At 47.0% G+C, this 144,179-nt stretch overlaps 1 long non-coding RNA gene across 1 annotated transcript; it reads right to left on the reverse strand.

Annotated features, from left to right (window-relative positions):
* Positions 1-81,531: 81,531 nt before the first annotated feature.
* LOC119970277 lies at positions 81,532-117,925 on the reverse strand. The gene is made up of 2 exons (XR_005461577.1): positions 117,676-117,925; positions 81,532-83,171 (listed from the first exon to the last, which is right to left on the reverse strand). It is a non-coding gene; the product is annotated as an uncharacterized LOC119970277 (long non-coding RNA).
* Between the last annotated feature and the right edge of the window lie 26,254 nt (positions 117,926-144,179).

A 144,179-nucleotide genomic window follows, 5' to 3' on the forward strand; every position in this document is an offset into this window, starting at 1 on the left:
AGTCTGAGACTTTGTTTGTGCCCCAAGACCATTTCATATTATTTCTCTGGTTTTGTCTACATTAACCTTTTTGTCCTTGCTAAGTATTATTATCAAAAGAAAAACATTGGTCACCGGGTCTACAAAATATATGATGAATCTAAATAACTATATCTTGTCCCATATCTTTAGATCCATGGCAACCAGCTTGTTACAGTAATGTGCCAATGGAAGGCTGTCAAAGGGCATGATGGTGTCCAACAACACTTTTGACAGATTTCACACTTATCACTAATATCTTCTATTAGCCTCATTTCCTGTACAGCAATCATTTGCATTTTTTAGCAGTATTTTTAACATTTGACAAGTAGTTTGAGCAAATTGTGTTTGTAACTTTAAGACAGTATTATGCTGTTTTTCGCTCTGATTCTTTTCTCCGAACGTGATTAAAACTTGTCCAGCAAACTGACAAACATCAGGGGTGAGATCTTCCGGCTGTTCACACCGGCAAAATCTTTCAGTCCCGCCGATGGCACATCAGAAGATCCCACCACCTGCCGAAAGTGGACCAGCTGAGAAACATTTTGCAAGGAGGCCAGATAATCTCATTGCAGGTTTTGTTAAAGGGATACAATAATGTCTTGACTGGGTAAATTACTGATCCACTGATTTTCCAAAATAATTGCCTTATCGTGTTCTATGTCAAGTTTCATTTGTGCCTTTTTGCTGATGCAGCTGCACAGGTACCTCACTGCTGGTTACATTGGTACTTGCACAACTCCACAGAACTGGTTTATTCCAGCATGAGTGATCTTATTGGGCGGAATCTTGAGGCCACCCTCGATGTCCACGGTTGATGTGTTAGGCAGGTTGGTTCGATGCGGACTGCACTCGATGCAGGGAAGTTAGAAACAGACGTCTAACACTGGAGAAGATCCAACACTGTTTTATTCAACTATAGAATTGCTATACATATTCAGCTGTGGGTCGACACTATACTGATCTGACTGGTGACCTTGTAGTAGCCTGACCAGACTTACTAGCTACCGCATGGTGTTTGCACTTGCTAGCTCGTGGACACTGACTGTCTCAATAGCTGGGTCCCAAGAGAACGGGAAACCTAGTGCCCTCTAGCTTTATAGTGGTAGTGTCCTGTCTGGTGATTGGTTGTTCTGTGTTGTGTGTTCATTGGTCATCCTATGTGTCAATCACTGCCTGTCTGCATCTCATTATGTACATGAGTGGATATTATGACAGCGGGATTGGAAGCGGGGGTGGAAAATCTCCTGAAAATCCGGAAACCCATTTCCCACGCCACTCGCCAGTGACATCCCGGCCAGGGCATGAACCTTATTTTAAGAAATTTAAGTTCATTTCAATATACTTGGCGCCCCCATCCTCTGCCAAATTATCCCTCCTCATGGAAAATTTTGTCGGCAAGGTTTAAAACAGGCAATTGAAACAATCCCGCTGGGGGCACAGGCTAAGTACAGCCCCAGGGAGGAGGGGGTGGGGGAGGGATGCCATCCTGGCAGCACCAACCTGTGCCACTGGCAGTGCTGGAGTGGCCCCTAGTGAGAAACTCATGGTAGGGGGTGCATTGATGTGTGGTTGGCGAGGGGGGAATGTGGAGATTGAGGGGGAATTTGGTGATGTATGTTGGGGGGGGCTGGTGCCAGTGGAGGGGACAGCCCCCAGAAACCTTCATGATGTGCATTGCAGCGCTGGTCAGGGCATCCTTCAAAGATGGCACCTTGAACAGTGTGCAGCTGGTTCCACCTCTAAGAGACCCCACCCTGCCAGAATGATGGCATAAACCACACGCACTCACTTTATTTTGACTAAAAGGCGCAAGGTTCAGTGAAAAAAGCAGAGAGAGATTCTCCGTTCCAGGATGCCCACATCATGTTCCCTGATGGGACAGAGAATCAGGCATCAGGGTAAAATCAGGAACAATGCCAGGCTGACCCGAACACGATGCATCGACCCTCAGAATCATATGCCAACAGGAGCATATAAGTGAATGCAAATGTGTTTTATTGACCCACTTGCATCCATTTTGCGCGTCTGACACCGTTTGCGCCAGCTCTCCATGATTCCCCGGTCCCCATGGCCGGGAAACATGTGGGTGAGGATCACTTGTGGTCTCAACCCTGTGGCCCTGTTGTGGTGGATCTCGTGATGAGACAACAGGGTAACCCCTCCAAAGAGTTATTCCTTGGCGCAACGCAAGGTCCACCATGCTAGTGCTATGCTGGTGGAGACCATCCAAGCTCAACCGAGGGTCACCATCCCTCACAATTCACTGCCTGCCCTCCCTCCCCACCAATGTCCTCCCCTCAATGACCCCTGCTATAATGGGCACCTTGCAATATAGGGACCCTCCACAAGGACCCCTGTATTGGGGCACTCTGCACAGGGACCCCTGAAATAGGGGACCCCCCACAGTGACTCCTGAAATAGGTGGACCCCCTCGGCGACCCCTGTAATAAGAGGACCTCCCACCAGGGACCCCTTGCCTAAAGGGCCCCCCCCACAGACCACCCTCCCATGCAGACACTTCCCCCTCTCCCAGAAAAGAGACTCCTGACTGGATGCTTGAGAGCAGTGAGAATAATTATAGCTGTAACACTTACCTTGAAGCTCCACATGTCTATTCCTCGAAGAACAGCTGTGACCGGCATTTGGTTCCCACAGATCCATTAGCTGCAAGTCATTCAAAGTTTTCTAGTAGTGGTCTGTGATTGACAGCTTCTACAAACCATCAGCAGCTTTGATTCATTCATCTCCCTTTACAGTTCAGTAGCTTCAGTGATGAAACCCCAATGTTTATAAACATTTACCACACCAAAGAGAGGTAAGTGCAGTGCAATCACACGCTTGAGTGATTGGAATGCACTGAATGCTTGGAATGCAATGGTCAATATCTCTTGGTGTCAGACTTTGTTTTATAATACTCCTGTGAAGTGCCTTGGGATGTTTCATTCCATTGAAAGTGAATGTCGCCATAGACCCAGAGGACTATGGCTGCTTTCCCTTTGAGAGCTGATTGTTTGTGCTTTAACATGAGGATTACCACACCTCAGATGAGGGAAAGGTTGAGAAGATGGGGCTTTCATGACTAACCTCCGCCGGTACGGGAAATTAATCCACGCTGGTGATGGAATTCCGCATCATGAATCAGCTGTCCAGCCAACTGAGCTAACTGAATCCCAAAGATGCAATATAAATACAAATTGTTTTTGTTGTTATTGTATTCACATCTGATGCAGCTGTTAACTTTTCCTGAGTCATTCTTGGGATTCATTTGCCTGTTATTGCTCTTATGATTCTGCCTTCTGATGTAACAGTCTTATCTGCTCAAGATCCTTTCACTCTCCCCATTCTGCCTGTTTTTAACCCTTTGAATGCATTGACATCCAGACTAAGACTGGACTGTTTTGAAATTTGACAATATCTTCACTGCAGAATGTTCCATTTGTCCGACAATGTTTTAAGGAAATAATTACTTTCCCAGGATTTAAAAAAAAACTGCAGACAACTGATCCAACAGGGTCTCTCTCTCAGTGTAAACCAGGAGCCTGCCCATATGAGACATCATAGCACAATCCAGCAATTTAAGCCCCAGCACTTTGCAATATTTCATAGTAATCTTTTAGAACCTGTTTAAGTCTATGATATATTTCTCCAGGAAATGACTATCTACGTTCTGAAATCAATCAAAGACTGACTGTGCCCTCATAAACATTTAACAGATTAGCTTTATCATAAATTTCATCCAATAAACCTAATAGAAGGTCCAAACCTTCATTGCTAAACAATTGACATGCACCCAGGTCAAAAAATACTTTACTTCTAATTTTTCCAGTGGACACATGGACCCCTAACCTCCGGGTTACCAAGTGTCACAATTAGGGGTTATTCCAATGATGTGTTGGGAAACCCTCTTGGAAGCTTCCATGTGAAGGTTTACCTGGCAATTGCCCAGAACTGCGAACTTCCTCAGGACAATTGTGTGAGCTGGGAACCATCCGACAGGAGCGGATTAAATTTTTTAATTCAGATGGTTATGCCAGTTTTACCCTAATGGTTACTCTGAAAGAGTTAGATGGGGAAAAAAAGTCTATCTCCAGAGTTACTATTTAAAAACCCAGACCCAGCCTCGTCCAGAACACCCCGCACAAACACAGTCCCCCAGGGGAACCACTACACTATCCCCGCAACACAATCCCCCCCCCCCCCCCCTCCCCCCACGCCTGAACTAACCCACCCTACCTAACCCAACCAGACTGGACCCCCCACCGGCCCAATCTGACAACCCTTCCCGGTGCGACCCTGCCCAACCCCACCACTCCGGACTGAGCCCTATCCTGGACTGACCCCACGCCCGGACTAACCCTCCTCTTGGACGGACCACCCTCCCTCCCATCTGAAACCACGCCCCAATCACTGGGTCTGATTCCCCCCAACTACCAAACCCAATGCCGCCCCCCCCTCTCCCCCCCCCCCCCCCCCCCTCACCACCACCAACCACCAGCTCCATCGTCCACAATCACCACAAGGTCCAACCGTCAACCCCTGTTCACTCAACTTGAAAACCTGCCAGCTCCCTGTATATTGACCATTTAAACCTCCCCAACATCCTTGTAGCTGATATTAATGTCTGATGCACTATCAATTGACCACAGAAGCGAGGTTGTAGTCCAAACTGAAGGCTTTAATAGACAAGATGTTTCCCCAGCAGCACAGGTACAGAAAAGAAGCTGTGGAGAATACACGGGCTCTTATACCCCGCCTTACTGGGCGGAGCTACCTTACAACTCTAACCAATGGGGCAGCATGGTAGCATGGTGGTTAGCATCAATGCTTCACAGCTCCAGGGTCCCAGGATCGATTCCGGCTTGGGTCACTGTCTGTGCGGAGTCTGCACGTCCTCCCCGTGTGTGCGTGGGTTTTCTCCGGGTGCTCCGGTTTCCTCCCACAGTCCAAAGATGTGCGGGTTAGGTGGATTAGCCATGCTAAATTGCCCGTAGTGTCCTAAAAAGTAAGGTTAAGGGGGGGTTGTTGGGTTACGGGTATAGGGTCGATATGTGGGTTTGAGCAGGGTGATCATTGCTCTGCACAACATCGAGGGCCGAAGGGCCTGTTCTGTGCTGTACTGTTCTATGTTCTAACTGCCGTAAAAGGGGGAGTGACTTACATCTCTGCACTCCAGTTACTCCACGACAATGCTGCCGGGGTGCGCTTCACTGTTCCTGTCTCACCCAGTCTGAGTGAGGAAGGTTGGGCGAGATGGGGGCTTAGGAATCGCAGAATATGCAAGCCTGGTGAGTATTGCCACTCTACGGAAGCTATGGGCCCATATGCCTCAGACTCAGAGTACATCGGAAGGTAAACGTACTTGAACAACTTACATTGCCTCAGCCATTTTTCATGAACTGTACAAGACTTGTAGATTTCTGTCTGATATTTTTTCTTAGTTTCTAAGCTTCATCTTTAGGTAACCATTCTTTGCTATCATATTTACTCTAGAAAGCCAATTGGTGAAGAAGCTGCAACCAATCTTTATACAGTTCTATATTTATTGACAGAGTTAGACATTACAAGCATACGCCTCCTAACCCTATAACCACCATTTTTGTCTGAGTTGATTTATAAGGAATTCAAGTGAGTGCATACAATTAAACACAATTAATATACAATTGGCAATCAGATCTCAGGGTAATTTACATAATAGATTATGTCATAGGTGGATGCACTCCTGTCCTTGCATGTTTTGGAAAGCATTTGCATGTTCCACCCAGTTTTGCTCATCTTCCTGTGCTGGAGATATTGAATTTAAATGTCAGTGAAATTATATTTCAAAATCCCCAATTATCATTTCAAATTGCTATGATAATTGGTTTCCCGTCTGCATTATTAAGCTCCTAACTGTGGTGAGTGCATTACTCACACGAAGATAAATACCTTGGTGGTGGGTTTTGCTGTTATCCAAAAAAGAATTATTCCTACCACCTTCCCACCCCATCCCACTGGTTCTTGGGATTACAATACACAACCACATGTCTTAATTTTTTTCTTTAGCTTCAAAGTTGAATGTTTGGACCTTGACAGAGAGATAAACCATTCATCTTGCCTTCCCTCATCCATCTACAACAAATAATAACATTCCTTTTTTACCTCATCTCATTATCCCTTAAAGAGGTGTACATTTTTTTACTTCTACAGCCTAATCCAGAACACCATTCATAGGGTTACTCACTATTTGTTTAACAATGCTCTTCCTGATCTGCCATCAACCATGAACTTTTATTTCATTGGCTGTAAACTATGTCGCCTCGTTCTGGTATCCTGGCATACATTGAAGTAGTGCTGTGAATGAAACTTTTCAATGTCACTTAAATCTTATAACTCTATAGTCGATAGGAACCATGCTCAGTCACTGCCTTTCAATTTTAAAGAACACAGGCAGGGATTCTCCGTCAGCCAACAGCGGAATCGGGAAAGACAATTGGGCAGAGAATCAGTTTTGAATCCAAAATTGTGGTGGCCGCCAGGTTCACGGCAAACACAATTCTCCGGTGCATTGACAGCGGCGTCAATGCACTCCACTCCGCACGTACAGTAAAAGCCGTTTGCAAATCATTAGTGGGACTGACCTGGTATTCTCCGGGGCCTCCGTAGTTCTCCACCTTCACCGGGGCGAATTCCGGCGGCGAGGTTCACTTGTGCTTTCAAAAATTATGAAACATGTGAGGGGGAGAGAGGGGGTACATAAAGTGCCCAACATCACCATAGTGTGCTGATAGTTGTGCTCTGGCCAGGGAGTTTCTGCCAGTGGTGGGGGCTGTGGGGTCGGTGTGGGCGGGCATGGAACACCATTGCCACAGCCTGCAAGGCAGCCATGCAGCTGTGCATGCTGCTGACTGCCCACTGTGAACACTGTGCCTCTGGCCACCACCCCCCTAGGTGCCCTCTGGCTCCAGCTGACACACAACCAATGCCATCTTGTTGGCTGGGATGAGTGTGTTGTTTGGGGATTGTAATGTGTATATGCGGCTCCAGTTTGTCAGCCTCCCGAGTGTCATAATATACACACAAGTATATGATGATGCAGAGACAGACATTGGTTGACACACAGGATGACCAATAAACACACAGAACACAGCAGCCAATCACCAGACAGGACACGGCCACTATAAAGCCAGAGGGCACCAGTTTTCCTGCTCTCTTGGGATGCAGCCTCTGAGACAGTCAGAGCCTGTGAGACACAACTAGAATATCCACCATGTGGTAGTCAGATAGTCTGGTCAGGTTAGCCTCAGGTCTCCAGTCAAGTCAGCATAGTGTCAACCCACAGTTAAAGTATGTTTAATAGTTAAGAGTTCAATAAAATAGAGTTACATTTCTCCAAGTGTTAGAAGCCTGTCTCTCTCACTGCTATAGAAAACGCAATCCTCACAGACCCAGCATACCCAACACATCACCGAGTGGTAATGACGGACCCGACGAATCAGACACCATTTTTCATTGGAACTGGTCATGTTCCATGTGATGCCAGTGCTGGCCCCTGAATGGTTGCTGAATCTGTCCAGGTATGGCACCATATTTGCTGTCGTAAACGTCCACTATTCCTGCCCCGACGTCAACACTTGAATGGAGAATCCGGCCCACAATTTTTACCACTGTCTCCTTGCAGCTTAATCCCCTAATGCTGGGAACCAGTTCTGTGGTGCATCTCTATATGGCTTAAAGTGTTTTCTTTACACATTGGTGGACAAAACTAAATAAAGTACTCAAGGGTGGTCTTATTAAGGTACTATACAGTTTAAGACATGTATTCTAGTTCTATATCTTCAAAAGCTGCCTTTTTAGCTGAATTCATAAAATCTCATGCCATTTTTTCAAGAGTTGTCCATGTGTCTCTCACCAGAAATGGATGAGCCAGTCCTTCCTCTCACTGCTATTTTATGAAATTGCTACAAGCAATTCGAAGGTTGCACATGTCTACAGAAAAACAAGGGATTGAAATAATTAATTCGTTGTAAATATTTTTTGTGTGTGGGGGCTGGTGGTTGGAGGGGGGTGGTGGTGATATCCTAAGGATGTCAACAGTGCTGTAAAAATTATTTTTCCGCCTCCTGTTTTTGCTCCTTCCTTCTCTAAAGTGGAGAAGGGGGAGAGACAGATCCACCCCATTTAAATAACTGCGACCACACAAGTAATTGACCTAATCCTTAACTACATTGTTTTTCTGGAAGAGACAATACTATGTGACCAATTCAGGAAAACTAAGGAAAATATCTTTCAGACTCCCTCAGACAAACATTGAAGTCTGGAGGAGGCCATCTTAATCACAGTTAACTTGCAACTTATCCTCCACAACTGGAAGAGTTCCCTTTTCTCAGGCCAAATTTCCAATGAAAGGACTAAAGTAAATCCCTACCATGGGATTGGTTTGGGCAACAATGATTCTGAAGGAATTGCTTCCTTCCTAACAGTATTTAGATGTGCACTTGCTCTGCCAAGCATACAGGATTGGATTGGATTGGATTTGTTTATTGTCACGTGTACCGAGGTACAGTGAAAAGTATTTTTCTGCAAGCAGCTCAACAGATCATTCAGTACATGGGAAGAAAAGGGAATTGAACAGAATTCAAGAAAATACATGAGAATACATAATAGGGCAACACAAGATATACAATGTAACTACATAAGCATTGGCATCGGATGAAGCAGACAGGGTGTAGTGTTAATGAGGACAGTCCATAAAAGGGTCATTTAGGAGTCTGGTGACAGTGGGGAAGAAGCTGTTTTTGAGTCTGTTCGTCCGTGTTCTCAGACTTCTGAATCTCCTGCCCGATGGAAGAAGTTGGAAAAGTGAGTAAGCCGGGTGGGAGGGATCCTTGATTATGCTGCCTGCTTTCCCCCGGCAGCGGGAGGTGTAGATGGAATCAATGGATGGGAGGCAGGTTCGTGTGATGGACTGGGCGGTATTCACGACTCTCGTCATGATTATGGGTCAAGTGCTGTAAAATGGGATTAGATTAGGTAGTTGGTAGTTTTTGACCAGCGCAAATGCTGTAGGCCGAAGGGCCTTTTCTGCGCTGTAGACCTCTATGACTCTATAACTCTTATTACACATTTTTATATGTATAACCTTTTGGACCTACTATTGCACATATTCAACTGAACTTAGTCCAGTTCCATTCAAAAAAATCACAACCATATACCCTCTAAATTTGCCAAAGTAACCCTTGTAGCCACCTGGGGTGGCCACTGCCCAACACAAAATGGAAGATTGCAAGGAATGCAGGGAAAATGGACATGTTGTAAAGCAAGCAGCTTGCAAAGCGCTTGTATATTGGGACGGCTGCAGAAACCAGTTTTGACTGCTGCAGAAACCAGACAGCACTGTGAAAAGAATTTAGAATTTAGAACAGTACAGCACAGAACAGGCCCTTCGGCCCTCGATGTTGTGCCAAGCAATGATCACCCTACTCAAGCCCACGTATCCACCCTATACCAGTAACCCAACAACCCCCATTAACCTTATTTTTTAGGACACTAAGGGCAATTTAGCCTGGCCAATCCACCTAACCCGCACATCTTTGGACTGTGGGAGGAAACCGGAGCACCAGGAGGAAACCCACACACACACGGGGAGGACGTGCAGACTCCTCACAGACAGTGACCCAGCCGGGAATCGAACCTGGGACACTGGAGCTGTGAAGCATTGATGCTAACCACCATGCTACCGTGCTTCCCAAACAAGTTAGCATACTAATGAGGCGATACCGGGCGATCCCCAGATACAATGGAAACAAGTTAAACACAGATCGATACATTGAATGGAAGGCCAGACCTTTCGGCGCCAAAGAAGCCCAAAACAATAAGTCCCAAGAACCGCCCCAGTGACCAAGGAACTGCCCCATGATTGGGGGGTTCAAACATATCGATTGGGAAGAGACCCAATCGATTCCAAGCAGGTAAGGGAGTCTGCCCAAAGGGGCGCGGATCCCCTGGGACCTATAAAAGACAGGTCCCACACATGGTTCAGTCTTCTGATCCAGCCTTCGGACAGCAGCCGCCAACAGGTAAATGCCTCACAACGATCGCTACCAGAGATAGGCACTCCTGACCCCTTTTTACTCATACCAACCTGAAGTCTGCAGACCAGAGCAGAGCAAGAGGCCTTATTCCCTGACCCAGCAGTTCCTTCGAGATAAGTATTAGTTTATTTAGCGGTAGGAGTAAGTTTAATCCTTTTAGCGTGTGCATGGGTAGTTATTATAATTGTATTATAATAAACTCAGTTGTTTGGACTTACTAATTGGTGTATGGTTTTATTGCTTTGAACTTCACCTTTAAGCTTGTGGCGGTGTCTTAACAACACCTGGCGACTCCAGAGCTTAGAAAAGAAACAGAGCCAAATTGAGTGTTAAGCACTCTCACCCAGAACAACCAACATTTAGTGGCAGACTCTGCCGGGACTCGATTAGAAGTGGCCCCCCCACTCCGAGAGAACCCAGAAATTTGAATTGGAAATCCAATTGGAAAAAGGAAAAACCACAAGTGTTCAAGGAGTTCAAACCAATAGTCATAATTCGGAAATGTGTTTTTGCATGCGTAACTAACAGGGTTGTAAGGTTAAACCGAGAGATTTTTGTTGCATCAAACTGTCGGGAGTTTTATAATTGGAACATAGCGAAAGCCGTACCCGTATTTTAAAAGCATTACCTTATCATCCCTTGTTCCAAATTAAAGAGAGAAAGAGGAAATGGCCATGCAGGCAATGGAATGCCTCATGAACCCAGAGCAGTTTGTGGTCGCAGCGACCAACAGTAGCAGAGTAGGCCAGTGTCCCGTATGGGAGCTGGAACTCAGGAAATATCTCAAAGGGAAAGGATGGCCCCTTTGGAGTGAGTTTTGTGTGAATGGGAAGACAGGTCCCGGGAATATAGGACATACTTGGTGGGAGAACCTTTCTCAAATTCACAAAAAGAATTTAAGTAAAGCACGCAAGCCGATGGCAATTGTGTCCTGCTTGGCACAATTGCGAGGCACAGAGGAGGTCGTTCTGACGCTCCGAGCAGAATTAGAGGAAAGGAATAGGATGAGCAAAGTGGATGTCAGGGACATCGAAAAGGAAAACCTAGAGTTAAGAAGGAAGCTGGCAGAGAAGGATAGAGAGGTGGATGATGCCAAGAGGGCACATCAGTCTTGCCTAGCCCATCTGAGCAGTTCCCAAGTTCAATATGAAAAAGCCTATCAAGATGTGCAGCATGCAGTCCTGATAAGAGAAGAGTCAGAAAAGCAGGTAGAGACACTGGAAAAGCAGTGTAGCGACCTAAAAGAAGCTTTAAGGGCACTCCATGCTGCCACCACTGAGCAAAGACAAAGCACCGTAGACCACGCTAAATGTAGGAAGCAGATTGCGCAGCTGCAATCTCTGCTTTCCGTACAGAATGGGTTCCAAAGCACCTTTGGAACACGGTTAGATGAGGAAAATGCCCCAGATTGGCAAGAATTGAACGAGACAGCGCAGCGCTATGTTCAGGGAACATGTGCGCCAGCAGCGCAACAGAAAAGGAAAGCGCCCCAACCCCCCACAGATCAGATAGCACCCGCACCTATGAACCCAGTCACCACCCAAAGAAAGGCAACCACAGAAGGCGCACCCAACATCACCTACACCACCCCCTTAACTATAACACAACTCAGGGACGCATGTGAGAAAATCACCCCGTTTCTCCCCACTGCAGACCCCCACCAATTTTTCGCAAAAGTGAAACAGCAGGCTACCATGTACGGCCTGGATGAGCGAGAGCAAGTAAAGCTCACAGTGTTGAGTTTAGACTCATCGGTTGTAGCAGCCCTCCCCGACCCACAGAACGTTGGAGGAGGCACACGAGAGGAGATGCATACATCTATTTTAGACGCGATAGGGTACAATAGAGGAGACCCAGTCGAAGGCCTAAATAAGTGTAGGAAGAAGAGGACAGAGCATCCCACAGCATTCGCAGGAAGGCTGTGGATTCATTTCACTGCTGTTTTTGGCGATTTAGACCGAGCTCATTTAACCCGCGATAATATGGTTAAATGGACCCGCAGCATAATCTCCCATGCCACAGATGCAGGACAGAATGTCTGCAGTAGCTATGACCCCCTCAGAAGAGGCCCATAATGAAAAATGGGTTTTGAAAAGATTGTCCCGCGCTTGGGAACAATCTGTCCAAGGCAAGGTTAAAGTGAAGACCCCAGAGGAAGCTCAGGCTGCAGCAGATATACGGGCACCAAAACCCCGCATGGGTAAACGAAGGAAAGAACAGCCCCCCACAGAAGTCGCAGGAATGCTACAACTGCGGACAGTGAGGACATTTTGCAAGGGAATGCAACGGCCCACAGAGATCTCAGAGAGGCCAGCAGACAGGCACTCTGAACAGGAACAAAGCTAAGCCAATCCACAGTATAGAGACGCAGTCAGGACAGACCAATGTGGATGGAACGGACTGACGGTGTTCGGGCTCCCCCACTTGGGTCTGTGACACCCTCTGGGACCGATCCGGAAGGCCGGTGGTCAGATCAAAGATTAGAGGGAAGCCCATAGAATTACTTTGGGACACAGGAGGGTCCCGCACAACAATTAATTCCACCATTACAGCACAGGCAGACACGTAGCCGACCACATCCACAATTACACTCAGCGGATTTACAGGTCACTCGCAACAGGGACACATTACAGCCCCTGTATCAATTCAGCTAGGGAACATCTCCACCAGACACCCCATTGTTTTAGTTAATCTGCCCCGCACAGCAGAACACATACTGGGTATTGATTTTATGAATGCCCACAGCCTGTTGTTCGACCCAGTCAATCAGTGTGTCTGGAGAATGGCAAAATCGGACAGAGCACCCGCAACTCTCACAGTAGGAGAGTATGCAAATCGGATTAGTGCAGTAGGTGACTATTGTTTCGACCCGACCACGCTTAGCACGGACAAACAGGTTAGGGCAGTTTTGAACCGACACAGGACAGCATTTGCCAGTCACCGGCACGACTGCGGCAGAATGACTGGACAAGTTCAAGTTACTGGACCTGACCCGAGACCACAGCGACAGTACCGATTTCCCCTAGAAGCAGAGGGAGAAATTGGAAAGGTTATAGAGAGCTTATTAGAGCAGGGTGTACTTAGGACAGTAGCCTCAACTAATAATGCACCTATTTGGCCAGTGAGGAAGCCCGACGGTGTGTCTGGCGTCTGACCATTGATTATTGGGAACTCAACAAAGTAACCCCAGCAGTAGCCCCCACGGTAGCGACAAGTCCCGAGACCATGCTCAAGCAGGGACTCCACTCCAAATATTTCACGGTATTGGACATTAGCAATGGCTTCTGGTCAATTCCATTGGTCAAGGCATGCCAGTACAAATTTGCCTTCACATTTAAAGGACAGCAGTATACGTGGACATGCCTCCCACAAGGATTCCACAATTCACCCTCCATTTTCCACCGACAGCTGGCAAATGGATTAGCCAAATTTTCCCGACCCGAATGTCTGGTACAGTATGTGGATGACCTATTACTGCAGACAGACACCAAGGCAGAGCACATCACGCTTCTGGCCGAGCTCCTGGAAATTTTACAAGAGATTGTATGTAAAGTTAACCCCAGAAAGGCCCAAATATTAGAGAATCAAGTGATGTATTTGGGTACAGTCATCACGCACGGCAAACGCGAGATTGAGTTCAAAAGAATTGAATCGATTGTCAAATTGCCCCTTCCTCAGAATGTTTCAGCCCTCCGGTCGTTTTTAGGACTGGTTGGGTACTGTCGGAACCATATCGATGGTTTTGCAACAAAGGCAGCCCCACTTTGAGACCTCCTTAAGAAAGGAGCCCCTTGGGAATGGCTTCCGCAGCATAAGAGGCTGTGGAAGAATTAAAGAAGGCCCTTAGCGCAGCACCCGCGCTACAAGTTCCAGACCGACTCTCCCCCTATGCTATAGAGGTAGCTAGCACCGATCTGACCCTCTCGGCCGTGCTCCTTCAGGAACGGCATGAGCAGCTACGATCAGTGGCTCATGCCTCACGACTTTTAGACCCCGTAGAACAAGGATTTTCAGCCTGCGAGAGGCACCGACTAGCAGTATTTTGGGCAGTTCAGTACTTCCCGTACATTACCGGACTTAATCCCATCACCATTTTGACCGAGCACACCCCACACAGTTACTTTTAGACGGTCGACTGAAGGACGGTTCAGTGAGCCAGATAAGAGCAGCTAGGTGGACACTACTGTTAGAAGGACGGGACATAACAGTTAAACGAACCAAAACACACACATTTTTAGCGGACAACCTCCAATATCCAGGACAACCCCATGAATGCGAGATTGTAGCACCCCTACACAACACAGGACCCCTCATTGCAAAGACGCCCCCCAGGAAGATAGGGAATTCAAGCCAGAGCCCCCAGCACACCGACACGTGTGCCCCATTGAAAATATATGTGGACGGTTCATCCACAGTTTTAGATGGAGAACGCATCACTGGATGCGGGATCTATGTTGAGGATGCACAGGGTCGCGCACTAGAAGAGATTGCATTAAAATTACCAGGTCACTTAGGCGCGCAGGCAGCAGAGCTCGCGGCCATAGCGTATATAGTGGACCACCCAGGTTCGTTTCCCAGCCCAGCAAACATATATTCGGACAGCTTGTATGTATGTAACAGCCTGACCGATTTTCTACCCCTGTGGAGGACAAGAGGTTTTGTCTCCGCAGACGGGAAGCCCCTTCCATCAGCCCCATTACTACGCCATATCCTAGAGAAGGCAAAGGATAGGACGTATGCCATTATTAAAGTTAGAAGTCACCATAGGTCATTCCCCCCTGGAAATGTAAAAGCCGACGCACTGGCAAAAGCAGGTTCCAGGCGAGGTCACCTTTGGACACCCCCAGCTAGCGCACCAGCTAGCGCCCCTGTGAGTGCAGTTCAGGTCTCACAGACAGAAAGATTTAATACAGGCACAGAAGCAGGACGAAAATCTCCGGGAGATTTTTAAAGGAAACTTTGTGGCCCAGTACGATAGATTCAAACACGCTTTGACCACACATGAGGGTGTGACCATTAAAGAAAAATTGTATGTGGTTCCTGAACAGGACAGTAATCAAATGATTGCCTTATTCCATGACAGTCATGAACACCAAGGGATCGACCCTACCACAAGACACCTTAGACAACTCTGTTGGTGGCCCAACTTACGACAAGATGTAACCCACTATATTGAGAATTGTTTAATTTGTGCGCAGAATAACCCGGAGAGGTATTCAAAGAAGGCACAACTCAGCCACACTCGCCCCGTTAATGGCCCCTGGACAAACCTCCAGATCGATTTTATAGGACCATTGCCCCCTTGCAGGAATGGCTATAAATATGTTCTGGTGGTCATAGATACCTTTACCAAATGGGTAGAGGCCTTCCCTCCACGCACCAACACAGCAAAGACAGCTGCAAAGATCCTGACCCACCACATCTTTACGAGATGGAGTCTCCCCAGAAGTATAGAGTCAGATCAGGGATCTCACTTTACAGGACGGGTCATGAAGAACGTCCTGACCATATTCGGAATAAAACAGAATTTCCACATTGCGTATCACCCCCAGTCAAGCGGGATAGTAGAACGCATGAATCGGACCCTAAAATCGACCCTTAGGAAGATGGTACAGGAGAACAATTCGACTTGGGAATCAGTGCTCCCATTTGCACTAATGTTCATCCGAAATACAGTTTCATCATCTACAGGTTTCACCCCACACACACTCATGACCGGATGCCCTATGAAAGGATCAGAATTCCTTTTAGGACTGGACATGACCAGCCCAGAAGTGACGGCCCTCACACACGAGAAAGCAGTCCAAGAATTAGTTGAAACTGTGAGGTCTGCACAGTTAGCAGCCGCAGTAACATTGGGAAAACGACAAAAACAGAGCACGGCCTGTTTTAACAAGAATGTACACCCCACAGAATTTCAGGTTGGGGAACAGGTTATGCTATCTGTTTATAACCCCAGCACGTTTTTGGCTCCTAAATTTTCCGGCCCGTACTCAATTTCAGACAAAATCAGCCCCTCAGTATATAGGATAAAGTACCCCAATGGTAAGACTGCGTGGTTTCATATTAACCAACTGAAGGCTTATGGAACACAGTCAAACCACTCGCACCATGTCCTGCTCGATGCAGCAGAATACCTCGCACCGCCCACAAGAGACACATTTCCACCCTCCCCCTCACAGACCAGTTCCTCATCGGACTCGACCTCAACTCCGCCCACTGACTTCAGACCACGCCCCGGAATGCCCACAAGCTGCCACAGCAGAGACAGTGACAGTGACTGTGAAACTGAGGACAGCCACAGCACTCCACCCTACAGCCCCCACTTCAGCGACTACGACACCGACTCCAGTGACCCCATGGAGATCACCTACATTAAAAATCCGGACCCACACCTACACCCACCACCCAACACTGACGACCCCGACAACGCTCCTTCAATTTTAGACCCCACGATTTGGCACAGGGACAATTCTTGGCGACTTGTCTGCAATGACGAGAGTGACCCCCGGTCACACAATGCAAAGATTGCATGCCTGATCCATACAAGGGTATGGAATCCGGGAGAAGAGGATGACTTGATGTCTGACTCCCTACACGGCAACCCCTTTGCGACCCTGTTCGCAGAACGTGAGGAGAAGTGAGGTGTCCAGATGATGTAAAAAGAGGAACCGCTTGAGAGAAGCACTGTCCTTTCTGATGGAACCTCCACAGATGTTTGTTTGTTTGTATGTTAAATGTTTGATTTGGAGAGTGGCCACTTACTTTCAGCTGAAAAGCTTGTGACCACCTCACATGCACGTTAGTTTGTCCGCAAATATTTCTGAGAACTTGACACATCTGAAATGTCTGGAGCCCAGCTCAACTTTTTCACAAGAAGCATCTTGGCTCCTCCCTTTTTTTTTAGGTGCCCCTCTATTCTGGGAATAGAGGCTGCAATTCCACTACGACTACATTCCTGCCCGTTCATTTCAGGTTGCTCAGGCAGTGGAGAAACGGCATTGAGAACCCGCCCTGTGTGAGGACCCCCCCTTTGGTCAGCTAAGCTCGGGTACAGCACAGCACGCCCTACCCGGGGATCCCATACAACTCTTTCCCGTCGCAGCCCATGCGCAACTCATTCGACCTTTTCGTTTCTAAACTTTAGTTTCATTTTTGTTTAAGGTAGCCCTTCGGCCGCCATCCCATATGCTATTTACATCCAGGAACATTCAGATGGTAAATCGCAAAACCTGCGAGACGACTCGCAGTGGCACAGTTGTTAGGTGTATGTCTGGTCCTAAATTCGCTTTTGAAAAGAAAAAAATGAGGGGAGTCACAGGGTGTGACTTGGCCATTCATTTAAGGGACAATTGGAATGAGAGGACAGATGCACTAACATTACAGGTATTAAACAAATTATTTCCCACACACCGACTTCTCAAAGCCTAGTAATGAACAACGAGGACCAGACCTGGTGCACAAAATTCATGAACGGGTACTCACTTTTGTACATCATTGAATCACTTTTGGTGATTGCAGTTCTCTGCATCATAGTGCAGACCCTCCGGTTAAGAAAATGGAGAAGGAGAGCCTCCCGCTCTTGCGCCTCAACCATTTACAGAGTACAATCCCTTATTTTCGGATTCCACCAATCCCCCCAACCCCTTGATGTGTAATAAAGGATTTAATTAGATTTGATACGATCTGTAAATAAAGATTATTGCGGATGTATTATAATGTTCTGCGCTCAACTGCCGAGTCAGAAAACGAAATGTAAAGATGTTGTTGTATGAATGAGTAAGGGTTTAGAATGTTACAGGATGTTTTAAATGTGAGATGAGAATAGTTTATTGAGATAGTTAGAGATTCCCGATTCGAATTGGTAATGCATGTCCCCTTTGACATAGCGCCAATCAGAAACTGTTAGTTACAAATTTTGCCATAGTTGAGGAAAGAATAGAGGCCATGGAACTCGCTGAGGTCAGGGAACACAAAGACACCGTACTTAGGTGATCCTTCATGATTTCTCATGAGGATCACAAGGAGGGAGTGTAGCCACCTGGGGTGGCCACTGCCCAACACAAAATGGAAGATTGCAAGGAATGCAGGGAAAATGGACATGTTGGAAAGCAAGCAGCTTGCAAAGTGCTTGTATATTGGGACGGCTGCAGAAACCAGTTTTGACTGCTGCAGAAACCAGACAGCACTGTGAGAAGAAACCAGTTAACATACTAATGAGGCGATACCGGGAGATCCCCAGATACAATGGAAACAAGTTAAACACAGATCGATACATTGAATGGAAGGCCAGACCTTTCGGCGCCAGAGAAGCCCAAAACAATAAGTCCCAAGAACCGCCCCAGTGACCGAGGAACTGCCCCATTAATGGGGGGTTCAAACATATCGATTGGGAAGAGACCCAATCGATTCCAAGCAGGTAAGAGAGTCTGCCCAAAGGGGCGCAGATCCCCTGGGACCTATAAAAGAAAGGTCCCACACATGGTTCAGTCTTCTGATCCAGCCTTCGGACAGCAGCCGCCAACAAGTAAGTGCCTCACAACGCTCGCTACCAGAGATAGGCACTCCTGACCCTTTTTACTCATACCAACCTGAAGTCTGCAGACCAGAGAAGAGCAAGAGGCCTTGTTCCCTGACCCAGCAGTTCCTTCGAGATAAGTATTAGTTTATTTAGCGGTAGGAGTAAGTTTAATCCTTTTAGCGTGTGCATGGGTAGTTATTATAATTGTATTATAATAAACTCAGTTGTTTGGACTTCCTAATTGGTGTATGGTTTTATTGCTTTGAACTTCACCTTGAAGCTTGTGGCGGTGTCCTAACGACACCTGGCGACTCCAGAGCTTAGAAAAGAAACAGAGCCAAATTGAGTGTTAAGCACACTCACCCAGAACGACTAACACCCTTCCACATGAAGTCTATCCTCATAACACAGAACACTCAAACTAGATCCATCCCTGCACCTACATTATACATAGCACATGTATGACGTTCACTTTTCTGCTAAAATGGGATCACTTACACTTCTGTCCAAACTCAGATGGTATCACCCTCTTTTTTTTCAGTTCCCTGGTTACTTTGGCCTTTCTCCATTCCCTCTTCCTCAATCCTAATTTAGTATTGTTTGTGAATCAGTTGGCATTGTGTTTTGTTCATTTGGATCAGCAATATAGATTAGCAACTGCAGGGTCCTAATATTGAGCCTTGTGATACTTTACCGGACATTTCCTCCTTTCTCTGACTGGCATTACTTTCCCAACCAAATACCAGGTTTTATCCTTCAAACTATATTTTACTCTAGATTACGGACTAGATTCTGTATTTTTGAGGCTATGTCCGGAGGAAATGTCTGGTTTTACGACAAAAACATCGGCGAGGCCCCAGCACCGATGCTCCGACTGGTGAGCGGCTAGCAGCTGCGTCACGTAAAACGCATGGCCTTACCGATATAAACGCCTGGAGAATTGCCGAGTCCGTGGCCGTGCATGTGCACGACAGCAACCTGCAGCGGTTGCGCCGTACAACGTGGCACCGGCTGAGCACGGACCCGACGTGCCAAATTCTGCTCCACTGGACACCCACTCGCCATCCCCAGGCCACCCCCTGCCAGTCCCCTCAGCCCTCGCCGAAGCCCCCCTGGCCAGTTGCATGGCTCCCGCCGACTATGGTGGCACTGGACACAGTCCGCAGCCACCACGCCGGGTTCATGAAACGTGAGAGCACACATGTCCTGTGCCGTCGGGAACCCGGCCCATCAGGGGCGGAGCATCGGGGGAGAGCCTTCAGGTAACATCCTGAGGCTGTCCCAATGGCGTGCGGCGTACTCCTCGATGATGCCGTTTTGGAGGGGGCGGAGCATCCAAAAGCAGGCGCCGCCCAGATTCGGTCGTAAACAGGGATTCTCCGCCCAATCGCCGAATACGGTATCAGCGTCAGGCAACAGAGAATCCCGCCTTGAATGTCTACTGTCTCCATGAAGACTTTTATCAAAGGCTTTTTGGAAATCTAAGTACACCTGTTTATTTTGGAGGTAGCTTACATTGCACAACAATTACCTTCTGAATATTTCCCAGAATTTTAAAACCTTGTTTAAAGCTTTCAAATGTCAACTCTGTGTCACAGCGTGAGGTATTATCACAGCAGTCATTTCTGAAGCTGTCAAAATGCACTGAATTTTGCTTTCATGATGTGAACTGTTGTTCAATATTGCCATTCAATGATTATACTCTGAAAAGGCTCACTAATAATTCAGGTCTGGATCTGTCACAAAAAATATTCCCAGCCCATTATTTGATTAGAGCCTTCATTTCACTTTTGTCAAAATTCTTCTTTCTTTAGTGACAAAAACCTCTTATTTTAAGTAATCAAGGACATATAAATTGTAATCATTTTCTTTTTAATGAAGGTTTCACTTTTTCAGGAAGCCTTATGATTCAAACTACATGTTGCTATAGTAATGCAACTGTTTAGAATTAGAATTAGAATTAAAATTAGAACAGTACAGCACAGAACAGGCCCTTCGGCCCTCGATGTTGTGCCGAGCAATGATCACCCTACTCAAGCCCACGTATCCACCCTATACCAGTAACCCAACAACCCCCATTAACCTTATTTTCTAGGACACTAAGGGCAATTTAGCCTGGCCAATCCACCTAACCCGCACATCTTTGGACTGTGGGAGGAAACCGGAGCACCCGGAGGAAACCCATGCACACACGGGGAGGACGTGCAGACTCCGCACAGACAGTGACCCAGCCGGGAATCGAACCTGGGACCCTGGAGCTGTGAAGCATTGATGCTAACCACCATGCTACTGTGCTGCCCTCTTGTTTAAAGTTTAAAGAAGCATGTCTCTGTTTCTCGCTTTGATTAAAGGTCTTGCATGTTGAAAGTTGCCGTTTGAACACATTGGAACAAAAGGAGGTCATTTACACTCAAATAGACCCCGGAGCCTGTTCCATGATTCAATGAGGTCATGCCTGAATGATGACCTAACTGTGTATACCCATCTTTGCCCTATATCCCTTAATAACTTTGGTTAACTAAAAACTATCAATCTCAGTTTTAAAATTAACAATTGATCTGATGTCTCAACACAAGCTACTAATCCTACAAGCCGCACATGCAACAAAGAAAAGATTGTTGGATGAGATTAAAACACATAACTGATTTATTTTGAAACAGAAATACAATTAGTTCTAATGGATAATCTGTTCTAGCTGCCGAGAATGATCTTAAATTAATAGTTAGCATTAGAACACAATTTTATTCGGCACCATAGACATCAGCTTGTGCTGATAAATGGCAAATAACATTGTGCCAGGCAATGTAAATCTCCAACAAGGGAGAATCCAACCTCCTTCCCCTAACATGCAGAGGCATGACTATTGCTGAATCCCTGCCATCAATATCTTGGGAGTTACCACTGACCAGGAAGTTAATGGACCAGCTAAACACAGTGGCTACAAAAGTATGTCATAGGCTAGGAATTCTGTGGTGAGTAACCCACCTCTGGACTCCCCAAAGTCTGTCCAAAAGACACAAGTCACTAGCCTGGATGAGTGCAGCTCCAACAGCATTCAAGAAGCACAACACTATCCAAGACCAAATTGCCTACGTGATTGGCACCTCATATCATCTCCAAAACTCACTCCCACCACCACTGGTACACAACGACAGCAGTTGCATTGCAGCAACTTGTTGTTTCCTTCAATATAATATGATTGCATTTTATATTCAGTTTGAGGGGGAGAAGAGTGGGTCCAAGACTAATATTTTCAACTTAAATAACGGCAATGATAAGAGCATGAATGCAAAGCTAGCCAAACTAAACTGGTCAATTAGGTTAAGGGATAGGTCATTAGACATGCATTGATAGACATTTAAGGGGATATTTCAGAACACACAGATTAGGTACATTGTGATGAGAAAGAAAAATTCCAAGGGGAGGACACACCTTCCATGGTTAACCAAAAACATTAAAGTTAGTATCAAACTTAAAGAAAAAGCATATAATTGTGCAAAGGTGGGTGGACAGGTCAGATGATTGGACAGAATAGAAAACATCAAAGAATGGCTAAAAGATTAATAAGGAGGGAAAAATCAGAATATGAGAGAAATCTAGCAAGAAAGAAAGACCGATTGTAAGAATCTCTCTAGCTATCTAAAAAGAAAAGAGTTAAAAAATGAATGTGGTGCTATAGAAAGTGAGTCTGGGGAATTAGTAATGGCACCTAAGGAGATGGTAGGAGAATTGGAATTTTCCATCAGTTTTTACAAAAGAGGATAGTAATATCCCAGTAATAACTGTAAATCAGGAAATGCAAGGGAGGGGGGTTCTCGGGAAAATTCAATCGCCAGGGAAGTGGTATTGAGCAAATTGTTGGAGCTGCAAGCTGACAAATCTCTTTGTTCTGATGGAATTCTTCCCAGGATCTTAAAAGAACTGTGGTGAGATAGTTTTAATTTTCTAACATTACCCAGATTTGAGGATGGTTCCACTAGATTGGAATATAGCAAATCTTACTCCTTCATTCAATATGGGAAGGAGACAGAAAGTAGGAAACCTTTTTGTGTTGTTCCTTGTGTCTTAATAAAGCTCGTAGTCTCAAAGGTGGAGAAGATGCTTTATTGTGAATTTGTTCTGTCTTCAGAGCTTAACTTACGGCTACCTTAAATGCTGTCTGCCTGTGTGTCTGTCTTGCTACCAGTTCTCCCTTCCGTGAAGTGTGTCCTCACTTCCTGTCCCTGTGTATTTATAGCTCTCCCGTGCTCCCTCTAGTGCTTGCTCAGTTGTATTGCATCTACTCAGATCTACAATCACCACACTTTTTTTTAACTCATTCATGAGCATTGTTGGCATGGCTAGCATTACTTGCCCATCCTTATTTACCTTTGCTGTATGTCTGGAGTCACATGCAGGCCAGGTCCGATAAGGATGGCAGATATAGTTCTCAAGAGGGTCTCAGTGAATGAGAAGGAATTTGGAATTTTATGACAATCAGTGATAATTTCACGCTTAATATTCTGAGTTAAGATTTCAATTCCTGATTTTATTAATTGAATATAAAATCCGTCAGCTGCTGTGGTGGGATTTGAACCCACATTTCCAGGCCTCCGGAAAGCTAGTCTAGTGACATTATCACTACGCGACCATCACCCAGGATACTGCTGGGGCCACCTGTTCTAAAACTCACCCACATGGGTGGAACATGCAGATACAGCCTGGGATGTTTAATTGGGTCCTCAGTTGCAGTTGGGTACGTACAGAAGCTGTTTAATCATTTAGGTCTGCATTAACTGAGGTTAAGTGCGAATTTAGCTGACTGCCTATGAGGGCTGCAAACATGAATGTTGGGAGCCAGCGATGAGAGATGCCACAATGTTTTTCCTAACACTGCCTTCAAATTATCAGAGAAATATGGGGCTGGATTCTCCCCTACCCGGCGTGACGTAGGGTGCCGGCGTAGGGGAGTGGCGCCAACCACTCAGGGGTCGCGCCTCCCCAAAGGTGGGGAATTCTCCCCACCTTTGGGGGCCAGCCCCGCGCTGGAGCAGTTTGCACCAGAAGACTGGCGCAAACACGCGGCGCAGTCGGAAGTGGGGCTGGCCGAAAGGCTTTCGGCGGTCGGCGCATGCCTGAGGCCCTGCCCCCGATGCTCCGCCCCTGACCGGCCGAGTTCCCGACGGCGTGAGTCTCTCCCATTATTTTTTGTCGGTAACTCGGCGTGGCGACCGCAGACACAGTCCAGCACCGCCATAGTCGGGGGCGAGCCAATCCGCAAGTAGGGGGGACTTTGGCAGGGACTGGGGACACTGTTGAGGGGTGGCCCGGTGGTCGCAAGCCTGGCCAAAAGGGGGGGCCACTATTTGGCAGGCCGGGTCCGCATGCAGCTGGCGCCATGTCGCACGGCGCGGTCGCTGCAGGCCGCCGCTGTGCTCATACGCGGCCACGGGCCTGGCAATTCTCCGGCCATATTGGCAGCTAGATTTGGGGGCTCTACACTGCCTGCCTGCGAGCCCCCCACCAAACAGAGGATCGGTGGCAGTTTTGCGCCGATCGTAATACGCTAACGTTCCCACGTCGGCGTCAGGACACAGCCTGAAAATCAGAGAATCCAGCCCTTGCACAAAGCAGCAGGAAATGCAGTGAATCATGGGCAGAATTCTCCCATCCCACCCTTGGAGCTTTTGGCAGTGGGCAAGAGTGGAGAATCTAGCACGGGCCAAAAAGTTGAAAAGTCAGAAGCCCGTCAGCATTAAAACAGTTTGAAATTCTCACAATGGTAGGATAATGGTGGGTCAGTTCTCTCACTGCCTGGTGGTGTAAATGTCATTTGCATCTCATGAATGCTGATTAAAGAAGCAGCTTGCTAAAATCCGTCAGGCCTTCCAATCGTGTGTCACATCAGCAGGAAATCACATCCGTGACACATGGCAAGGTGGACCTCAGTTTGCTCGAGACTTCGAGGTGAGCACAACATACACAGCTTACCTGCCAAAGCGCTGCGCCACTACAGATGAGCTGAAGGCCTCTCCGCTGGGGCAGATTGTTACGTGCCCTCCAGCTCCAATTCAAGCTGGTCTTTATGGGCAGCTTTGCACTTTGGGACTCATGGACTTTTTACTCCACGAGACCCAAGTTTGAATGGGTTGGGTGTGAGGTGAGTGGGATCACTGACAAAGCCAAGAGGGGCAATGTGGAAGGAGGGCTGTGCAAGGGAGGGGGAGGAAGGGTAAGAGTGCACAATCACAGGCAGGGGTGAAAGGAGGTGGATGATAATGATGAGCAATGAAAGGTAGAGAGAACGCTGAGGTGAATTCCAACAAAGCTGCATGAAACAAACAAGTGGGCCAAAGGGATACCACATCATTTACTGGAAGGAGATGTACAAAGACTCCAGAAAGGGATGGGTAGAGGTTTACCTGGGACTTGGGCACCTCACAGCTGATGGACTCAGAGGATTCAGAAGGTCTGTCATTTGGATGCTAGGGGATAATGGCTACCTACTTAACCTTACCTACCGTCGTCATGGGTCCAGTGCGTCACGACACCCTCAGACTCCAGCCGAGGAAATGTACAACTTTGTTGATAATCTCCAAACATTCCCCCATAGAGCAGACCATTGGACTGCTGAAGATATGATTCAGATGCTTAGGTTGCTCAGATGGCTCTCTACAATATGCGCCAGAGAGGGTTTGCTGTACGTTTCACAATCTGGCGATGCAAAGAGATGAGCCCCCTCCAGAAGGACCAGAGGATGGAATGTGAGCAACATAACAGATGGGATGGCGGAGATGTGAAAGTGTCTGTGACAGCACATATTTGTTATGAGCCAAGGTTTAGAGGACCCCAAAGTGGTATCATGGAATTCACCTGACCCACAACTTTTAATAGATTGTGGTATGGGGAGTACACGGCCCACTCTACAGGTGTGGTACAGCAGAAATGGAAAAGTATTTTTTAAAACAAAACAATGTTTATTCTATGAATTCAAATTAACCTTTTTAAAACATCCAGTGAACATCTTAGCAACCATTAATTCAAATACAACCCCCAAAGACTACAACACTAAGTAAACCTTTAAGCTTTCCTTCTTCACATCCATACGGCTTAAAAACAAAATCTTTATCAGAAGCTCATCAGGTTAAAGTCACCACTGAAAACATTTATAATTCTGAATTCACCAAATGATTAAGAGATAGTCTTTTGATGGCAAAGAGAACAGCAGTACATCTGCTTGGTCTGGCTTCAGCTCCAACACTCAAAACAAAACTAAAACACACCCTGCAGCCTGCTTAAAAACAAAAGTAAGAAGCTGACAGACAGCCCAGCTCCACCCACACTCTGACATCACTGTGGTAGTAAACACCCATTTCTTAAAGGTGCTCTCACATGACAATATGTCCCCTACTAATGGACACCTTGGGCGGGATTCTCCCATACCCGGTGAGGCGGGGGGTCCCGGCGGGATGGAGTGTCGTGAACCACTCCGGCATCGGGCCGCCCCAAAGGTAAGGAATCCTCCGCACCTTCAGGGGCTAGGCCGGCGCCGGAGTGGTTTGCGCCCCGCCGGCCGGTGTGGAAGGCCTTTGACGGCGCGCCAGCCGGGACCGAAGGAATTCCACTGGCCAACACGGGTCCGCGCATGCGCGGGAGCATTAGCAGCTGCCGACGTCGTCCCCGTGCATGCGCGGAGGGATTCACCTTCACGCCGGCCATCGCGGAGGACCACATGGCCGTCACGTAGGAAAAGAGTGCCCCCACGGCACAAGCCCACCTGTGGATCGGTGGGCCTCGATCGCGGGCCAGGCCATCGTGCATTGTGGGGCACCCCTCCCCCCCCAGGACCCCGGAGCCTGCCCCGCTGCCAGGTCACGGCGGTAAGGGACCTAGTCCAATTTACATCAGCGGGACCTTCATGGAATGAGCGGGACTTCAGCCCATCGCGGGGCGGAGAATCACCGGGAGGGGGCGCTGTGAGCGGCCACCGATCGGCACGGCACGATTCCCGCCTCCGCCGAATCCCCGGCGCCAGAGAATTCGCCGGCTGGCGGGGGCGGGATTCACGCCGCCCCCCAGCGATTCTCCTTCCCGGCGGGGTTCGAAGATTCCTGCCCATGAGATCTATGAAGCTATTTGAGTGCATGATGCCATGATGAGAGTTTGATGAGAGAGGATATGCCCTGGCAGCACAGATGATATCATTAATCTGCTTCCAGCACTGCATGATGTTTCTGGCATGGTTCCAGTCACGCTGGTCATCTGGGCAACAACCTTCCAGGACAGAGAGATGACGTTGGTGTGTTTTCTGGAGCCTTCTCTGCACCCAGACGTCTGGAATCAAGGCCACGAGGGCATCGCTGTTGAATTGGGGTGCAGACACCATCTTGAGGCTGCCAGCCGTTTGCCTCTCAGTTACGAATATCCTACATGGTCTCGTGAAGGCTGGTGAGCTGGAGAAAGTGATACGGGTGTGTTGGATTGGCATTTACATATGGTTGCTGGACCTTCAAACCCATTAGCTGACAGCGGCCGGGTGATTCAGCTATTGACCCACCAGATGATTCAAAGAGATGCTCACTCATGCATAATCAATGAGGTTGCAGACATGGGATCAGACGGGGGTTCCTGTCAATCCGGGCAGTGGGAAAAGTGCTGTCATAGCCGCCCACCACTGCACGTGGTATCATAAATGGAGAATTCTGCCCAGCTTTGATGGGACTGGAGAGGAGTGTTGAGATGTGGGGGAGGGTAGGATTGTGACTGCTGGGGATACAGGTGTTACAGAGCTGAACAGACAACAAGAGAAGTGTGAACAGGATCTTGCTCTCACATTGACCAAATTGTTGGGGGTGACATTTTACATAACCTTCAGTGCTAATGCTGTAGTTATGATATTATAGTACTGTTATATTACTTTGTGCAATATATGTTTTTTTTTAAATTTAGAGTACCCAATTATTTACTTTCCAATTAAGGGTCAATTTAGCGTGGCCAATCCACCTAACCTGCACATCTTGGGTTGTGGGGGGGGGGGGGGGGGGTGAAACCCATGCAAACATGGGGAGAATGTGCAAACTCCACATGGACAGTGATCCAGGGCCACGATTCGATCCCGGGCCCTCAGCGCTGCAATCCCAGTGCTAACCACTGAGCCACATGCTGACCTTTGTGCAATATATGTTATTCATTTGCTTCTTGTCAGGATGATCTTCAACTCGAGGTTGATTAACACTCGTAGCCTTTCAATTAGAGCAAATGCTTTATTGAGTAACGTTAACAAATAAATGGTGAGTTTGTTCCCTCTCCAACAATTATACTAGATATTAAATGAACAAGATTGAATAAGAATTAACTATGATTGATGATTGACTACACCTTCACTCTGAGCTATCTTTCTCTACCTCTGGTCACTAGTCACTATCCACATGAAGAGGCAGACCTTGTCTTGAGTCTGTATTTTTATACCCATCTCTAGTACTGCCATCTAGTGATCACTTAGCTGTTAGCTGTTATGTCTATACATTAAACCCTTGTGTAGATATAGATATGCAGATTACTACAAGTACCAAGAAAATTGAGGAGATTAGCACATCAACTCATTACTCCGCTCGTGATATGAGTGCATTAAATGCAAATGTAGTAAATTACTTCAGTTGAGAATCAGTCCACTGTAGCTCAGTGAGACTCCCCTGGTCATCTGCTGACACCATGCATGAGAACGTTTCTTTAATTTGACTCATGTGTGAAGCTGCTCTCTAAGTGACCTGACACAAGTGATAGTGAGGAAATTGAGAACTGTGAGGCGTCCACAAACTTCCTTTGATTTCTTGGACCACACATGTTGCTTTTAAGTCTCTTTATTTATTAGTAATTGTTCTACTTGTAGGTTACGGGTGGCACGGTAGCACAGTGGTTATCACTGTTGCTTCACAGCGCCAGGGTCCCAGGTTCGATTCCTGGCTTGGGTCACTAAATGTGCGGAGTCTGCACATTCTCCCCATGTCTACGTGGGCTTCCTCTGGGTGCTCCGGTTTCCTCCCAGAAGTCCCGAAAGACGTGCTGTTTGGTGAATTGGACATTCTGAATTCTCCCTCAGTGTACCCGAACAGGCGCCGGAGTGTGGCGACGAGGGGATTTTCACAGTAACTTCATTGCGATGTTAATGTAAGCCTACTTATGACAATAATAAAGATTATTATTATTATAACTCTTGTTTCACCCGGCTTCTCGCAGGCAGAGTAAGTTAAAATTTGTCCTGTACTAACTTCTCATCCATCGGCCTCGAATCTTCAGCTTCAAGGAAGCTAATGGCAACAGAACAATATTTAAATAAAGAATAAGCTTTGAAGTATGTGCTAACACTGGTTAATCTTAAAGTGTTCCATGAGTAACTCATGTCCCTCCAGAAAAGAATATTCATAGCTAATGTTAAGACATAAAGGTACACTGATTAGCAATTCAGAATCAGAAATATTAGGACTACGTTAAGAATTTATGTTTAAAGCAATAATGAGTATTTGAGCAAGTTATGCTGAAAAACAATCATGCCAATTATATTTGGTAAGGTCCTCGTGAAGATTCAAGGCTTAGTTAACTATGGGCAAATTAAATTCCACCTTTGCTCAAACACATCCATCACAAAATGGAATAGTTAGCTTGTTAAACTGGGCAGTCTGTTTTTTCTTTCCCTAGCTTGTGATTCTGATGCCTTTTAAAAATAATGTGCAGAAGGCATTAGAAAGTTAAATTCAGCCCATCATCCACCACACAGGAAGTAAAATTTACCCACAGTTTGTTTATGGTTAGAAAAGAATGCTGGGTTTTCATGCTACTTTTGTTGAATTGAAAAACAAATAGGTTTGTATCTTCAATATGCTGCAATACCTGATTCAGATAAAACTCTTCCATCTGATGACCTCGACATATAACCTCTCTGCGTTGTCCTGGCCTGTTCTCCACTATGCCAGACATTAGTGGGCAACACGGTGGCACAGTGGTTAGCACTGCTGCCTCACAGCATCAGGAACCCAGGCTCAATTCTGGCCTCGAGTGACTGTGTGGAGTTTGCACATTCTCCCCGTGTCTGTGTGGGTTTCCTCCAGGTGCTCCAGTTTCCTCCCTAATTCCAAAAATGTGCAGGTTAGGTGGATTGACCAGGCTAAAATTTCCCCTCAGTCCCCAAGATATGGGCAGCACAGTAGCTCAGTGGTTAGCATAGTTGATTCACAGCTCCAGGGTCCCAGGTTCGATTCCTGGCTTGGGTCACTGTCTGTGCGGAGTCTGCGCGTTCTCTCCGTGTTTGTGTGTGGTTTCCTCCGGGTGCTCCGGTTTCCTCCCACAGTCCAAAGATGTGCAGATTAGGTGGATTGGCCATGATAAATTGCCCTTAGTGTCCCAAAAAGGTTAGATGGGGTTACTGGGTTACGGGGATAGGGTGGAGGCATGGGGTTAAGTGGGGTGCTCTTTCCAATGGCTAGTGCAAACCCGACGGGCTGAATGGCCTCATTCTGCACTATAAATTCTATGATCTGTCTATGTGAAGACAAGGTGGGGTTACGGGGATAGGACCGAGATAGGGTGTTCTTTCAGAGGATCAGGCAGATTCAATGGCCAAATGGCCTCCTTCTGCACTGTGGGTATTCTGTGGATTCCTAAAGAGGAAACCATGCCTTCCTCGAAAAACAAATGGAATTTGAATCAATATCGAAATATTACAATGTTCCTAACTATTGGTTAGACTGAAGTCTGGATGGGTGACTCAGACAGAAGGTTAATGACTTGATGCATGAATTGTTACTTGGATAGGACCACAAAGCCCATTTAACGCTCTGCAGAACATTTTTTATTCTTGAGAAGAAACGGCTGGACAACTAGTGGAGGCTCTAAAGCTAAGGTCAAACGTTTGAGAGTGCTTTGGCAAGATGCCACAACCTCATCCCAATTCCTCTGGAAACCAAAGCCTCACGGTAGCATGGTGGTTAGCATCAATGCTTCACAGCTCCAGGGTCCCAGGTTCGATTCCCGGCTGGGTCACTGTCTGTGTGGAGTCTGTACGTCCTCCCCGTGTGTGCGTGGGTTTCCTCCGGGTGCTCCGGTTTCCTCCCACAGTCCAAAGATGTGCGGGTTAGGTGGATTGGCCATGCTAAATTGCCCGTAGTGTAAGGTTAATGGCGGGATTGTTGGGTTACGGGTATGTGGGTTTAAGTAGGGTGATCATTGCTCGGAACAACATCGAGGGCCGAAGGGCCTGTTCTGTGCTGTACTGTTCTATGTTCTAAGTGACTTGATGGCTCTATTTAAATTAGGTTCAACTGTTAATATGACCAAGCATCCTACTGGGCCTATCAGTTGTTCTATTATTGTATTCCATTGGCTGTTTCCCTGTGAATAAAAAAAACCTCCTGTGATACCATGGCCCCTTTAAGGGGAAATTCTTCACGGGTCACGGGATCTGACCAGAACCTATGGGGATGGAAGACATGAGCCTGGGCTTTACAGATACCAGAGTAATAGTGGGAGTCATCAGAGCAAGCCCGGAAGCCGAGGGAATTAGTCCTGTGCTGATCCTTAAATATAAAGTTCTTCCTTTGATAATTAATCATTGTGATTTAACTCTGCCTCATTGTATCACCAGTGTTTCATCATTGGTGATGAAAATAAATCAGACCAGTCGATAGGAAAAGTTGTCAACCTTTGGAAGGGGAGAAGAGTGTCCTCTTGGTGTCCTGCAGAAAGGTAAAGAATAAGCCAGTTGACTAGCTATGCCACTATTCGGCAAAATCGATCCATTCAATTCAGAGGTTGATAGTGTGGTGATATGCATCACTATAAATACACAAGGGGTTAATGCAAATACACTAAGACTAAATAAACACTAGAGGGAGCACCAGAGACATCATGACACACAAACATTCAACCAATAGGTCAGTAATATAGGACATGACCAATGAGCAGTCAAGACACACCCAGAGGTGACACTACCACAAGGGGGCTACCCATATAAAAGGACAGGGCACACATGCTCTTTCTCTTTCCACAGGCGACACTCAGATAGACAGGGGCAGATCAGGAAGCATCACACCCACCGCATGGATTAGAACAGACTGGTTAGTTAGATTGAGTTACTGTAGCAAGATCAGCAGGAGAGTCAAACTCAAGTAGGAGAATTGTTAACTGTTCAATAAATGTGTTGAACCTACCTCCAAGTCTGAACCTTCCTTTGTCAGAGTATACATCAAGGAAGCAGCTTGTGCTACATGAAGAAGCAGAACACAACAGATATGTGGAAATGCTTAATTAATTTTTCGCTGCCAATAAAATCACAGCAGCAGGCAAGCAAAAAGTTATGTTACTCAGACTTTGTTCCCCACAAATATATAACCTTGTGAGACGCCTAACATCTCCAGAGGCTCCGAACACTAAATCCTTTGATCAACTAGTGCAACTAGTGAGAGACCAGTATAATCCCTGACCCTCCATTATAATGCAGCGCTATAAATTCCATTCAGCCATTAGGGGTCCTGGAGAAACAGTTTCCGCTTTTGTAGCCAGTCTTCAACAGATAGTTGTACTTTGTGAATTTGGTCCGACTTTCTGTGATATGTTGCATGACCGTTTAGTCTGCGGTATTAATAACTCGAATATTCACAAGAAGTTGCTGGCAAAACCAGAATATCCTGAGACAAAGTGGTTGAGTTGGCCTTAAGTGATTGAAAGCGCTGAACTAAGTGCTTTTGAACTGCAAGGCATGCAAAGCGAGGTAAGTCAGTCATGGTGAAAATAGCTGCTGCCCAAAGCATCCACAGTAAGGGTGCAGCAGAGCTTGACAAAAGGAAGGGTGACCATCAGCCACAGGACCTAGAGGCTTGTTATCACTGTGGGGGAGACCATCCCCAAGATAGATGCAAATGTGAAGAATTCATTTACTTCAGATGCAATAGAAAAGGCCATATGCAAGCCAGATGCAGAGTCAGACAAACTGCACCTAGTTCCCAAAATAACACATCAGCACCTCCAGTGGCTGCTGCCATGGTGGCAGGAGAGCAGACATATACGTTCTACAGGAAGGGCTGCAACCCTTGCACCTCAGCAGTACATCAGCCACTTTAGCCACTCATACTGGGGAGGCCCTGAAGATAATGAGCACAACTGCAATATCAGTATCTTAGCAACAACAGTCCACCCAGTGCCCTTAATTGTAGTAAAATAATGTGGACTAAGCCTCATGGGTGAGAGTGGCTGAAGAAAATCTGACTAAATTGGCCAAAGATACTCAGCAACATGGATGGCACTTGAGGAATTGCATCTCGTTGTGTAGTTTCCTTGATCTGAGAAAGACGCTTGTATGTCAGATTCACTGTCTTGGCTGGATTGATGACTTCCAGAGCATGTTGTGCTGTCTTGTTGGTTCTGGGAAATTTCACACTCTGTAAGGGGATCAACTTCCTTGAAAGGGTGTTCAGTTCTTGACAGCCTGTTGATGCTTCCCTTCTTGTACTTTACCACCAAGTTATATCTCTGGAAGCGAAGTAACATCATTTGTGAATGCTTTGGAGCTGATAGAATGGGTTCGGAAAGATGCTTTGAAGTACTCTGGTCAGACTCTACCATCACTTCATCTCTCTCAAACAGATAATGGTTGAAATGCTCACAAGCAAAGACAATAAGCAGGCAGCATCCAGGCACTCTCTCAATCTGTCTAGTGTTGTGGGATCACTTTAAGAGAGTATAAATGGAGTGTCACTCAAGAAGTGATGTCACATCTTGTACGACCTGAGAGTTCTGCGTGTAGACTGACAGAGTAAGACATATTTAGAATGTGTTCCTGTACTTGTGGTGTGTATATATATTTCAGTTTAAGTTACAATTAATAACCTATGTATTTCTGCAAACATCATTATTTCTGTCACTCCTACATCAGTTATACATGAAGGGAGTGGCATAATATATACACAAGTATATGATGGTGCATAGACAGACACTGACTGACACACTGAATGACCAATCAACACACAGAACACAGCAGCCAATCACCAGACAGGACACGGCCACTATAAAGCCAGAGGGCACTAGTTTTCCCGCTCTCTTGGGATGCAGCCTCTGAGACAGCCAGAGCCCGTGATCAGCAACACGAACATCTACCATGTGCTAGCAGTATAGTCTGGTCAGGTTAGCCTCAGGTCTCCAGTCAATTTAACATAGTGTCACCCACAGTGCAAGTATGTTTAACAGCTCATAGTTAAATAAAATAGAGTTGTACTTCTACAAGTGTTGGTAGCCTGTCTCTCTCACTGCTATGGTTTACTTTAATGCTCTGAATTCAAGTGCACCCAGTTGTCCTGGCTGCATAATGGTTGCCACAAGTCCTGTTTCACTGACATCAAACTTTAGGGTGAATTTGTCATTGACATCATGGTACCTCAGCACAGGAGTTGTTGTTTGATGTGAGTGCAATCTGCTTCTTGTTCTGTGTCCCAGTACCACTGAACATCGTTTACAGTGAGCTTGCAGAGATTCACAATCTGATAGCACACTGGGAAAGAATTTGGCTAGTTCAATAATTCAACAAATCATTGAACTACCTTCACATCTGTTGGTGGGTGCATCTCTACTGCAACTTGCATCTTATTAGGATCAAGGCCAAGTTCCTTAGCTGTCAGTTACATGACGCATGTATCCAACTTCAGTCATCCTCAGTTGCAGTTTTTTCTTGTTCATCTTCCGGTTCATCTGGCAGGTTCTCCCCAGCAGTCTCACGAGATTCTGATCATGACCACCAATGGTTTCTTCCATTGTGCCTCCACATCCATAGACTAGCTGATCTTCCATGGTTGCTTCCACTCCTGACATAGTGGTTAACATTGCTACCTCACAGCACCAGGGACTCGGGTTTGATTCCAGGCTTAGGTGACCATCTATGTGCGGTTTGCATGTTCTCCCTGTGTCTGTGTGGGTTTCCTCCGGGTGCTGCGGTTTCCTCCCAGAGTCCAAAGATGTGCAGGTTAGGTGGATTGGACATGCTGAATTGCCCCTAAGTGTCCATGGATGTGGGGGGTTAAGTGGGATTATGGGGTTGAAGGGCGGTGTAGATACAATGGGCCGAATGGCCTCCTTCTGGACTGTCAGGATTCTATTCTATGATTCTATGATAAATCATTGTTTTATCTGTGTTGATGCTCTTCCAGAGAAGTAGAAATGGCCAGATGGTTTGTGCAACCACCTGTACGTTTTTTTAAATTTGTCCATGGGATGTAGGCATCGTTAGCTGGGCCCATCCCTGAGGGCACTTAAGAGTCAACCACATTGCTGTGGATCTGGAGTCACATCTCGGCCAGACAAGGTAAGGATAACAGATTTCTTCCCTAAGGGACATGTGTGAACCAGATGGGTTTTTACGACAATTGCAATGGTTTCATGGTCACCTTTTAGACTTTTAGTTCCAGATTTTTATTGAATTCAAATTTCACCATCTGCCATGGAGGGATTCAAACACAGGTCCTCAGAACATGATTCGGGGTCTCTGGATTACAAGTCCATCGATAATACCACTACACCACTGCATCCCCCTTCCAAATGGCATCCAGAACAAAGTCAGAAAACTGTTGCTTTTATCTAACTTCACTTGCTAATATCCACCCTTCGAATCTATGGTAGGAAAGACCTTTGCCTTGACCGGTCGTGGGAGAATTTCTTTGCACAGGGCAGTGAGATCTCTTCAAAATTTTATTGAGATCCTTTGGATCGATACACACTCTCAGCTTTCCAGATTTTGTCACTGCTGCCATATTGCTAAGCCAGTCTATGGGGGTTGTCACTTTTGTTGATCACACCCATTTTTTCAAGCTCTTCAATCTTGGTATTTCAAGCAGTATATGAGGGTTGCTGCAACAATCCTTGGAGGATGCTGAGCTGGACTGACACTCTCATTGACCACGCTGATATTCACCAGGAAGACTTCCATGGTCTGCAAAAACGTTCTTGAAATCTACCAGGAATTCTTCATTAGTCAATGGCTTGGTGTCATGTGAGAGACTGTAAATCTCTTCTGATACATGATAGGTTACCAGTCCAAGCTTTCAACTTTTTAAGCTGCGGTGAGGAAATTTTGCTCAGTGTGAACTATTTGGAACTGCAGATCTTCTTTCTTCTTATTGTGTTGGGCTCTCAGCTTATTTGTCCGCTAGGGGGTCAGTCTCCAGCCATTATAGAGTCTCAGCTTTACCTTCAATGGCTTTGTTTTCAAGTTACCATGTTCAGAAACTTCACATAAGTCTGTGAGGTGCATGATGTTGCACATAGCATCAGTGTGTGACACCATTCCCTTGATCCTCTCCTTCTGCAGTAATCATTCCAATGGTCACAAAACAGCTTTTACGTTGAGACCTATTGGCAGCAGCCCATGGGAAAGTGATGTGTCAGAACCATCATCCCGACATCTATCCAGTAACCATCTTTATAGACAGGAGGCACGATGGTGCAGTAGTTAGCACTGCTGCTGTCATGGCACCGAGGACCCGGGTTTGATCCCGGCTCTGGGTCACAGTCTATGTGGAGTCTGCACATTCACCCCTTGTCTGCATGGTCTCACCCCCACAACCCAAAGATGGTTAGCACTGTTAGCACTGCTGCTTCACAGCTCCAGGTACCCTGGTTCAATTCCTTGGGTTTGGGTCACTGTCTGTGCGGAGTCTGCACATTCCCCCCTGTCTGTGTGGGTTTCCTCCGGGTGCTCCAGTTTCCTCCCTCAGTCCGAAGATGTACAGGTTAGGTGGATTGCTAAATTGGCCCTTAGTGTCCAAATGTTAGGTGGGGTTGCTAGATTACAGGGATAGGGTGGAGGTGTGGGCTTAGGTAGGGTGCTCTTTCAAGGGCTGGTGTGGACCCGATTGGCTGAATGGCCTCCTTCTGCACTGTAAATTCTATGATTTTTATGATTCTATGTGCAAGATAGGTGGATTGGCCACACAAAATTGCCCCTTAATTGGAAAAAAATTTTTTAAATTAAAAAACCATCTTTATAGGCTTACTTTTCTTCTTTTGAATAAAATACTTGAATCTAAATGGTTTCGCTCTATGTACTGCTTTACTTATGCTGAACATACTTCTTTTTCCTTCTTGTGATGCCCTTGCGGTTGATATATCTGGCACTCTGGCCTTGATCTTTCTGCTCGCTCTTCTGTAAGTTGTCTTTCCTCTTAGCATATAGCCTCATCTGTTCTCCCATCAATACTCTCCATAGCATAAAGGGTTACCATCAGGGGCACATTATACTGATGTAACTGTGTGGTAATGCCACTTGACTAAGAGACTGACATCTTGTAGGAAGCAGAAATACAGTACAGAGATATATATACAGATCTGTAAATAAACAAGAATGGTTTTTACAAATAATGGTCTACGGTAGCATTCTTAGGGTGACAGGAAATCACTAAAGATACCCTGAACTTAAGATGAAACATGATGGCAGCAGTGGTGACAACTGCTGGTTTCTGTCAACCATTCATATGCGCGGACTTCCGATGACGGCCATGAACTGATCGGTCGCACACAAGGAGGCTCCTGCTTGGAGGCTTTTGTTTGGGCCTTTTCTGCCCGGTGAATGGGTGTCTTATCTGGAAAAAGTGCAAATTAATTGAAGGGAGTTGGTTTCTCCTCCAAAGTCGGTGGGTTACAACACAAAGTAGAAGTCAAGGGGGAATCACGATTTTGTTTTGTAAAAGGGTGGCATATCTGGTGGCCAATTAGGTGTGGGACCTGGGAGGGTGGTACGTTATGGTGAGCGGAGTCTTAACGAGGGTGTCGGTTGTTTAGTGAACGTCTGTACACCCAACTGGAACAACATGGAATTCATTAATAAGAAGTTGCCGTTCATCACGGACCTGGATTTGCATCAGTTGATAATGGGGGGGGGCAACTTCAGAAACCCCCTCTCCCCTTAACACAGCCCCACCAGCCATCCCCCCTTCTACCAACCCATGTTAGATCCCAGGATGGATAGTTCGAGCCCCAAATCGTTGGCCAAGTTGGAAAGGGCAAAGGAGCTGGGGTATTCATGGATCAGATTGGGTGGGAGCGGTGGTGGTGGTGGTGGGGGGGGGGGGGGGGGGGGGGTGGCGGCGTGCATGGAGGTTTAGGCATCCAGGAGAGAGGGAGTTTTCCTTCTTCTTCCACGTGCAACGGGTTTACTCTCAAATAGATTATTTTTGTGGTGTTGGAATCATTACTCCCGGAGATTGTGGGGGAGGAATATGTAGCAATTGTGATTTCCGGCCACGTGCCACATTATGTGGATTTGATATTTGACACGGATCAAGCCCAGAGACCTTGATGGAGGTTCAATTCGATGGTCCTGGCAGACAAGAGGTTCTGCAAGAAGGTGGCCTTTGTGATAGAGGACTACGTAGTGTTCAACCTCCACATTTTGGTAGGCATTGATGATAGTGGTCTGGTAGGGGGCGTAATATCCTAGAAGGCCTATAGGGCCAAGAATGAGAGGGCGGAGAGACAGAGGTTGGTGAATGCCATTGTGGAAGTGGACCGCTGTATTCAATGGCCCCGACTAGAGAGTTGTTAGCAGGGAGGAAGAAGCTACAAGGGGAGTTTGATTTAATGAGGACAGAGAAGGCAGTTGTACAGCTCAACTCAAGGGGAGTATTTTATGAGTATGGGAAGAAGGCCAGCCGCCTACTAACCCTTCAGTTGAGGCAACAGACGGCCTTATGGGAGATAGCCTTTTACCGGGGCTGTATAGGTCCGAGCCCTGAGGAGATGGGACATTTTTTAGATGGGCTGGTATTCCCGGAGGTGGAGAGGGGGATGGGACATCAATTGGAGACACCACTGGGACTGCAGAAGATAATGGATCCCATTGGTTTGATGCCGTCGGGACGGCATCAGGGTCAGATGCTTTCCGGTCGAATTATATAAATTCCGGCTTGGGTCACTGCCTGTACGGAGTCTGCACATCCTCCCCGTGTGTGCGTGGGTTTCCTCCAGGTGCTCCGGTTTCCTCCCACAGTCCAAAGATGTGCAGGTGAGGTGGATTGGCCATGATAAATTGCCCTTAGTGTCCAAAATTGCCCTTAGTGTTGGGTGGGGTTACAGGGTTATGGGGATAAGGTGGAGTTGTTGACCTTGGGTAGGGTGCTCTTTCAAAGAGCCGGTGCAGACTCGATGGGCTGAATGGCCTCCTTCAGTACTGTAAATTCTATGATAAACAGTTTTCAGCAAGGTTGGTGTTCTATCCCCTGGGGATGTTTAATGATTCATTGGCACAGGGAGAACTGCCTGGCATGCTGGCTCAGGCATCAATCTCATTGATGGGATGTCTGACCCCTATAAGGGATTATCAGCCAATAGCAAAATATGACCTGGAAAAAACAATTAGGGTGGGGGTTCAGACTGGTAAGCGTGGGATTTTGCCACAGATCGATTCCGGACTCTGACTGGCAGCCATGAAGCTGCAAATCCCTGAAGGGTATCTTGGAAATAAATGTTAGTTGTTTCATACATAGGTGGTGAGCTGAAGTTATTACATTTAGGATAAAGCAGAGCATGTGTGTTCCCAAGGCTGTGAGTACAGAACCTGTTTAGGTCGAAATCAGGTTACAAATCAGAAATGTGCTGCAGGAAAAAATGCCTCTATTTGGTTGTTTAGATCCCTTTGATGTCTCCATTGAGGATTGGATACAGTATATAGAATGCCTACATTATTATTTTATGGCCAATGGAATAGAGGAGGAAGGGAAGGAGAAAGCAATTGTTTTAAATGTGTGTGGGACCCAGGCCTACAGTCTAATCCGCAGCCTTACATCCCCGAACATGCCAGATTCTAGTTCATTCATGGAGATTGTGTAATCGAATGCCCTCAGTCATTCTGCAGAGTTTTAATGTTAATTTCACAGGGAGGCCTCCAGCAGAGACCATTGCAAACTACGTTACAGTGACTTTGGGGTCACCCTCAATGATATGCTGAGAGATTGCTTAATTTGTGGAGTCAATAATGAGGCCATCTCCAGAAAGCTGTTAGTGGAGACAGATATCAATTTTAAAAAGGTGCTTGAGGTAGCGGGGGTTGATGTGTTGGGTGCTCTGGATCCGTGGAACACATACAGGCCACCAACACTTAAAATAGTACAACGCTATTTTATTAAACTATAAACTGTTGAACATACTCTTACTGTGGGTTAACACAATGTTAGATTAACTAAAGGCCTGTGCCTATCCTAACCAGTCTAATCACTCAGCACATGTTGAGGATCTGTGCTGTAAGTTGTAAGTTCTTGTACTTCTGAAAGGCTGCATCCTGAAAGAGCAGGAAAACTGATGCCCTCTGTCTTTATAGTAAGTGTGCTCTAACCGGTGATTGGCTGCGGTGTTATGCTTGTTGATTAGTCCTATTGTATGTCCATCAGTGTGTGTGTCTGCACCATGATATACTGGTGTATATTATGACAGGGGTGATGGAGAATGCTGAGAAAGGTTCACAGGAGCTTCAGAGCATGCAAAATATATTCATCAGTTAGGGGGGGAGCTGCAGTCAGCAATGGCACCAACGGGAATGAGATGTAGCAGCAACAAAGTCAGAAGATATAGATGAATGAATGCATCACCAGGGATCGAAGGAGAGTGATACCGGTATGGGAGTAATCACTGCCACGAAGCCCGTGGATTTAAGGAAGCAGAATGATATTCATGCCACAGGAAGGGGCACTTAAAGCACCGGTGTAAGAACAAGCCATCCTTGCTGAGTGCTAAAGGCAGTAGCACATCTCGAGGACACAGTGTAGATAATTTTCCGACAAATGATTTGAGTGTTCATTCATTGAACCATGTAAAAGCGGGCAGTGGTGCTTTTGCTTAATGCTAAATCCATAGAGATGGAAGTAGACTCAGGAGTGTCCTCTACCGTAATAGGGGAACGCATGTACATTTAATTGTGAGAAGGGATTCAACCTTTGGGTTTGAGGATTAAATCAATAAATTTAGCGGCCTATACAGGAGAGACCATCAAGATCATGGTACTACCACTCTCCTGGTGGTGATGCCCATCTCCCACTAATAGTTGCTTCAGGCCGAGTACCAAGACTTCTGGGCAGTGACTGGCTCAAAGAAATTAGATTGGACAGAAATGTTTCAAATAAAAGAAAGTGGCCTGTTAAAAGTACAAAGATGTATTTTATGATGAGCTAGGGAAAATTAAGGGTGAAGATTCATGTAGACCCAGAGGCATCCCTTTGGTTTTTCAGGGTCATGCCATTCTAAATGTCATTTTAGAAAAGGTGGAAACAGAATCTAAAGGTTAGAATAACTGGGAATCATATGGCTTGTCCAATTTGCAGAATGGGCAGCCCCTGTAGTCCCTGTGATAAAACCAGACAAGACCATCCGTATCTGTGAGGACTACAAATTGACAATGAATCCAGCTGCCAAGCTAGACAAGTACCCAATTCCAAAGATAGAAGATTTGTACGCAAAGCTGGCTGGTGGCGAATTTTATATGACGTTAAACACGAACCATGATCCTCAGCATCTTGAGTTGGACGATACTTTCCAAAGTTACGCACAGAGTTCCTTTCAATATATGCGCTTGCCTTTCGACGTGTCGGCAGTTTGTGCCATATTCCAGAGAATTATGGAAAGTTTGTTACAAGGATTGCCACATGTAAGCGTATACCTGGACGATGTATTGATAACTGGAACAACAGAAGCTGAGCACCTAGCTAACTGCAAAGAGTGGTAAGAAGATTTCATGAGGCTGGCGTTCACCTCAAGAAGGAGAAATGCACTTTTCAGACCATTCAGATCAATGAAGTGGCTTACCTGGGATAGCAGGGAGATGCACATGGGTTTAACCTCATGGAAGACAAGGGGCTGGACTTTCCGCCACGCCGAGCCACATTTATGCCCCGACCCACTGGTGGGATTCTCTGTTACACCGGCCGGTCAATGGAGTTTCCCATTGTGGGACAGCCTCACGCCGTTGGGAAACCCCCAGGCACCGGCAAAACGGAGAATCCTGCCCAAGGTTAGAGCAATAAAGGAGGCATCAGCACTCAGAAAGACAACTGAGCTTAAGTCCTTCTTTGGAATCGTAAATTATTATGGCTGCGTTCTACCGAATTTGTCAACATTGTTGGCCCTAATGCATGTATAACTAAATGGAGCACTAGCGTTAGTTTGGGAGGATTCCTCACACGAAGCTTTTCACAAGATAAAGCAGTTATTGCAAAACCTGATGTGTCAGAGCGTCCGAAGCTCAAACACCAGCTCATCAACTCTGAGCCAAAGTTCCTCAAGCAACCAACACTTCCTACAAATGCGTTCACGAGAAACCACAATAGGGTCCACCAGCTCCACATCATTCAGGTACAACTCATCACCTGACCCTCCATCGCTAGGATATTTACTAAGTTTTTATTTTATTTTTTTTATACATATCCAGCTGATTATTAGTCTTTCTAATCTGTAAAATATTTTCTCTTTTTACCTTTAATCTGAAAGCAATTTAGAATTGTTAATGCAAATTATCAGTTGCTTATCAGCCAATGAATTTACAATTTTCCTATGAGATCACTCTGGATTGTTTTTCAAACTCAACCTGCTGCTCAGACATGCCCCTCTCAGCTCCCGCTCTTTTAAAATCTCCATTCTGACTCTCAGCTCCCGCTCTTTTTAAATCTGCTTTGACTCTCGGCTCTCGCTCTTTTTAAATCTCCATTCTGACTCTCAGCTCCCGCTCTTTTTAAATCTGCTTTGACTCTCGGCTCTCGCTCTTTTTAAATCTCCGCTCTGCCTCTCAGCTCCCGCTCTTTTTAAATCTCCGCTCTGACTCTCAGCTCCCGCTCTTTTTAAATCTCCGCTCTGACTCTCAGCTCCCGCTCTTTTTAAATCTCCGCTCTGCCTCTCAGCTCCCGCTCTTTTTAAATCGCCGCTCTGACTCTCAGCTCCCCCTCTTTTTAAATCTCCATTCTGACTCTCAGCTCCCGCTCTTTTTAAATCTCCGCTCTGACTCTCAGCTCCCGCTCTTTTTAAATCTCCGCTCTGCCTCTCAGCTCCCACTCTTTTTAATTATCTGCTCTGACTCTCAGCTCCCGCTCTTTTTAAATCTCCGCTCTGACTCTCAGCTCCCGCTCTTTTTAAATCTCCGCTCTGCCTCTCAGCTCCCGCTCTTTTTAAATCGCCGCTCTGACTCTCAGCTCCCCCTCTTTTTAAATCTCCATTCTGACTCTCAGCTCCCGCTCTTTTTAATTCTCTGCTCTGACTCTCAGCTCCCGCTCTTTTTAAATCTCCGCTCTGACTCTCAGCTCCTGCTCTTTTTAATTCTCTGCTCTGACTCTCAGCTCCCGCTCTTTTTAAATCTCCGCTCTGACTCTCAGCTCTCACTCTTTTAAAACTCCATTCTGACTCTCAGCTCCCGCTCTTTTCAAATGTCTGCTCCCCCACTTCCCTAAACTCCCACTGTTACCTGAACTCTCAGCACTCAGAACAAAATGGCACTCAAAGTAAGAAGGTTTCATCATTCCCTTTATGGACGTCATTTTACTCTCTTAACAGGTCACCGACCCTTGATGACAATCTTTGGGCTGCATAAAGGTATTCCTTCGTTGGTAGCCAGTAAGTTGATATTACCAGCACACTCCTATGATATTAAACTTCTTAAATCGGAAGAACATGTGAATGCTGATGTTTTGACAAGTTGGTGCTACAAATCAAGCAAGGACCTGAAGACAATTTTGTCAACATCCTCTATTTCTCACACATGGATAATGTGCCTGTGACTTCATCTCAAGTTGAGAGATACACAAGAACCGATTCAGTGATGGGGACAGTGATGGAAATGGTCCTAATGATGTCAGATGTACATCATAAAAATCCAGACCTCAAGCCCCACATCATAAGATAATTTGAGTTGACAATTCAGAGTGAAGTTTTATTATGGGGTATCCAATTGATTATTTGTCTGTGTTTGCATAAAAACATACTTGACCAACTACATGTGGGACATCCTGGTGTGGGAAGCATTGTGGATAGCACAATGGCTTCACAGCTCCAGGGTCCCAGGTTCGATTCCGGCTTGGGTCACTGCCTGTGCGGAGTCTGCACATCCTCCCCGTGTGTGCGTGGGTTTCCTCCGGGTGCTCCGGTTTCCTCCCACAGTCACAAAGATGTGCAGGTTAGGTGGATTGGCCTTGATAAATTGCCCTTAGTGTCCAAAATTGCCCTTAGTGTTGGATGGGGTTACTGGGTTATGGGGATAGGGTGGAGGTGTTAACCTTGGGTAGGGTGCTCTTTGCAAGAGCCGGTGCAGACTCGATGGGCCGAATGGCCTCCTTCTGCACTGTAAATTCTATGATAATCTATGAAAGAACTGGCAGGTAGCAATTTTTAGTGGCTAGGATTAGATACTCAAATTGAAGAGAAAGTAGGGCAATGTCAGTCCTGTGCAAAACTAAGAAGCACTCCACCACTGCATCCCTTGCATCTGTGGGAATCACCAAAACAGCCATGGCAGAGAATACACATGGACTACACTTGTCCAATTAAAGGATACATGTTTCTAGTGATTGTGAATGCATATTCTAAATGGCTGGAAGCAGCAATTACGAAATCCACGATGACAGTACAAACCATTGAGAAGTTGGATGAAATATTTCCGAGATTTGGTAGACCGGACGGAGGTGGTCGAAAGTGACAATAGTACTCAGTTCACTTCCAAGGAGTTTGAATACTATTTAAAAGGAAATGGTATGCAGCACATCATCCAGCAGCAAATAGGTTTGGCGTGTGATGCAGAGTCACTTAAACACTCAATCAAAGCATCAAAGAACCAAGGTACCAAAAAGAAATGCTGGAAAATCTCAGCAGGTCCGGTAGCCTCTGTCGGGAGAGAAAGGAACTAACGCTTCGAGTCCAGATGACCCTTTGTCAAAGCTTTTCAGATTCCAGAATCCGCAGTAATTTGCTTTTAAAGAACCAAGGTACATTGTCAAGGCGAGTAAATAACTTCATGATATAATCCCGAAACACCGCATACACAGCAACAGAGTTTTTACCAGCAATGCTGCCTTTCAAAAGAAAACTAAGAAGAAAGTTTGATCTATTGATACCACCGGATACTTCGGTGATTGTCAAATGACAACAAGAAGCACAGATTGCTCGGAGGGAACAAAACTCTAAAAAGTGAGTATTCACCCGGGGAGAACGAGAGCTAGCAAGAAGCTACACTGCAAATGAGAAATGGGTACCTGTTGTTATCTTAGAAAAAACAGCTCCAATATCATACATAGCACAGACAAATGATGAACGAGCTTGGTGATATCATGCTGACCAAGTACTAGCTTCACAAAGTCAATTCGCTGAAACTTGCCAGGAAGTATTTCCATCGGGAAATCTGAACAGTGATACTTCAGAACAGAGACCAAACACAGAAACAAATTCAGATTGAGTGCTCTTCAACACCAATGGATATGGACATTGAAGTAACTTCACAGCCAGTATTACCAACAGAAGATGAACAAGACACTTCAAAGGTCTCAAGTAGCCAGTTCCCAAAATATTGAGTACAACCCAAAAGGAATTGGCGTCCACCTGAGCGACTGTCTTATTAAATTGTATATATGTAAATAGGATTGGTGCAAAGTAATGTATCTAATGTTTAATTAGGTCTGTTGTTTGAACGTTAAAAAAAGTTGTTGTTAGGACTAATGAAGTAAAAGGAGAGGGGTGTTATATATTTAAGCAGTACATCCCTGCTAGTGGAACGTCACATGATGGGTAGTGACGTAAGAAAAGTGTTTGCGCCGGTTTTAGTTCTCTTGCAGTTGTATGAGCAATATCTCTTGCATTATGTTTTGTAGAAACCCAAGTGTGTGGCACCTCTATAATTTTCTTTTTGTGGCAATTTAAGAATATAACGCGATATGTCACCTGAACTGTCTCAGAGCTGAGAAAGGCTATTCTCAGATTGAAAAAGAAGGGCTGGCTGTCATGTATGGAGTGAAGAAGTTGCACTAGTATGTATATAGGAGGCAGTTTACCATTGTCACGGACCACAAACCCTGCTTTGAACCTAACCACCATGTTTATAAACATCTAGGAGATAAGTGCTTTCACTTCCTCACTTTTCCATTGGAAAGCAGTTAACGCCTTTTGATTTGGCCAGGCGCTGAAAGTCATAGCTAGGATTCGCATTGTGGGGGGAAAGGGGGTTCCCTCCGATGAACTTTGGGGGTACCTACGTTGCATGCTTATGCCCTTGACCCGCCACGATGTCCACCGTGTCAGGGCCAGGCTTGAAACTACTTATGGCAATCCACGCCCGAGGGAGCATCACCGGGGTGTGGAAGATCGGGCTTCCAGCCCACTAATTGGCTGCAAATGGGTTCAAATGACCCATTTGCATCCCCCCACTGGCGCAGGGTGTGTAGCTCACTGCTGCCGCCGCGGGGGACCGAGTATTGGAATGTGATCGGCGGTGAGCATTGATCCCATTTTTAGTCCAACACTCGATTCCCCATTACATCGGGAGCCCCACTACTGGCGGTTGTCAGCAGAGAATCCACCCCAGCATGTTGTAAATAAATGTTAGCTGTTTCATACCTAGCTGGTGAGCCAAAGTTATTACATCGGTTGTAGCCTCATTATACCCATCCCTGTCCACCGTTAATTTATGGTTTAAAGATTATTTTTCAGGGAATAAAACCATAACATAAGCCAGTAATATAAAACATCTGCTTCAAGCAAAACTTTATAATGTATTTTAGCCTTTGAGTGATTCATTGTCCTTTCTCACTCCTCAAAGTCTGTTGTAAATGATAAGCTTGTGTTTAAACTGCACCGTGGATAACTAACTATCCATTAGAAAAATAACAGATGTCCTGGCATTTATTTATGACATAAATAGAAATAATTAACCTCCTAAACTCAGCACCAGCCAGTGGTGCATTTTTATCCAGAGCTTAAAGCAATAATCTTCATTTTCATGAAGCATCTGTATCTATTATGTTCTGTTTTTTTACATAATGCATAGCTGTCAAATCTACAGCTGGATGCTTGCTGGTATGTTTGGACCTATAACAGCCTTAACGGGCTATGGCTATTCACAGCCGCCATTTGAACTATGACTGAGGGTAACAGGGAAAGGTGTTGAGAGTCATACAACAACAGTTGGTGTTCATAATGGTGTGAAGGTGAAATGGTCTATTCTACCTTCCGTAGAATGGTCTAAGTGGATCAGTTCTCACAATTACCATGGGATTGTAATTATGCACATATAATATGAAGGTTCTTTATCAATGCAAGAAAATCCTTCATGCCAGTCAGAATAACCAGGGCTATCGTTTTCAGCACCAAAAGATACTGTACATTGTGTGTGTGAGCAAAACCCAAGAGGATCAGTGGCTTGTCGGAGAAGAATTAACATAAACATAAAAGATGCAAATGGCTTGAATCATATTCTGAATGACGATTTCCTCTGAGAATTCATTAGAGAATACATTAGTTACAAGACCTTGCCAAACATACTTATGCCAAGTATAATCAGCGACTTCACTATAAATGACATGGAAGTCATAGGCAGACTGAATGAACACAAAACAAATAAATCCCCAGGGATACATTTGACGGAATTTAATGTATTGACGTCAGTGCAGCCCATCAGTTGGAGGACCGACTGAATTAAGTGCTAGTCAGGTACTCAAGTGGCCAGCACGGCCTTCCCCAAGATTCAGAACCCCAGGGACCTAAGCCCTGTTCAATGGGAGCTGCTGACTAATCAGAATCCAGCATCTTTCTTTTGCAGGCTACCAGTAATTGACCCAGGGAAAAGCATAAGATCTCCCAGGGACCCAGATCACAGGTTAGTGAGGCCAGGATGGGGATTGTGAGAAGATAGGTCATGGGAGAGTGCAGGCAAGGGCAGGAGGGTGGTTTTCAGCAGCCACCTCCCTGCCTATTGCCGGGTCCCCTCAATTGGGCACTAAGTGCCTTTGAAAGAGGACCTTCTGCCCCTCCCAGCCGTTGGCAGGTAAATCCAACTTGTTCCAGGGTGTTGTGAAAGTTATTTTCAACTGCTGATGTAAGTTCAGGCATTGTTCTGTCTTTTGAGACAAGAAAATTGGGTTTTGAAGCTTTAAATTTATTTTTCTTCATTTCCGTGCATTTCCCTTTTAAGTGGGCATGATCCTGGACCTCTGACGTCATGACGCTCGTAACATCATGCATAGGACTCAATTGCCCATGCGCACTCTAAGTTGACTCAATAACTGGCCCAATTGATGGCCTACTGGGACACTGACCTGCAGCCTTTCCCATGCTTAAGTGAGCTCGGTTACCGTGATTCCCACCTTGAAAGGATGCATTAAATCCAGCACGTTTCCAGAGAAATTAGGGAGGACATTTGTCAGAAAGTGGCCATCATTCTGAGGGAGTCACTGGATGTAGGCGAGGTAGCAATAGTTTGGAAATGAGCTACTAAAGGTGCCCGTATTAAAAAGAGTTGCAAAAACTGTCACAAGTTATTCCAGATTAATTATATTCTCTGTAAAATAATTTAATTGATTTCTCAGGAGTAACTTGAGCATCTTCTAGTTAACAGCGGTTCAGTCTGAAATCAAGGGAAAATTCTACTTGATCATCCTCCTTGACTTCTTCAAGGAAGTGACATAATTAAAATGGACTATGGTGTGGCACGGTTCAGCTTTCAAAGGAAATGTTGTTAATTAAATTCAGACTGTGAAGATTCAGGATAGCCCTGCAAAACTGTCTCAGGAGTAGGAAATAACAGTTACTTGTTCAAAGAAGTAGCGTGGGCGGGAACGAATTAGCGTGGGTGGGACAGTACTGAGTGGAGAACCTCATTATTCAGTGCTGGGATCATTGTTGTTCATTATATATATCAATTCGCTGGATTCAGAAACTCAATGCTGAACAGTCAAATTTGAAGTTTAAAGCAAAATAGAGGTTGTGTATTGGGAGGGTTAACTCAGAAATTGCAGAATGGGTTTCATAAAACTATTAAGTGGACGAAAGCAAATAATCCCTTGACTTTGGAAACTGATAGGAAACTGGTCGGAAGTGAGTATGTCTGGAATCATATCATGGGTCCAGAAGGAAGGGGAAGAGGTGAAGGAAGAAGTGCAGGAATAAGACGAATGCAGGTAAGGGCCCCATCAAGTATGATTGAGAGGAACCCTAAGTTAAGGAAAAAGACTTAAAGCGAGAACTGGTTTGAAGGTTCTATCATCTGAACAAATGAGACGGGGAAACTGAGAGAGTGAATTGGAACTTTTACAGGAAACAAGGTGGGGTGAAGTCTAAACGATTTAGCTGTGGGAATCAGTGGGCAGATAGTCGACACTGGTTGACGGCCTATTCTTCGAAATGAAATTGGAGAAGTTGAGAAAGGGAAGAGTTGGAAATTAAACGTACAAAGGCAAGGGAAGGGTAAAAATAGAAAGCAAAGATAACAACATTCTTGCAGTTCTGGGCAAGAGCAGGAAACTGCACCAATACAGTCATGTAAAGAGTTGAGGCATGGAACCTATTCGAACCAAATCACAGAATGTCCCATGTATCCCCCAAAGAGGTAGAACTGCGACATATGCAGGTTCACTGAGTGTCAACTCCTATTTGAACGCTAAACATGCCCAATCGATGGAGAATAACAATTCATAAAAAACATAAGCCAAACAAGTAGAATATAAGTCACAAGATATAATGACCAATCAACACAGTACTCTGACCAGACCATACTATGTCCAATTCTGGTAACCAGGACTCAGCAATGCGGAGTCAATCTATGAGGTTGAATGCTATTGCCAAAGATCTGAATAGAGTATGAACTCTTGGGCTGTAAAGTAAGTGTATGATTGTGTTTTTTAAAGGGAAATCTTGGCTTCAGTGCCTGGTTGTGTTCTGTAACTTCACTGTTTATACAGTTTGTTTAACATGTACAGCTGATGTTGCTTTGTTTCTGTTGAGTGACCAAATCTCACAATGCCGTTATTAAAACAATCAACATCTACAGGGAAATCTAAGATTTGGCATTAATAATCAATGGAAGTGTAATAGATTGCCTCCGGACTAGTGGTTAGCAGCTCGGTGTAGCTGAGAGCATAAAATGCAGTTCCTAATCCTGCTTCTACAAACCACTTTTATTTGCACTTTGTGCATCGCAATCATTAAAAAACAAAAGTAATAATTTTTATTTCCAGTAGGTGCAACTAAACGTTTTGACAGTTTCAGAAGAGCAGCATAGCCTGGAAATGACTGTTGGTGATAATGGCAGATGGCCATTTAACATGTCTGCTTGACATTCCTCTATCCATTATTTTAATGGGAGGGTGTTAACCCATTTATTTATAAGAAAATGTCAAAATGCAGCAAATGAATAAAAGCTTTACCCCTGGTGACGATCTCCCTCTGCTGGATAGATATTCATTTGCACAGCATTCTTAGAATATAGAATATACAGCTTGTGCCAATATTGAGAATGCACCCATGAAAATCAAGATACTCTGCATATCAAATTATTCTTGTTGGGCACTAAACCCCTTTCGTGGATCTTGATTTAGACTAGGCTCTCTGGGAATACTGGAAACATTGACCTCCCCTCTTTGGACACCAGGCCAGTAAAGTAGAACGTACTCTCATCCCTCTGGAAGTACACCAATCCCCAATGTATTTCACTGGGTCGGGGTTTATCCTATATGATTTTGGGATTCGAACGGGTCTTTCATTGTCAAGAGGGAACTCATCAATGTGAGGACAGAAATCTGTTTGAAGAAAATCATTTTTGGCCGACTTGATTGAGCTCTCAGATGAAGTAATGGAAGAGGGTGGATGTAATACAGTGAATATTGTGTATCTGGCTTTTGATAAAGTACTACATAATAGTCCTGTTAGCAAATAGTAAGTAACCACAGTTTAGAAAGGTGCCAGCTGTGGGTCAGTCAGTTGCCCTCTGAGTCAGGAATAGTGCGCGGAATTCTCTGACCTCCCCGCAGGGTCGGAGAATCGCCTGGGGCCGGAGTAAATCCCACCCCGCTGTGGCGGAATTCTCCGCCACCTGGGAATCGGCGGGGCCGGGAATCGCACCGCGCTGGTCGGCGGGCCCTCCGCGCCGGTCGGCGGGCCTCCCACGGCGATTCTCTGGCCCGCGATGGGCCAAAGTCCCGCCGCTGTTAGGCCTCTCCCGCCGACGTGGTTTAAACCAGCTCTGGTGCCGGCGGGAGCAGGCGGCACGAGCGGACCCCGGGGTCCTGGGGGGCCGCGGGGCAGTTTGACCCCGGGGGTGCCCCCACGGTGGCCTGGCCCGTGAACGGGACCCACCGATCGGCGGGCGGGCCTGTGCCGTGGGGGCACTCTTTTTCTTCCGCTGCCGCCACGGCCTCTACCATGGCGGAGGCAGAAGAGACCCCCTCCACCGCGCATGCGCCGGGGTGACGTCAGCGGCCGCTGACACTCCAGCGCATGCGCGGACTCACGCCGACCGGCGAAGACCTCTCGGCCAGCCGTGGCGCCGGTCGGCGGGGCACCAAAGGCCGTTCGCGTCGATCGCCGGGGCGCCAACCACTCCAACGCGGGCCTAGCCCTTAAAGGTGCGGAGACCCCCAGCCCCGCCAGGTAGGGGAGAATCCCGGCCATTGTAAGTTCTAGACCCACTCTCCGCCTTGTGCACAAAAAACAGGCTGAATTGCCAATGCAGTACTGAGGGAATGCTGCACTTGTCAGAGGGACTGTCCTTCAGATGAGATGTCAAACCAAGACCCTCTCTGTCCTTTCAGGTGCAATTAAAGATTCCAATTCTGAAAAAGAGCAGGAGAGTTATCTCCAGTATCCTGACCAATATTTATCCCACCAGCAGCCTCACAGAAACAGGTTGTTATTATTAGATTGCTGCTGATAGGAACTTGCTGTGTGCAAATTGACGATTGCACTTCCTATATTACACATGTGACTATACTTCAGAAGCAGTAAACTGGCTGTAAAGTGCTTTCAGGCATCTAGCAAATGTGAATGATTATTTAAATAGAATTCTTCCTATCATCAAAGGATGTCAAAGATTGGAAAGGATGCAGAAGAATTGTACTGGAATTATATTATAGATGGAGGACATCAGTTACATGGAGATACTGGAGGAGCTGGGGCCATACAATCATAGAGTCTTAAAGCACAGAAAGAGACCTTTCAGCCCATTGTGTCTGAGTTGGCCATCATGCACCTATCTATTCGAATCCCATGTTCCAGCACTTGGCCTTGTATGCTGTGGCATTTCAAGTGCTCATCTAAATGCTTCTTAAATTTTGTGAGATTTACTGCCTCTTCCACCCTTTCAGGCAGTGAGTTCCAGATTCCCACCTCCTGCTGGATTAAAGCGTTTTTCTTAAATCCTCTGAAGCTCCTGCCCTTTACTTCAAATCTATGCCCATGATTATTGACCCCTCTACTAAGGGGAAAGGTTTCTTCCTATCTATGTCCTTCATAACTTTGTATACTTCAACCAGGTTCAATTTCTAGACTCCATGTGCACCAAATATGAGAGGATGAAAAACAGATACAAAGGGCGAAATTCTCCCAACGGGAGACAAAGTGCCGACACCAGAGTGAAAACCGGAGTGTTTCACTCTGGCGTCGGAGGCCGCTCCTCGCCCCCTATTCTCCCACCCCCAGGGGGCTAGGAGCGGCGCCGCGTCAATTTCGTGCGCTGGGCCTTGGCGGCGCGTCAAAGCGGCTCCACGTAAATGACGTTGCCGTCCGCCCCGCAAGACATGGAGGATTGATCTTGCGGGGCGGCGGAGGAAAAAGAGTGCGTCCTTTAGAGACGCCGGCCCGCCGATCGGTGGGCACCGATCGCGGGCCAGACCCCTACTGAGCAACCCCCGGTACTCGATCTTCCCTTCCCCCCCCACAGGCCCCACACACAGCGTTCGCACGCTGTTCACGCCGGCAGCGACCAGGTGTGGTTGGCGCCGGCGTGAACCCGTCGGCTTGGGCAAGCCGCACAGCCCATCCGGGCCGGAGAATCGCCGCTCGCCTGTTAGAAATGGCGAGCTGTGATTCTCCGAACGGCCTGTCGTGAAATGCGGCACGCCGTTTTGGGGGGGGGGGGGGGGGGTGAGAATCGTGTGCGCGTGCCAGGGCGGCGAGGTGGGAATCACCCGGCACTCCCGCGATTCTCCAACCCGGCGGGGGGTCGGAGAATCACGCCCAAAATATCCTTCACATTCTTTGGCTCATTGTGTGCTGATGTTTCATCCTGAGCCATTTTTGTCATTAATGGTTCGCTATTGTCTTCCACAGTCAAGGACAGGATGAGAAGGCAGGTCTCTAGTCTACCTCAGCTAGAATGGGAATTGAACCTGTGCTATTCTGAACCACAGACTAGGCATCTAACCGAACCAAACCCCAATACTCTCCTTCGAGTGTAGAAAAGGTTGAGGTAAGAATTTAAGAGACGTTCAAAACCATGCAAAGTTTTGATACAGTAAATAAGAATAAACAGTTTCCAGTAGCAGGAGTGTCAGTAACTAGATAATGTGGATTTAAGGTAATTGGCAAAAGAGTCGGAGGCTTAGTGGAGGAGGAATTTTTGACATAGCGTGCTGTGATCTGGCGTGCTTTGCCTGAAAGGATGAAGCAGATTCAATAATACCTTTTCAAAAGGAGTTTAGATAAACATTTGAAGGGTAAAAATTTGCAGGACAATAAGACAACGACATTGAAATTCAACTAAATGAATACTCTTTTGAAGAGGCAACACAGGTTTGGTAGGCTGAATGGATTCCCTCTGTGATATTTTGTTCTGTAATTCTATTGTATCTGGAAGGGCATTGTTACTCCCAGCAATCCTCTGTTTTATACAAAAAGGTTCTCGTCTCTCTCTTATTCTTTTAGTCATGATCTTTAAATGAAAGCCCTCCAGTTATTGCCCTCTGAATATCAATGTTGATTGTACTGTTGCAAGACACGTGGGGAGAGACAGGGTGGGGAGTGTGCAGGGGAATATTGCATTTGTTGCATGACATTTTCCTTTCTTTGATTGTCATCGGAAGTAACAAAGCTTACAAAAAAGGTAGGTTCCAATAAATATGTTATGGGCAGACAAGCTACAAAAAGCAGTGAACAGGTTTTCTAAAGTTGTAAAGTTTTTATGTATTTACAGAGTAGCATGCTGACATTTGAATTTTAGCTGCCTTTGAAAATCAACATGCAGGCTTTTGACGCCTTGAGAGCTTTTGCCATTTGTTCTGATTGGGTCTGTCTGAAGCAGATAAGTCTCGCAGGTAATTGTGCCCAGAAACAACACGAAAAAATCCATTCCATTTTTTTTCTCTTTAAGTTATCTACATTGCAACCTCAATTAGATGACATAATGGATGGGACCTGCTGAATCATGGAAATTGCTGTATACCCAAGATTCAGATCAGAATGGAGAGGGGGTGCATGACTGTTTGTGCATGCGGGTGCGCGTGCATGTGTGTGTGTGTGTGTGTGTGGTGCCCTTCCCAGTTATTGGAAATTGTTATAAAGAGGAACAGGCTTACAGAAGAGAATCAAAACGCAACTATATGCAGGCAAATTGTAGAAATTGCAGCACATGAGGGGGCTGTTTTGCCCACTGGTCTTATTATGCAGTAAGCTCTGAGCTGGAACATTTTACTCTAACTTCATTATTTCTATGTGCAGTATGTTCCAAATATGATATTAAAGCCCAGGAAACAGTACAGAATTGTACAGAGCTGTAAGAACAAGACGGCAATAAGCGTAGGTGAACAACTATCTCAACATCAACTGGGATACAAACAATATAGACCTGAGAGAGAAAAATTCATGCAGTGGGTCTTTGAAATTTTTTTCAACCAATTAGTGACAAATCCAACAAGGGGAGCTGCAATTCTCGACCTAGTCTTGGGGGATGAAGAAGGGCAAGAGGGTGAAGTGGCAGTTGGCAGCCATATCAGGGATAGTGATCACAATTCAGTTAGATTCATATTACCACGAAAAGGACAGAGGTAAAGCAGGAGTTAATGTTTTAAACTGGGGGACGCCATATTTTGCAGGAATGAGAAGGGGCTTGGCTGAGGTGGACTGGCCAGCATTGCTAGAGGATAAATCTGTGGAGAATTAGTGGTAAGCACGAAAGAGTGATATCCTAAATGTAAAAAGTAGACATGTCCCCTGCAAAAATAAGAGTGGATAGTTTAGTGGATAGCAAAATTCTCCAAAATGATATAAATGGATTGGTGGAATGGGTGATAAAGTGGCAGATGGATTTTAACACAGACAAGTGTGACGTCATGCATTTTGGGAGATCAAATAGTTATAGAGAGTGCACAATAAATATGAATATACTAAGAGGGGTGAATGAAGTGAGAAATCTTGGCGTACAAGTATACAGGTTCCTACAGGAAGCAGTTCAAGTAGACAAGGTTGTAAAGAAAGCAAATGGAATGCTCTCCTTCAGTGGCAGAAATGTAGAATATAAAAGTAAAGGTAGAATGTTGGAATTGTATAAAACACTGGTGAGGCCACAGCTGGAGTATTGTGTGCAGTTCTGGTCACCACATTACAGGAAGGATGTAATTGCTCTGGAGAGAGTGCAGAGGAGGTTTATAATGTTGCCATTGACTCCATGTTCTTGCTTATTATTGACGCTCACTCCAAGTGCTTGGAATACACTAAATGATGTTCAAGACCTCATCAGCAACGGTAGAGAAATTATGGCAGACTTACGCCACCCATGGGTTGCCTGAGGTCTTGGACTCAGATAATGGGACTGTTTTTACAAGTGAAGAATTCTTGGGCGCGATTCTCCGCAAATGCAGAGAGTCGCAAAGGCTGCCGTGAAACTGGCCGTGTTTCACGGCAACCTCCGCGCCCCCTCCCAGGACCTGATTCTCCCCCCCGGGGCGGGGCTAGCAGCGCGGCCCCGTGAAGCACGGCATCGCGGGCTTAGCGACCATTGCTAAGCCCGCGAGCCAAGCATCACGGTGGCTGACGCGCACGATGACGTCAGCCGCGCATGCGCGGGTTGGACGGCTCCAATCCGCGCATGCGCGGATGACGTCGTCACGCATATGCGTCAAACCCGCGCATGCGCGGGCCGTCATGCCCCTCAGCCGCCCCGCGGACTGATCCTGCAGGGCGGCGGAGGAACAAAGAGTGCACGGGTATCGGACCCGCTGCCCACGATCGGTGCCCACCGATCGCAGGCCCATGCCACCCTTGGCACGGCTGTGGTGCGGCCGTGCCAATCAGTGCCATGGTTGTCCGGGACGGCACTTTGCGGCTGTTTTCACGAACGGTGAGAGCAGGTGTGTTTGCGTTCGTGAAAACGGCCGTAAAGGCCTGGTAACTCGGCCCATCGGCCTGGGGAGAATTGCTGTTCGCCGTAAAAAATGGCGAGCAGCGATTCGTGTCGTGGGGCGGCCGTGGGGGGAGGGAGAATAGCGGGAGGTAGGGAAAAATGTCGGGAAGGCCCTCCCGCTATTCTCTGACCCGTCGTGGGCAGCGGAGAATCGCGCCCCCGATGTTTTATTGGGACCAGTGGCATTCAACATATCCAAACTGCCCCTTCCAAGGTGCTTCAAGTAGGCTGGCTGGGGGAGCTGTACAAATGATCAAGGCTCCCATGAAAATGCAGCCTTCAGTCCTTTTGCAACTCAGACTGTCCCGGTTCCGACTCATGTGTCGTACTATGCCTCACACCACAACAGGTGCCACATTCACGGAGCTGCTAATGGGTGGCATAGTGGTTAGCACTGCTGTCTCACAGAGCTAGGGACCATTCAAACTTTGGGTGACTATCTGTGTTGAGTTTGCACATTCTCTCTGTGTCTATGTCTGTGTCAGCCTCCTCCGGGTGCTTCGGTTTCCTCTCACAGTCCAAAGATGTGCATGTTGGGTGGATTGGCCATGCTAAACTACCCCTTAGTCTCCAAAGGTTGCCTAAATTACCCAAAGCAAGAAGTCTTACGACACCAGGTTAAAGTCCAACAGGTTTGTTTCAAATCACTAGCTTTCGGAGCACAGCTCCTTCCTCAGGTGAATGAAGAGGTGGGTTCCAGAAACATATATATAGACAAAGTCAAAGATGCAAGACAATAATTTGAATGTGGGTCTGTGCAGGTAATTAAGTCTTTACAGGTCCAAAGGGAGCAACTGTAGAGAGGGATAATGACAGGTTAAAGAGGTGTGAATTGTCTCAAGCCAGGACAGTTGGTAGGATTTTGCAAGCCCAGGCCAGATGGTGGGGGGTGAATATAATGCGACATGAATCCAAGGTCCTGGTTGAGGCCGTATTCATGTGTGCGGAACTTGGCGATAAGTTTCTGCTCGGCAATTCTGCGTTGTCGCAGGTCCTGAAGGCTGCCTTGGAGAACGCTTACCCGAAGATCAGAGGCTGAATGCCCTTGACTGCTGAAGTGTTCCCCGACTTTAAGGGAACATTCCTGCCTGGTGATTACCGCGTGATGTCTGTTCATCTGTTGTCGCAGCATCTGCATGGTCTCGCCAATGTACTACGCTTTGGGACATCCTTTCCTGCAGCGTATGAGGTAGACAACATTGGCCAAGTCGCACGAGTATATATCACGCACCTGGTGGGTGGTGTTCTCATGTGTAATGGTGGTACCAATGTCGATGATCTGGCACTTCTTGCAGTGATTGCCATGGCAGGGTTGTGTGGTGTTGTGGTTGCTGTTCTGAAGGCTGGGTAGTTTGCTGCAAACAATGGTTTGTTTGAGGTTGTACGGTTGTTTGAAGGCAAGTAGTGGGAATGACCTTGGCAAGATGTTCGTCTTCATCGATGACGTGTTGAAGGTTGCAAAGAAGATGTCGTAGTTTCTCCGCTCTGGGGAAGTACTGGACGACGAAGGGTACTCTGTCGGTTGTGTCCCGTGTTTCTCTTCTGAGGAAGTTGGTGCGGTTTTTTGCTGTGGCGCGTTGGAACTGTCGATCGATGAGTCGAGCGCCATATCCCGTTCGTACAAGGGCATCTTTCAGCATCTGTAGATGTCTGTTATGCTCCTTCTCATCTGAGCAGATCCTGTGTATATGGCGGGATTGTCCAGAGGGGATGGCTTATTTAATATGCTTAGGGGGAAGCTGGAGAAGTGGAGCATTGTGAGGTTATCCGTGGGTATGTGGTAAAGCGAAGTGCTGAGGTGACTGTCCTTGAGTGTGTCCGAGAATGCAACCGATTCTGGAGAGTAGCCCATGGTGAGTGTCATGGTGGGGTGGAACTTATTGATGTCATCGTGTAGTTGTTTCAGTGATTCTTCACCGTGGGTCCAAAGGAAAAAATGTCATTGTGTATAGCATTGGTTGAAGGCCCTGTGCGGTGAGGAGGTCTTGTGCATGAAGATGTTGACATGTTGAGGTGTGAATTTGGTCCCCATGGCTGTTTCGTGTGTCTGGATGAGGAACTTGTAGTCGAAGGTGAAGACGCTGTGATCCAGAACAAAGCGGATGAGTTGCAGAATTGCGTCTGGAGATTGGCAGTTGTCGGTATTGAGTACTGAGGCTGTTGCAGCAATGCCGTCGTCCTGGGGGATGCTGGTGTCGAGTGCCGAGATGTCCATTGTGACAAGGAATGTTGCTGGTTCAACTGATCCATGGGTGCTGAGTTTCTGTAAGAAGTCTGTTGTATCGCAACAGAAGCTGGGAGTTCCTTGTACGATGGGTTTCAAGATGCCCTTGATGTAGCCAGAGAGGTTCTCACACAGGGCCTGATACGATAGGATGGCCTGGTGTGTTGGCCTTGTGTATTTTCGGGAGGCAGTAGAGATCTCCAATGCGGAGAGTACATGGGATGAGAGGACGTAGGGTGCTCTGAAGGTCTGGATCCAAGGTCTTGATCAGTCGGTTGAGTTGGTGGGTGTGCTTCTTGGTTGGATCTGCGGGTAACTGTCTGTAGTGTTCCTGGTCCAGACCTTCCTATCATATCAGGCAATGGGACCAGCAGCACGGCTGGGAGGGGGGGGGGGGGGGGGGGGGGGGGCATTGTCTGAGGTCGCTCCCGTGATTCTCCGGGCAAAACTGGCCGAGTTCCCAACGGCGTGGTTCTAACCACGTATTGGCTGACGGGAACCTCGGGTGGCGGCTGCAGACTCAGTCCACGGCTGTCCTGGTGGGGAAGAGGGGCATGGGGATCAAGTACCGTAGGGGGGGGGCCTTGTGGGCGGCCGGGGCGGTGATCGGGTGTGTAATATGTAGCGGCGCGGGGCTGATCGTTGGGACCTTCTTTCCTCGTCCAGCTCAGCCGGCTGAGTCCACCATAGCGTTCGGCGCGGCTGCTTGAGGCTGCCGGCGTGTGCATGTGCAGACTCGGAACTGGAAGTGTGGGGCCCATATCCGCAGCTGAAGCTGTAGGAAGCACTCCCAGGCCCTGCCATCCCCTTCAAGGTAGGAGAGTCGCAGCTAATATTTTTAAGGAATCTCCAGAGTAAAACTCAAGCGTCTTTACGCTGGTGTGGGGACAGCCCAATTTTTGGAGAATCCAGCCCATGGAAATGGAAAAGAAAAGAGTCATTCTATCCCTCCATACTTGGTCGTAACAACATTGATTAGTTTTTAACTCCAGGGCCGGGATTCTCTGACCCCCCAGCGCGAATCCTGACCCCTCCATCTCCCGATGTCGCCGGCACCAGGGATTCGGAGGGGGCGGGAATCGCGCCGCGCCTGGCGCCGCCGCCCCCTCCCCCCCGACGATTCTCTGGCCCGTGATGGGCCAAAGTCCCGCTGCTGTCATGTTGGTCCCGCAGACGGGAATCAAACCACCTACCTTACCGACGGGACCAGGCGGCGTGAGCGGACTCCGGGGTCCTGGTCCCCAATCTGGCCCCGGGGGGGTGCCCCCACAGTGGCCTGGCCCGCGATTGGGGCCCACCGATCGGCGGGCGGGCCTGTGCCATGGGGGAAATCTTTTCCTTCCGCGTTCGCCATAGTCTTCACGAAGACGGACGCGGAAGTGACCCCTTCCCCTGCGCATGCGCGGGGATGACGTCAGCAGCCGCTGACGCTCCGGCGCATTCACGGACTTCTGCCGGCCGGCAAAGTCCCTCAAGGTTAGGGCTTGGTCCCTAAAGGTGTGGAAAAATCCGCACCTTTAGGGAGGCCCGACGCCGGAGTGGTTCACGCCACTCCATCCCGCCGGGACCCTCCGCCCCGCCGGGCAGGGGAGAATCCCGGCCCTGATCTTCATTTTCTACTGTGTATTGCAGATAGGAGGAGGGATTAATTTAAACCGCCCGGATTTCTCCTCTCAATCTTTGTCCATAAACAGAAAGGTACTTTTGATTTTCCCCTTTATAAGTGGTGGTGTATTTGCCCCAACCTTTCAGCTTGGAGTGATCTAATCCCCCACAGCAAACTTGGGATGAGGTAAAATTAGAGGATTGGTTAATTTTCCACACACGCAAAATGCAGGAAAAGGGTCTTGCAATGTCTGTGCCATTTTTGCACTCGTGCAATAAAAGAGGGAGAAAGGAGAAGAAAGGGGTGGAGGGCAAGACCATGATAAAAATAAAATTTATGGTTTCATGCAAGTTCAGAGTCCAGAATCAAACATTTAATTTGTATTTCTTCAGGAGGTAGCAGGCTGAAATTGTTACAGGTTGAGCAATCTTCCCAGACGTGATGATTTCCTCGAAGGAAGAAGACACGTAGAGATGAATTAGTCTTATTGGCACCAAACTGGATTCCAATTCCAGTACTACACAGTGTAAATGAGAGTCAGGCAATTTACCTGGGCAGAGCCCTGTGATGATATGATCTGCATACTCGTCTGCCATTGGGCCAGAACGTCGGCTTACCATTGGCCCTGGTCGGTCATGTGCCTCTCGACCGATTGGCCGAGAGGCTGAGTTAACCACGCCTCTATCAACGAGGTATAAATGCTCAGAAGCCTGACGATCGTTCCTTTCCACTGTAGACGATCGCCAGGCTGTGTTCTAGTTAATTAAAGCCTGACATTGGTAAATCACTCGCCTCGCGTGCAATCGATGGTGCATCAAGCCCTTTCTGCTCTTGGGCCTATCAGTTACCATACGAGGCTGTAATGCAGCCAGATAGGATGCTTTCTATGGTGCATCTGTCAAAGTTGGTAACAGTCAATGTGGACATGCCAAATTTCCTTAGTTTCCTGAGAAAGTCTCAATGCTTGTGCCTTCTTTGTGCCTTCTTGGTCATAGCGTCAACATGGGTGGACCAGGACAGATTGTTGATGGTGTGCACACTTAGGAATTTGAAGCTGTCAACCATCTTCACCTCGGCCCCATTGATACAGACTGGGGGGTGTACGATACTTTGCTTCCTGAAGTCAATGACCAGCTCATTAGTTTTGCTAACATTGAGGGAAGTATTGTCGTTACACCACTCCACTAGGTACTCTACCTCCCTCCTGTATTCTGACTTGTTGTTCGAGATCTGACCCACTGTGGTCATGCCGTCAGCAAACATGTAGATGGAGTTGGAGCCAAATTTTGCCACACATCGTTAGCCTGCATTTTCTTTGAAAATGTCCAAATCTTGGCAAAAAATGTTTCAACCAACCAAACAGTTGAATTGTCCTTCATAATACAATTCATCCTGCTTATATTCAGGACTACTTTTAACTCTAAGTTACGTCCCCTTGATTTAAAATTTTGGTTTTCTTTATAGGAGAGATAGATTTAATACTGCTTCCTTTCATACAAACAATTCTTTTATCATGTAAAATCCTTTATAGCTGGTTTAAGATTTTTATTAAGTTATGTCGATGTTCAACCAAAAAAGCTGGATACCCCTTTTCTATTTAGTTCATGAATTTTATTAATTTCCTTTTGCTTTTCGCCCTTCCACTGCGTTTGAGTTTCATTTAATTCCATTCTAGCAAGAGTAATTGCCTCTTTTTGAAGTTTTAATTTATGTTCAACAGCATGTACTCTTCCTCGCAGCTCTTAAATATCAGCACTGGATTCAGCTTTTCCACTTTTTTTCAAAGCATTCCTTATTTTGTTTTATCATTTCTTTGAGTATTGCTGCTGTCTGCTTGGCCTCATCTTCCTCACAATTTTTCTGTATTTTAACTTCAAGAAATTTTAAAGCTTTTCCAACTGCCGTTAATGTTTCCTTTTCAGCCGCATGTTCAAATGTCTCTCTCACATTAGTAGACAGAGTGTCTGACTCTTTGGACATATCTTTCGTATAAACATTAATTTCCACAGCAGGGTTACAGAGAGTAATTGTTTCTTTTAATTCACTAGTTTTTTTTTTGTACAACTTCCATTTCAACAGCCTCAATTGGTTTTCCTGAACGCCGGAAGGGGCGGCACTGCTGCCTCACAACACTAGGGACCCAGGTTCGATTCCGACCTCGGACAACTGTCTGTCTGGAGTTTGCATGTTCTCTCTGTGTCTACATGGGTTTTCTCCAGGTGCTTTGGTTTCCTCCCTCAGTCCAAAGATGTGCAGGTTAAATGGATTGGCCATGCTAAATTGCTCCTTAGTGTCCAAAAGGTTAGGTGGGGCTGTGGGAACAGGTGAGGTTACAGGGCCAAGGTAGGGTGCTCATTTAGAGGGTCGGTGCAGACTCGATTGGCCAAATGGCCTCCTTCTTCATTGTAGGGATTCATGATGATGATGGCAATAACTTATCCCCACCCAATTCATTTCATAATGGGGAGCCTACACCGTCAAAAGGCAGATTAGGAACAACACAATTATAGGAATTGTAACACCTTCCTCTGTAAGTGACAGGTTTTTTGAATTCCAACACCATCTGCCTGATGTTACCAAGGGGAAATTCTTCGGTTCCCTAGCCTCGTGTTTCTTGACCTTCACTTGCGGCGGGATTCTATCTTCCTGTCGTTTGTCAATAGGATTTCCCATTATAACCATCACACACCGCCGGAAAGCCCACTGGCAGGGTTGGACTGCCGATGTGAAAAGTGAATCACAATGACTGGAGAATTCTGCCGCAAATTTCTATTCCGCATTCCTCAACTGTACTACCTATAAATGTCACTTTCTTTTCCCTGTCAGATTCCACACAGATCTCGCTCATTCCCTTTTGTTTAATTTCTAAATTTCTGCCAGGCCCCAAGAAGGAGAATTTATCTGGTGCCCCTGCCTTTTCTCCACATACCTGAAGGGCGGGATTCTCCATTCGCAGGAATACATCCCCACGCCGGCGGGAAGACCGGCGCGAACCACTGCGGCGTCAGCAGCCCCCGAAAGTGTGGAATTCTCTGCACTTCCGGGGGCTAGGTGGACGGCGGAGGGGTTGGCGCCGCGGCAGCCGGCGCCGAGGGGACTGCGCGAGTTTGCGCATGCAGCGAAGGGCCAACAGGATCCGCGCACCGCAAGATCATGTCGGCCCTTCGGAGCATGCGCAAACTCGCGCAGTCCCCTCAGCGCAGGTGCCGTGGCGCCAACCCCTCCGCCAACCGCCGGTGTATTCTGGCACATGTGCAGCGGGTTGTCTTCTGCGCACCGGCCATGGCGGAGCCCTACAGAGACCGTGCGGAAGGAAAGAGTGCGCCCACGGCACAGGCCACCCACAGATTCCGTTCGGGACCCCCCGGGGTCAGATCCCCCTGCACCACCACTGCGCACCCCCCCCCCCCCCCCCCCCCCCCCCCCCCGCCGAGGACCGCCCCAGCTGACTTACCTGCCAGGTCCCGCTGTGTGGGACCATGTCTAATCCACGCTGGCAGGACTGGCCAGAAACGGACGGCCGCTCAAACCACGGGGCCCGGAGAACTGCCGGCTGACCAGCATAGCATGAACCCCGCTCCTGCACGTAAACCGGCACGGGAGAATACAGCAGCCGGCACGGGGCAGGATTTGTGCCGCCTCCCGGGGATTCTCCGACCCGGCGGGGGGAGGGGGGGGGGAGTTGGAGAATCCCGCCGAAAATATTTTCCTTTTCAAATAATGATCCAGGTGTCTATTGACCTTGCCTCCATAGCAACCTCAGGCATTGCATTCCAAATCCTAACCACTTGCCTCATAAAGAAAATTTTCCTCATGTCACCATTCCTTCTTTTGCCAATTGCCTCAAAATGTCTGCCCTCTTGTTCTTGATCCTTCGATCAATGATAACAGTTTCTGTCTGTCTATGCTGTCCAGACATAGCTTTGTTTAGAATTCCTCTCTCAAATCTCCTCTCAAACTTCCCTTCTCCAAGCGAACTGTCGCAACCTCTCCAAATTTGAAATGTAACTGAAGTTCCTCATCCCTGGAACCATTCACTGAAACTTTTCTGCCCTCCCCTCTTCAATGCTTTCGCATTCCTCGTAAATTGTGCTGCCCAGAACTGGATGCAGTGTTTTCCACAGGTTTAACATAATATTCTTGTTTTTGAACTCTATGCCCCTCATGATTTTTGTTTATTTTTTATAAATTTAGAGTACCCAATTCATATTTTTTCAATTAAGGGGCAATTTAGCATGGCCAATCCACCCACCCTGCACATCTTTTGGATTGTGGGGGCGAAACCCACGCAGACACAGGGAGATTGTGCAAACTCCACACGGACAGTGACTTAGAGGCCGATCGAACCTGGGACCTCGGCGCCATGAAGCCGCAGTGCTAACAACTGCACCACCGTGCTCCGCTCCATGCCCCTAATGATAAATCCCAAGATGGTTTATGCTTTATTAACAATTCTCTCAACCGGACCTGCCACCTTCAATGATTTACGCATATATGCTCCTAGCTCCCTACACTCGTGTATCCCCTTTAGAATTGTGCCCTTTATTTTATATTGTCTTTTCATGTTCTTCCAAACAAAAGGAATCTCTTTACACGTGTCCGTATTAAATTTCATTTCCCACCCAATCCAGCAAACTGTCCACATCCTTTTGACGTTTGACACTATGGTTTTCATGATTCACAATGCTTCCTAGTTTTGTATCAACCACAAATTTTGAAAATTTACCATTACAAAAACAAAATACTGTGGACACTGCAAGTTCTGCTCAAAGGTCATCAATTTGAAACAGTATTAGTTCTGTTCCTCTCCACTGATACTTCCTGATCTGCACAGTGTTTCCAGCAGTTTTTCTATTTTTAAAATTTGTTATACAGGATGTGGGCTTTGCTGGCTTAGCATTTATTGTTGTGATGATAGGTAGACTATCATCTGTAAATAATATGAGTTGTTCATCATCATTATAAATTCTATGATTTATGATCTGCATGTGTATTATAAGTTTTACATTTGTAGTTCTAGCATCCAACCAGGAGGTGGGGTGAGTACGAAGTTCCTGGACCCGGATGCACCATGCGCGGGATTCTCAAATAATGGGGCTATGTCCCCACGCTAGTGTCAACACACGGGTGTTTCACTCTGGACTTTTCTACAGAAAGTGATTCTCCAACCTGCAGGGGGCCTGATGCAAGAAGTAGGTCCCCACGAGATCGCGCGTGCCCACGGATCAGTGCTGCCGATCGCTTGCCTGGCCATTATGAGGGTCCCCTGGTGAAGGATCCCCCTGCCCCCCCACCAGGGCGGCTGCAGACTGAGTCCGCATCCACCACCGGCTGTTTCAGACAAGCAAAACGTGGTTTGAACCACACCGTCGGGAACTCAGCCAGTTACCCTCGGTGAATCGCGGGGCCCTGTCAATGGCCCTCTACCCACGCCGCATAGACCGCATGCGCACAAATCAAAGTGATTCACCGGGACCGGAGAATCGCGGGAGCGGCATCGGACCAGATTTTGGCGTAAATGCCCATTCTCTGCCCCCGCGCCAATCGCGACTTTAGCGTGGAGGCTCGGAGAACCCAGCCCCATGTGTTCCTTCAGAAGGTGTTTCCAAGGAGTTGATAGTAGTCGCATATTAGAGCAGCTCTATTGTATCTTAGTGTAAGTTAGTGTTGGACATTTATTTCCAATTGCATTCATTGTCGACGTTTTAGTTATTCGTTAGTGTAGTGTTTGTTGTAAATAACTTTGTTTTTGAACAAAGTCCAATGTTCTTTGTTCACACGGCAATATAAAGATTCTACATCAGCCCAATCAAAAAATATTACAGTTATCCATCCCTGATTTCCCTTGAGAAGATGGTAGTGAGATGTCTCCTTGAATGCTGAAGTCTATGCATTGTAGGTACACGTACTGTGCCATTAGGGAGGCAGTTCCAGAATATTGACACAGCAACAGTGAAGGATTGCCAATATATTTCAAAGTCAGGATGGCGAGTGACTTGGAGGAGAACTTTCACGTGGTGGTGTTCCCATGTAGCTGCTGCCCTTGTCCTTCTAGATAGTGGTAGTCATGGGATTGGAAGATTGGAAGATGCTGCCGATGGATCCTTGGTGAGTTCCTGCAGTGCAACTTGTAGATGGTACACACTGCTGCTACTGTGCGTCCATGGTGGAGGGAGTGAATGTTTGTGGAAGAGGTGCCAATCAAGCGGGCTGCTTTATCCTGGGTGGGATTGAGCTTCTTAAGTGTTGTTGGAGCTGCATTCGTTCAGCTAAGTGGGGAGTATTCTATCACATTCCTGACTTGTGCCTTTTAGGTGACAGACAGGCTTTCGGAAGTCAGGAGGTGAGTAACTCACTGCAGGTTTCCGAGCTTCTGACTTGCCATTGTAGCCACAATATTTATATGACGAGTCAGTTCAGTTTCTGGTCAATGGTAACTCCCAGGATATTGATAGTGAGGGAGTTAGTAAAGCCATTGAATGTCAAGGGGCAATGGTAAGATCCTCTGTTGGGGATGGCCATTGTCTGGCACTTGTGTGGTGCGAATGTTACTTTATTTTATTACCTTTCAGTACTATTCTTTCTTTCCTGCCATTCGGCCAATTGTTTTATCCATGTTAGTGCTTTCCCTTTTGTTCCATAAGTTATAACTTTGGTCAAAAATCTGTTTTGGGCACTTTATCAAACATCTTTTGGAAGTCCATTTGTACACCACATCAGCAGCTTTACCCTCATCAACCCTCTCTGTTGCCACATCAAAACCTTAAGCAAGCTAGTTAAACATGATTTATCCTGAACAAATCGATGCTGGCATTCCTTAATTAACCAGTATTTGCCCAAATGGCTATTAATTTTGTCCAGTGTTATAATTCCCAAATGTATCCCCACAATTGAGGTTAAACTGACTGGCTTGTAGTTGTTGGGCACAAGTTTGCATCATTTTCTGAACAAGGTTGTAACATTTGCCATTCTCTGGTCCTCTGGCACCACCCATGAGTTGAAAGAAGATTAGAAAATTATGGCCATTGGCTCTGCAACTTGCACTCTCTTACCTCAGTCTCCTTGTTTGCATCTCATCCGGTCCCAGTTCCTTATCAAATGTAAGTGCAGACCCTCTATCCAATACATCCTCCTTATTAATTAATTACCTCCTCTTTCACCATAAGCTGGTCAGTATCTTCTTCCTTGGTTAAAATTATCCAAAGTATTCATTTTGTGACCAGCCCTGCCACCCACCGCCATCTCTCTGCTTAAATCACCATATTGGTCCCTAAATAGCTCCACTCCTCCTTTTGCTGACATTTTAGTATTTATATACCTTTTGAAGACTTTTGGATTCCCTTTTATGTTAGCTGCTGGTCTTTACTCATACTCACTCTTTGATTCTCTTACTTGCGTTGTCATTTCCCCTCTTAACCTTATGTGTTTGGCCTGGTTCTCAATCAATTATGCACCTGACATTTAACATAAGCAGCCGGTTTATGCTTCATCTTAATCTCTAACTCTTTCATTAATCATGGTGATCTGGATTCATTTCCCCTTCATGGACAAATGCTTAGCCTATACTCAAATGATCTCTCCTTCAAAAGCAGCTCATTGGTCACTTACAGTTTTACATACAAACATATACAGACACGAACATTCAAATTAGGAGCAGGATCATAGATTGTAGAATTTACAGTGCAGAAGGAGGCCATTCGGCCCATCGAGTCTACGCCGGCCCCTGAAAGAAAACCCGACCTAAGCCCACATCTCCACCCTATAATTCAGCAACCCCACCTAACTTTTGGACACTACGGGCGATGTAGCATGACCAATCCACCTAACCCGCATGTCTTTGGACTGTGGGAGGAAACCGGGGCACCCGGAGGAAACCCACGCAGTCACGGGGAGAAAGTGCAGACTCCGCACAGACAGTGTCCCAAGCCGGGAATCGTACCAGGGACTCTGGTGCTGTGAAGCAACAGTGCTAACCACGGTGCTACCGTGCCACCCCTCGGAATAGGCCATTCGGCCCCTTGAGCCTGAAACATAGCTGACCTGACTGTGGCCTCAACTCCACATTCAACATACGCTGATACCCTTTGCCTCCATTGTTAATCAAGAATCTATCCGTCTCTGCCTTTAAAAATGTGATTGACCCTGCCTCCTCCATTCTCTGGAGTTCCAAAGATTCACAACCTATGAAGGAAAACACATTCTTCTCATTTCTGTCTGAAATGGAGGGCCCCTTACATTTAAACTGTGCCTCCTCATTCTCATCTCTTCCACAAGGAGAAATATCCTTTCAGCATCCACCTTGTCAAGTCTCCTCAGGATCTTACATTTCAATTAGATCACCTATCATTCTTCTAAACTCCAGCCTCCTAGACTTTGATTTGAATTTATCTGGGCCAAATCCATTCTTTCTCCAGTGAGGTTAGCTTTCCCCCAGTTAATTCCATTAAATTAAATTATATTCAATTCAACTCAATTCAATTTCACTGTATTGTCCATTTGGAAATTAGGTTTGGGCACATCGTTCATTACAAAAATTACACCGAAATGAATAATAACAACAAAAAAAGAAATAAAATCACCCTATCACAGAGATCTAAATTTAATTAAAATATGTATTAAAAACTATTCCAATGCATTAAAATAATCGGTCACGGGTTTACATGATGTGAGCTCAAGAGCAGTTGCGTTTTCATGAACTCTGGTTCTGCTCGTCTTTTAATCCTTTGTTTTGTCCTGGTGCACATATCATATTTGTTTTATAATGGGCTATATAGCTTGTGCAATGTCCCTAGAAGTTTTTGATTGTTCTTGTGAGGAAGAGCTGAGATAAAATTCTAAAATCCTCGTTTGTTTGTGGCGGTTGGAGTGGGTTGAGATGCCCCCCCCCCCCCCCCCCCCCCCCCCTCCCCCAGGTACAGGACTCTGCAATGGGATGACCGCTCAGGGGCACCTCCAATAAGAATACCCCCCAGGGACCGCCCCACAGAGACCCCCTAACTAAAGGGACCCCCACAGAGACCCCCTAACTAAAGGAATCCCCCACAAGGACCCCCTCATTAAAGGGTTCCCCCAGCACAGACTGCCCCCCCCCACCCCCCAGAAAAGAGACGTCTGTTGCGATGCTAGAAAGCAGTCCAGACAGGGGAAGTGAAAAGAATTACATCTGTAACACTTAGATCCATGTGTCCATTCCTCAAAGAAGAACAGCTGTGACCAGTGTTTCAGCCCTGGCGATCCATTAGCTGCAAGCCATTCGTAACTTTCTAGTAGTGGGCTGTGATTAACAGCTTCCACAAACTAGCTGCAGCCTTGATTCATTCATCTGCCTTCATGGATCAATGACACTAAATGGTGAAACCCCAATGTTTGCAAATATTGACCACATCAAAAAGAGGTAAGTGCATTCCAAACACTAAGTGCATTCCAATCATTTAAACATGTGATTGAAATGCACTTACCGCTCTTTGATTTGGTCAACATTGGGGTTTCACCATTTAGAATCTTATTCCTACTCTTGATTATTCTTTGTTCTTTTCTGTAGCCAACCTAAATCTTACAATACGATGATTATTGTCCCATAAATAAAACCACAGGACCATAAGACATAGGAGCAGAATTAGGCCACCCGGCTCATTGAGTCTGCTTTGGCGTTCAATCATGGCTGATATTTTCCTCATCCCCATTCTCCTGCCTTCTCCCCATAACCCCTGATCCCATTATTAATCAAGAACCTATCTATCTCTGTCTTAAAGACACTCTGTGATTTGGCTTCCACAGCCTTTTGTGGAAAAGAGTTCCAGAGGCTCACCACCCTCTGGCTGATGAAATTCCACCTCATATCTGTTTTAAAGGATCGTCCCTTTCATCTGAGATTGTGCCCTCTGATTCTCGTTTTTCCTACTAGTCGAAACATCCTTTCAACGTTCACTCTATCCAGGTCTCGCAGTATCCTGGAAGTTTCAATAAGATCTCCCCTCATCCTTCAGAACTTCAACGAGTACAGACCCAGAGTCCTCAACTGTTCTTCATACGGCAAACTGTTCATTCCAGGGACCATTCTTGTGAAGCTCCTCTGGACCCCTTCCAAGGCCAGTATATCCTTCCTTAAACAGGGGCCCCAAAACTGCTCACACTACTCCAAATGGTGTCTGACCAGAGCTTTACATAGCCTCAGACATACATCCCTGGTCTTGTATTCTAGCCCTCTCAACATGAATGCTAACATTACATTTGCCTTCCTAACTGCCAACTGAACCTGCAAGTTAATGTTAACAGAATCGTGAACAAGGACTCCCAAGTCCCTTTGTGCTTCTGATTTTCTAAGCATGTCCCCATTTAGAAAATAGTCTTTGCCTCCATTTCTCCTTCCAAAGTGCATAACCTCACACTTTTCCACATTGTATTCCATCTTCCACTTCTTTGCCCACTTTCCTAGCCTGTCCAAGTCCTTCTGAAGCCTGCCTGCTTCCTCAATACTACCTGTCCATCTACAAATCTTTGTATCATCTGCAAACTTAGCAATAGTGCCATCAGTTCCTTCTTCCAGATCATTAATGTATATTGTGAAAAGTTGTGGTCCCAGCACAGACCCCTGAGGCACACCACTAGTCACCAACTGCCATCCTAAAAAAGACCCCTTTATCCCCACTCTCTGCCTTCTGCCAGTCAGCCAATCCTCTATACATGCCAGGATCTTACACTTCACACCATGGGCTCTTAACTTATTTAACAGTCTCCTATACGGCACCTTGTCAAAGGAATTCTGGAAATATAAATACATCACTTCCGCTGGTTCTCCTTTGTCTAACTTCCTTGTTACTTCTTCAAAGAACTCTAGCAGATTTGCCAGACATTTTTTATTTAAAAAAATAATAAATTTAGAGTACCCAATTCATTTTGTTTCCAATTAAGGGGCAATTTAGTGTGGCCAATCCACCTACTCTGCACATCTTTGGGTTGGGGGACGAAACCCACGCAAACACGGGGAGAACGTGCAAACTCCATCCGGACAGCGACCCAGGGCCGGTATTGAACTTGGGACCTCGGTGCCGTGAGGCAGCAGTGCTAAATCACTGCGCCACTTTGCTGCCCTCAGATTTGTCAGCCATGACCTCCCCTTGACGAAGATGTGCTGACTCAGTCCTATTTTATTATGCACTTCCAAGTACTTCATGATTTCATCTTTAATAATGGACTCTAAAATCTTATCAATGACAGAAGTCAGGCTAACCGGTCTATAATTTACGATCTTCTACCGCCCTCCCTTCTTAAACAGCGGTGTTACATTGCTTCCCTGTTGTCACTTAACCCACTTGGCTCACCTTATTCCCAAGAATAGTTTGTTCCTGAACTATTTGGGGCAGCACGGTAGCATGGTGGTTAGCATAAATGCTTCACAGCTCCAGGGTCCCAGGTTCGGTTCCCGGCTGGGTCACTGTCTGTGCAGAGTCTGCACATCCTCCCCGTGTGTGCGTGGGTTTCCTCCGGGTGCTCCGGTTTCCTCCCACAGTCCAAAGATGTGCGGGTTAGGTGGATTGGCCATGATAAATTGCCCGTAGTGTCCTAAAAAGTAAGGTTAAGGGGGGGTGGGGTTGTTGGGTTACGGGTATAGGGTGGATACGTGGGTTTGAGTAGGGTGATCATTGCTCGGCACAACATCGAGGGCCGAAGGGCCTGTTCTGTGCTGTACTGTTCTATGTTCTATGTTCTAACTCCTAAATAGATTCTATGCATGGCCCTTCTGGAACAATTTCTGTCTCCAAACCATAAGGTTGCCTTAATCAATGCTGCCTTTTCTTCCTTTTCTATTCTTACTGAACGCAATGTACCCAGGAATATTCCAGACTAAGTCTGCCTTTCTTTGAGCCCTGATTCTGTCATCGGCGCAAGATCGTATTTCCAGGTGGCTATCTGCATCTCCAATTCATCAATATTATGTACCACACTCTGTAAATTCACATACATGAAGTGAAAACTTTATTTAGACTTTATTACTTTCCCTCTTATGTTGTAACCACTTGGGAACTTATTATTTCCTATTTGAGTACAATTTGTCTTCCCCAAATTCTTTGCACTTTGGAGTCCCTCTCTAGTATTACCTCCTGGTTCCCATATGCCTGCCAAGTTAGGTTGAACCCTCCCAAGTAGTACTGGAAACTCATCCTGCCAGGAAATTTGTCCCGATTCTGTTTAGGTGCAACTCATATGGCCTGTACGGAACCCATCCCATGCAGAACTAGTGTCAATGTCCCAGGAATCGAAAGCCTTCCCTTCTCCACCAACTCTCCAGCCAAGCATTTATCTGCTCCATCTTTCTATTTCTATGCTCGCACGTCATACCAGGAGCAATCTGGAGGTTGCTACTTTTGGTGTCCTGCTTGTCAATTTCCTTCCTAGCTCTCAATTCTGACTGCAGGACCACATTGTTCTTTCTACCTATGTCATGGTCATGTTGACCACAACCATCATTCCCCTCACAGTGCTCTGCAGCCCTCCGCTTCATCATGCATCATTATTCAATGCTGCTGATTTCTCTACAGAGTCTGTTTGCCAACCCTCCAGGATTGTCTTGGAGGATACAGAAATCAAAGATTTGTCTCCTGGTCATTGGTGAGCTAATCAGGAGAAATTAACAGCATGACCTTCAAAGAACCTGAATTGGACTAGCCACATTAATACTGTGACTACAGGAATCCTACGGCGAGCAACTCACCTCCTCATCCCTCAAAGCATGTTCACCATCTACAAGGCACAAGTCAGGAGTTTAATGGAATATTCTCCACTGGCCTGGATGAGTTCAACTCCAACAACACTCAAGAAACTCGACACCATCCAGGACAAAGCAGCCCACTTGATTGCTGCCCCTTCCACAACCATTGAAACCCTCCACCACAAAAGAACAGCGGCAGCCGTGTGTACCATCTCCAACATGCATTGCAGGAACTCACCAAGCTTTGTTAGACAGCACCTTCTGAACCCATGACCATTACCATCTAGAAGGACAAGAGCAGCAGATACCTGGGAACCCCACCACCTGGAGGTTCCCCTCCAAGTCACTCACCACCCTGACTTGAAAATATATCGCCACTCCTTCACTGTTGCTGGAGCATCATCCTGGAACTCTCTCCCTGACAGCATAGTGGGTCTACCTTGTCAAGGACTGCAGCGGTTCAAGAAGGTAACTCACCACTACCTTCTGAAGGGCAATTACGGATGGGCAATAAATGCTGGCCTAACCAGTGATGCCCACATCCTGTAAAAAGGAATAAAAAAATGAAAGGAGTATTTCACATTTTCTGAATACATTTGTTTACCTGTTATAGAACTATTGAACAAACCCTTTTAGTGGGTGTGGTGGTTTGAGATTGGGGGTCTGCGATGAAGCCTCCACCAGTGAGTTCCAACTGAGGCTGGCAAATTTTATCGGATTGATTCTCACATCGTATAATTTCACCGGGCGGGCCTATGGCAATGGTCCCCCAGCCACACGGTCAAGCAGTTACCATGGTTTTGATTTCTAATGTAATAAAGCAAGAACTATCATTTTTCTGCTTTTCCACTTAGTTTAATATTAAATTCCAAGACAGAACTACCATTAATTACAGTCAATTAAAGTCCTGTTTTTAGATTGAGGAATATTTATATATTTAGTAACATTTCCACTATCGAGGTCTGAGAATATGTGGTAAGACTTGCATTGATGATAGTTGTCAGTACCCAGAAGCATCGACTGCTCAGCTGTAAACATCTCTGCAAACTAAGCTTCCATCTAAATATTTTACGAGCATCAGATCAAATGGTTTCTGTGAAAACCTTATAATAAGCATTTTCAGCAGTCATTTATGTTAAGTAACTAATTATAACCTAACTGCATGCCTTGTACGGTAAATGTGCAACATTGTAGAACAGTCAATTAATTTAGAGTTGCACTATTCAGCTCTGAGTACTGCTGTAAATTAGATAAATAGTGCAGAACAGAATTTTAAATACTTACTAACATTTGGGATTTGACTTTCAACCCTGCTTGATAGGTTGGATGAAGGGTTATTATTCCCCCTGGATGTTAAGTTTCTGTTTGATGAGGTTTACCAAACTCTGCCCATACTCTACCATGATTTATTGAAGTAAAGTAAAAAACAGGGGGCGAAATCCTCTGCCTTGCGCTGCCGGTGCGGAATTCCCAGTGAGAGGGAGAATCCCCCTTCAGTGAAAAAAACATCAGGCTGAATTATCCGCAGGCCTGCGGCTAAATCGCATTGGCATGGGGGCGGAGAATCCGATTTCACGCCGAGATCGACCCCGGCACCAGTCCGGCGATTCTCCAGGCCCCGAAATCGGCGTGTTCGCGGAATACTCCGCGTACTGGGGGACCATTGCTATAGGCCCACCCAGTGATCCTCCGCTCCTGACTGGCCGAGTTCCCGACTAACATGCTATGGCCGGTCAGGACTCTCCCGCGGTGGCTGCAGACTCAGTCCATGGCCGTTGTGGAGGGGGCAGGGGGATCGGGCACGGGGGGGGGGGGGGGGGGCGGGGGGCCTTATGGGTGGCAGGTGGAGAGATCAGGCCGGATGGATCCTTGGGCGCGCGACCGATCGGTGGGGGTGGGGGTGGGGGGGCCTACATCATCCAGATGCCTCTGCGGTCCGAGTCCACCATGGCGTTCGGCGCGGCCGCTGGAGGCCGCTGCCTTGTGCATGCGCGGACTCGATACCAGAAGTGCAGGGGCCCGTATCCGCAGCCAAAGCTGCGTAAATCACTCTGGAGCCCTGCTGGCCCCCTGAAGGTAAGTGAATCAGCTTGCATTATTTTGAGGATACTTTGAGGATATATCTTAAAGATCCATTTGCATCCACTTAGTTGGCCGGGCACCATATTCCGGGTCCACTTCATTCTCCAGACCTCTGGCCAGGAATCACGTTGGTTAGAGTTACTACAAGTATGGACAAGCATGGCCCTGATGTGGTGGACCTCACGGTGAACCAAGGGGGTAGCCCATTAAGGTAGTTGCCCCCCACAGTCTACTGAGGGCTACCCTCCCCCCACAATCCAAGACCTGCCTACCCACCCCTACCAGACCCCCCCTCCCTCAAAGAGACCCCCAAAATAAAGAGACCCCCTAAATAAAGAGACCCCCTTATAGAGACCCGTTAAATAAAGAGAATGCCCATAAACCCCCCCCCACCCCCAAAAGCGGCCTCTGTCAAAAAGCCCCCCCCCCCCCTCCAGAAAAGAGACACCGGCCTGAAAGCTACACAGCAGAGCAGGGGGCCCCGCTGGTGTCCCCGCCCCCGATCACAACCACATCCCCTGATGTCGACCAACGACATCGATGACGCTGACACAGACGGGAACCCCTGACCCACATCCCGAGACAGCCCGGTGCTCAGGTGCAGGGAAGACACCAACTTCCTGTTACAGCTGTCGCCAGCACTCTCCACCATCCCAGAGACACTCACCTCGGTTGGGCACTTTGGTGAAGAGGCTCCTAGGGCACTACTGGTGCTCACCACACAGCAGGTGAAGGTAGGCACCCTCAATGGGTGGATGATGGGAGAGTGGGCCAATCCGAGAGACTAACTGCTGTCCAGAAGGGTTTTAGGCATCTGGAATGGATGGTCCCATCGACTGTGAAGATGCAGTTGCAGAGCCATGGACTGCATGAGGAGATGTTGGTGAGCATCCAGTACCTGCAGGTGCAGTTGGAGGAGTGCAATCACCTCAGGAGCAGCAGGTGATGCCAGACGAGCATATCACCTGGGACAATACCCACGGGTTGCGTCCGCGGTTGTGGCCCCGGGCGTGAAGGTTATGGCCATGGGTCAAGATGTCCAAGGCCTGGGGCAATTTGTGCAGGTGGTGGTCAAGGCCCAGGACAGGTCTGCCCTACCACAGGTAGCCATGTACCACGTGGACATTGCAACGTGCTCCAGAGCATGGCTCAGTCACAGCAGGCCATCGCTGAGAGCATGCTCCGGTTTTCACTCCGGTATCAGCACTTAGTCTCCCGTTGGGAGAATTTCGCCCAATGTCCAGGCATCATGGTCTGATCGGGCTTCCAGGCACTCCCACATGTTACATGACCTGCCCACCCACGGGAATCCAAATGGGTTGTGTGAAGTGCTCACTTAACTATGATTGCCAAATCCTTATTATCAATAGCCTTCAGCCACACGACCAGATGCCTTGACAGTCGGTGGGGGTTATGGGGGTTTGGTGGGGCAGAAGGGCAGGGACAAGGGTTTCCCCCAAATGGGTACACAAAATCCAGGGTCTAGAATTATGGAGCCATCCATGGTTGCCCCCCACCCCCAACCGAGGGTCCCCCACCCCCTTCAGAGTACTGGGGCAGCCAGCCCATGCCCCCAGGCTCTTTGCCTGCGAGCAAAGATGGCTACTCACCTCCTTCGGTTCCCCACAGAAGCCCTTCCACCAGGTTCACTTGTGTTGCACTTTCAAAGATCTGTGGACCTGTGAGCCCAGATCCTTCTGACGTCTATAGTCCTCCGAGTTTTGCCATTTACCGTATAATGCAACAAAACCCCTGTTAAATCCATGCTTCATGGTATTCTTTTTGGAGAAAGTACTTTAAGAGAGATCATGATTAAAGAGCAGTTTGAAGTATGGGGCCTGCACATCATTCATAGCTGGCGGTGTTGAGATGGTGGTTACATCATGGAATATGACAAAATGCCTCGAGGCATTCATATTGTCACTTTTACCATGATTTCTGAATTTGTTGATATTGTGGATTTATGTAAGATGGTGTTGCGATAGATTTTGTTGGACTGTCAAATGAGATAAGAGACCCATGTGGATTCCACACATAAGGTAGAATGAGGATACTTGCTGCTTTGCCATTAGGAATATAAATAGAACTGAACTCAATAGCGTTCTTTTATCTCACTTATAAAATTCTAACCACAAACAACAGCATGGAGTAGCACGATCGTGTTTGTGTGCAATCACCCACATGAAAAGTTTCCCGTCTTGACTCCATGGGGCTGAGGTACATCTGGAAAACCAACACTTTACCCACAGGCAGAGAAAAGTATCACATGTATCAGCCTGGCTACTTCTACCCATCTCTTGCTGATTTGTTTAAATGGGCACAGTTTAATTTCACCACGGCAGAGGAAGAAATTTGAATTCAGTGGAATTAGCCTCATGGTGACCATGAAACCATTGTCGATTGTCCATCAAAACCCATCTGGTTCACGAATGTCCCTATTGGGAAGGAAATCTGCCATTCTTGTCAGGCATACTTGTGATTCCAGATCCACCACAATGTGGTTGACGCTTAAATGTCCTCTGAAAATGGCCTTGCAAGCACTGGCTTCAAGGGGAAATGGGATGTGCCCAGCCAGTGAAATCGGCATCCCATGAATGAATTAAGAAAATAGTGAGGACTGATCCCAAACAAAGGTAGAGAGAAGCCCTCACAAGGTAAAATGTCTGTGATATGCAAAAGACTTCTTAATAGAAAAGGATAGTTGTATATTTGTATGCTGCATGTGATGTTATTTTATGTTACATACCTGCAGCATGCTTGTTTTTGATTTCTTTTATACCACAGATGTTTGACATTTTGTCAAAAAGCCACTCCAATGAGTGTTGGGATGTCAGATTTACCAATATTTGCATGCATGAGATTTCACTTCAGCTTCACACATGTTCAAATTCATTTTAGGAACCTGGTGTAATATTGACTGCCAATAAAACATCAGGGAACACCTTCCCATACGGAAAACTGGAAATCTCATAGTAATCAGCCTCTTGAGGCATCTGCCTCAATTGCTCCCTTTGAACAATTGTGCAGCTTTCTATGTGAAACTGTATTGGCAGGATTATCCAGTGCATCCAGGAAGGATATTTCAAATTCTTTCATGGGATCAAGGCTTCGGTGGCAAGGCTAGCATTTATTGCCAATCCGAATTGCCCTTGAGAAGGTGTTAGTGAGCTGCTACAATCTATGTGGAACAGATTTCAACCCAGAGGAAACAATGATATGGTTCCAAGACAGAATGGTGTGTGGCTTAGAAGGGTTTACAGGTAATGGTGTTCCAAGCTGCCCTTGACCTCCTGGATGGCGTTCTTCAGGACTGTGTGTTCTATGTTCTATGGATGGTAGAGATCGTGGGTTTGGAAATTGCATTCAAAGGAGTCTTGGTAAGTTGCTGCAGTGCAACTTGCATATGATATAAACTGCTGCCTCTGTGTGACAGTCGTGGCGGGAGTGAATGTTTTAGATTGGTGGATAGGGTGCCAATCAAGTGGGCTCCTTTGACCTGGACCGTGCTGAACTTCATAAATGTTGTTCGAGCTGTGTTCATCCAGGCAAATGGAGAGTATTCCATCTGACACCTGGCTTGTGCCTTGTAGGCGGTGGGCAGGCTTTGGGGAGTCAGGAGGTGAGTTATTCTCCACAGAATTCCCAGCCTCTAACCACTGCTGGTATAGCCAGCGTATTTATGTGGCTGATCCAGTTCAGTTTCTGGTCAATGGTAACCCCCAGGACTTTGATGGTGGGAGATTTAGTCAGGGTAATGTCAGCAAATGTCAAGGAGTGATGGTTAGATTCTCTTTTGTTGCACATGGCACTTGCTGTACATCATCTGTCCAGGCCTGAATGTTGTCCAGTTCATGCTGCATATAGGCATGAACTGCTTCAGTATCTGAGGGGTCGCAATGGAGGGAAGATCTCTGATGAAGCCACTTAAGATGGTTGGGTTGAGGACTCTTGGCTCTATGGATCTCTGCAGTGATTCCACTGGGACCCAGGGGACCTGCGCAGTGACTAGAAGCAGCCTATGGCCCTGTCAGGAGTCACTGTTTGTGTGGAGTTTGCACGTCCTCCCCGTGTCTGCCTGGGTTTCCTCCGGGTGCTCCGGTTTCCTCCCACAGTCCAAAGGTGTGCATGTTAGGTGGATTGGCTATGCTAAATTGCCCCAGTGTCTAGTGTTATGCAAGTTAGGTTATAGGGTTACAGGTATAAGGCAGAGTGGATTGGTGCAGGCTTGATGGCCCAAAGGCCACGTTCTGCGCTGTAGGGATTCTTTGATGTCCCAGGGCATAAATGATTGACCTCCAACAACCACAACGATATACTTTTGTGTCAGGTATGCCAGTTTTTCCCTTTATTCCAAATGACCGCAATTGTGCCGGGGCTTCTTGTTGCCATAGCTGGTCAAATGCTGCTTTATGTCAAGGGCACACACTCTCACCTTTTCATGTTAAACCCAACTGCTGCTTCATGACTAGCATGAATCTATTTTTTCCGCACTTTTTTAACAGATCTGATAGTGGCCTTGATGTTCCGATTGGTCTTTACTCAGGCACTGAATTTGCACAGTGAACCCAAAATCAAACAGGATGTGAAATAGGGAGCTGATGTAGCCACCTGGGGTGGCAAAGTCCCGATTCCAAAATGGATGCCCGCAGAGAATGCAGGGAAAATTGGCCAGCCACAGGGAAAACAAGCAGGTGCAAGGTTTCCTGTGTATTAAGATTTGCAGAACCCAGACAGAACCAAAACCAATAGCCATCTACATACTAATGAGAGATCCCCAGAAACAATCAGAAACATTGAATCAATCGGGACCAAACCAGACTCCCCGGCGCCAGCGGGAGCTAGGACAAAGGAAGGCCAACGGACACATAGGGCCCACCCAACGATCAGGGAACAACTCCAGTATTGGAGAAAATCGATGAGGACGATTGAGACATGGTCCAATTAATTGGAACCAAGTCCGGGGTCCGCCCAGAATGGCGCGAAACCCCTGGGGGCGATAAAGTAGAGTCCCCAAGTTCAGTTTGCTCTCTTGGCAGCTCTCAAAGAACTCTTGACCGTGACTCTCAGCAAGGACAGACCTGCCTAGCAGCTGCACCAACCAAGTAAGTCTCCAGTCAACGCACGCTACGAGATAGAAAATGAAAAATGAAAATGAAAATAGCTTATTGTCACGAGTAGGCTTCAATGAAGTTACTGTGAAAAGCCCCTAGTCGCCACATTCCGGCGCCTGTCCGGGGAGGCTGGTATGGGAATCGAACCGTGCTGCTGGCCTGCTTGGTCTGCTTTAAAAGCCAGCGATTTAGCCCAGTGAGCTAAACCAGCCCCTTTTAGACGCTCCTAGCTACTATTCTGTACCAATTTGAAGCCAGAAGAATCAGAACCGGACAAAGGCTATTGTTCCTCTGACCTCGTGGGCCATTCAAAAGCTAAGTATAGGCCTTTAGTAGCAGTGATAGTTTAGTAAGTAGAGTTTATGCATGATTAGTGATCGACTGTGTGTATAATAAATGTGTTTTGATTTGAAACTTACTAACTGGTGTATTGTTATTGAACAGCACTTGGCTTTGAACCTCGTGGTGGTATCAGAAAGATACCTGGCGACTCTAGAGCAAAGGTTATTAAAACAGAGCAATCAAGTAAAAGCATAACGAGCAACACTGATCAATGATCATTCATTTTGCCCTACCTATCAAAGTTGAATTTTAATAATAATAATCGCTTATTATCACAAGTAGGCTTCAATGACGTTACTGTGAAAAGCCCCTAGTCGCCACATTCCGACACCTGTTCAGGGAGGCCGGTACGGGAATTGAACCCGCGCTGCTGCCTTGTTCTGCATTACAAGCCAGCTGTTTAGCCCACTGCGCAAAACCAGCCCCTTTACTCAGACATTATTCAGATGTACTACAATGTTGTGTAAATCTAGCTAACATGACGTAATATCAGAACAAAAAATATTGATGAGAATTATCCTTTTTAGATGAAATTTTGACAGGACAGGCATTCTGCTTTTCCTGCAATTCCACCCCCAAACCTAACTCAGTTCTCTAGGTCAGAGTCCATAATAGATACATAGAGGGCTGCTGGTGGGATATCTGCTACTATGACGGACCACTACTATCATACCACAAGAGGTAGCAACAGATGGAAAGTGGCAGAAGCAGTTTGAAATTTGTAGGGACTGCAGCACAGCAAGCCTGGCAGAGATTGGTGACCTGCGCAGTGACTAGAGGCAGCCTATGGCCCTGTCATGGGCCCAATGCCAGGAGCCTCAGGAAGTGGTGGTAACTGAGTAGGAATGTCAGAAATCCAGTGATACTATCCCCACTCTGAACAATTTATATATGGCAGAGCAGGAAATGAATAGTTGGTGAAGGTGCCAGTCGGAACAGTGCAGCCGAAAATTTTACATCGTTCACTGCTGTTGTCTTTTCAAGAAGCAGTAAACTCCCATTTCTCACCATGATTTGATTCTCTTTAAAGTGCTTTCGGATGATTTTCTACTCTAAAGTCAATATTGGTGAATATTGGTGTTGCGGTAGTAATATTAGCAGTGATGTGCTTGAAATGTAGCATGTCACCACACCCGACTCAACATTTTAAAAATAAATGCAAATGACTGCGGATGCTCCAATTTCCATGGAGTGGATCCTACTTCTGGATGAATTGTGATTTACGGCCCCTCACGTGAACCAAGGTCTGGATTCGGGAACCCATGGAAAGGTAAAATTGAAAGGTCATACCCTTATCCTCGTCCCCCTTTCATTGACCCCCCCCCTCCCCCATTCTCCCCATGTTCCTTCTATGCCTTCATGTTCCTCCATACTCAGTCACCCAATATTGCATGATGCACGGAGCTAATGAGCCACATAATAATAATAATAATAATAATAATAATAATAACAATCCCAAAATGCTGAGAGGAATAAAGAACAATCATTCAGAAATCTGTTTGCAACAAATAGTATTCTTGCAACCCTATAACGGTGTCATAGCCAATCATAGTATCAACAATAACAACATTCCATATCTCTTAATCTTGTCCAAGTTAACAGACATAGGGCTGGATTCTACAGTCCTCCAGCCGTTTGTTTCTCAGCCGCGCGCAGTCCGCTGGTGGCGAGATTCAATCTTCCTGCCGTTGGTCAATGGGATTGCTCATTGTAACCACCCCATGCCACCGTGAAACCCGAGGGCAGGGGTGCACTGCCACAGGGGAAAGTGATTTGTGATGAGTGGTGAATTTTGGCCAATAACAAAGCCGAACAAAGACAGAATAGCATATTATAACCTCATGAAGGTGTCACTCAATTAAAGCAAACACTCCACTTCAATCTGTCAAATTAGAACCCCCACTGAGCTAATCCATTTGCCAGCCATGGATCTCAGCATTCAAAAGCATTCAAAATTAGCCCATTTGGAGAAACGACAATATGTCTCTGTTGATGCAGCTTCCAGATGATCCCATTGTGGAGGGTGTAAGGAGTCATGGACGTGGCATATAGGAATGGTTGCAGGTTGAAAGGATGTGGGCGTGAGGGCTGGAAGGTTTTTATCCAACTGGGATAATGTCCCAGAGAACGAAACAGAGCCTTATAAATAGTGCATCTCGGCACTTTCCTGCCCTGTGGCTGCTTATGATCTGCTTCTAGGGTTTGTGTACCCTACTCAATCCCGCTGCCCACCGCACCAGCAGCAAACATTTGGTACAGACAGGATGGGCGAGTCTATTTTCAGCCAACAATAATTTTTCATGTGTTCCATGTTTGTGCCTAGATATTTCATGTAACTCACAGTTCACCTTCTACAAAGGTGGCAGAAGACATATGACGACATATGCATTTTTACAATACCCAGTACAATCATCAATGGATCAAAAAGTATAGTCTCTGTGTAGTTATCATCACTGAGCCATTAGGTTTTTGATGGTGAAACATACTTTTGATTGTAGAGTGGACAAGGTTCACTTAAAGCAGTGACTATTGATGTTGAGACTGTAAAGACTGTAGTTCCATAAAGTTTGTAATAGCCATTAAAATGCACATGAGACTAACACAGGGTAACTTGGCCCACTAATGTCTTCATGCAGAAGTAGATTGTCTTCGCTTGCCACTTCACCCCTACAGGATAGGAAAGGCAAAGAATCTATTTTCAATCCTCAATTTGTGCTACTCTTTGAGTTTATTTTCATACTTTTTTTAAGGTTCACATTTCTTTCACGCCTCTCTAATGTTCCTGTTTCATTAATGGGTTTTTCACAACCAGCTTTTATTGAGACTTGTTTTCTGATAGGTTGCAAAAGCGTTTCATGTCACTGCAAGTCACAAGCTGTGATTATCTTTGATAACTGGAGGGTTATGACACCAGGAATCAGTACTTACAGGTATATGATGGCTGGGCTTAATGGAAAGCTAGAGAGCAATAATCAAGAGTGGGTAACTGTAGGGGAGTAGTTATTCAAGACAGACATGGAAAATGGAACATATTCAGTATGATCTGTATTTAGAAGTAGATTCTGTTGAGCTTTTCTTCTTCCCTTTTGAGTGCTGTTGCTTTTATTTCCTCATATCAATGCTGGATGTTTCTTCTGTTAATGATAAATAATGTATCATGAATATCAACATTGATGAAGCAGAGCACCACACCATTTTTAAAAAAATTTCAAACGCATTTTATTCAAACTTGTATCAAAGTAGGTTACAGCAAATAAACACCCCGGGAAACGTTCTTCCCAACAATCAACTATACAGTTTGTACAGATTTTCCTCCATTCTCACCACCCCCCCCCCCCCCCCACCCCCCTGCGACGAACAGCTCCTCAAACACTGTCACAAACATCCCCCACCTTTTGTCAAACTCCGCTGTTGAGCCCCTTAACTCATACTTTATCTTCTCTATTCGCAGGCACCCATACAGGTCACCCAACCATGCTGCTACCCCCAGTGGCGATGCCGACCGCCACTCCAGCAAAATTCATCACCGTGCAATCAGAGAGGCGAAGGCCAAGACATCGGCCTTTCTCCTCTCCATGAGCTCCGTTTCTCTGAAACCCCAAATATCGCCACCAAAGGGTGTGGGTCCACTCCCTCCTCCATGAACCTGGCTAAAACAGCGAACACTCCCGCCCAGAATCTTCCCACTTTTTCAGAACCCCAAAACATGTGCGCATGATTCGCTGCCCCCCGCCCACACCTCTCACACTCATCTGCTACCCACTAAAAGAACCCACTCATTCTCGTCCGAGGTATATGCACCCTGTACACCACCTTAAACTGTATCAGGCTCATCCTTGCACAAGAGGAGGTCCCGTTTACCCATGGCAGTGCCTCACTCCATACTCCCCAATTGATCTCCATTCCCAACTCCGCTTCCCATTTCTCCTTGATCTTCACCACCTGCTCAGCTCCCTGCTCTCCCAGCCACTTATATATATCCCCAATTCGTCCCTCCCCTTGCACATCCAGAAGCATCAGTCGCTCCAGCAGGGTGTATCCCGGCAATCTAGGGAAACCCTTCCAGACCTTTCCTGCAAAGTCCCGAACCTGTAGATACCTGAACTCACTATCCCTCTCCCTTAGCTCCTCCAGACTGGCGAAACCTTCCTCCAAACACAAATCCATCACCTTGACCAGCCCCACTTCCCTCCACCTCCTGTATACACTATCCATCCCCCTGACTCAAACCCATGATTCTCGCACAGCGTCTCCTGCAAAAAGACAAGCCCCGCTTTCAAGCTCCTGAGGTGCGTGAACACCCGTGACCTTTTAACTGGCCCATTCAGTCCCTGGACGTTCCACGTTACCAACCTTACCAGAGGCTTACACCTCCAATCCCCTCTACCGTCTGTCATCTTCCCCACTTAACTCCTGCCCCTTTAATTCCACTCTGTACCAGCCCATCCCAGATGGCCCCTTTCTTCGCCCTTGACCATGTGATCTCTCACCCCTGCCGTGTCACAGAAACTCCCACCCACCCCCCCCGCTTTTCCCCTTCTCCTTTCCCCCCTCCCCGGCCACCAATATTTTTTTAAATATAAATTTAGATTACCCAATTATTTTTTCCAATTAAGGGGCAATTTAGCGTAGCCAATCCACCTACTCTGCACATTTTTGGGTTGTGGGGGGCGAAACCCACGCAGACACGGGGAGAATGTGCAAACTCCTCATGGGCAGTGACCCAGAGCCGGGATCGAACCTGGGACCTCAGCGCCGTGAGGCGGTTGTGCTAACCACTAGGCCACCGTGCTGCCCCTCGGCCACCCATATTGACCTTCTCCCCCACCACCTCAATTCCATTCACCAGCATAACCTGCTAGCGTGGCTGCCCCTGCCCAAAAGTACATCCTAATGACCTCCCCCCCCCCCCCCCCCCCCCTCCACTCCTCAGCTCAAAGAAGAAGGCCTCCCGCTGGCCTTACCCTCCCCCACCCAAACAAGGACTTCTCCTGAACTCCAGGTAGCCTTCTCCAAAAGCAAACAAACAGATGTTAAACACAAACAGTCCCATAAAACAGGAGGGGGGATAGGAACATCCATCATAAAATTGACGCACTGGGAATATGTGAATTAGATGCCCAAGCAAAAAATAAAGTGCACAAATTAAAATTCTCGCTCATGGCTGAAGATTGTGTGTCGTTTTTAGGTGCTGAAACGTGTGAAGCACTGGAACTGGCTAAAAGAATGTATAGCACTGACTGTGCACTGAGGACACACAGTGGATCAGTGGAGTCCATTGTGCAGGCTTTTGCAGTAATATTCCAGGGTTTTGGTGTTTTATCTTTCACTTACAAGAGTCAATTAAAAAATGATGCTCAATCAGTGATATATGGTCCGAGAAGAGTTCCAGCATCATTACGTGATCGTCTGCAGGCTGAATTAGACAGGATGACACATCTTGGTGTTATAAAATAGATTTACGACCGATTGGGTCAATTCGATGGTGTGTGTAAAAAAAAAGTAACAATGATCTTCGAATATGTATGGATCTTAAAGATTAATGCACAATCAATTGTACAAAGACTAAGGTTGGATACAACTGTGGCTTTATTGCAGTAAGATATGTGGCCTCCCACAGCAGCTGGCGAAATGGCTGCTGAATAGAGGACACGTTCCTCCTACTGGGTGGAGCCAGCAGGCAGGGGCTACCTGTGAACCTGTAGTACAGGTCCTGCCTTACATCACCTAATACAGGTGTAACAGTGGTTTACCACAAAGATTTAAATGCAAATATAAAAAGAGGATATTATCTGATACCTAAAGAGAGGCAATCACAAGTGAGATGTCTGGTGCGAAATATGATGCTTCACAAGGATTCTGGCAGCTCAAGTTAGAGGAAGAAATTACCAAGTACTGTTCGTTCAATACTCCATTTGGCAGATATTGCTTTCTTCGTATGCCCTTTGGCATAATGTCAGCATCAGAAATATTCAACAGAGCAATGGAACATATTGTTCAAGGCATTCAGGGTGTTTGCGTAGATGACATCATAATTTGGGGTTCCACCCAAGAGGGACACGATAACAGGCTAATTAGGATATTACAAAATGTCAGAAGAAATGGGCTATGACTCAACAAGGCCAAATGTCAGTTTGGTGTAAAGGAAATAACGTTCTTAGGAGACTTATTATCTGCTCAAGGAATAGAGCCTGATGACATGGAGATACAAGCCATCGACCTACAGGTAAAAAGGAGTACTGAGAGTACTGGGCATGATCAACTTAATTGGAAAGTTCATACCAAATCTCTCCGCCGTCGGGATGCTCGATTTTGCCGGCACACGACGGCTTCCCGACGTCGTGGGGCTGCCCCACAATGGGAAACCCCATTCACCAGCCAGCGAAATGGAGCATCCTGCCGGCGTGCTGAACCAGAAATCAGGCACGGCGGGATGGAGAATCCAGCCCAGCATGTCTTAGAGATATCTTGAAGTAAGTGGAGAACTTCACTTGGACTGAACAGCATGAACAAGAATGGGTAACTAAAGAAAGCTCTAACGACCACACCAGCATTAACATTTTTTGATCCAACAAAAAATACCAAGTTTTCAACAGATGCATCGAAGGATGGTCTAGGTGCAACATTGCTACAACAGGAAATGGTAGTGTTTGGAAACCTGTAACATATGCTTCAGGATCTATGACAGAATCTGAATGTCGTTATACACAAATAGAAAAAGAATGTTTAGGGCTAGTGAATAGTTTGGAGAAATTCCATAGCTATGTATAAAGTCTACTTATGTTCATTGTCGAGACAGATCATAGACCATTGGTTGCAATAGTCAAGAAGAATCTCAGTGAGGGCAGCACGGTCGCACAAGTCGATAGCACTGTGGCTTCACAGCGCCAGGGTCCCAGGTTCAATTCCCCGCTGGGTCACTGTCTGTGAGGCGTCTGCACGTTCTCCCTGTGTCTGCGTGGGATTCCTCCGGGTGCTCCGGTTTCCTCCCACAGTCCCAAGACGTGCAGGTTAGGTGGATTGGCCATGATAAATTGCCCTTAGTGATCAAAAAGGTAAGATGGGGTTATTGGGTTACGGGGATAGGGTGGAAGTGAGGGTTTAAGTGGGCTGGTGCAGACTCGATGGGCCGAATGGCCTCCTTCTGCACTGTATGTTCTAAATTCTATGTTCCATGTAGATGTCGCCTTGCATTCAACGTCTAATGATGAAACTTCAGGGATATGACTTTGAATTAATCTACACACTGGGCAAGCAAATTGCTTTGTCTTAAGCTACATCAGCACAAGATGACAATTCCATTGGACAGGATGTGCAGGTTCATGTAGATATGATTATGGAAACATTACCAGAGTTGGATGCAAAGTCAAAACTGATTGTTGAAGAAACAGAGAAGGATGAAGTAACACAAACGGTGATATATAATGTCAACAATGGATGGCCGAAACGTTCATGTTCTAATAATAATAATCTTTATTGTCACAAGTAAGCTTACATCAACACTGCAATGAAGTTACTCTGAAAAGCCCCTAGTCGCCATATTCCGGTGCCTGTTCGGGTACACAGAGGGAGTATTCAGAATGTTCACATTACCTAACAGCACGTCTTTTGGGACTTTTGGGAGGAAATTGGAGCACCCGGAGAAAACCCACGCAGACACAGGGAGAACGTGCAGACTCCGCACAGACATTGAACTTGGGACTCTGGAGCTGTGAGGTAACAGTGCTACCCACTGTGTTACTGTGCAGCCCATAAACTAAAGTGAACCCACGACCCTAAGATTAAGACTCTCATGCTCTACCGACTGAGCTAGCTGGGCAGGTACGGTATCATAACATACGATCAGAGCTAAGAGCTAGGTTGGTTACTGAGTCAAGAGAGAATGTAATTCCACAGTCTCTGCACAAGGAAATACTGCAAAAGGTTCATGAGGGTCACCTTGGAATCAAAACATGCAAGTGAAGAATGCGAGACATTGTGAATAAACAAATATATACAGAACATGGTGGAAAAGATATCATTGATATCAATATCGCTAAGCAAAGGAACTGATGAAAATAGATGAAATTGTGTCAGTTCCTTGACAAAAGGTTGGGATTGACTTATTCTACCTTGATGGTAAAGAATATTTGCTAGTAATAGACCATTACTCAAATTATCCAGAAGTAGCACAATTATCTTGCTCATCAGCAAATTGTGTAATCATGCATTCAAAAGCAAAGTTTGCACAACATGGAATACCTGAGTTAGTAATGAGTAATAATGGACTATGCTTCAAAGAAAAAGATGAGAAGGAATTTGAACAGCAACATTATTTTAAGCATGTAACGTCAACTCCATTATACCTGCAATCAAATGGTAAAGCAGAAAAAGGGTTTCAGATTGTCAAGCAATTTTTGAAGAAGGCTACGGACAGTAAAGATGATCCATATTTAGCACTGCTAAGGTATCGAACATCTCCATTAATTTGTGGTTTATAGCCAGCAGAAATATTTATGAGTCGGAAACTATGAACAACTCTGCCATGCCGTACCAAGCAAAGGCTGAATGAGAAGATGAGAGATCAAATGGAATCTCACAAGAAGAAACAAAAGAAATATTATGACAAGTCTACCAGGATTCTGAAACCTTTGAAACCAAATGACATGGTGAGAGTAGAGGATCCTGATGTCTGATCAAAATGTGCTAAGGTATTGCAGAAAACAGGTCCAAGGTCCTTATACTGTGGTAACTGAGCAAGGACAGGTTTTAAGGAGGAATAGACAAGCAATCCTAAAAGTGAAACAACCTGTTGCTGAACAGCAAGGCGAGGATGTATATGAAAGTTCACATTAATTGAAACTGACACAAGCAATGAACGAGTCAAATGTTAGTGTACAGACTGATGTTCAGAACAATGATACAGTCATAGTAGATGTACCTACAGAAGATCGGGGGCTGGATTCTCCGATTCTGGGGCTATATTCCCATGCTGGCGTGGGAATGGTGCCATTTTCCGCCAGAAGAAATGGCGTAAAACGGCCACCGATCCTCCGTTTGGCTAGGATCTAGCATGCCAGTGGCGTAGAGCACCCACTCAAGCTGCCGATATGGCCCGGAGAATTGCCGAGCCCGTGACCGCGCATGTGCACGGCGGCAACCTTCAGCGGCCGCATTGTGCTGCATGGCGGAGGCTGCTCAGGGAGCTGACCCGCGAAATAGTGTCCCCACTTTGGCCAGCTTACGCATCCCGGACCACCCCCCACAGTGCCCCAACCCCGAATATTATCCCCCCTCCCCCCGCACATGGATTGGCCCTCCCCCAACTTTGGCGTCGCTGGACTGAGTCCGCAGACGCCACGCCGATTTCCCGACGGATGAGAGCACACACGAGCAATGCCGTCGGTAGCCCAGCCAGTCGGGGGCAGAGCATCGGGGGGTGGGCCTCAGGTAATGTCCTGAGGCCGTCAATATGTGACTTTGGAGAAGGCGACTGGAGAATCCAGCCCCAGAATTATCACATAGATTAACCAGATTTTCGAAAGTTGAGACGATCAATGAGAAACAGAACAAAACCAGAAAGGTTGGATTTGTGAATGGACAATATAACTGTGCATGATGTAAAATACATTGTTATGCATATTGTTATGGGCCAGGGTTTAGAAAACTCCAAAGTATATCATGGAGTTCACCTGACCTACAACTGTTTATAAATGTTGGTTATGAGGAGCACAAGCGCCTACCTTTCAGGTGATATTCAACAAGGCCTTAAGCACTTTTAATTAAAAACAAAGTTTATTCTATGAATTCAGTTAACATTTTATAAACACACACAGTAAGCATTTTTATCAACTACAAACATAAATACCCCACACAGCTACAGTGCTCTATATATAACCCTTAATAATTTCCCTTAACTGTTTCAATCAAGTAACAACATCCAGATTTTGCCAAAACAGTATATTTGAATTCCTTCCGAAAACAGTTATCACTGTTAAATTATCAAGTAATCTGGAGACATATTTTAACATCCATAGAGAAGGAGAGACACACAAGACTTCTATGTCTGAATCCAGCTTCCAAAATGTGTAAACCAAAGTAAAACTCAGAGCCACAGCCAGCTCCTAACTCAAAAATGAAACTAAAAACCCAGAGCCACAGCCCAACACCACCCATACAATGACATCACTGAAGCCATTTGATAATGCAAAACATTTGTTAAAGGGACACTCCCCTGACACCACCACCCCTCCAAGAAAAGAAAAGAAACCATCAATTTCAAAGATGGTTTCATTTTTCACCTTTTCACTTTCTTTTAAGAAAAATTGACAATAAATATACTGGGCGGAATTCTCCGCTCCCGCGCGGCATCAGGAAAGCCGTCGTGAACTCGGCCGAGTTTCACAACGGCCTCAGAGGCCACTCCTCACACCCTATTCACCGCCCCCCAGAGGGCTAGGAGCGGCGCTCCATAAATCTCAGCCGCCGGGCCTTGGCACGTGCGTCAAGGCGGCGCGCCGAGAATGACGCGACGGCGGTGCCTAAGTGACGACAGCCGTGCATGCGCAGATTGGCCGGCTCCAGCCCGTGCATGCGCGGCTGACGTCACAACGGCTGCAGGCTCCAACCCGCGCATGCGTGGTTGCCGTCTTCCCCTCCGCTGCCCCGCAAGACGTGGCAGCTTTATCTTGCGGGGCGGCAGAGGGGAAAGAGTGTGTCTCTTGGAGACGCCTGCCCGACGATCGGTGGGCACCGATCGCGGGCCAGTCCCCTCCCGAGCACGGCCGTGGTGCTCACTCCCCTCTCCGCCCCCCACAAGCCACAAACGAAGATTTGGCGCCATGTTCACGACGGCAGCGACCAGGCATGGTTGCCGCCAGCGTGAACAGGTCGGGAACGTCATGTCGTTCGGCCCATCTGGGCCGGAGAATCGCCGGTCGCCGTGGAAAACGGCGAGCGGCGATTCATCCGAGTGGGGGGTGGTAGAATTGCGGGGGGTGCCAGGGCGGCGTGTTGTGAGTCGCCCAGCCCTCCCGCGATTCTCCCACCTGGCATATGGGGAGCGGAGAATTCCGCCCACTATTTTTAAACGAAAACAGAACTGGTAATCATTAATAATAATACAGGCCATTTTACTTCTTCTTTGTCCACCATCGAACCTACTTCTCTTCATCACATTTGTGATAAAGCATCGGCTATCACGTTTTGTTGTCCTGCCACATGCATAATTTTTAAATGAAATGGCTTAACAATAAACTCCATCGAAACAGTCTGGCATTGTTATTCCTGAATCACTCCAAAAACGTAAATGGATTATGATCAGTATATATAACTGTTTCAGATGATTTGCTGGCAACATAAATTCGAAAATGTTGCAAAGCCAGCACCAAGCTCAAAGTCTCCATCTCATTTGTTGAATACTTCTTCTGATGATTATTCAATGTCTTGGAAAAGTATCCAATAGGCCGCTCTATTCCTTCGTCGTCTTCTTGTAAGAGCACAGCACCTACGCCTGCATCACTCGCATCGACAGCCACTTTAAATGGCTTTGTGTAATTTGGGGTGGCCAACACAGGAGCAGTGGTTAACACAGCCTTCAGGCAGTCAAATGCCTGTTGACTCTCCATCGTCCACTGAAATTTGCGACGCTTCTTCAGCAAGTCCATCGGTGAAGCAACCAAGCTGCTAAAATTCGGCACAAATTCTCGGTAAAATTCACTCATGCCAAGAAGTCGCATTATTTCCCTTTGTGTCGAGGGTATTGGAAACTCCACAATAACTTTTGTTTTCACATCCCATGGGACCATTCGACCCCGTCCAATTGTGTGGCCAAGGAACATAACTTTCGTTTTTCCAAATTCATTTTTGGCTAGGTTTACCACCAAACTCGCCTCCTGACATCGATCGAATAACTCGATCAGATGCTTCAAATGTTCTTCCCATGTCTGATTAAAAATCACCAGATCGTTGATGTATACCGCACAATTAGGTAATCCTGAAATGACTTTATTTGTTAACTGTTGAAATGTGGATTGGGTGTTTTTCATGCCAAATGGCATAACTTTGAATTGGTATATACTATCTGGAGTCATGAAAGCTGCAATCTCCTTCACCCTTTCGGATAAAGGTACCTGCCAGGAACCTTTAAGTAAATTCAGTTTGGAAATAAAAGCTGAGTTGTCCCACCTTCTCGATGCAGTCCTCCAAGCGTGCGATCAGATAAGAGTCAGTTCTTGTAACTGTATTAACCTTTCTATAGTCCACACATAATCGTTGGGTACTGTCTGGTTTTGGTACCATCATAATGTGTGAGCTCCATTGGCTGCAACCCATTTCAATTATGCCATTTCTACGCATACTTTCAATTTCTTTGTTAACCTGTGCCAATGTTAAAGGGTTAACGCGAGATGGATGTTGTTTAATTGGAACAACCTTTCTCACAACTACATCATATATAGCCATTTTTTGTACTTCCCAACATATCTCCACAAACCTGCCCATTCTCGTTATCCAATTTAATTTGAGGAATGTCAAATTCAGAGGCATCTGGATTTGGTTCCTCACTTTGAGCTAAAACCTCCTCCTTTTGCTCTCCGTCCCTTTCAATGTACATTTTAAGCATATTCACATGACACACTTGGTGAGTTTTCCTTCTATCTGGCATTCCTACCACATAATTCACCTCACTTAATTTCCTTCTAATCTGATAAGGCCCACAAAATCTCGCTTTTAAAGGTTCACCTACCACTGGTAACAATAGTAAATCTTTATCTCCATTGGCAAAACTATGAACTTTTGCTTTCTTGTCCGATACCCGTTTCATCACATGCTGTGCGACCTTTAAATGTTGTCCAGACAATTCACCTACTATATTTAATCGTTCCCTAAAATTTGACACAGAATTCAATCATGTAATTTCAGACTACTCACTCACCAATTTCTCCTTAATCAATTTAAGTGGTCCTCCTACCTCATGACCAAATTTAGTTCAAAAGGACTGAATTTGGTTGACTCATTAGTTGCATCCCTAATTGCAAACAGTATGAATGGAATTCCTTTATCCCAATCCTCTGGATAATCTTGACAATAAGCCCTCAACATTGTCTTTAACATCTGATGCCACCTTTCTAACACTCCCTGTGATTCTGGATGGTATGCGGCTGATTTAAATTGTTTTACTCTTAAGCTATCCATAACTTCCTTAAATAACCTTGAGGTAAAATTTGATCCTTGATCCGATTGTATTTCTGTGGGTAGTCCATATCTAGTATAGAATTTAAGTGACTCCTCCACAATCTTTTTAGCTGTAATATTTACGTACTGGAATGGCCTCTAGAAACCTTGTAGATCCATCGATTATAGTCAAAAGATATTGATTCCCACTTTTTATTTTAGGAAGCGGTCCTACGCAATTAATTAAGACCTTTTAATAGGTTCGTCAAATGCTGGAATGGGTATTAAGGGCGCTGGTTATATCACTGCTTGAGGTTTCCCTATCACTTGACATGTTTGAAATGATTGACAACATTTAACTACATCTTTATGTCGTCCAGGCCATTTAAAATGTTTTTGCACTTTATCTTGAGTTTTCCGTCCTCCCAAATGACCTCCTACTAGTACTTCATGTGATACTCGCAACACCTCCTTTCTATACCCTACTGGCAATACCACTTGATAAACTTCTGCCCACTCTTCATCCGCCTACATTTTTAAGGTAATAACATTCTGGTATACACTCAGATTCATCTTCTGCGTGTGCTTTCTGATACATCCGCTTTATTTCTAGATCCTTCTGTTGTAGCTCCACCAATGTTCCTGAAGTAAAATTATCTGCCTCATCCTCCAACTGTTCTTGTTCTTTTCCAACCATCTGATCAAAAATCGTTTCGGATAATTGAACTTCAACTTTATCTTCACTCTTGGATTTCTACTCTTGTCTTAACCTGTGACTTTGCAACCATGCTACTACACAACCCGGAAAAGTCCCAGAATATTCGTCCTTCAACAATTCAGTTGTTTGATTTTCCACTGACTTATTTACCTCAGTAGACATCACTCCCACCTGCGATCGAGCTATATCACCACTCAAGATAAACTGTATTCCTGGACAAGATAGTTTCTCTATTACTCCTACTACTACTTCACCACTCTTCATTGGACTTTCCAACCTTACCTTATATAAATATTACTCTTCTCACCCTGAATTCCACATATTACCACCTTTTCTGGCAATATTCCTCCCAAACTACACAACTCCTCATCTCTTACCATCAAATATTGACTAGCTTCTATTTCTCTTAAAATTCTGCCTTCTTTACCTACTTCTCCCAGTACACATGAGTAAACTTTACCCACATAAGGAAATTCTTTAAACAGATCTGGCACCTTCTTATCAATCGCCTCTTGATCAGGCTATACAATCTTTTGCACCTCCTTCGCTTCACTTGGGCTTTCATTTACCACTTTAACAAACCTCACTGGCTTATCCTGTTTTACCACATCAACCTTCCCAGTAATTTCCTTCAAACCCCAACACTGTGACTTGACATGGCCTAGTTTATTACAGTAAAAGCATCTGAAACTTTTCATTTCACTTCCACCTTCCTGGATTTCCTTTTTAACCTGAGGTACACTCTCCTTAGTATCTCCCATCAGATCCCCTTTACCTTTACCACTTGAGTATTTCTTTTTTCCCCAGTTTCTAACCTCCACAGGCTGAAACAGATGTCAGAAACCAAACTTTGATTCATAAACTAATTCATAATTATCTGCCATTCCTGCTCTTAATCTTGCAATTTTAACCCTCTGCTCTTCCACATGAGTTCTCACGACATCAGGAATTGAATTTTTAAACTCTTCCAAAGGTATAATTTCTCTGAGAGCTTCATACGTTTTGTCTTTTTTCAAAGCCCTTATTCACCTCGCAAAAATTACTCTATTTGATCCTTTCAAACTCCATGTCTGCTTGGCCAGGTTCTTTCCTTAAATTTCTAAACCTTTGTCTGTCGGCTTCAGGCACTGGTTCATATGCACTTAAGGTGGATTTTTCACCTCCTCATATGTTCCAGATACCTCCTCTGATAGTGATGCGAACACTTCACTAGCCCTACCTACTAACTTTGTTTGAATCAGTGATACCCACATGTCCTGGGGCCATTTAATATGTTTATCTACCTTCTCAAATGAAATGAAAAAGGCTTCTACATCCTTCTCATCGAACCTTGGCAATGTTTGGACATATTTAAATAAATACCCATCAAGCCTTCGACTATGACACACTTCCTCTTTATCCTCATCACTATCCTCAAACTCTACTTTTCTCTTTACATCCGCCAATATTAACTGACTTTCACGTTTCATTTTCTAAAGTTCAAAGTCTCTCTCTTTTTCTTTTTCCATGATCTGTGCCACCCTTTCTCTTTCTTTTTGTTCTGCTGGAGCTATTCTTTCATTTTCCATTTATTCTCTCCTTTTCTTGTTGCCTGATCTGTACCTCACTTTCTCTTTCTTTTACCCTCATTTTGTATTCAAGCTGCTTTAATTTTTTTTCATGCTTGAGCTGCTTGATCTGCAATTGAATTCTTGCCATTTCCAATGATTCTGACTGTGTCTCAGGCAATTTTAAATGCTCAGCTACTGCCATAATTACCTCTTCCTTTCGTATTTTGTCAGGTAATATTAACTGTAATTATTTTGCTAAATCTAAAAGCCTTTTTTTAGTCTCTGTTTGTAAGGTACTGCGTGTGACCTTCTCCACCCCCAAAAACATCTGAGCCTCTGAAAGAGGCATTGTCCATAACACATTCCCGACTTAAACTAGAATAGCATACCTGGAAAGCAAACACAAATATGCTCACCCCTTACTGTCTTTAAGTTCACTAAACCAACCCAATCACGAAAGATGGATGTTTAATCACACAAGCCCCCCCACTTTGTTGTGGCCAGGGTTTAGAAGACTCCAAAGTGTATCATGGAGTTCACCTGACCTACAAGTGTTTATAAATTTTGGTTATGAGGAGTACAAGGGTCTACCTTTCAGGTGTTATTCAACAGAGGCCTGAAGCACTTTTCATCAAAAACAAAGTTTCTTCTACAAATTCAGTTAACATTTTATAAACACACACAGTAAGAATTTTTATCAACTACAAACATAAATACCCCACCCTTAATTGCTTCCCTTAACTGTTTCAATCAAATAACAAGATCCAAAAACCAGAAAACCCTTTACCAAAACAGTAGGTTTGAATTCCTTCCAGAAAACAATTATCACTGTTAAATTATCAAGTGATCTGGAGACACCTTTTAACATATATAAAGAGAGAAACACACAGCCAAGACTTCTCTAAAATCAGCTTTCAACATGTGTAAACCAAAGTAAAACTCAGAGCCACAGCCAACTCCCAGCTCAAAAAGTAAACTAAGAACCCAGAGCCACAGCCCAGCTCCATCCACACAATGACATCACCAAAGCCATTTGATAATACAAAACATTTAATCAAGGGACACTCCCCTGACAGTATCAAATGTAATATTTACTGAAATAACGTATCGTATGTTTTCTTCAAAATCTCAAGGAAAGGGGATTAATGATATGCATAAGCAAGTATATGTGTAAATATGTACATCCTCCGACCAGTAGGTGTCAGACAAGTAATAACACATGACACTTTAACCTGGGGGGGGGGGGGGGGAGTCTTGAGAAGAAATGGTCATGGTCAGTCATGTTTGTATTAGTTCCAGTTTGACAGCATTAGTTTCCTACTCTCAGTTAATTATCATGTAATAAAATTGACTCGTCTTGAACTCAATGTTCTTTAATAAGCCAACTTCGTAATTGTCTCTGTACAAGAACATACACCTCTCTTTAGCTCTGAAAAAGAATCATGTAGACCGGAAATGTTAACTCTGTTTCCCTCTCCTCAGACGATGCCAGACGTGCTGAGTGCATCCAGCATTGTCTGTCTTTAGTTCAGATTTCTGGCATCTTGGGCATTGGGCAGCACGGTAGTACAAGTGGATAGCACAATGGCTTCACAGCACTAGGGTCCTAGGTTCAATTCCCCGCTGGGTCACTGTCTGTGCAGAGTCTGCATGTTCTCCCCGTGTCTGCGTGGGTTTCCTCCGGGTGCTCCGATTTCCTCCCACAGTCCAAAGAAATGGCATCTCCATAACAATTAAGGTTACCCCCCCTTCCACCCCCCCCCCCCCCCCCCCGCGCCCCCCGAAAATCAAAATTTCAATCAGTTTCCCTCCGGTGGCAGGTTTCTGGCCGGAAAACAAACCCAACTCCTCTTTTCCACCACCAAGGTAGCAGGGTAGCATGGTGGTTAGCATAAATGCTTCACAGCTCCAGGGTCCCAGGTTCGATTCCCGGCTGGGTCACTGTCTGTGTGGAGTCTGCACGTCCTCCCCCTGTGTGCGTGGGTTTCCTCCGGGTGCTCCGGTTTCCTCCCACAGTCCAAAGATGTGCGGGTTAGGTGGATTGGCCATGCTAAATTGCCCGTAGTGTCCTAAAAAGTAAGGTTAAGGGGGGGGGGGGGGGGGTTGTTGGGTTACGGGTATAGGGTGGATACGTGGGTTTGAGTAGGGTGATCATGGCTCGGCACAACATTGAGGGCCGAAGGGCCTGTTCTGTGCTGTACTGTTCTATGTTCTATGTTCTAAGGTGAAAATGCAGCCATGTTTAAATTAATGCTTTGCCTTACGCAATACATGTGGCAACTTCAAAGCAATATTAATATTTCACAAAGAGGTGGCATTGTCAAATCATATTCTACTTTCAAAACTTATTTTTTAAATAATATTTTTAACGTCAATGTTGAGAATTAAACGTTTTGAAACCGGTATTGGGCATCAGCAAAGTACTTACTACTGTTAGAGTTGCACTGGGATAAAGTCAGAAAGGAATAGAAGAGGAAGATTTTTGTAGTGCTATTGCACGAGCAGACGTCTAGCAGGATAGAAGCTTAGATTTAATGTGATTGATGGAAGGATTTAGATAGTACATGAGGAAAAGCTTTTTAACCCAGAAGGTGACAGGAACCTGGATTGCACTGCCCATATTAGTGGTTGAGGCTGAAAAACTCAACTCATTTAATTGGACCTGGATCCACGCCTGAGGTGCTGTGGCCTTATGGACCACGTGCTGGAAAGTGGGATGAAAATAGACAACAAATCTCTTTTTTCTCTATTTTGACCGGCACAGACATAATGGGCTGAATGGCCTCCTTCTATGCCGTAATCATTCTATGATTTTATCTGCTACCTTGGCCATCTGTTCATCCCATCCTAAATGCCAAGGTCAGTGACATTATCATAAAAGCAGCAGGGACTGCTCATTGCATCAAGGAACTCTTCCCGACTGAGGCAGTAAAATGTAAAGTAGGATCATGTTGCAAATGGGCAGGAAGGTAATGGGTGAGGGGGTGAATTTTGATCAGGCCAAAGAAGTAGGTCAGGAATTTTCTTTTTCGCAGGACCATTGGGTGGATTTTCCAGAGACATCCAGGATCATGTTGGCGCAACATCGGACGGAATTGTTTTCTTTTTTTGACTAAGTGTCAACTGGGGCAGGAAAAGCAGGGATGGGCCGCCGGATCCATGGCCAGTTTTTGCCACCATCTTTTCTGACACTTAATCAAAACAAAATCAAGGAGTTGAGTCCCAAGAAGTGATACTGAGATACTGGAATGCGCCCTCTGAATGAATTCGCCCCACCAGCAACCTTGGCTCCTGACAGGTCAAAGATAAAAAAGGAAGCCCCCCCATGGACACATAACCACCCTCCACCCCACCCAGGTAACCCCTACCCATGGACACAAGAGCCCCCTCGCCCCGGAATCCCCAATGCCCAAAACCTCCTCAAGTGAAGTTTCCCCAGCACTGCCACCTGGCATTTCCAGAGTATTGCCAGGGTATGAGCCCCTCCCTCCCCCCGGGGGCTGTACTTAACTGTGCTTCCCAGACTGGTTCTCTTTGCCAGGTCCCCATTTGGAAAAACCTGGCGGGAACACTGACGACAAACGCCACGCCGCCAGGGGAGGGGACTTTCATACCGGGGGGCTTTCCGATGGGGATGCCCGCTAATTATATTTAAATGAATTAAAATGGGGTTTCTATCATTACATGGGATTCCCCTTACATGGGATTCCCCTTACATCACTGGTGGGGGTGGGGCACAGGGACAATTGAGTGGGGAAATCACTCCGGCGTAAAAGCCGTTTTGGGACACCCCCTTGATTCTTCGCCTCCATTGCAATTTAGCCAGTGGAAAATAGAGGAAAATCTTCCCATTCAGTATGAATGATGCTTGCCATCTTGAAACACGGCTTCTTAGGAACTTTGAGGGGAGGAAGCCTGGAACATCCAAATGTGGCCAGTAGCATTCTGCCAGAATGGCATGATCTTTTCCCATAATCACCTGAGTTTTGGACTATGGCAACTGTTAATCTCATCTCTTTTACATCTTTGGTACATGCTTTACAGGTTAATGATTACATTATAGTGCAAACATGGTGAAGGTCTTGGTCTATATTCCAATCATATAGTGTAGTACATTGAAATCTTCCTCATACAAGTTAGCTTTCAGATGAGGGACATTTGCACACATAATAAAGGGACCATTGTATGCTATGATGGCTAAGGAGTGTATAAATAACTACAACTAGACAGGCATCTTGGCTGATCTGATAATTGTAAACAAACCAGATTCCAGAAAGTGATTGAATTTAAATTGCAGGATGTGCTATTTATGGTGGAATTCTAAATTTAGTATTCCACTCACAATTCTGATAGTCTTACTTTCCGGGATATTCCAAGTTAAGTGCTAATTGCCTGCAATTGACATCTTCACAATAACTGGAAGGAGTGCTTGAATTGTACTAATAAATGACATATGACTGAGAAGTGACTCACTCTTTTATTCAGGTAGTTAGATAAGTGTTTTTAAATTCTTATACCTTCTTAGCTTCAATACCATGCAATGCTTATCAACCTTGCAGATATTTGCAGACATTGAGGTATAATTTTAATTGCACCTTTGAGTGCCAGCACAGTGGTTAGCACTGTTGCATCACAGCATCAGGGACCCAGGTTCAATTCCTGGCTTGGGACACTGTCCGTGCAGAGTCTGCACGTTCTTCCCGTGTCTGCGTGTGTTTCCTCCGGGTGCTCCAGTTTCCTCCCATAAGTCCCAAAAGACGTGCTTGTTAGGTGAATTGGGCATGCGGAATTCTCCCTCAGTGTACTTGAACAGGCGACTAGGGGATTTTCACAGTAACTTCATTGCAGTGTTAATGTAAGCCTACTTGTGACAATAATAAAGATTATTATTATGAAACTATTAATTTTAGTGAAAGTTGAATTTACTTTTCAATCAACTGAGGAGGAGGAATTGTTGATTCTGATTGCAGAGGCTGTCTGTCTTACTGTTTACAGTTTCTCTAGTTTAGAGCACTTTTCAGTGACTTGCAAAATAAGGTTATAGTTCATTTTAAAGAGAGAAACAGAAGAAAGATTTTTAGATATTTAGGGTTGAATCTTGTGGAGACAATTTGGGTCTTGCCTGTCGGAGCTGCACGGTGGCACAGTGTTTACCGACCTGGGTCCCTGTTGGCGGGCGTTTTTTGCGGCGACCGGGCCTGGATGGACCCGACTGCTGCTTGGGTGTCCCAGATGGTGTGGTGTGGCTCTGTTCTACCTGCTCCCCACCAGATGCGCCAGGGACCGGAGGCAGGGGAAGTCCGAGAGTCTGCGGTGTTCCAGCATCTCCCCAGCGGGTGTCACTGGCACAAGCCCCAATACCTCCTCCTCCCTCGAGGTGCCCGATGGCACCCGGGCCTACTCCATGGGACAGGTGTGCGAGGAGAGCTATTCCCTGAGGACCCCCACCACCTGGTGCTGCCAATCCTGGAGGCCTGCTCTAGTCTCGACAAGAGCCTGCATGCTGGTGGCCAGGGGCACAGGGAGTGGGCCATCGCTGTCCTGGGCTGCGCCACATTACCCATTGACTGTGCCACCACTTTCAGCATCTAGGTTACATCAGCCAGTGACTGCGCCATCTCCCTCTGGGAATGGGCCATCTCCCTCTGTGTCTGCGCCACATCGGCCAGCGGTTGGGCAATGCCACCGACATTCCCAGCCATGGCCTGCTGTGACTGGGCCCCGCTCAGAAGCACCACTGCAATTTCCAAGTGGCTCTCGCCCATAGCTGCCAGTGAGGTGGCAACCCTGTCCTGGGCCTTGGCCGGCACCCGCACAGAACGCCTCATGCCTTGGACATGCTGATCCATAGCCGCAACTCTTGCCCCAATGTCACCACCGTGGACCACCGTGGACGCCACCTGTACGGTGTTGGCCTGGGTGGCGCACATGGTCGGCAGCACCTCCTGCTCCTGCACATAGTTGGACTCCTCCACCAGGGCCTGCGAGTACTGGATGGTCGCCGAAAACCCCTCATGTAGTCCCTGGCTCTGAGACTGCATCTCCACAATCGATGGGACTGGTCGTTCCAGATGAGTGTGAGGCTGGGGATGAGGGTGGGGGTGAGGGTGGCGGGGGGTTGACAAACATGGCATGTGGAACTGCAACTCAGTGGGGTCTCACTTCCTCGCCAGCAGGTGATCTCCACCCTGGCAACCTCCCTTTCCTCTGGGCCACCGACCACGTCCAAGGCCTTGTGCTTAGCCAGGGTGGGGGGGCTGCAGATCCGTCGGTCCCCCTCCAGTTTTCTCCCGTTCCTGGCGGTTATGGGCAGTCTTCTCCCAGGGGGTGGGTAGCTCAGTGGCCAGGGCACCCAGCAATGGCGGCCGGTATGTGTGCCAACATGTGATGCAGGGTGGGGATTTGGCTGCCCTCCAGGTGACGGACGGAGTAGGCTCACAGGAGAGTGGGATGGGGGTTAGTGTTCAGGGCTTGTTGCAGACTCATCGTGGCTGCTCTGAGGAGGTTGTGCAGTTTTGTACCACATTACAGCCCTGTCCGGACGATATTGCTGGGGGCACTCACTGTCTCTACCTCCTGCGCCCAGGCACGGCGAATGGCTTCGGGTGGTGTAGTAATCTCTGCATGTAGTAATACATGATCAAGTAATGTAAAGCAAGTACAGGCAAATGATCACTAGATGGCAACACTAACAAGGCCTATAAAAGGGTTTTCCCGCTCTTTCCTCAAAGAGTGTGCGTAAGGAGTGTGGAGAGTACAGAAGGGAAACAGTTAGGGAGGAGAAGTTAACAGATCATAGTATTGTTCTAGTATGACTCGGGAGATTATATGACCTTAGAACCAAGCTGCCATTGGTACAGCAGTCCCGCTGCCCATTGGCCCAGGCAAGTCATGTGCCTCTCTGCCAATTAGCTGTGGCTAGTCATGTGACTCCCCGCCGATTGGCTGACAGGATGGTAGCTCCGCCTACAAGGCGGGGTATAAAAGCTCGTACCAGCTGGCAGTCGGCCTTTCCTTGTATGACCACTGCCGGGCTCACATCTAGCTTATTAAAGCCTGATATTTGGATCCTCTCTACGACTCGTGTCCGATTGATGGTACATCAAGTATAACATATAATCTTAATTAATTGCTTAATCTAGACTTATTTGTTTGTTTACTAGTTTAATATTGAAGTGAAAGAACTCACTAGTTTACTATATATTACTCAATAAACAATAAACAATCATCATCTGGAAGACTACGACTATATTTCAACAGTATTCAACATACCTCGGCAAGACAAAAAGAGTAATATTTATATTACAAAATAGTAATATAACAGGTGGCAACGCCCTTCCTGGGCTGGGGTACAGGGTCGCCAGCCTCTCCAGCACGGCATCCAGGAAGGTCTCCAACTTGGCGTCCGTAAATCGTGGGGCCGTGCGTCTTGCTGCCATCTTGTTAGCTGTGATGGTGTGTGTGGGGAGTGCAGTGTGTATATGCGGCTGCACCTTGTCAGCCTCCTGAGTGTCGATCGGGAAACAGGTGAATCCAGCACCGTTTCTCATTGGAAGCGATTGTGTTCCACCTGGCGCCGGTGCTAGCCCCTTAACAGTAGCAGAACCGATCCAGGTGTGGCGACAATTTTGCTGGTGTGGAACTCCACGAATTCTGCGCTGCATCAACAATTAGTGTCAGGAATGGAGAACCCAGCCGCAGGTGTTTTGTCTGGCTGTTTATTTTTACAGTGGGTCTTTTTAAACCTCTCATGCTGGAACAGCGTGCCTGTACTGGAGGTTGTTTCCAGCCTTGAAGAAGATGGCACAACTCAGAAATTAAACTCCAAAGGTTCCTCAATGAGGAACTCCTCACAGTCATTGTTTAATTCTCTGGATAGATATTCTAACCACACTAGGAGGACACGAAGGCCATTGAAGCCCCCGGGTGGACCGGGGCATGGTGGAACAGTGCCCTGGCATTGTCACTTGGCACCAGCTGACACTGCCAGGTTGCAACAGTCAATGTGCCATGGGGAAGTGCCAGGTTGGCACTGCCAGGATGTGGTCTGAAGGGTCAGGGTCTTTGATAACCCCATAGCGGAATGTTTCTCTCATGGGAGGGCGGGCGGGGAAATGATGCCTCTGACTGGAGAGTGGTGCAATGACGTCTCTCACTGGGAGGGGGCACAATGATGTCTCTGGCATAGAGGGGTGCTCAATGATGTCTCTGATTTTGGGCGGAGTGGGGGTGGGGGGGGGGGGGGGCGCAAGTAATTATGAATCTGACTGGGGAGGGAGCAATGATGTATTTGAATGGGGGTGGTCCAATGATGTCTCTGAATGGGGGTGCGGCCCAATGATGTCTCTGAATGGAGCGGCCCAATGATGTTTCTGACTGGAAGAGGGGGCAATGATGTTTCCTAGTGGGAAAGGGAGGGGAGCTATTGATGTCTCTGACTGGGAGGGGGAACATTGATGTCTGACTGGGAGGGGCACAATGATGTGTCTGATGGGAGGGGGCACAATGACGTCTCTGACTGGGAGGGGGCACAATGATGTCTGACTGGGAGGGGCACAATGATGTCTCTGACTGGGAGGGGGCACAATGATGTCTGACTGGGAGGGGGCTTAATGATGTCTGACTGGGAGGGGGCACAATGATGTCTCTGACTGGGAGGGGGCACAATGATGTCTCTGACTGGGAGGGGCACAAAGATGTCTCTGACTGGGAGGGGGCACAATGATGTCTGACTGGGAGGGGGCACAATGATGTCTCTGACTGGGAGGGGGCACAATGATGTCTCTGACTGGGAGGGGGAACAATGATGTCTCTGACTGGGAGGGGACACAATGATGTCTGACTGGGGGGGGCACAATGTTGTCTGACTGGGAGGGGGCACAATGTTGTCTGACTGGGAGGGGGCACAATGATGTCTCTGACTGGGAGGGGGCACAATGATGTCTGACTGGGAGGGGGCACAATGATGTCTGACTGGGAGGGGGCACAATGATGTCTCTGACTGGGGGGCACAATGATGTCTGACTGGGAGGGGGCACAATGATGTCTGACTGGGAGGGGGCACAATGATGTCTGACTGGGAGGGGGCACAATGATGTCTCTGACTGGGGGGCACAATGATGTCTGACTGGGGGGGGGCACAATGATGTCTGACTGGGAGGGGGCACAATGATGTCTGACTGGGAGGGGCACAATGATGTCTCTGACTGGGAGGGGGCACAATGATGTCTCTGACTGGGAGGGGGCACAATGATGTCTGACTGGGAGGGGGCACAATGATGTCTCTGACTGGGGGGGGCACAATGATGTCTGACTGGGAGGGGGCACAATGATGTCTCTGACTGGGAGGGGGCACAATGATGTCTGACTGGGAGACGGTACAATAATGTCTCTGACTGGGAGGGGGAACAATGATGTCTCTGACTGGGAGGGGGCACAATGATGTCTGACTGGGAGACGGTACAATGATGTCTCTGACTGGGAGGGGCACAATGATGTCTGACTGGGAGACGGTACAATGATGTCTCTGACTGGGAGGGGGCACAATGATGTCTGACTGGGAGGGGGCACAATGATGTCTCTGACTGGGAGGGGGCACAATGATGTCTCTGACTGGGAGGGGGAACAATGATGTCTCTGACTGGGAGGGGACACAATGATGTCTGACTGGGGGGGGCACAATGTTGTCTGACTGGGAGGGGGCACAATGTTGTCTGACTGGGAGGGGGCACAATGATGTCTCTGACTGGGAGGGGGCACAATGATGTCTGACTGGGAGGGGGCACAATGATGTCTGACTGGGAGGGGGCACAATGATGTCTCTGACTGGGGGGCACAATGATGTCTGACTGGGAGGGGGCACAATGATGTCTGACTGGGAGGGGGCACAATGATGTCTGACTGGGAGGGGGCACAATGATGTCTCTGACTGGGGGGCACAATGATGTCTGACTGGGAGGGGGCACAATGATGTCTGACTGGGAGGGGGCACAATGATGTCTGACTGGGAGGGGCACAATGATGTCTCTGACTGGGAGGGGGCACAATGATGTCTCTGACTGGGAGGGGGCACAATGATGTCTGACTGGGAGGGGGCACAATGATGTCTCTGACTGGGGGGGGCACAATGATGTCTGACTGGGAGGGGGCACAATGATGTCTCTGACTGGGAGGGGGCACAATGATGTCTGACTGGGAGACGGTACAATAATGTCTCTGACTGGGAGGGGGAACAATGATGTCTCTGACTGGGAGGGGGCACAATGATGTCTGACTGGGAGACGGTACAATGATGTCTCTGACTGGGAGGGGCACAATGATGTCTGACTGGGAGACGGTACAATGATGTCTCTGACTGGGAGGGGGCACCATGATGTCTCTGACTGGGAGGGGGCACAATGATGTCAGTGACTGGGACGGAGCACAATAATCTCTGACTGGGGGAACAGGCACAATGATGACTCTGACTGGACGGCAGGCACAATGATGTCTCTAACTGGGAGGGGTGATGCACAATCAATGGACACGAAATGTAGGTGAAGTCCGAAATGAAAGGCTTTAATCAGCAAGAAGTGAGCCCGGCAGCAGACGTACAGAAATGGCCTGGCTGCAGGGGAACACGGGTTCTTATACCCCACCTCGTAGGCGGAGCTACCTTCCTCTTACACAATAGGAATACGGAGAACACGATACTTGGGGCAATGGGCAGCGAGCATTCTGCACCAATGGCAGCTCACACTCCCAGGTACCGTAATACCCCTAGCCATACTACCACATTCACCACTTGTTGAGAAAGGAACCGGGAGGGTGGGGGGGGGGGGGGTCGTGTACAAGGAATGCGGACACGGAGAGAGGGGAGGGCATCCCATGCGAGTGGGTAAGAGACTGGTAATATGACTAGTGATGTCAGATCGTACCTCTTCAACGGTGGCTGCCCACTGGCCTGCAACTATGTACAGAGTCGTGGCAGAACACAGTAACTATATACAGGTTTGAGAGCAAAAAAAAACCGAGAGAACAAGCAAGAACAAGGGTCCATCAACAGTTCACATAGACTCGATCAGCCGATTGGGTACCTTGGGCACCCTGTGCGACCTGCGGAGCTTCGCTGGAGATGTTGGAGTTATGGGCGTCCGTGACTCCGGGAGCGATGATCCAGTCCTTGTGGCTGCGTCTGTACCCCTAGTCAGAGCTGGCGGGGCCGGGCCAGGGGAGGCTCGTCCGGTCCTCTAGGCAGCGTGTGTAAGGGTGTCGGCGGGGCGGGGGCGGGGGCGGGGGGGGGGGGGGGGGGGGGCCTGCCGGGAGCAGTTGGGGTTGGTGCGTGGTTGGGCGGCTGGCGGCGGGGTTGATTGTCGGGATCCGGAGATTGCCAGGTCCCGTAGGGAGAACGTGTCCTGTCAGCCGTCGGGATACTTCACACACGCGTACTACGGGTTCGCGTGGAGCAGCTGGACCCTCTCGACCAACAGGTCCGATTTATGCACCCGCTCGTGAGGCGTTTCATTAGTGGATGTGCAAACAATTGACCGGATTGAGAGGAGGGCATCTGGAAGGACCTCTTGTCAGTGGGAGACTGGGAAATTTCTGGACCGTAGGGCCAACAGGACGGTCTTCCAGACCGTACCGTTCTCCCTCTCGACCTGTCCATTACTCCGGGGGTTGTAGCTGGTCGTCCTGCTGGAGGCGATGCAGTTGACGCAGTTCGACTCATAAAGGAGGACCCCCTGTCACTATGAATGTAAGCGGGGAACCCGAACAGGGAGAAAATGGTATGCAGGGCTTTAATGATGGTGGTTGTGGTCATGTCGGGGCAGGGGATGGCGAACGGGAAGCGGGAGTACTCGTCAATCACGTTGAGGAAGTACGTGTTGCAGTTGGTAGAGGGGAGGGGACCTTTGAAATCCATGCTGAGGCGTTTAAAGGGGCGGGAAGCCTTTATCAGATGCGCTTGTTCGAGGGGGGTGGGGGGGTAGAAGTGCGGTTTGCACTCCGCGCAGATGTAGCAGTCCCTGGTCACTGTCCTGACCTCCTCGATGGAGTAGGGCAGGTTGATGATGTGAAAAAAGTGGGTGACCCCCGGGTGGCAGAGATCCGCGTGGAGGGTTCGAAGGCGGTCCACTTGTGCGTTGGCACAGGTGCCGCGGGACAGGGCATCGGGATGCTCGTTCAGCTTCCCAGGACGATACAAGATGTTGTAGTTGTAGGTGGACAGTTCGATCCTCCACCGCAAGATCTTGTCGTTCTTTATCTTGCCCCTCTGTGCGTTGTCGAACATGAAGGCCACTGACCGTTGGTGTGTGAGGAGGGTGAACCTCCTGCCGGCCAGATAATGCCTCCAATGTCGCACAGCTTCGACTATGGCCTGTGCTTCCTTCTCAACCGAGCAGTGGCGTATTTCGGAAGTATGGAGGGTCCGGGAGAAGAAGGCCACGGGTCTGCCCGCTTGGTTCAGGGTGGCCGCCAGAGCTACATCGGACGTGTCGCTCACGACCTGGAAGGGGAGGGACTCGTTGATAGCATGCATCGTGGCATTTGCAATATCTGCTTTGATGCGGCTAAAGGCCTGGCGGGCCACCATTGACAGGAGGAACGTGGCTGATTGGATGAGGGGACGGGTTTTGTCGGCGTAATTGGGGACCCACTGGGCGTAATATGAGAAGAAGCCCAGGCAGTGCTTGAGGGCTTTGGGAGAGTGGGGAAGGAGGAGCTCCATCAGGGGGCGCATGCATTCCGGGTCGGGGCATATCACTCCGTTATGCACTACGTAGCTGAGGATGGCTAGACGGTCGGTGCTAAACATGCACTTATCCTTATTGTATGTGAGGTTAAGGAGTTTTGCGGTTTGGAGGAATTGCTGTAGGTTGGCGTCATGGTCCTGCTGATCGTGGCCGCAGATGGTGACATTATCAAGATCCGGGAAGGTAGCCCGTAATCCGTACTTGTCGACCATTCGGTCCATCTCCCATTGGAAGACCGAGACCCCATTTGTGACACCAAATGGAACCCTAAGGAAGTGGTAGAGGCGCCCGTCAGCCTCGAACGCGGTGTACAGTCGGTCACTCGCGCGGAGGGGAAGCTGGTGGTAAGCGAACTTAAGGTCCACAGTGGCGAAGACCTTGTATTTCGCGATATCGCTTACCATGGTGGAAATACGGGGGAGAGGATACGCGTCCAGTTGCGTAAACCGGTTGATGGTCTGGCTATAGTCGATGACCATACGGTTTTCTCCCCAGTCCGGACCACCAGCACTTGGGCTCGCCAGGGGCTGTTGCTGGCCTCGATGACCCCTTCCGTTAGCAGCCTCTGGACCTCAGACCTGATGAAGGACCGGTCCTGGGCGCTGTACTGTCTGCTCCGTGTCGCGACGGGTTTGCAATCGGGGGTGAGATTAGTAAATAAGGAGGGGGGGTCCACTTTGAGGGACGTGAGGCTGCAGACAGTGAGGGGGGTTATAGGGCCACCGAATTGGAAGGTCAAGCTCTGCAGGTTGCATTGGAAGTCCAGTCCTAGGAGTGCCGGTGCGCAAAGGTCAGGGAGGAGAAGGAATTTATAATTTTAAAAAACCTTCCCTTGGACCGTGAGGTCTGCGATGCAGCACCCGGTGATGTGGACGGAGTGCGAACCTGAGGCTAACCCGATTTTGTGTTTTACAGGATGGACAGGGAGCGCGCAGCGTCTTACCGTGGCAGGGTGAACGAAGCTTTCCGTGCTCCCGGAGTCCAGCAGGCAGCCCGTCTCGTGGCCGTTGAGGTAGATGAGCATCGTCGTTTTGGCGAGCGTGCGTGGACGTGACTGGTCGGAGCTGAATGGCCCCGAGCCATGGAGAAAATCCGTATTCGTCGTCGATGTCTGAGTAGATGCTGGAAGGACCTTGCGTGCCAGTCCCGGAAGGTGGGGGCGGGGGGGGAGAGTGTTGCGCGGCGGCTAGTAGGGGACGGGGAAGGCCCGAAGGAGTGAAGGAGGCACGCAGGCCGGGCACAGGGGCCCGGGGGTGGGGGGGGGAGAGTTGTGTGGCGCTCAGGAGGGGACCGAGAGGGCCCGGAGATGAGAGAGAGGCGCACAGGCCGGGCGCAGGGGCCCGGGGGCGGGGGGGGGAGAGTGTTGCGTGGCGTCTAGAGGAACCGCAGCGACCGTTTTGGCCTGGCAGACAGTGGAGAAGTGGCCCTTCTTCCCGCCGCTCTTACAGAGGGCGGAGCGGGCTGGGCAGCGCGGGCGAGGGTGTTTCGCGAACCCGCAAAAGTAGCAGTAGCAGCGGGGTCCTGTGGACTTGTCGGGGCGTCCCACGGCACAGGCCTGAGGGAGGTCGGGAGCGGCGGATGGCGGTGGGGAAGCGTGCCAGGAGGCCCGGCTAGGGACATAGGCACGGGCGTTTTGATCAGCGACCTCCAGGGAGGTGGAGAGAGTCCGTGCCTCAGTTAAGCTGAGGACGTCTCTCTCCAGCATTCGCTGCGGATAGCGGGGGACTGCATCCCAGCCACGTAAGCGTCTCTGATCAGTAGTTCCATGTGCTCCGTAGCTGAAACTGCGAGGCAGGAGCAATTCCTCCCCAGGATAGCGAGGGCCTGGTAATATTGGTTTAGTGACTCACCGGGGAGCTGTTGTCTGGTGGCCAGCAGATGTTGGGCGAATACCCTGTTGACTGGTTTAATGAATTGTCCATTCAGCTTTCGTATGGCTGCATCGTAATCTTTTTCCTCCTTGATTATCGTGCAGGCGTCGAGACCCACGCTGGAGTGGAGGATGTGCAGCTTCTGTGCCATGGTGGGGGGGCTGGTTGCAGATTCCAGGTATCCTTCGAGGCATGTCAGCCAATGTTGAAAAAGTTCTGCAGAGTTCGGAGTTTGCGGGCTGATGCGGAGGCATTCGGGCTTGATCCGGAACTCCATCTTCAAAAATCTAGTTTATTAAATTGATGAGCCATCAATTGCACGAGAGACGAGTTGCTTTACAAAAGTTAGGCTTTAATAAACTAGAACTTAGCCCTGCGGTTGTCTACAATAAAATGGATGACCGCCGGGCGTTTGACTATTTATACCTCGGCAAGGAGGCGTGGTTAACTCAGCCTCTCGACCAATCGGAGAGCTGTCACATGACTGGTCTCAACCAATCGGTTGAGAGGCACATGACCGACCAGGGCCAATGGTAAGCCGGTGTTCTGCCCCAATGGCAGACAGCTATGCAAATCATATCACCACATCCAACAAAATTCGTCGCCATGCAATCAGAGAGGCGAAGGCCAAGACATTAGCCTTCCTCCTCTCCATGAGCTCCGGCTTCTCTGAAACCCCAAATATCACCACCAAAGAGTCCAGGTCCACTCCCTCCTCCACTATCCTGCCTAAGACTGCGAACACTCCCGCCCAGAATCTTCCCAATTTTTCACAACCCCAAAACATGTGCACATGATTCTCTGACCCCGCCCACACCTCTCACACTCATCTGCTACCCCCTGAAAGAACCCACTCATTCTCGCCCGAGTCTTATGCACCTTGTGCACCACCTTAAACTGTATCAGGCTCGTCCTTCCATAAGAGGAGGTCCCGTTTACCCATCGCAGTGCTTCACTCCATACGCCCCAATTGATCTCCATTCCCAACTCCGCTTCCCATTTCTCCTCGATCACAACTCCCTTGCCATTCGTACCCTACCTATTGACCTGGGGCTCGATCTATCCACCCTCGGCTCCAGGACAGTTAAAATCTCCTTCCATGATCAACTGGTACGGGGCCAAATCCAGAATTGCTGCCAGCAAACCCCTCATAAAACCCACATCATCCCAATTTGGGGCATACACATTTACCAACACTACCAGTGCCCCTTCCAATACCCCACTCACACATATCTCCCACCTGGATCCCTCACCTCCTTCACACTCACAAATCCCATTTTTTTGCTCATTAAAATCGCCACACCCCTCGATTTCAAATCAAACTCCGAGTGAAAAAGCTGCCCAACCCACCCCTTCTTTAAGCTAACCTGGTCCTTCACGTGGAGGTGTGTCTCCTGCAAAAAGACACCCCCCCCGCTTTCAAGCTCCTGAGGTGCGTGAACACCCGCAACCTTTTAACCGGCCCATCAGTCCCCGGACGTTCCACGTTACCAACCCTACCGGATGCGTGCGCCTCCAATTCCTTCTACCGTCCGTCATCTTCCCCACTTAACTCCTGCCCTTTTTATTCCACTCTATACCCAGCACATCCCAGATGCCCCCTTTCTTTGCCCTCGACCATGTCATCTCTCACCCCCTGAAGCGTGGCAGAAACCCCCCTCCCCCTTGCTCTTCCCCTTCCCCTTCTACCCCCCCACTTCCCCGTTCAGCAGCATAACCTGCTAGCGCGGCTGCCCCTGCCCAAAGCACATCCTAATGACCTCCCCCTCCCTCTCCCCCCCTACTCCTCAGCTCAAAGAAGAAGGCCTCCTGCTGGGCTTGCCCTCCCCCACCCAAACAAGGACTTCTCTTGAACTCCAGGTAGCCTTCTCCAAAAGCAAACAAACATGTTAAACACAAACAGTCCCATAAAACAGGAGGGGGGATGGGAACATCCATCCCCACATAAACTTTTCACCCTTACAACTCCTCACAATCTCAACATTGAACATGAACCCACCCACAAAAAAAGGCGAAAATCCCCCAATCCCTACACCCACTTCAAACACGCTCCCGACCATTATATATTGCTAGCATCCCGGATCCCAAGCATTGTCCCCTCAGTTCTCCCCAGTTTATGCTCCTTAATGAAGTCTCTAGCTGCTTCTGGGATCTCGAAATAATACTCCCGGCCTCCAAACCTCACTCATAATTTCGCCGGATAGAGCACCCCAAACCGGATCTGCTGCCGGTACAGCACCGCCTTGACCTTGTTGAATCCTGCATGCCGTTTTGCCAACTCGGCTCCGATGTTCTGATAAATCCGGACGTTATTTCCCTCCCAGTCACAGCTACGCTTCTCCCTGGCCCACCGTAGAATTTTCCCTTTCTCCACAAATTTATGGAGTCTCACGATCACCGACCGCGACGGCTCCCCAGCTCTAGGCTTTTGCCTCCGAGACCTATGCGCTCGGTCCACTTCAGCTGCCTTATCTAGCACCCCTTCTGCCACCAGTCCCGCCAGCATCCTCGAGACATACCCCGTGGCACTCACACCTTCCACTCCTTCAGGCAGGCCCATTATTCGCAGGTTCTGTATTCTCGAGGTATTCTCCTGCTCCTCCACCTTTGCCCTCAATTTTTTACAAAGGTCTCCTAGGAGCCCCAACTCCGCCTCCAGAGCCACCACACGATTGCTGTGGTCCAAGATCACTCCTTCAACCTTCCAAATCTGTGACCACTGCACCTCCAAACATGTCTCCATCCGCTCCAAAGTACTCTTCAGGGGTGCCACAGCTTCTGCAATGGCCTTTGCATGATCCTCATGCATTTCTTTCCTCCATTTATGGAATTCCTCCTTGATAAAAGTCATCAGTTGCTGTATCTGGGGCCTTACAGCTTGCTCCTCCCCCGCCTGCATGCTGGAAGAGACTGTCTGTGAAGCACAAGACAGTTTGAACTTTCCAGCCAAACCTCTCACTGTTTTCTGCCGGGTCCAATGATCAGAAGACATACCATTCCAGGGGTAAACTACTCCTCTAACATTAACCTATTCACCTACGCCTTTGCATCAAAATTCCACCTGGATCTGGATAAAAAGAGCCTTTTTCTGTGACTTTGAACAAGAACAGCCCTTTATGTGACCAATCACTCCATGGTCTCAAGTGGAAGTTCGACCTGACCTACTTCAGTGATTCTGACCTGCTTCAGGGATTGTGGCCTACTTCACACTGATCCCAACCTGCTTCAGTGATCCCGAACTGCTTCACAGTGACCTGACCTGCTTCACAGTGAACCTTATCTACTTCAGTGATCCTGACTTGCTTCATAGTGATCACAGTCTGCTTCACTGTGATCTCAACCTGCTTCCCAATGGCCTTGACCTGCTTCCCAATGATCTCAACCTGCTTCCCAATGATCTCACCTGCCTCCACCATGATCACAACCTTCTTCTCGGTGATTCTAACCTGCTTCACTGTGATCTCAACCTGCTTCCCAATGGCCTTGACCTGCTTCCCAATGATCTCAACCTGCTTCCCAATGATCTCACCTGCCTCCACCATGATCACAACCTTCTTCTCGGTGATTCTAACCTGCTTCAATGTGATCACATCCTTCACTGTGATCACATCCTGCTTTCCAATGATCTCGACCTTCTTCACAGTGGTTCCCACCAGCTTCCCTCTGATCCCTGCCTAATAGTGATCACATCCTCCATCACAGTGATCCCAACCTCCATCACAGTGATCCCAACCTCCATCACAGTGATCTATCCTGGCTCCACAATGATCACACGCTGCTTCACTTTGCTCATGACCTGCCCCACAGTGATCCCGATGTAGAGAGGATATTTCCTCTTGTGGGGGATTCTAGAAGAACGGGTCATTGTTTAAAAATAAGGACTGGCCCATTAAAATAGAGATGAGGAGAACTTCTTTCTCTCAGAGAGCTCCAGGGAGGAAAAAACAGTTCAGACCAGTATTTTTGTTTCCTTGTTTTACTTGGGTTTCATTTTAAAGTATACACCTGTTCAGATCACCTTTCATAGAGAAATACAGCACAGAACAGGCCCTTCGGCCCACGATGTTGTGCCGAATTTTTGTCCTAGGTTAATCATAGATTATCATAGAATTTTGGACACTAAAGGCAATTTATCATGGCCAATCCACCTAACCCGCACATCTTTGGACTGAGGGAGGACACCGGAGCACCCGGAGGAAACCCACGCACACACAATGAGGATGTGCAGACTCCACACAGACAGTGACCCAAGCCGGAATCGAACCTGGGACCCTGGAGCTGTGAAGCAATTGTGCTATCCACATTGTGCTATCCACAATGCTACCATGCTGCCCTTAAGAACAAATTAATCTACACTCCATTATTCTACCATAATCCATGTACCTATCCAATAGCCGCTTGAAGGTCCCTAATGTTTCCAACCCAACTACTTCCACAGGCAGTGCATTCCATGCCCCCACTACTCTCTGGGTAAAGAACCTACCTCTGACATCCCCCCAATATCTTCCACCATTCACCTTAAATTTATGTCCACTTGTAATGGTTTGTTCCACCCAGGGAAAAAGTCTCTGACTATCGACTCCATCTATTCCCCTGATCATCTTATAAACCTCTATCAAGTCACCCCTCATCCTTCTACGTTCTAATGAGAAAAGGCCTAGCACCCTCAACCTTTCCTCATAAGACCTACTCTCCATTCCAGGCAACATCCTGGTAAATCTCCTTTGCACCTTCTTCCAAAGCTTCCACATCCTTCCTAAAATGAGGTGACCAGAACTGCATACAGTGCTCCAAATGTGGCCTTACCAAGGCTTTGTACAGCTGCATCATCACCTCATGGCTCTTAAATTCAATCCCTCTGCTAATGAACGCTAGCACACCATAGGCCTTCTTCACAGCTCTATCTACTTGAGTGGCAACTTTCAAAGATCTATGAACATAGACCCCAGGATCTCTCTGCTCCTCTACATTGCCAAGAACCCTACCGTTAACCCTGTATTCCGCATTCATATTTGTCCTTCCAGAATGGACAACCTCACACTTGTCAGGGTTAAACTCCATCTGCCACTTCTCAGCCCTGCTCTGCATCCTATCTATGGCTCTTTGCAGCCGACAACAGCCCTCCTCACTATCCACAACTCCACCAATCTTCGTATCATCTGCAAATTTACTGACCCACCCTTCAACTCCCTCATCCAAGTCATTAATGAAAATCACAAACAGCAGAGGACCCAGAACTGATCCCTGCGGTACGCCACTGGTAACTGGGCTCCAGGCTGAATATTTGCCATCCACCACCACTCTCTGACTCCTATCGGTTAGCCAGTTCATTATCCAACTGGCCAAATTTCCCACTATTCCATGCCTCCTTACGTTCTGCATAAGCCTACCATGGGGAACCTTATCAAATGCCTTACTAAAATCCATATACACTACATCCACTGCTTTACCTTCATCCACATGCTTGGTCACCTCCTCAAAGAAGTCAATAAGACTTGTAAGGCAAGACCTACCCCTCACAAATCCATGCTGACTATCCCTAATCAAGCAGTATCTTTCCAGATGCTCAGAAATCCTATCCCTCAGTACCCTTTCCATTACTTTGCCTACCACCGAAGTAAGACTAACTGGTCTGCAATTCCCAGGGTTATCCCTACTCCCTTTTTTGAACAGGGGCAAGACATTCGCCACTCTCCAATCCCCTGGTACCATCCCTGTTGACAGTGAGGACGAAACGATCATTGCCAACAGCTCTGCAATTTCATTTCTTGCTTCCCAAAGAATCCTTGGATATATCCCGTCAGGCCCGGGGGACTTGTCTATCCTCAAGTTTTTCAAAATGCCCAACACATCTTCCTTCCTAACAAGTATCTCCTCGAGCTTACCAGTCTGTTTCACACTGTCCTCTCCAACAATATGGCCCCTCTCATTTGTAAATACTGAAGAAATTCATTCTTATTTCCCTGTTTTACGTTTTTTTCCTTCTGGATTGTGAATCTTTGGAACTTTCTTCCTGAAAAAAGTGGTGGAAGAAGAGTCTTTGAATGTTTTTAAGTCAGTGGGTAGATTCTTTCTTTTAATAAATTTAGTGTACCCAATTCATTTTTTCCAATTATGGGGCAATTTAGCGTGGCCAATCCACCTACCCTGCACATCTTTTGGGTTGTGGGGGTGAGACCCACGCAAACACAGGGAGAATGTGTAAACTCCACACGGACAGTGACCCAGAGCCGGGATCGAACCTGTCACCTTGGCGCTGTGAGGCAGCAGCACTAACCACTGCGCCACCATGCTGTCCTGTAGATTCTTGATAAGCAAGGGGATGATAGGTTATTGGGGCGTTGGGAGGATTCAAATTTTAGGTTATGAGCAGATCAGCTCATTAAATGGTGGAGCAGGCTTGAGGGGCTAAATGGCCTACTCCTGCTCCTTGTTTGTATGTTTGTTTGTTCTTCTGAGGAAGAACATGTCGCGAGGCCGTCAATATAAGATAGTCAGCTAGAAACTTATTTTTCCAAAGAGAGGTGAGGATGTGGAAGTAGCTACTACAGGGTGTGGTTGAAGTAAATACTATGGATGCATTTAAAGATGTGCAGGTTAGGTGGACTAGCCATGCTAAATTGCCCTTAGTGTCCAAAATTGCCCTTAGTGTTGTGTGGTGTTGCTGGGTTATGGGGATAGGGTGGAGGTGTGGACTTGTGTAGGGTGCTCTTTCCAAGAGCCGGTGCAGACTCGATGGGCTGAATGGCCTCCTTCTGCACTGTAAATTCTATGATTCTATGGTTTAAGGGGAAGCTAGATAGCATATGAGAGAGAATGGAATTGGGTGCAAAAGAAGATAGAAGATGAGAAAAGATGGGAGGAGGCTTGAGTTGAGCATAAACACAGGCATTAAGTGGTTGGGGAAAATGGCCTGATTCTGTACCATATATCCTATGTAACCCTACGTAAAAATGAACAATAAAAGATAACATGCTGCAGAAGGAATTCTTTTTCCGCCTTTTGTTTTTAAAGAAAAAATGGTTCTTGGGATGATTGGTGTCACTGGCAAGATCACATTTATTATCTTCCCTATTCGCCCTGAGAAAATGGTAATGGAGCCATGATATGTTACAGCAAGATAATTTATAGGAACAACAAACAATTCATGTGTAATAATTTTATGCTATGATGCAGGAATGAGCTCCACTTTTTTGTTTACTTAATGTATTTTACTTAAGGTTCCTCCAAAGGTATAATGGTTGTGAAGTATAGATGTCATGAAAGGCATTATGCAAAGGTAGGTTCTTTCTTTCTCAATGCAACTCAGTCCGTCCATATAATTAACCCATGGCAGAAAGACAAATGATATTTTGTGCACAAATACAATACATTGAAAGTAATCTTTAAAATGCTTTGTATTTATGTTACGATCCTTATGGGGATCAATAAACTAAAAGAACCAAACTTTCTAAGTGGCCCCAATGGTTGAAACCAATGGCAAGATTTTACATTTTATACCTTCTACTTTCATGATCAGAACAAAATCAACATAAATTAAACAAGAAATGTCTTCAATAAAAACCACAAATTACTCTTCATATAGCTGATACATCAAAGATAGAGCTCACCGATTTACTGACAGTCCCCTTAGCACATAGGTGGCATCATGCGCAAGTCACAGTCCTTCATCTGTCTGGTAGAATTCAACCCCTTTTTCTCATACAGGATTTGATCCTCCCATTGTCTCCATCTAGGTTTCATGGACACAAAGGGAAAATTTCTGCAGAACCAAATTGATTTGGCTCACGACAGTCATGATTCCGTCGAGTCATCTTCATCCACCCCCTCAAAAACATTCTGGTAGAGGATATGATCCTCTCTGGTAAAAAATGATGCAACAACAGTAACTTTATTTCTCTGTCTCTGCTGCTAACCCAATCTTCGCTTTTCATTCTTTCTTATCTCTCTTATCTGCACAGCTCCTCAGCCTGTCTGAATCATAGAATCGTCACAGAATCATAGAATGTACAGTGCAGAAGGAGGCCATTTAGCCCACCGAGTCTGTACTGGCCCTGGTAAAGCATACCCTACCTAAGCCCACACCTCCACCCTATCCCCGTAACCCAGTAACTGCACCTGACCTATTTGGACACGAAAGGCAGTTTATCATGGCCAATCCACCTAAGCTGCACATCTTTGGACTGTGGGAGGAAACCGGAGCACCCGATGGAAAACCACACAGACACAGGGAGAACATGCAGACTCTGCACAGTGACCCAAGCCGGGAATCGAACCTGAGACCCTGCAGCTGTGAAGCAACTGTGCTAACCAATGTGCTACCGTGCCCTGCAGTGCTTCTACCCCTGCTGAAAACTGATCTACATGAACCTTGTATTTGTTTTTTTCCCCCAATCAGCTTCTGTTTTCCTCGTAATCTAAGGTCACAGGCTGATTTCCGAGAAGTCTTATTTCACTGCCAGGAATCTAGGGCAACATCTTTCCTTTCCAAGAAACCTAGAATTTTGTTTTTTCCTTCAGCTCGGGCCTGTCTCAAAAAATCCAAGCTTTGAAACCATTGTACCACAATTTATATCACATGGAATAACAACTGAGGCAGCATTCAGGAAAACACATCCAGTAGTGGGTGGCAAGTTTTAACCTAACTCAATCAATGGGATGCTGATACTTTACACATTGCATTTAGTTGCCTTTGACGTCAGTGAAAACACGGTACAATTGGTAACATTTGAGTGATTGATCCACTATTAGTTTCCCACACCATGTGTTATTCTGAACAAATACCTGACGATATTATATGGTCAATAAGCCCATTAGAAGTGTAGCCCAGAGTCCTATCTTTTCTCCATACTGATCATTGCCCTATGGGTCAATGACAGCAATAGTCACTAATCATATACATTTCTTGACTAATGTTTACAAAACCCTGTGACTTTAAAAAATGGACCTGAAATTGCACTGTGGGTTATGAGCATATGGAAGCTAACATATTCTGAAATTCTTCTTAGGAGTTTTTCACAGATATTAATCTAGAACAAAGAACATAGAAAAGTACAGCACAGGAACAGGCCCTTCGGCCCTCCAAGCCTGTGCCGACCATGCTGCCGTCTAAACTAAAATCTTCTACACTTCCTGGGTCCATATCCCTCTATTCCCATCCTACTCATGTATTTGTCAAGATGCCCTTAAATGTCACTATTGTCCCTGCTTCCACCATCTCCCCCAGCAGCGAGTTCCAGGCACCCACTACCCTCTGTGTAAAAAACTTGCCTCGTACATCTCCTCTAAACCTTGCCTCTCGCACCTTAAACCTATGCCCCCTAGTAATTGACCCCTCCATCCTGGGAAAAATCTAGTTATTTAAACTGATTATGTATCTGTTGGAACAACAGAGGGAAGAATTGCCAATCAATTCATTATGTATTAGTTTATTTGTTTCTCACAAGCAAAATTTCAAGGCCACATTTATCCAATTGTGGCCAATATAAATTTCAAACAATGTATACTGGCCCTCTTTCAAGAACTGTGTAAGCTATAACTGATGCCTATGTACCTTCTGTAATGGCTAATTTTCTTCCCATTAGGTGAATTTTGTTTTCATAAAATTCGTACGTCCTTCTCCTTTTCTCATTAAAAGGATGCTATAGGGTATCTGTGCATTATATGGATAGAAATAAAGACGGAAAAGGTTATTGAAGTTAGCCAGTGACCAGCTGTTGTCTCGCATGGCAGTAATCCAATCAAATAAAATGTGTTTAATGTCCTTTTTTTTAATAAACAATTTTATTGAGGTATTTTTCGGCATTGTAAACAGTTACAGACATCAACAAAAAGAAAGCAAAAAAGGCAAAAATATGCAAACATCCACGTAGAATCAATACTTCAATCGTACCATACTGCACAAGCCCGCTCCTCTCCCATCGACACTACCCGCCAATTTATCCCTCCTACTCTACTCTACTCTAACCTCTCCCCCCCCCCCCCCCCCCCCCCCCCACCCCCGCTGACGCTCACTCTCCCGCAAAGAAGTCAATGAATGGTTGCCAACTTCGGGCGAACCCCTGTACAGATCCCCTCAAAGAGAACTTAATTTTTTCAATACGCAGAAAACTCGACATGTCCCAAAGCCACAACTCAGTCTTCGGGGGCTTTGAGTCCCTCCATGCCAATAGTATTCGTTGCCGGGCTATCAGGGAAGCTGATGTGCCATCAATTGTACGCGAGACGAGTGCTTTACAAAAGTCAGGCTTTAATAGACTAGAATACAGCTCTGCGATCGTCTACAATGGAATGGACGATCGCCGGGCGTTTGTCCATTTATACCTCGTTAATGGAGGCATGGTTAACTCAGCCTCTCGGCCAATCGGTCGAGAGGGACATGACCGACCAGGGCCAATGGTAAGCCGGTGTTCTGCCCCAATGGCAGACAGGTATGCAGATCATATCACCACAGAAGCAAAGGCCAAAACATCGGTCTCTTTCTCACCCTGGACTTCCGGGTCCTCCGAAACCTGGACCCATCACCACCCTTGTTTTTAGCACCCGGGACATGATCCCCGCAAATCCCTCCCAGTGCCCCCTAAGCATCGGACATGTCCAAAACATGTGTACGTGGTTCGCTGGTCCTCCTGCGCACTTAGCGCACTTGTCCTCTACCCCAAAGAATTTGCTCATCCGAGCCACCGTCATGTGGGCCCGGTGAACAACCTTAAATTGAATCAGGCCGAGCCTGGCACATGTTGCGGTCGAGTTTACCCTACTCAGGGCTTCTGCCCACAGCCCGTCCACAGCCAGTCTGCACCTTCCCTGCCAATGACAGTGGGAGTGCATCCCATCTCCGAAACTCTCTCTTCATTTGTTCCACCACCCTGGCCAAGTTTAACTTGTGCAGCCTGCCCCAGTCTCGCGCCACCTGAATCCCCAAGTACCGGAAACTTTCCTCAACCAGCCTAAATGGTAGCCCTTTCAGTCTGTTCTCCTGTCCACTTGCCTGCACCACAAACATCTCACTCTGGCCATATTTAATTTGTACCCTGAGAACTGGCCGAACTTCCTCAGTATTTCCAGTATACTTTCTATCCCGGCCAATGGGTCCGACACGTACAGGAGCAGGTCGTCCGCATACAGAGAGACCCTGGGTGCGATTCTCCGCCCCCCACGCCAGTTGGGAGAATAGCGGGAGGGCCTCCTGACATTTTTCACGCCCTCCCGCTATTTCCTCCCCCCCCCTCGCCCGACCCACGTCACGAATCGCCGCTCGCCGTTTTTTACGGCGAGCGGCGATTCTCCGCGGCCGATGGGCCGAGCAGCCGGGCCTTTACGCCTGTTTTTTCACGGCAGCAAACACACCTGCTTGCTGCCATCGTACAAACGGGTGCTGGATGCCAGTTTGGGGCATCCAGAGGCCCGTTTGGGGCGGGAGCACCACCATTGTGCTCGGGAGGGGACACACTATTTCCCCTCCGCCGCCCGACAAGAGCAAGCCGCCACATCTTGTCGGGCGGCTGTGGAGAAATGCGGAACTGCGCATGCGCGGGTTCCGTCAATGGCGTGATGACGTCACCCGCGCATGCGCGGGTTGGAGCCGGCCGCGCGTCATCTTGGCGCGCGGCCTTAACGACGGTCGTTAAGGCTGCGACGCTGTGATTCCCGGGGTCCCAATCCTAGCCCTGATGGGAGGGGAGAATCGGGTCCCGGAAACGGGCGTGAAGGCTGCCATGAAACACGGCCAGTTTCACGGCAGCCTTTACGACTCTCCGCATTTGCGGAGAATTTCGCCCCCTATGTTCCACCCCACCCCTAATCATTCCCTTCCATCCCTTTGTGGCTCTCAGCGCAATCGCCAGCGGCTCTATGGCCAGCGCAAACAGCAGTGGGGAGAGTGGGCAGCCCTGTCTGGTCCCGCGGTATAGTCTAAAATACTCTGACACTACTCTGTTCATCCTGATGCTGGCCTTTGGGGCCTGATACAATAGTCTGATCCAATTCACCAGTCCCTCCCCGAACCCAAACCATCCGAGCACCTCCCATAGATAGCCCCACTCCACCCGATCGAAGGCCTTCTCGGCATCAATTGCCACCACTACCTCCACCTCCTTGCCCGTCGGGGGCATCATGATCACATTGAGTAATCTTCTCAAGTTGGCCGACAGCTGCCTGCCTTTCACGAACCCAGTTTGGTCGTCCCCAATCACCTCTGGTACGCAGTCCTCAATTCTAATCGCCAGGATCTTTGCCAGGAGCTTGGCATCTACATTGATCAGGGAGATTGGCCTGTATGACTCGCACGCTTCCGGGTCCTTACCCCGCTTCAATATCAGCAAGATGGTGGCTTGCGACATCGGCGGCGGCAGGGTCCCTCTGTCCCTTGCCTCATTAAAAACCTTCGCCAAGACTGGTCCCACTAACTCAGAGAACTTCTTGTAAAACTCTACTGGGTATCCATCCGGCCCCGGGGCTTTCCCCGACTGCATGGCCTTTAGGCCCCCCCAATACCTCCTCCACTCTAATCAGGGACCCCAGCTCATCCACTCGCCCCCCACCTACTGTTGGGAATGTGTTTAATGTCTTAATTAAAACTGCCTACTTTGATTCCTCAAGATATAGCAGAGCGAAATAGGACCTCACAGGATATCAGATTATTTTAGTTGGTGAAAATCAAATGAATTCTCCCTCCTCTGTGACAGATTCGAGGCCACTTGATTGGTTTTGAACTAATGCCAGTGTGGGACGCAGAATATCCTTTTCCATTTTTGTTACACACTGCCGATGTTTTTCCTCGCAGATCGAATGCAACAAGTGCTCAAGGCAGAATAAAATTATCTTCACCTAACTTCGGAAAAACAACACTTTCTCAAAAGGATTTTCTGCTGAATATTTCGACTTACACAGTTCTTGCAGGGAGTTCATCAGCTTTGCCTTGCAGTAACTCTTGCCAGCTCGTCTTTGACCACCCAAGTGACCAACTTTAGCATCAATTAAGGACGTCTTTTTAGAAATCCAGCAAGTATCTATGATTTTGTATAAGAAGATGCCTCCCAGGGTCGCATGACTAATTTTTAAAGAAATAAAATAGCCCACTATTTTGTTTTCCAAAACTGAACTGACCGAATTTCCTGTGCAGATGCTGGGATCATTCAATGAATGAGGAAGATCAGTGACACAGTAGGTAATTTGAAGGTTGGAACACTGAGCAGATGTAACCCACGCAGCCATTAAATATGAAATAGGCCTACATGTTTGATGCTTTCATTTTTATAAAATTTTGATGTGTCTTACCATTTTTAAAATTTGCGTTACTTTGGTTTCTGTTGAAAGTGTTGATCTCAGAAATGACTTCGCCCACTTCAAATGCAGAATTATTGCTAGGAATTAAATACTGATTCATCAGATCTTCAGCAAACCAGAATGTGGCACTAAATTGTCATGATATGCAAACATGCAACTAATGAACACTCAGAATAGGACACACCAATGGGCAGTCAGGACACTCAGAGGTGGAATCCCCACAAGGTGGCATGACATAAATACTATAAAAGGGATGAGGCACTCACACCCTGCCTCTTTCCACAGACAGACATCTAGAGAGTTAGACAGGGTTGATCAGCAGCATCACACCCCAGCATGTGCCTTCGAGCAAGCTGGTACAGTTAGATTGAGTTACTACAGTTAAATTAGCAGAGTCAAACTCATTTGAGAACTGTGTTAGTAGTTCAATAGACATGTTGAACTCATTTCAGAGTCTGGAGCATCTTTAGTTAAGACTGCATCAAGTAGCAGCCTGTGTTATCCAAAGCAGCATTAGACAACATGATACCAGGAGTGACTGTCCAATCTATTTAGTTCAACTCAGCAAGATCTGTGACAACCAGCTACTGAATACAGGCACAATGGACAAGATTCAGGCTCCTCAACAGCTCAGGACCACCAGCAATCTTAGTGCCAACCAGTGATCATTCAAGCAGAAATTTCAACTATACATGGAAGCAGGAAGCATCCGACCTCAATGGCTCGACCGATGTTCGGAAGATAGCTTTTCTGCTCACCACTGGGGGTGAACGTGCGATAGAGATCTTGAACTCCTTTCATTTTTCCAAAGGGCAGGACAAAACAAAGTACCAAACCATCCTGGAAAATTCAACAGCCACTGCGAGGTGGACACCAACTAAATCTTCAACCGCTACATCTTCAAGCAGAGGATGTCAGGTAAAGACGAATCCTTCAACTTCTATCTATCTAACCTTAGACTGCTAGCACAATCCTGCAACTTCGGTGATATCACTGACTCCATGATCAGAGACCAAATCATTTTTGGAGTCTGTTCGGGGTGAAAATATTCACACAAAGGCCTGAGTATAAGTTAAAAAAGCAGTTTATTATGTCAGAATTCTGGGAGGGAAGGTCTCAGACTCCGCAGCCTTTGACAGCACCGTCTCTCACTTGAGCTAAAGCTCACATGGGTTAATATACAGATTCAAGGGGTGGAATTAGTTTGTATTCTCATTTGCATACAATCAATCAACTATATTCGCGTCACACTTATTAGATGCAGTCAATCAATTTTCCAAGCATCCCCAATTATCACATATATGGTTAAAGTGGATGTTGTCTTACCCGCCCCTAACTTCATACAGAAGTCTTTCAAAACTAACATAATAATGTGTCCTGTCTACAGCCGTAGACCTTGAGCTTATCAAGGATACATTGCATGTCCTGTTCTGTGAAGCTGTTATCAGCGGCTGTTGGGACACTCTCTATACATACCCACGCTTGGGTCTCATGAAACAGTTTACAGTGAATGTGGCTTGTTCAACCATTTTGTGTCATTAATATCACAAAATAGCTAACAACCATTTTGTGTCTTTTCTGATATTAACAGCATTGTGTATACACTATCTATTTCTACAAATTGCCTCTTCTAAACATGCATCTAAGCCAATGAGTACCTTTTGTTTCATCAGAACTATTCAAAAGTAACATAGGAGCACAAATGTAGTTACAAAGCCACCTATAATTTATATCATAGTCCAGTATCATAAAATGCCCTCCAACAGGTCCACTCTGATCCTCTATGAGAGCAATTGTTGAAAATCAAGCACATGACCCTGCCAGTCGCGATTGAAACGTGTACTGTGCATGAGCACTCTAACAATCGCTATTCACTGTACAAAACGGCAGAAAGTGAAAAACAAGCCTCTCACGAAGTGGGAGAGTGGCCATCTCCCGGATGCAGTGCCTCCACATTGACAAAAGCGGCCATTTTGCGTGTTCTTCCCGGGGCCCGACGCATGCGCAATGCGATCGGGAACACAAAGCGGCCGAAAACCGTACTGCGCTTGTGAAGACGTCCGTCATGACGTGTGCGAACTGCGGCACTGCCCACTTTTTAAAAACTGCCCTGCAAGAGGCAAATGCTGTTTAAAATGTGGGAAAGCAAACCACTATGCAGCCCTGTGCAGATCTGCACCACCAGTCAGGAGCCAGCTCTCCCAATTCTGACAGCGGCGCATCAGAAGTGTGCAACACCGAATGCATGACTCTGATCCAGGCAGTGTGACGGATCCAGATGATGGATACCTGGACAACACTTACCGAGTGGGCATTATTACGAAGTGCGAATACGCCACACCACATGCATCGCGAGTCCAATTAATCCTGGCCGTGGATTCCGAGGGCGAATGGCTTGCAGTGATGAAGGTCAACCACTGCCCCATCCAATTCAAACTGGGCACAGGTGCCTCCGCTAACCTGATTTTGCAGGTGGACTTCAAGAGAATCAAGAAGCCCCCCACAATCCTTCCAGCTGCTGCAAACTCCTGGACTACAATGGAAACACAATCAAGGCACTGGGGTCCTGCCATCTGCAGGTGTCCAGCCGACACACACAAGCAAGCTTACGCTTCGAGATTGTTAAACCAGACAGGGCGTCCCTGCTAGGAGCACATGCCTGCAAGCAACTGAACCTCATTCAAAGGGTCTACAACACAACGCCTTCCCATTTGGATCTTCAGGCCAGCATCGATGACATCTTAACCCGGTACCCAGATGTATTTAGCGGGATGGGCATGCTGCCGTACGGGTACACGATTCTACTGCAGCCTGATGCCAAGCCAGTGGTCCACGCACTACGACGTGTCTCTGTTCCACTGAGAGAGCGTCTGAACGCAGAACCCACGAGTGTACAACAAAAAGGCATCACCTCCAAGCTCACTGAACCAACCGACTGGGTCAGCTCAATGGTGTGCATAAAGAAGCCTTCAGGGGACATATGCATCTGCATTGACCCCAAGGATCTAAAGAAAAACATTATGCGGGAACATTACTCCATCCCAAAGAGGGAAGAAATCACGAATGAGATGGTACATGTGCGCTTCTTCACAAAATTGGGCGCATCCCAAGGATTTTGGCAAATCCAACTTGAAGAATCCAGCAGAAGGCTCTGCACCTTCTACACGCCTTTTGGCAGATTCTGCTACAACCGAATGCCATTTGGCATCATCTCGGCATCAGAGATTTTCCCTCGCATCATGGAACAGATGGTGGATGTAATAGAAGGGGTTCGTGTCTACGTTGACGGTATCATAATCTGGTCCACAACCCAGAGGAACATGTGTCGTGACTCAAGTAAGTATTCCAACGCACACATGAACATGGCCTGAAGCTAAACAGGTCCAAGTGCTGTTTTGGGGCATCCCGCTGAAGTTCCTGGGCGATCAGATTTTGCAACACGGTGTGCGCCCGGACACAGACAAAATTAAAGCCATCGAGGCAATGAAAGTCCCCGACGACAAGAAGGCAGTACTGCGCTTCCTGGGAATGGTCAGTTTCCTTGGCAAGTTCATCCCGAATTTGGCCACACACATCACGGCCCTAGGCAACCTGGTGAAAAAAATCAACTGCCTTTGAGTGGAAGGCGGAGCACCGAACAGAGTGGCTGGAGCTGAAAGAAAGCCAAGCTCACTACTGCACCCGTCCTTGCATTCTTTGACCCAGACCGAGAGACCAAGATATCCACAGATGCGAGTCAGGATGGCATTGGGGCGGTGTTGCTTCAAAGAGATGACACGTCATCCTGGGTACCAGTAACATATGCGTCACGGGCAATGACTGGGACCAGATATGCGCAGATTGAGAAGGAGTGTTTAGGTCTTCTCACCGGCATCCTCAAATTTCATAATTATGTCTATGACTTGCCAACATTTACTGTTGAGATGGATCATAGGCCTCTAGTCCATATCATCCAAAAGGACCTAAATGACATGACACCTCGTTTGCAGAGAATTCTGCTCAACTTCCAGAGGTATGGGGGGGGGCGATTCTCCGATATGGAGCCCAAGTGTTCGCGCGTTTCATGACAGCGCAAACCAGGCCCTGGTGCGACCGATTCTGGTCCCCACAGGGGGCCAGCACAGTGCTGGAGCAGCGCCGTGCCAACCCGTGCATGCGCAGTTGGGCCACACCAACCTGCGCATGCACGGAGAACTTCTTTAGCGCGCCGGCCCCAACTCAACACGGAGTCAGTGTTCAGTGGCCGGCACGCCAGAAAGTAGGCCCGGGAGGGAGAGGCCAGCCCATCGATCGGTGGGCCCCGATCGCGGGCCAGACCCCGTTGGAGGCCCCCCCGGGTGAAGGAGCCCCCTTCTCCCCCCCCCCCCCCCACCCTTTGCAGGCGCCCCCCGACCGTTCCTGCAGAGTTCGAGCCAGCAGCGACCAGGGGAGAATGGGACTGGCAGGACTCTGTCGTATCGGCGCGCCGCTCGGCCCTTCCGGGCCGGAGAATCGGCAGCCCCGCCGATTCCAGCGGTCCACGGCCGGCGCCGCGCCAAACGCGACGACGCAAATGGCGCCGATTCTCCGCACCTCGGATGCAGCAGCTTTGTGACAGCCAGAAACAGGGCTATGATGCACATGCCACCGATCTGGACGTGCTATCCCCGGCAGACACGGTCAGGATCAAGATACTGGATGGTGGGTGGGCTGCTCCGGCTGTCGTTGTTCGACAGGCCGTGCCCAGATCTTATGTCATACGTATGGCTGATGGCTCAATTGTGCAAAGGATTCGAAGGGCACTGCGAAAAGTTGCTCGCCCACAATCACTTTCCCCTCCATTTCCACATGTCGAATTGCCATCTCCAGACACTGCGAACCACGAGGCCACTAGTCGTACCTCCCACTTACCTGTCAAGACACCATCATTCCTTCCACCACCTCTCCGGCGGTTGATGAGGATCTGACGCAAGCCTCTGGACTTATGAGCATTTGTTGTTTGTTCTGTTCTGTATTCCTCAGTCAGTCACATTAGACAGACACATTCACATGTATACGCATCTAAAAAAAATTTTTTTAAATGGGAGATGTCATGCTATGCAAACATGCAACCAATGAACACTCAGAATAGGACGCAACCAATGGGCAGTCAGGACACTCAGAGGTGGCATCACCACAAGGTGGCTTGACAAAACACTATAAAAGGGATGAGGCACTCACACCCTGCCTCTTTCCACAGACAGACATCTAGAGAGTTAGACAGGATTGATCAGCAACATCGCACCCCAGCACGTGGCTTAGAGCAAGCTGGTACAGTTAGGCTGAGGTACTACAGTTAGATTAGCAGAGAGTCAAACTCATTTGAGAACTGTGTTAATAATTCAATAAACATGTTGAACTCATTTCAGAGTCTGGAGCATCCTGTAGTTAAGGCTGCATCAAGTAGCAGCCTGTGTTATCCGAAGCAGCAAAACAAAACATAAATCATTAAATTCTGGCTGCTTTTATCAGTGGGCAGTAAAGTGTGTGCTCTTCAATTGTCATTGATATTTTACCTAGAGAAGGTTGATGCATTCAAAGATTCTTATTCAAACTATTCCCAGGTTTGAATGCTTCTTTTCAATGTGAATACATTCTCATAACTGAAGAAAAAAGAAGCATGGATAGTTGCTGTTTTTTTAAGTTTAACATGAGGGAAAACTTGTACGTTCCATTGCCTGTCTCATATTTTCAGCCCTTCAACTTGACTTGCAGCTGGATGTTGTTGAATTTGCCAGTCTAACGTCAGTGGTATAATTTGAGTTGGTGTGTTTACTGCTTCCAGAGGCATTCCACAACACGACTTGTGAGTCATTGTGCCGTTGAGAAACAGAAGGAAGTGCGTTTGTCAGTTGTTCAGTCACTGAATTCAGTACCTTTGACATCATAATGTACATTATAAATTATAACTTGGGAGTGGGGGTGGGTGTGGGGGGGATGCTTCTGACTATATTTTATACCAATAAATTTTCAATTTACGATGGTGATTCCATCCACTAATTCCTCAAATTAATTTACCGATCTTTCCATCAACGTACAATTTGCTGATGGATAAGGGGGAATAGAGGAAAGTGGTTGTTGTTTTTAATTTTCTATTTGGTTTGTCTGACTGGATATGAAATATCATGTCCAAATATATACTGTTCACAGCATTTACCAGTAATTAACTTTTAAAAAAAATTTAGATTGCCCAATTCATTTTTTCCAATTAAGGGGCAATTTAGCGTGGCCAATCCACCTACTCTGCACATCTTTGGGTTGTGGGAGCGAAACCCACACAAACACAGGGAGAATGTGCAAACTCCAAATGGACAGTGACCCAGAACCAGGATCGAACCTGGGACCTCGGCGCCATGAGGCAGCAGGGCTAACCCACTGCACCACCATGCTGTCTCACCAGTAACTAACTTGATGTAATGCTATCATGAGGATTAATGCTGATAAATAAATAAAAGGTTGACACAGCTTTGAATAACCTGCAACTTGAAAACAATCCTCAAAAATGAGACAAAAGCATGTAATTCTTTGGTGGAACCTAGCTATTCCCCAGGCTTAATTGTCCTTGACAAGATAGTGGTGAGCCGCCATTTTGAACTGCTGCAGTGCATTTGGTGTCAGTAAAAATATCCCCATCCTCAATGATCGAGGAGCCCAGCACATATATGCAAAAGACAAGGTGGAGGCATTCACAACAATCTTCAGCCAGAAGTGCAGAGTAGATGATCCATCTGGGTCTCCTCCAGAGAACCCCAGTGTCACAGATGTCAGTGTTCAGCCAATAGGATTCACTCCATGTGGTATCAAGAAATGGTTGAAGGCACTGGATACTGCAAAAGCTATGGACCCTGATAATGTCCCAGCAATTTTACTGAAAACTTGTGCTCCAGAATATGCCACACCCCTAGCCAAGCTGCTCCAGTACAGCAACAACATTGGCATCTACCTGCCACGTGGAAATTTGCTTTGGTGTGTCCTGTACACAAGAAACAGGACAAATCCAATCCAGCCAGTTACTGGCCGATCAGTGTACTCTCCATCATCAGCAAAATGATAGAAGGAGTCATCAACAGTGCTATCAAGCAGAACTTACTCAGCAGTAACCTGCTCATGGACGCCCAGCTTGGGTTCCGCCAGTGTCATTCAGCTCCTGTCCTCATTGGTCCAAACATGGACAAAAGGAGTGAGGTGAGAGTGACTGCACTTGACATTAAGGCAGCATTTGACCGAATATAGCATCAAGGAGCCCGAGCAAAACTGGAGTCAATGGGACTTAGGGAGAAAACTCTATGCTAGTTGGAGTCATACCTGGCACAAAGGAAGATGGTTGTGGTGGGTGGAGGTCAATCATCTCAGCTCCAGGACATCACTGCAGGAGTTCCTCGAGGTAGTGTCCTAGGCCCAATCATCATCGGCTGCTTCATAAATGACCTCTCTTCCGTCATAAGTTCAGAAGTGGGGATGATTCGCAGATAACTGCGCAATGATCAGCACCATTTTTGACTCCTCAGATAATGAAGCAGTCCATGTCCAAACACAGCAAAACCCAGATAATATCCAGGCTTGGCCTGACAAGTGGTATTCGCGCCACACAAGTGTCAGGCAATGACCATCTCATACAATGTCACCCCTTTACATTCAATGGCAATACCATAGCTGAATCCCTCACAATGAACATCCTGGGGATTACTATTGTTCAGAAGTTGAACTGGACTAGCCACATTATATTGTGGCTACCAGAGCAGGTCAAAGGCGAAGAAAGCTATAGTGAGTAACTCACCTCCTGACCTCCCAATCTGTCCACCATCTACAAGGCGAAAGTCAGGAGTGTATTGGAATACTCTCCACTTGCCTGGATGAGTGCAGCTCCAACAATACTCAAGAAGCTTAACGCCATCCAGGACAAAACAGCCACTTCATTGCTACTCCTTCCAGAATCATTCAAACCCTCCACCACCGACGAACAGTGGCAGCCGTGTGTACCATCTACAAGATACACTGCAGTAACTTACCAAGGTGTCTTAGGCAGCACCTTCCAAACCCATGGCCACTACAACCATCTGGAAGAATAAAAGCAGCAGATACCTGGGAACCCCACCACCTGGAGGTTCCCCTCCAAGTCACTGAACACTCTGACTTGGAAATATATCGCCGCTCCTTCACTGTCGCTGGGGCAACATCCTGGATCTCCCTTCCTAACAGCATTTTCGGTGTACCTACACCTCAGGGACTGCGATGGTTCAAGAAGGCAACTCACCACCACCTTGTGAAGGGCAACTAGGGATGGGCAATAAATGCTGGCCTAACCAGGGAAGCACACAGCCTGTAAATGAATAAAAAAAAACATCCACAATGCTATTAGGGAGGCAGTTCCAGGATATTAACCCAGCAACAGTGAAGGAACAGCGATATACTTCCAAGTCAGACTGGTTCGTGGCGAGAAGGCACATGGTGGTGTTCCCTTGCATCTGTGGCTCTTTTCCATTTGCTGGTAAAGGTTGAGGGTTTGGAAGATGCTTTCGAAGGAGACTTGGTGAGCTGTTGCACCTTGTAAGTGGTACACGCTGCTGACACTGGGTGTTTGTGGTGGAGAGAGTGGACGTTTATGGTGGGTAGCATGGTGACAATCAAGTGGGCTGCTTTGTCTTAGATGGTGTCAAGCTTCTTGAGTGTTGTTGGAACTGTATTCATTCAGGCAAGTGGATTGTATTCCATCACACTCCTGACTTGTACTTTGCAGATTGTGGACAGGCTTTGGGGAGTCAGGAGATGAGCTACTTTCTGCAATGTTCCCAGCCTCTAATCTGCTCTTGCTGCCACAGTATCTATTTGGTTGATCAATTTAAATTTTTGGTCAATGGTAACACACAGGAGTTGATAGAGAGGGATTTGGCAATGGTAATGCCATAGAATGTCAGGGAGAGATGTTTAGATTCTCTCTTATTGGAGATGGTCATTGCCTGGCACTGGTGTGTCAGGAATTTAATTTGCCACTTATCAGCCCAAGCCTGAATGTTGTTGTGGACTTGCTGCTTCAATATCTGAGGAGATGTGAATGGTGCTAAATATTGTGCAATCATCAGCAAATGTCTGCACTTCTGATCTCATTATGGAGGGGAGATCATGAATGAAGCAATTGAAGATAATTGTGGTGAAGAAACTACCCTGAGGAACTCATGCAGTGATGTCCTGGGACTGAGATGTTTGAACTCCAACCAGAGGAGAGTTTCCCCCAATTCCCACAGACTCCAGTTTTACTGGGGCTCCTTGATGCCACACCCAGATAAATGCTACTTTGATATCAATGGCAGCCACTCTCACCTCAGCTCTTTTGTCCATGTTTGGACTAAAGCTGTAACGGGGTCAGGAACTGAGTGGCCCTGGTGGAACTCAAACTGAGTGTCAGCCAGCAGGTTTTTGCTGAGGGCGTCATGCTGGCACAGTGGTTAGAACTGCTGCCTCACAGTATCAGGCACCCGGGTTCAATTTCGACCTTGGGTGACTGTCTGTGTGGTGTTTGCACATTCTTCCCGTGTGTGCGTGGGTTTCCTCCGGGAGATCTGGTTTCCTCCCACAGTCCAAAGATATGCAGGTTATGTGGATTGGCCATCCAAAATTGCCCCTAAGTGCCCAAAAGGCTAGGTGGGGTTACAGAGAAATGGCGGGGTATTGGGTTTAGTTAGGGTGGCCTTTAACAGGGTCTGTGCAGACTCAATGGGCCGAATAGCCTTCTTCTGCACTGTAGGGATTTTATGATCAATGCCACTTGATAGGAGTGTCGACGACCCCTTCCATCACTTTGCTGTTGATCAAGAGTAGATTGATGGGGTGGAAATTGGCTGGGTGGGATTTGTCCTGCTTTTTGTGGAGAGGACCTACCTGCACAGTTTTCCACATTGCTGGCCAGATATCAGTGTTGTAGCTGCACTAGAACAACTTGCCTAACGGCGCAGCTAGATCTGGAGCACATGTTTCTAGGATTATTGCAGGACTGTTGGAAGGCCCACAGCCTTTGCATTATCCAGTGCCTTCAGCCATTTCTTGATATCATCTGGAGTGCATTAAATTAGCTGAAAACTGACACCTGTGATGATGGGGCCAAGATGGATCAACCACTCAGGATTTCTGGCTGACGATTGTTGTAACGTCTTCAGCTTTGTGCTCTCCCATAATTGAGGATGGGGATATTTGTGGAGGTTCCTCTTAGAATTAGTTGTTTAATTGTACTACCATTCATGACTGGATGTGGCCGGACTGCAGAGCTTAGATTGGATCTGTTGGTTGTGGGATTTCTTTGTCTTTGGAAGCTGCTTTCTCTGTTTAACATGCAAGTAGTCCTGTGTCATAGCATCTCCAGGTTGACACCTCAATTTTAGGTATGCCTCTTACACTCTTTAAACCAGGACTGTGCGGTGGTCACTCCTACCAATACCATCATGGACGGAAGCATCTGCGGCAGATATAGATTGGTGATGATGAGGCCAAGTAGGTTTTTCCCTCTTGTTGGTTCCTCACCACCTGCTACAGAACCATCCAGCAGCTCTGTCCTTCAACACTCAGCCAGCTTGGTCACTCGTGGTGCTACTGAATGGCATTTGGTGATGGACTTTAAAGGTTTCACCCAGAGTCCATCATCTGACCTTGTTACCCTCGATGCTTCCTCCAAATGATTTTCAACACAAAAGAGTACTGTTTCATCAACTGAGGTGGGGAGGGGGGGGGGGGGGGGGGGCAGGCAGTGGTAATCAGCAAGAAATTTCCTTACCCAAGTTTGACCTGATGCCACGAAGCTTTATGTGGTCCAGAGTGAATATTGAGCACTCCCAGGGCAACTTTCTCCTGATTGTACACCACTGTACCGCCACCTCCCCGGTGGGTGTGTTCTTTTAGTGGGATGGGACATTCCCAGTGATGGTGGTGGCCGGAACATTGTCAGTAAGGTGTAATTCCGTGAGTATGACCATGTCTGGTTGTTGTCTAGATTTGGCGCACCCCCTCCCCCCGCCCCCCAGATGTCCAAAGATGGGCAGGTGTGGTGGATTGACCACGTCACATTGCCTCTTAGAAAAGGTTAGGCATGGATGGGGAATAAGACAGGAGAGTGGGCCTAAATAGGGTGCTCTTTTCAGAGGGTTGTTGCGGACTCGGTGGGCCAAATGGTCTCCTTCTGCACGGTAGGAAATTCTGTATTAGTAAGGCGGAGTTTGTAGGGTCTGCTGTTCTTATTTCTGGCATCTAGGCCGCTGGAAGGTGATCCATCCAGTTTTATTCCTTTTCACTGGCTTTGCTGCAGATTTATACAACTGAGTAGCTTGCTAGGTCATTTCACCATTTCCGACGGCATTTAAGGGTAGACCACATTGTTATTCGTCTGGAGTCACATGTTGGCCAGACCAGGAAAAGACCGCAGATTTCATTCCCTAAAGGACACAAGTGAACCATATGGAGTTTTCTTAAAAAACAATAACAGCAGCTTCATGGTTACTATTCCCAAGACTAAATTTCAGATAATTAATAATTCCTAATTCATCAGCTGAATTCAAACTGCAGCAGTCGTTGTGGTGGGATTCAAATCCTTGCTCCCCAGAGCTTTAGCCTGGGCCTCTGTATTACTAGATTGGTGACATTACCACTACACCACAGCTTACCCCCTCCCAATATTTCTGCATCCAACCCCCCCCCACCCCTCCCCTGCACGCCCATTGTACCAGCATTTGTGTTGTGGAGGATTAAGATTATGATATAATTCTAGACACCGTTCCTCATTTCCTGCAAGTAAATTTCAATCCGCTCTCAACTGACTCTTGCTGGTAGTCTTCAGGGGTATGTCATAATATTCACTCATGTATATAATGAAGTGCAGACAGGCAGTGATTGACACACAGGATGACCAGTAAGCACACAGCACAGAGCAGCCAATCACCAGACAGGACACTACCACTATAAAGCCAGAGGGCACTAGGTTTCACGCTCTCTCTGGACCCAGCCACTGAGACAGTCAGAGTCCACGAGCTAGCCAGTGCAAACACCATGCGGTAGCTAGTAAGTCTGGTCAGGCTAGTACCAGGTCTCCAGTCAGTTCAGTATAGTGTCGACCCACAGCTGAGCATGTATGCTAGTTATATCGTTGAATTAAATCGTGTTAGATCTTCTCCAGTGTTAGAGGTCTATCTCTCGCCACACTGCATCAAGTGCAGTCCACGTCGAACCAACCTGCCTCACACATCAGGGTAATTTACATTTTGGGGCATATTGAATTGGCTACTAGATATGTGCTTCTCCCAATTTACTGTTCCAAACTCTCCAACAGATCATCGCTAAACCTCTTGATGCCCTGGTGAGTAGCTGCTTGGGTAATGTAGCAAAGCTCACCAGGTGCTACCTGGTAAGATTCAGGGATAAAGAAATAAATGTCGGCTGTCATTGTTTAGCCAGCAATTGAGATATTTACCCAATAGTCTTTGGATAAAGTAGAATTCTGAACATTTCCTGGTCCTCGTTCCTCTTCCTCCTAAGTTGATCTGGCGAGGAGACCACAATAGAATCCGTGTGGAGGCCTCTGTGTAAAATCACAGTCCGGCGCTGCTGAGCTCAGTATGAATATTTAAAGCAGCCGATTGCGGCCTTTTGGCAAATGGCCACCTTGCCAAATCAGAAGAGCAGGTTAAAATAAACACCTGTGGAAACCTTCTCAGCATGTAAGTCTACTGATTTTACCTGCTTTCTCCTGGATAGGAGGAGTTAAAATGGTCGCTGGGCTGGACATGAATTGCAGACAAGAGGGCAGGAATACGGTGACCAGCTGCCAAGTCTGCAACAGTAATAGTTTGAGTCAACCATCAGGAGGTGGGGCAGACTGACCGTCTATCGTACCAACTGATTTCTCCTCTCTCTTGCTTTTATTTCCCGAGAGTGTCTCCAACCTTAGGAGCAAGCAGTGCGTAGGATTGCTGACGTGAATTCATGTCCAGCAATGCTAAAACATACTCTGCCTTTTAATTAAAGTTAACTACAAAATTATTCAGAATTCGGCTATTCCCAAAGAACCGTGAAATAGTTGCATTTGTAATTTGAGTATTGTGTGGAAGTTACAGCTTTCAGGCGAGAAAGAAGAAATGACTGTGTAATATTCAGTGGTAAGTAGGGAGAGTGGAGAGAAATCAAATCAGCAGGCTAAAACAGACTGCTTTAATTCCAAACAACGGTAAGATTTCTTGACTTCTTCAAATAATTTATTAGTTGTTAATATAGTCATAAGTAAAATTGTTTTAAATAAAATTAGGTTAGAGAGTTTCATCTGATAATAATAATCCAGTAAAAATTTGCAGATTAATTAGATGGTTTGCTGTGTGACAGAGCGTAATCTTATATTCTGCAATATTCCTACTACGTCCAAAAATGTGGGCGCAAATTGGTTTATGAGCATAGTTGGAAACACAAGATCCAATTACTGCTAGATGGGTTTTTTTTGTATTATTTATAATGTCTGTTTGTTCATATTTACATGCAGCCTTAGCAATGGCCTGAGTTGTTTACTGGTCTGTATTGAGATCTGCATTTACAGTGTCTGCTGAGCAATGGGAACAGAGGTGCTTCATTTTTCCAAGTGACATGGGCGACAGGGTAATACAGATCAGAGTTATAGTGGACCTGAAGAAATGTTATATCATAGGGTTGCTACTTTAATGAAAGCAGGGCTTTTTGGCACCAGAATTCAGTTTCAAAAAAAGGCTAAATTACCAATTGCCGAAAGCTTGACACAAATATCAAATTTCTTTATGATTTTTTTCCCCTCCAGTACTCAACTACTCTGGTATTGAATACAAAAAGATTGTTGGGGGGTGAAAGTGCTGACCGAGAAGTCTCTTCTTTCAACCTGCCATTTTACATCACAAGCTAGTGACTCTAAATTTATGTGGGCTTATTTTTGCATCCACCATAACTTCAGTAGAAGAGTAAAGCGACTCCCAGAATAAAAAGATAGTGGGCGTGATTTAACAGGAAAAAAAGAGCCTAAGTTTGGCCGCGTTTAGAGGGATGTTTCTCATATCTGCAGCGCTGGGAATAATTCGGCTATCAAACAAGACTCTTTTTATGCAGAGACCGTACTTAGCGCGTCAGCGCGGGAAGAGATTTTTAAATGCCACCCTGATCTCTGGATTCCCCACGCGGCCTCCAGACCCATCCAATGCCCCAACTTATCTGTTAGGGGGTCCTTGAACCCCCCCTCACCCCACTTCATAAGGGTAGGGCACACCGGGGCCTTATCCTGGCAGTGCCAACCTGGCATACTTGCTGTGCCCTTGCTAGCCTGCCAGTGCCACCTGGGCATCCTGGCAGTGTCAGGCTGGCAGGGGGCCCAGGTGACAGTGCCAAGGTGTCAGGATGGCAGTGACAATGTACCCAGGTGCCAACAGGAGTGCCAGGGTACTACCAAGCACAGAGCCTGACCACTCGGGGACCTCCAATGGCCTAGGAAATCCAAATCCAGCCAAACCAACACAAAGGATCCAGGAAAGTCAAGCACAAATTAATTGCAGAGCAAAGCAAGCTTCCACAACCTTATGCACTGGTTTCAAAAATCATCTAGCTGCATCCACGAAGCTCACCATGGCCTCAGATTGAATTAATCACTGTGAAGCATTTCTTTTCGCTGCAGGAACACTAATCAGCAAATTTCAAAACAAAATGAAACTTTTTGAAAACTTGATAAGGAACCAAAACCAAAACAACCCGTACATGGTTCGCATGGTTTCTTAAAGTCAGTTTGGGTTATTTACAGCTAGGTTACTCAAAGGTGATAAAGTATACACCAGTAATGACGATAAAACCATCAATGTTCACCATCATTAGTCTTAGCTGACACTGACATCAACTTCTGAAGTCTACTCATGCGCAGTTAAATGCTCCTCCATTGTGACTGATGTTGAATTCCCTGTGCACGGCAATCAATTATAAATCACTGAATTGGTAAGGACGCCCACTTATTAATGAACTGAAATGAAATGAAAATCGCTTATTGTCACGAGTAGGCTTCAATGAAGTTACTGTGAAAAGCCCTTAGTCGCCACAATCCGGCGCCTGTTCGGGGAGGCTGGTACGGCAATTGAACCGTGCTGCTGGCCTGCCTTGGTCTGCTTTAAAAGCCAGCGATTTAGCCCAGTGTGCTAAACCAGCCCCATGCTCAAGTCTTCATTTTATATGCCTTACCTCACCCTCGTACACGCAGCATTATTTCAAGTGATGCTTCTTGACATCAATGTTGTTGGAAGCTGAGTGACTCACTAACTAACATTGGGAAAGGGGAAATCTAGAGCAGTGATCATCATATTTTGTTTCTTCAAGGTCAGCAGCAAGCATTATCGTTCAGCCATTGATCACAAAACACGGGCCTCTGATAAAAATGCGATTAGCCAACTTTTATCTGTATTAATGCAACTGCACCAGATACCGCTCTTAATTATAACAAATAATATTTTTTATAACATTTTTAACAAAATTTAAAGTACCCAATTCATTTGTTTTCTCCCAAATAAGGGGCAATTCAGCGTGGACAATCCTACCCTGCACATCTTTGGGTTGTGGGGGTGAGACCCATGCGGACACAGGGAGAATGTGCAGACTCCACAAGGTTAATGACCCGGGGCCGGATTGATCCTGGGTCCTTGGCGCTGTCCTGTTTAGTAACTTCTTAAGTGGTATCAGATTGTGTACATGGATGATTTTATGTTTTGTGACAAGCCCATGAAATTGAATCGAAATTTGAGCAGTAAAGAAAACTTCCAAAAACGAGCAGGTTTTGATGGCAATTTTTGCCTGGATCACTCACTGGTTGTGCACAAATTAGAAACTTTTGTCCAGTACTTTAAAAAGTAGTTACGTTGCCATTGACATTAGTAATGAGGGAATTTTCACAAACACTTCTTATGATGCCAGTATGCATACCCTTGGAGAGATTTCTACTAATGTAATATTTATCCTCCCATCCCTCACACCCCCATCATTCAGTAAGTCAGGCAAAATGAAACATGTTGGAAACTGTTCAATGTCACTGTCAGAAAGTCAATATTCAGCCCATGTTTGCTTCAGAGAAAATGGTAACCTGGGCGGAAAAACCAGAGAGAATCTGAAAATGTGATTCTCTCTGGAGAGACAATGTTTTGGATTTTTCCCGCCCCTTGCCAGCGGCATCATGAGATCCATGTCCACAAAGGGCGAGAACTTTAATTTAGTGGATTTTAATAAATGGTACTATTATTACCCAGCACCCCCTGGCCACATGACCCTCTCACTGAATATTTAAACTTTGCTGACATGACGTCAGGTCGGCGAGGTCTGCAACCGTTTTTTAAAACCAAGGTTCAGCTGAGGGCATCCCTCCAGGGGCACATACATAAGTATAGCCCTGGAGGGAGAGTGATATACTCTCGGCACTGTGCCCCCAACCCCCACCCCCCCACTGCTCTGGCACAGGTTGACACTGTGAAGTTGGCACTGCCCCTGGTAGTGCCAATCTGGCAGAGCCAATTTGGCAGTGCCAATTTTCAAGTGCCAAAATGGTGGTACCAACCTGTGCCTGGGGCAGTGCCAGGGGCATTGTCGGGGCAAGGCCTCATGCAAGCCCAATGAGGGGCTTCCATTTGTGTGTGGTTGGGGGTATGGTGGGCAGTGAGAGGGGAATCTGCAGGCATGTGGTGGAGTGGGCACTGGGAGGGGTCGGGAATGTCGCTGACACGTTCACGGTGATGATTGTCTGGGGATGGAGGTGGGAGGTCCCATGGTGCGGTGGGGTGGGATGGATTGGGGGTGGTGCTGATCAGATCTGATTGGGGTGCGCTTTGAAGGTAGCATCCCGATCCCAGTGGAGCCGGGTGTTGGCTCTATCAGGCTCCGTCCCACCTGAGTGATGCCATAAACCCCATACGCTCATTTGTTTACTCAGAAAGGCTCAAGATTTGGAGAGAAAACTGGCTTGCGCAACTCGAGAGCTGCACACTAATTTTCATTTGGAAAAGCCATGGCAACATTACGTCCACAGAGTTTTACAGTACAGAAAGAGGCCTTCTGGCCCATTGTGTTTGTGTTGGCCATCAAGGACTTATCTACTCTAATCCCATTTTCCAGCACTTGGTCCATGTCCTTGTATGCCATGGCGTTTCAAGTGATCATTTAAATACTACTTCAATGCTGGCGGTGAGCAGCACCACCCAAAGCTGCAGATTGGCTGTCCAACCTGTCGGAATTTCTCCAAATTAAATTCGCCATCTAGGAATCGGAAGAGGCTTCCACAAAACATGGGAGGCAATCATCCAGTTATTCCAAGACCTGTTTGTAGCCAACTGCCAACAAGCCAAAGAAAAGAAGAAGGTAGTCATGATACAACAAGGAGAGGGACAGTGGGGGAAGGGATAGTGGGGATGGGGAAGGTAACAAAGAGGCATGGAACCCAACCAGCAAATAAACTAGGGATTTCAACTACCCCAACAATTGGAATAGTCATAGTGTAAAGGGTTTAGTCAGGGCGGATTTCTTGAAAGTATTCAGGTGAAATTTTTGTATCAATGTGTAAAAGACCCAACAAGAGAAGGGGTAGTGCTAGATCTGATTCTGGGGAATGAAGCCAGACCAGTGTTCAATGTGGCAGTGGAGGTGTATTTTAGTGATCACAACCACAACATGGTATGATTCTAGTTTGTTATGGACAAGGAAAAAGATGACCGACAAAAGACAGTTTTGGATTGGGGCAAATTTTACTAAAATAAGACAGACCAAAGTTGACTGGGAACATCTTATTGTGGGTAAATCTACAAGAGAGCAATGGAGGACATTAAAAAAGGAAATGGGGGTAGAACAGGTCCAACATGTTCTCTGTAGGGAGAATGTAGGAGCAATAAGTTCAAGGAACCCTGGATGTCCAGGTCAATCCAGGACTGGTTAAGAAGGAAGAGAAAGACTTTCAGCAAGTCCAAAGGGAGAAGTTCAACTGCAGACCTAGTGGAATAAAGGAAGCGCAAAGGGACTCTAAAAAAGCAATTAGAAGAGCAAAAAGGAGTACAAAAATGGACTTGTAATAAGATTGTGGAGAAATATTCTGTAAGTACATTAAGGGGAAGAGATTTATCAGGGCAAAAGGTCCATTAGAGGCCAAAAGGGCAAATAATGTGTGAAGCTGCAGGACATTGCTCGGGTGTTAAATGAATACTTCTCATCGGTCTTCACTCAGGAGAAGGAGGACATAGGTACAGAATTCATCTGGACTGTGAGGACCTTGAGCACTTTAACATAGGAAGTGAGGAGCTATTGGAGGCTTTTACGGACTTAAAAAGATACAAATCTCCAGGCCCAGATGAACTGCATCCCAGGCTGCTATGTGAGACGAGGCAGGAAATTGTAGGGACTCTGATGTAAGTTTTTAATTTCCCTCTGGCCGCGGAGGAAGTGCCAGAGGACTGGAGTATAGCTCATGTCGATCCACATTACAAGGAGGGTCGTAGAATTACAGAATGGTGAGTCTTATGTCCGTGATAGGGAAACTATGGGAAAACATTCTGAAGAAGAGAATTAATTTCCACTTGGAAAGACATGGGGCTAGATTCTGCACCCCGCCGTGCCGCATTTCTGTTCCACCCCACCGGCGGGATGCTCTGTTACACCGGCCAGTCAATGGTATTTTCCATTGTGGGGCAGCTCCACGGCATCCGGAAACCCCCGGACTGCCGGCAGAACGGAGCATCCGGCCGGCGGAGAATCCAGCCCATGGGTTGATTAGGAATAGTCAGCATGGCTTTGTCAGAGGGAGGTCATGCCCAACAACTTTGATAGAATATTTTGATAAAGTGGCTGAGTGTGTGGATGAAGGAAGTGCAGTTATAGAACTTAGAACATAGAACACATAGTGCAGAAGGAGGCCATTCGGACCATCGAGTCTGTACCAACCCACTTAAGCCCTCACCTCCACCCTATCCCTGTAACCCTCCTAACCTTTTTGGTCACTAAGGGCAATTTATCATGGCCAATCCACCTAACCTGCAGGTCTTTGGACTGTGGGAGGAAACCGGAGCACCCAGAGGAAACCCACACAGACACGGGGAGAACGTGCAGGCTCCGCACACAGTGACCCAGCGGGGAATTGAACCTGGGACCCTAGCACTGTGAAGCCACAGTGCTATCCACTCGTGCTACTGTGCTGCCCAGTTGATGTAGTTTATATGGACTTTAGCAAAGCCTTTGACAAGATTCCACATGGGAGATTGATTGAGAAAGCTGAAGCTCATTGAATTCAAGGGAACGTGTCAAGATGGGTCCAAACTGGCTTCGTAATCGGACACTATTAGAAGGCTGTTTGAGTCACCAGAAGCTGGTGTCCAATGGCATACCACAGGGATCAGTGCTAGGTTGCTTATTGTTTGTTTTATATATATAAATGATACTGAAGAGTATGTAGGGGAAATGATAAGTAAGTTTGCAAATGAGGGCAGCACGGTGACGCAGTGGGTTAGCCCTGCAGCCTCACAGCGTGTTTGCGTGGGGTTTCGCCCCCACAACCCAAAGATGTGCAGGGTAGGTGGATTGGCCACGCTAAATTGCCCCTTCATTGGAAAAAAATAATTGGGTACTCTAAATTTTTTTTTTAATGTTTGAAAATGATGCTCGACTGGCAGGGTGGCTAACAGTGGATAAGAGGGCACTAAGTTACCGGACGATATAGACATAGGTTGGTCAGATGGGCAGAGCAGTGGCAGATGATATTCAACCCTGATAAATGTGAGGTGATGCACTTTGGAAGAAGAAACAGGACAAGGGATTATGTTTTGAATGGCAGGACACTAGGAAGCTCAGAGGAACAAACGGATCTTGGGTTACTCGTTCACAGATCCCGGAAAGTGGGAGGGCAGGTGTATTGAGTAGCTAAGAAGTATTATGGGACATTTGCCTTTAACAGTCATGGCATAGATTATAAGAGCAAGGAGGTTATGTTGGAGCTGTACAGAGGTTAGACCACAGTTGGAATACTGGGCGGGATTCTCCGACCCCACGCAGGGTCGGAGAATTGGCGGGAAGCGGCGTTATTTCCGCTCCCGCAGGTTTTCGAATTCTCCCGCCGGTAAAAAACCGGCGTTGTGCAAATCCCGCCGGCAGCCTGTGAAAACAGCTGGCGCCGGCGGGATTTCATTTTATTTGCACTGACCTTAAATCTCCGGCCCGGATGGGCCGAAGTCCCGCCGACGTGGCCACGGGTCACGTCGGCGAAAATCACAGTTGATTTAAAACGGCGTCAACCATTGATGATGGTTGACGCCGTTCAGTGTCGGGGGGTGGGTTGCGGCATGGGGGGGGGGGGTGGGTTGCGGCCATCGGGGGGGGTGGGTTGCGGCCATCGGGGGAGTGGGTTGCGGCCATCGGGGGGGTTGCGGCCATCGGGGGAGTGGGTTGCGGCCATCGGGGGAGTGGGTTGCGGCCATCGGGTGAGTGGGTTGCGGCCATCGGGGGAGTGGGTTGCGGCCATCGGGGGAGTGGGTTGCGGCCATCGGGGGAGTGGGTTGCGGCCATCGGGGAGTGGGTTGCGGCCATCGGGGGAGTGGGTTGCGGCCATCGGGGGAGTGGGTTGCGGCCATCGGGGGAGTGGGTTGCGGCCATCGGGGGAGTGGGTTGCGGCCATCGGGGGAGTGGGTTGCGGCCATCGGGGGAGTGGGTTGTGGCCATCGGGGGAGTGGGTTGCGGCCATCGGGGGAGTGGGTTGTGGCCATCGGGGGAGTGGGTTGCGGCCATCGGGGGGTTGCGGCCATCGGGGGGGTGGGTTGCGGCATGGGGG

Source organism: Scyliorhinus canicula, chromosome 8, assembly GCF_902713615.1.
Source record: "Scyliorhinus canicula chromosome 8, sScyCan1.1, whole genome shotgun sequence".
NCBI lineage: Eukaryota > Metazoa > Chordata > Chondrichthyes > Carcharhiniformes > Scyliorhinidae > Scyliorhinus > Scyliorhinus canicula.